This window comes from Cibotium barometz, chromosome 1, assembly GCF_041138505.1.
Source record: "Cibotium barometz isolate CiBa-2024 chromosome 1, ASM4113850v1, whole genome shotgun sequence".
NCBI lineage: Eukaryota > Viridiplantae > Streptophyta > Polypodiopsida > Cyatheales > Cibotiaceae > Cibotium > Cibotium barometz.
Window position 1 is genome coordinate 60,481,833 of NC_141046.1, and position 144,179 is coordinate 60,626,011.

General features: G+C 37.7%; 1 protein-coding gene across 1 annotated transcript; it reads right to left on the bottom strand.

Moving 5' to 3' along the window:
- Window positions 1–85,036: 85,036 nt before the first annotated feature.
- LOC147642262 (heavy metal-associated isoprenylated plant protein 4-like) lies at window positions 85,037–87,590 on the bottom strand. The gene is made up of 5 exons (XM_086804520.1): window positions 87,369–87,590; window positions 87,136–87,241; window positions 86,319–86,506; window positions 86,027–86,114; window positions 85,037–85,693 (listed from the first exon to the last, which is right to left on the bottom strand). Exons 1-5 carry the CDS (start codon window positions 87,375–87,377, stop codon window positions 85,371–85,373), a joined length of 714 nt encoding a protein of 237 aa, XP_086660646.1. The 5' UTR covers window positions 87,378–87,590; the 3' UTR covers window positions 85,037–85,370.
- Window positions 87,591–144,179: the final 56,589 nt, after the last annotated feature.

The following is a 144,179-nucleotide window of genomic DNA, read 5'->3' on the forward strand; positions in this document are numbered from 1 at the left end:
ATGCATAAAGGACTTATTTTTATTTCAAAAATGTTATTCCTATGAAATTTGATTTTATGCATAAATAGATGCATAAAAGGATTATATATATATATATATATATATATATATATATATATATATATACATACATATATATAAAAGTGTTATTCCCATTGAAGTTGATTTTTATGCATAAATAGATGCATAAAGATTTTTTATATCAAAATTAAAATTCTCTTAAATTCTCTGTTTAAATTCTATGAGTATTTGATAAATGAATAATTAAATACTCTAAGAGAGGAATGTCTATCATTTTATATTCACACGGATTGAAAAAAAAAATCCAAGATATTTATCAAGATCGAAATATTCAGATAAATGATTAATTTATTCCTCATTGGAGTTCATAAACTATTTTAGAAATCAGTTAAGTGAATATTCAAAGAAAAAATTCGATAAAATAGTAACTGAATTATCAAACCTTTTCGAGAAAGATAGTTCAGGAAAAAAATCTTATCCGACTCCAACCTTGAATCAGAGTATGACCAAGACCAAACTCTTTTGTCAGTTTCGAGGAAAGAAGGTGTGACCAGTTTAGAAAAATACACTCAAAACTCCCGCCAAATCTGAAACTAAGTTTGAGGCCCTTCGAATTGATATGTGGATCAAGGTTATAGAATTCGAGGAATTCTGGTATGAAATTCAGAATTTCGATCAAGAAGTTTTGGGGATGAATGGATGAGATGTAATGTAATGTGATGTGAATCATATAGATGTGAATGAATGGATGAGATGTAATGTAATATGATGTGAATCATATAGATGTGAATGAATGTGGATGAGATGTGAAGAAAATGGATGTGAAAGTGTATGTGAAAATGGATGTGAATGTGTATGAGAAGAATGGATGTGAATGTGTATGTGAAGAGTGGATGTGGATGTGTACGTGAAGAATGGATGTGGATGTGTATGTGAAAGAATGGATGTGGATGTGTATGTGAAAGAATGTGATGTGATGTAAAGAGATGTGATGTGACATGAATATATGTGGATAGAAGTGATGTGATATAATGTGGATAGAATGTATGTGATGGGATGGTGATGAGAATGAATATGATGGATATGAATGAATGAATGTGATGTGATGGAAAAAAATAAATGTGATGGATGGGAATAGATGTGATGAGATGTGAATCGGGATGTGAATGAATGAGATGTGATGTAAATTGGGATAGATGTGAATGGATGATATGTGATGTGAATGAAAATGATGTGATGAGATGTGGATATGGGTAGATGCGAGTGGATGAGATCTGATGTGGATAAATGAGAAAAGATGTGACGAGATGGAAAATGATGTGATGAGAATGGGAATACATATGAAATAAATGAGGATTGATGTGGAACAATGTGGAAAGACGAGAGTTCGTTATAGAAATTGTATTTATGACCTGTTTTTAAATGATTGTTTTATGTCAAAAATGCTGGGGAAGCATTTTGACCATCTTGTAAATGAGGTCGTGGTGGAGACCTATCTGATAAAGTTGCAACAGCTGACAGAGAGTCAACGGAGGACATCTCGCGCATCATGGTACCAGCCTCGGTTCGATTTAAATGGTGGGCTTCCGGTACGGTGGATGAGGGACCAAGGAAGCGGCCTATTAGTGAAGCACTAGGTGACCTGCGAAGGATCCTAGAGGGTGTTGACCATACGGTGCTCAGGCTTTGGGTCGCTGAAGATACCCACACGTGCATCGTGGAAGATATTGGAACAAGGAGTAAGAGTTGTTTTTTTGAATTTGGGCATGGATCTAGTTGATTGACCTTGCTGGTCCTCAACGGATGAGTCCATGGCTCTTTTATATATGGATCTGTTGGTTGATCTTGCTGATCTTCAATGGAGATTCCATTTTGATTTTTATAAGTGAATATATTGCTAGGTACTATGAGCTAGGTACTATCGAAAAGGCCCTTGTGAGTGGACAGGTGGTGAGCATTCTGGTTTGCCAACAATGATGCCATAGGTACTCCGATGAAGAAAAAATTAGAAATTAGGATTCAACCGGATTAATTTTGAAGGATTATGATCAGTGATACTATAGTTTCATTAAATGATTGTTTTAAAGACAGCTAAATCTGTGAAAAAGGCAATTTCATTAAATGATTGTTTTAAAGATAGCTGAATCTGTGAAAAAGGCAATTTCAGCTGAATCTGTGAAAAAGGCAATTTCATATTGTAAGTGGTGTGACTAGTTTTAAGTTTGCATGAATATTTGGCTAGGGGGCCTGGGAACTCTTTTCCCTAGTACCCGAGATAAAACCTAACCAAATTCTTAAATGGATCCCATCACAGTGGTTGGCTAACCCACGGGACTGAATGGGGGCTGGACTAATGGATCCTTAAAATGAGACTCATTTCTGTTATGGTACGATAGATGAAATAAATCCCGGATAAAAAATGTTCTATGGAAAAGAATCAATGGCTGTGCCTCTCAATGAGGAAAAAAGAGTTGGTCTCTATGATCCAAGTGCAAGTCTTTACTTACGGGTTCGGTCAGATGAGTTCAGCTAGTTAAGGCTCTTGACTACATTAGAGTAAATTTATCATGGAGGAATCGCCCGTGCTTTCCGGGCAAGGGAAGTTTTTTCGGGTTCGGTTGTGGAAGAACCGAGGGATTAGTCTCTTGTCCAGATATCCGTGGGGCGAGGCCCCGAGTCAGGGATCCTGCCCCGTGCAAGAAGTGCTACTTCCGCTGCTAGCACCCTTGAATTCGTTGCACGGAGGGGACAAGGATCTTTCAGTATCAGTCAACCGTCTTGCCAAAATCAGGGCAACCCCAGGAGGACTCCAGCCCACCAACCATCTGCCTCTGTTCAGAGTAGTCTTAGAATTCCCTCCCAGAACTAGGGTAACCAAAGAGAAAGAGTTATGCCCCAATCTGCAGGAGCCAGAGCAGTTACGATAGCAGAAGTAGTGGAAGAGGAAAGAGGTCAGATTTATGTTGCGATTGAAAACCAAGGGCCAAATTGTCAATTGTTTGTCATCCATGCTCTAGCTGAGTATAAGGGTAAGCCATTTAAGGTTTTGAATGATTCAGGCAGTACTCATTCATTTATTTTCCCAGGATGCTTGCGTAAGCTAGTCGTAGAATAAAAATCATGGAAACCTATGCAAGTTGAATTGGCTAGTGGGGAGATTCTTTTCACTCCATGAGATAGATCATATTCACTTTAATCTAGATGGAAATATAACTGATTGCCAGTTCATAGTCTTACCTTTACGGAATCCTTGGAATGGATTGGCTCCACAAAAATCAAGCTGACATTCACTGTCACAATGGAACTATTTCCTTCAGTGACCTTCACGAGAACAAAGAACAAGGAACTGGAATTTTCGGATCCCCAGATCTGCAATTAGTAAAAGCTTCTAGGTTACTGAAAGGACTTAGAAAGAAGTAGCTCATTTATGTTGTCAAAATGAATCCGGTAGACACAAAGTTAAAGGCTAAAGAACCAGAATGGTTGAGTATGATGATTTATTTCCAGTAGAGCTAACTAAGATGCCTCCGATTCGGCAAGTAGATCATGAGATAGAATTGACCCTCGGAGCTCAGCCACCAGTAGCCCAGCGCACGTACAAAATGCCAGTCCCTGAAGCCGTTGAACTCAAGGAACAGGTTAGGCAGCTATTAGAACAAGGGTTTATAAGACCCAGTGTTTCACCTTGGGGAGCGCCAGCTCTCTTTCAAAAAAAGAAGGATGGAACGTTAAGACTCTGTGTGGATTACAGAGGTCTCAATCAGCTGACAATTAAGAATAAGTATCCTATCCCCATAATTGATGAGCTTCTGGACAGGCTAAATGGAGCCCAGATCTTCACAAAGATAGATCTCAAATCAGGGTATTACTAGATCAGGATTAATGATCAAGATATCCCGAAGACAGCCATCAATACTCACTATGGGCACTATGAATTTACTGTCATGCCGTTCGGATTGACAAATGCTCCAGCTACATTCGATCGTCTAATGCAGGACATTCTCAGAGAATACTTGGATGATTTTGTTCTTGTTTTCTTTGATGATATCCTGATTTACTCAAAGGATGCAGCTGACCATGAAGCTCACTTCTGTAAAGTTCTTGAGATTCTAAGGAAGCACCAACTCTTTGCAAAAAAGAGCAAATGCACTTTCTCTGTGGACCATCTTGAATACTTGGGCTTTCTGGTATCCAAAGACGAAATTTATCTAGATTCCACAAAATTCCAAGTTGTAAGATTCCTCCCCAGTCCCTCAAGATGTCTAGTATCTTACCCTGTAATCAAATCCCTCTTCAGAAATATAAAAGATCTTGTTTCTACCTATTTTTGCCTAGAGAGAGAAAATATTCTAGAGAGAGGTTATTCAGATTTTAGATATTTTTGGATGGAAAAATATCTCTTCTTATTAAAATAAATTCTCCCAAAACAGAAGTTCAAAAAGATTTTTCAGAAGGTGCATTAGAAATCAATTATAATCTGTTCAAAAGGCCTTATCCTAGGGGTCCAGATTTTCTAAAAATTTTAAATTAAGGTTTTGAGGGGCCAATCAAATTCATCCAAATGAAGGAGGAGATAAATAGAAGAAATAAAGAAAATCCCCCCAAAAATGAGTAAATACTCACATAAGATAAAGAGTAGACTAAGGACCAAAGGAAATACTAAAAAAAAGAATTTTTGACACCTCAGATGTGGGGATTTCCTCTCATGAAGGAGGCGCCTATTTCACATGTGGTGAAGTTTCAAATTCCCAAAAATTGAGATATTTCATCTCTCTTCTCTCCTAATCCAAGTCTAGTTCCAAAAAGTAAGCTAAACTGACCCAAAAATGGTCAAAAATTGACCAAACTGATCTGGAAAATTCTAGAATCACTTTGCTTGGTTAGAAGCTCACTTTTTCCTATAAATAGATGCCTCTCTCTTTGTCGAAGCTTAATAGTGTTTTATGCACTGTTACTCTACTCCTCCCCAAAGCCAAAAACTATGAATTTCTTAATAATTCATTAGTTTCTGACCATTCCCTCTTCTAAAGAACTGGTGGCCACTCTTGTTGCAAACAAGAGTAGATCCCTCAAACCATGAAGCGAAAGGAAAGCTCCCAAAATTTCATGTAAGTTAGAAATCCTACTTTTTCTTATTCTTTTATTGGTTTTCTAAAATTTTTTTTTGTTATCTTTGAAATGATAATATGATGCTATGCCTTGTTGGAAAGGCTTTCCCCCTCTCTCATTCTTAAATTGAGCCCTTCCTTATCCTAGTTAAGTAATCAAATTGTTTGAATTAAACTTTTCATATTGTTTCTCTTTTAAAAGTGGAATTTGATTAGTTTAGAATACTTTAAACAAATTGGGGATAATTTTTAAGTAAATTAAGAATACTTTAAACAAATTGGGGATAATTTTTAAGTAAATTAAGAATAGAAAAAATTGAAAAATGGTCAGCCATACAAAGGAGGTTATGGCAAAAATTTCTTAAATTTTGTGAAATAAGTATTACCTTTTATTATTCAAAAAGAGTAATTCCCATCGTTTGTGTATTCTAAAAGTGTTATTTTCATTCTATGCATAGTAGAAATATTTTTATTACAAAGTTGTTATTTCTATTAGATTTAAATTCTATGCATAGAAAGATGCATGTTGATTTTTTATTATTATAAAAGTGTGATTTTCATTAGATTTAAATTCTATGCATAGAAAGATGCATATTGGTTATTTTTTATTTATAAAAGAGTGGTTTTCATTAGATCTAAATTCTATGCATAGAAAGATGTATATTGATTATTTTTTATTATAAAAGAGTCATTTACATTAGATTTAAATTCTATGCATAGAAAGATGCATATTAATTATTATTTTTAATTATAAAAGTGTAATTTTCATTAGATTTAAATTCTATGCATAGAAAGATGTATATTGATTATTTTTTATTATAAAAGAGTCATTTACATTAGATTTAAATTCTATGCATAGAAAGATGCATATTAATTATTATTTTTAATTATAAAAGTGTAATTTTCATTAGATTTAAATTCTATGCATAGAAAGATGCATATTGGTTATTTTTTTATTATAAAAGAGTGATTTTCATTAGATTTAAATTCTATGCTTAAAAAGATGCATATTGATTATTTTTTATTATAAAAGAGTTATTTACATTAGATTTAAATTCTATACATAGAAAGATGTATATTGGATAATTTTTTTATTATAAAAGTGTTACTTTCATCAATATTGATTTTTATGCATAAAAGAATTTTTTTTATTATAAAAGTGTTACTTTCATCAATATTGATTTTTATGCATAAATAGATGCATAAAAGATTTTTATTATTATAAATAGATGCATAAAAGAATATTGATTTTTTATGCATAAATAGATGCATAAAAGAATTTTTATTATTATAAAAGTGTTACTTTCATCAATATTTATTTTTATGCATAAAATGATGCATAAAATAAAATTTTTATCATAAAAGTGTTACCTCCATCAATATTGATTTTTATGCATAAAATGATGCATAAAAGAATTTTTTTATTATAAAAGTGTTACTTTCATCAATATTAATTTTTATGCATAAATAGATGCATAAAAGATTTTTTTTAATTATAAAAGTGTTACTTTCATCAATATTGATTTTTATGCATAAATAGATGCATAAAAGAATTTTTTTATTATAAAAGTGTTACTTTCATCAATATTGATTTTTATGCATAAAATGATGCATAAAAGATTTATTATTATTATTAGTGTTACTTTCATCAATATTGATTTTTATGCATAAAAATGATGCATAAAAGAATTTTTATTATAAAAGTGTAACTTTTACCAATATTGATTTTTATGCATAAATAGATGCATAAAAGGATTTTCTTTTTTATAAAAGTGTTATTTCCATAGAAGTTGGATTTTATGCATAAATAGATGCATACAAAAATTATTTATATCAAAATAAGAGTTCTCTTTAATCCTATGTTTAAATCCCATGAATATTAGAAAATAAATAAGTAAATACTCAGTGAAGGAAAATTATACCGTTTCATATTCTCTAGGATGATAATGAGAAAATTCAGTGAAGCTATCGAAGTCGGAATTTTAGATAAATGATTAATTTATTTCCTCATAGGAATTCGTGGCTAGTTTTGAATTCAGTTAAACAAAATACTCAATGAATGAAATTCAGTAAAGTAGTAATTGAAATACTACCCTTCGATAAAGATAGTTCAGGGAGAACCTTTCCAGACTCAAATCCTGAATCAGACTATGACCAAGACGTAACTCCTTCGTCAGTTTCAAGAAAAGACGATGTGACCAGTTCAGTAATCTACACTCAAATCACCCATCGAATCTGAAACTAAGTTGAGACCTTTGATTTTGATGTAAGGATCAAGAATTTAGAATTCGAGGAATTGTGCTTGGGAATCCAGACCTGTGATCTAGAAGTCTTGGGATACGGAATTAAGATATACTCATTGTATTCAAAAGAAAATCAAAACTGAAATCTTGCATAGAAACCCTGTTTTCTTAAAGGACTGTCTTACACCAGAATGCTGGAGGGAGCATTTGGTATATGTTTTCTTAAAGGACTGTCTTACGCCAGAATACTGGAGGGAGCATTTGGTATATGTGTTTTTCTAAGGGAAGTTCGGTTACAACAGCTGGCGGGGAGTGTTCAAAGGACGGCTCACGCGACAAAAACCTGCCCAGGTCTTGACCAGCCTGGGTATGGGGTGTAAAATGGTTTGCTTCCGGTACGATAGGCAAGGGCCGATGAAGCGGTCCCTGATTGAAGTGCCAGGACACCTAAGGAGGATCCTGGAGGGTTCGACCAGCACGGGCTCGTGGTGCTTAAGACACCCATGCGTATGTCGTGGAAGATATATAGATGTTGATGATGACGAGAAAATTATTGTAACCTGTTATTACTGGATGCTGACTTGCTGGTCTAAACGGAGAGTCTAGAGTGATACTATTTTGTGAGAAACAAGGATTGAATGGAAATTTTGAGTTATGACATCTGTAACCAATAATTGTTTGTCAAAGGATTGTTTTATAAATTAAAGTTTAAAGAGGAGTGTGTGCGTCTCTGTATTCTAAAGCAAAAGTTAAGAAAGGCATTCAATTATGGTTGGGTGAGTACTTGTTTGGTTCTACCAATTCCAGTGGTTCATGGGCCGGATGGGGTAGGCTGGAATCAGTAGAGTTTTAATAATAAAATTGATCAATAGGAATTCGCTTAGAACTCGAATAGTTAAATAATAACCTGAAGACTTCTCAAATGAATAGATCAATAGCTGTGCCTAATTCAATTAGGAAAAAAGCGTTGATTCCTTCAAGATAAGTCTGTAATAGTTTTCCTTCTATTTGGTTTAATCAGATAAAGGTTAGTTTAGTATCTTGACCTCGTTAGAAAAATTCGTTAAGAAATTAAAAATGGTGGAATCGTCCCTGTTTTTCGGGCATGGAAAATTTTCTCGGTTTCGGTTTTCGGAATGACCACCAGCTTAGTCTCGTGTCCGGACATTGTGTCCAGACATTTGAGGGCAAGGCCCCAAGTGGGAAACCCTACCCCGCGCATGAGGGAGCTGCTTCCGCCGCTGCTGCTACCGGGAATCCGGTCCGCAGAGGGCGCAGTGGGATCCCACACAAGCAGTCATCATAGATTGGCCTGAACCAAAGATAGTGAAAGAAGTCAGGGGATTCTTGGGATTAACTGGTTGGTATAGAATTTTTATACCTAAGTATGCTCTCATAGCTTCCCCTTGACTAATCTTCTCAAGAAGAATACCCCGTTTGAATGGTCTGCCAAGTGCAGAGCACTTTTGATAAGCTGAAGACCGCCTTGGTAACCAATCCCATTCTGAAGTTGCCAAATTTCTCTCTACCCTTTGAGGTAGTAATAACTGATAACAGTGGTTTTGCCCTGGGAGGTGCGCTCATGCAGGAAGGTCATGCAGTGGCCTATGAATCCCGAAAAACTCAGAACGTATGAGAGAAATTATGTTGTCCATGACCTAGAGCTACTTTTAGTAGTCTATGCCCTGAAGTTGTGGAGACATTACCTACTGGGTCAAAGATTCACTTTGATGACAGATCATCAGAGCTTAAAGTGGATCTTCACTCAAAAGGATCTCAACATGCGCCAAAGAAGGTAGATGTAGACCCTGCAGGAATTTGATTTTGAAATCAAGTACCGCCCAGGCAAAGAAAATGTGGTAGCAGATGCCCTCAGCAGAAAAGCCTCCTTGCTTGCAATCACAGTGGTGTCAAATCCATTGATTAATGAAGCAGTCACAGTGGTGTCAAATCCATTGATTAATGAAGCAAGAGAGAAGATCATGCAGGATAGATGCTTTGGCCCTATTGCTACCCTACTTATGTAGGAAAGCAAAAATCCTCAAGAGTTGAATCGAGTTCAAGGGTACAGCCTGGATGAAGGAATTATGTATTATAGCAAGCTATGCATTCCCAATGATGAGGGAACTAAGGGTCAAATTATGAATGAAGCCCATGATAGCCTTATAGCAGGACATCTAGGTTTCATCAAGACCTACATGTCTGTAAAGAAAATCGTCTTTTGGTCTAGACTAAAAAAGGATGTACTTAATCATGCACGTCAATGCCTGATATGTCAGAAAGTCAAAGCCGAGAGAGTAAAAATGCCTGGGAAGTTACATCCATTAGACATCCCCCAGATGAAGTGGGAATGTATCAATATGGATTTTATTACTGGACTACCTTCAGTGCAATCAGGTTACAACTCCATCTTCATGGTAGTTGACAGACTAACCAAAGTTTCCCATCTGATTCCAGTAAAAGAAACCTACACTGCAGTGGATGCAGCCAGAGTGTTCCTCCAGGAAATCTTCAAATTACATGGCCTACCCAGGAGAATAGTAAGTGATCAAGATCCCAAATTCACGTCAAGATTCTGGACTGCATTCTTCGAAGCAGAAGGAACCTTTTTGGATCTCAGCATAGCTTACCACCTCAAGACCGATGGTCAAACAGAAAGGGTGAAACAAGTAATCGAAGATATACTTTGGTCATGCTGTGGGCAGGGAACCCAAGAAGTGGCTAAGCTATCCGCACCTAGTCGAATTCGCCTACAATGCTTCTTATCACCGAAGTATCGGGATGAGCCCTTTCAACGCTCTATATGGACAAGACTGCCTAACACCATTAACTTGGTCTGACCCATTGATTAGGGTCGAGATGTCATGACAGATGCTTGACGACATGGAGCAGTAGATGCAATCAATCCGCAAGGATATAAAAGCTGCCCAGGATAGACAGAAGCAGTATGCACATAAGAAAAGTCAGACAGAAAATTCAAAGAAGCAGATATGGTCTTCATTCGAGTACGCCCCAAAAGAAGTTCTCTATCTCTTGGGAAGTACAAGAAGTTAACCCCCAGATACTGTGGACTATATCTGATTACAAAGAAAGTAGGTGACTTAGCCTATGAACTTCTTCTGCCTCCTCATCTCAAAGTACATAATGTATTTCATGTTAGCCTACTTAAGAAGTATGTACCGAGCTCGAATCATGTGCTTAATGATGAACTCTTAACTTCTTCAACCCAAGGGCAGATGGAACTCCAACTTGAAGAAATCCTTGATGTTCGAGAGAAGGTTCTCAGGAACAGAATTCTGAGAGAATTATTAGTCAAATGGAAGTTCTATCCTTTTGAAGACGCCACCTGGGAGAAAGAAGCCGAATTGATACGGGATTATCCCCAATTTGCGAGATGAGGACATCTCGCGTTTCTCAAGTGGAAGAGAATGTAAGATTCCTCTCTAGCCCCTCAAGATGTCCTGTTTCTTCCCCTGTAATCAATCCCCTTTTCAGAATAATAAAAGATCTTGTTTCACCTATTTTTGGCCTAGAGAGAGAAAATATTCTAGAGAGAGATAATTCATTTTTTAGATATCTTTGGATGGAAAAATATCCCTTCTTATTAAAATGAATTCCTCCGAAACAGAAGTTTAAAAAGAAATTCCTAAGGTGCATTAGAAATAAATTATAATGTGCATAAAAGACCTTAGCCTAAGGGTCCAGATTTCTTAAAATTTTGGATTAAGGTTCTTATGGACCAATAAGATTAATCCAAATGTAGGGAGGAGATAAATTGAAGAATAAAAGAAAAACCCCCCAAAAATGAGTAAATGCTCACATAAGATGAAGAGTGGACTAAGGACCAAAGAAAAGAGTAAAAAACTGAATTTTGACACCTCAGAGTGGGGATCTCCCCTCATGAAGTAGGCGCCTTTTTTTTCTCATCATTACCCCAATTTTTAATCAATCAAATGAGATATTTCATCTCTCCTCTCTCCTATTTCAAAACTAGATCCAAAAAGTAAGCTGAACTGACCCAAAAATGGTCAAAAATTGACCAAACTGATCTGGAAAATTCTAGAATCAGTTTGATTGGTTAGAGGCTCACTTTTTCCTATAGATAGAATCCTCTCCCTTTGTAAAAGCTTAATGGTGTTTATGCACTGTTACTCTACTCCTGTCGTGAGCCACCTACATTGAATTTCTTAATAATTCAATTGTTTTTGGCCTAATCCTCTCCAAAGTGAATTGGTGGCCACTCTTGCTTCAAACAATAGTAGAACCCTCAATCCCTCAAGCCAAAGGAGAGCTTACAAGCTTCATGTAAGCTAATTTTCTTACTTATTTACAAATTTTAAATCTATGATTTTCTTGATTTTTTATGTTTTACAGTTGATTGAATTTAATTCTAATGCTATGCCTTTGAGGAAAAGGCCACCCCCTTCTCTTCTTTACATTCCAGCCTTTCTTAATCCTAGAAAGATTAACTAAGGGATTAATTAAACTCTTCTTATTGTGTAGATTAGAGTTCTAAGTTAAAAATAGAATGAAAAAAATGAGAAATGGTCAGCCAATACAAAGGAGGTTATGGCAAAATTTTTTAAAATTCGTCGACGGTCTTTACACGTGGCAAGATTTCATTGGTGGTTGTCCACGTTTGTTCATACAAGTGATAGACACGTGTCACTCATGCATTCGATTGTCATCATTGCCTGCCACACGTTGTCGTGACGTGGGCGGTATCGCTGGGAAAGTGCGGGACTTCTGGCTGTGAGAGTAGCTTCTAATCCCAGCAAGGAAACAAAACATATAACTCTTCAAGGGGCATAAGACATCTCCATTTTGGATGACATGTACATGTGTCAATTCACTTCAAACAATCCCAATTACAGCTTGATGATTGCACACAAGTCACGAACCAAGAGCTTGATTAACTCAAATCACAGATCACCTGTCCCTTTATCCAAGTGCCTCATACATAACACATGTAGGCATAGCACAATCTTCAAAAGATTTTCGTATACATGTGACCATTCACATCACATGTTTCAGTGAAAAGAAAGTTTGTTTTTATGTTATTCTAAAAGAGTAATTCCCACCATTTTTGCATCTGAAAGAAATATTCTAATTACTCTATGTACATATTCACCTATGAATATGCATGGATATCACTGATATTAATTATTAAAATTGATTTCTATGGATGCATAATGAAATTTTTTTTATTATAAAAGTGTTATTCTTATTAAATTTAATTTCTATGCATAGAAAGATGCATAATGGAAATTTTTTTATTATAAAAGTGTTATTCTCATTAAATTTAATTTCTATGCATAGAAAGATGCATAAAGGAAATTTTTTTATTACAAAAGTGTTATTCTTATTAAATTTAAATTCTATGCATAGAAAGATGCATAATGGAAATTTTTTATTATTATAAAAGTGTTATTCTTATTAAATTTAATTTTTATGCATACAAAGATGCATTAAGGAAATTTTTTATTACAAAAGTGTTATTCTTATTAAATTTAAATTCTATGCATAGAAAGATGCATAATGGAAAGTTTTTTTTATTATAAAAGTGTTATTCTTTTTAAATTTAATTTCTATGCATAGAAAGATGCATAATGGAATTTTTTTTATTATAAAAGAGTTATTCTTATAAAAATTGATTTTTAGGCATAAATAGATGCATAAAGAAATTCTTTTTATTTTTAAAGTGTTTTTCCTATTAAAATTAAATTTATGCATAAATAGATGCATAAAAAGATTTTTTTAATAAAAGTGTTATTCCCATTGAAGTTGATTTTTATGCATAAATAGATGCATAAAGAATTTTTATATCAAAATTAGAATTCTCTTAAATTCTATGAGTATTTGATAAATAAATAATTAAATACTCTAAGAGAGAAATTTCTATCGTTTTATATTCACACGGATTGTAAAAGGAAAATTCAAGAAATCTATCGAGATCGAAATATTCAGATAAATGATTAATTTATTCCTCATTAGAATTCGTAACTAATTTAAAAATCAATTAAGTGAATATTCAAAGAAAGAAGTTCAGTAAAATAGTAACTGAATTATTAAACCTTTTCGAGAAAGATAGTTCAGGAAAAATCTTATCCCCGGCGCTCGAACCGTGAATCAGACTATGACCAAGACCAAACTCTTTCGTCAGTTTTAAGGAAAGAAGGTGTGACCAGTTTAGAAAAATACACTCAAAACTCCCGCCCCCAAATCTGAAACTAAGTTTGAGACCCTTCGAATTGATCTGTGGATCAAGGTTATAGAATTCGAGGAATTCTGGTATAAAATTTAGAATGCCGATCAAGAAGTTTTGGGGATACTGATTCAAGAAATACTCCTTGTATTCAAAAGAAAATCAAACTGAAAACTTGCATAGAAACCTTGTTTTTTTAAAGGACTATCTTACGCCAGAATGCTAGAGGGAGCATTTGGTATATGTTTTTCTAAGGGAAGTTTGGTTGCAACAGCTAGCGGGGAGTGTTCAAAGGACTGCTCACGTGGCAAAGCCTGCCCAGGTCTTGTTGACTAGCCTCGGTATGGTTGAAAAATGGTGCGCTTCCGGTAGTACGATGGGCGAGGGCCGACGAAGCAGTCCCTGCGTGAAGTGCCAAGACACCTAAGGAGGATCCTAGAGGGTTCTGACCAAGCGATGCACGGGCTCGCGGTGCCTAGGACACCCATGCGTATGTCATGGAAGATATGTATGATGGACGAAATGATTATTATAATTTGTTAGTGGATCCCATTGCTGACTAGCTGGTCTCAACGGAGAGTCCAGAGTGATACTGTTTTTTGAGAAACAAGAGATTGGATGAAAATTTTGAGTTATGATATCTGTAACCAATAACTGTTTGTCAATGGATTATTTTATATGTTAAAGTTTTAAAGAGGAGTGTGTGCGTATTTGTATTGGAAAGCAAAAGTTAAGAAAGACATTCAATCATGGGTGGGTGAGTAATTGTTTGGTTCTATCGATTCCAGTGGTCTACCGATTCCAGTGGTGGCTAACCCATGGGCCGGTAGGCTGGAATCAGTGGAGTTTTAATAATTAAATTGAGATAATAGGATTACGCTAAGAATTCGAGTAGTTAAATAAAACACTGAAGAATTTCTCAAATGAGTAGATCAACGGCTGTGCTTGATTTCGGTTAGGAAAAAAAGCGTTGATTTCCTCAGATGATTAGATCAACGGTTGTACTTGATTTCGGTTAGGAAAAAGCGTTGATTTCTTCAAATTAAGTTAGTGATAGTTTTTCTTCTATCTGGTTTAATCAGGTGAAGGATAGTTTAGTCTCTTGACCCCGTTATAAAATTCGTTAAGAAAATCAAAAAGGTGAATCGCCCCCGTTTTTCGGGCAAGGAAAATTTTTTTGGTTTCGGTTTTGGAATGACCACCAGTTTAGTCTCGTGTCCGGACATTCGAGGGCGAGGCCCCAAGTGGGAAACCCTGCCCCACGCAAGAGGAAGCTACTTCCACTGCTAGCAATCCCCAAGCCGGGAATCCAGTGCACGAAGGGGGCAGAGGGATCTCACATGTAAGATTCCTCCCCAGCCTCTCAAAATGTCCAGCATCTTCCCCTGTAATCAATCCCTCTTCACAAATATAAAAGACTTGTTTCTAACTGTTTTAACCTAGAGAGAGAAAATATTCTAGAGAGAGAATATTCAGATTTTTAATATTTTTGGATAGAAAATTATCTCATCTTATTAAAATAAGTTCCCCTGAAACAGAAATTCAAAAAGAACTTTCCAATGTGCAATTGGAATTAATTGGAAATGGGTATAAAGGACCTTAGCCTAAGGGTCTAGATTTTCAGAAATTTTTGGATTATGGTCCAATTAAGGTTCCTATGGGCCAATAGCATCAATCCATGTGTAGGGAGGAGATAAATCCAATTTGAAACAGAAGATACCCAAAAATGAGTAAATGCTCACATAAGATGAAGAGTTGAAAATGTACAAGGTTTATTAGTAAAAAACTATGAGCAATATTAAAAATATGAGATATTTTAGGTATAATGATTCTATTTTGACACATATGTAAGGAAGGGGAGTTCTTTAAAGGAGGTGCATATTTCACATAAGATGAAGAGTTGAAAATGTACAAGGTTTATTAGTAAAAAAACTATGAGCAATATTAAAAATATGAGATATTTTGGGTATAATGATTCTATTTTGACACATATGTAAGGAAGGGGAGTTCTTTAAAGGAGGTGCATATTTCACATAAGATGAAGAGTTGAAAATGTACAAGGTTTATTAGTAAAAAACTATGAGCAATATTAAAAATATGAGATATTTTGGGTATAATGATTCCATTTTGACACATATGTAAGGAAGGGGAGTTCTTTAAAGGAGGTGCATATTTCACATGCTTGAATGAGTTTTAAACTCATAAAAATTGAGATATTTCATCTCTCCTCTCTCCTAATTCAAGTCTAGTTACAAAAAGTTAGCTCAACTGACCTAAAAATGGTCAAAAATTGACCAAACTGAGTTGGAAAATTCTAGAATCAGTTTGTTTGGTTAGGAGCTCAATTTTTCCTATAAATAGAAGCCTCCCTTGTTGAAAAAAAATATATAGTGTTTATGCATCGTTACTCTACTCCACCTAAGTCAAGAACTGTGAATTCATTAATAATTCACTAGTTTTTGGAGCTTCCCTCTTTCTTCAATCCCCATTGGTGGCTCCATCAACATACTTAACCAATTGATTGGTTGGGGGCCTCTTCCGTGAACAAAGAATCAAGCAATTTGTAAGGTAATTAGTGAATATTGATCTTTTCTATAATTTCTCAATGTTTCTCTCTTCTCAACCCCTCTCAAGCTTGAGAAGCTTAATTGGTATGGTTTTTAAATGCTATTGAAGTTAATTGATGAATAGTAGTGAAGAGTTATATAATTTGATGAATGCTATTGAAGTTAATTGATTAATGATAGTAAAGAATTACATAAATTTCCATTTATATTTAAATTCTAATGGTTTTTATGTAATTTCTCTCTCTCACTCAAGAAATGGTCATACTTATGACCCATTCTCAATCCAAATGAAGCTTTTCATAAAGCTTTTTCTTAATCCAAGATTAAGTTATGCTTGAGGCCAAATTAATGGCTTTTTTCTATGCTTTTAGTTTTTGTATATTGATGATTAAATCCATTATGGATTAATGATCCAATTAGAGATCATTTTAATTATTTCCTTAATGATAAGCTTTATCACTTAGAAAAATTGAGACTTACTACCATATTCTAGAAATTATCATCCTAGATTAATTGAAAGAATTTCATTCTAATCATGGAGAAATTGAATTTTTATATTATGCAAAAAGGATAAGTTTTTATATCAAAAGTGTTATTTTTACCATTTTTATTTTCATGCATAGAAGCATGCATAATGGAAAAATTTTTATATCAAAAGTGTTACTTTTATCATTTTTACTTTCATGCATAGAAGTATGCATAATGGATAAATTTTTATATCAAAAGTGTTATTTTTATAATTTTTATTTTCATGCATAGAAGTATGCATAATGGATAAATTTTTATATCAAAAGTGTTACTTTTATCATTTTTATTTCATGCATAGAAGTATGCATAATGGATAAATTTTTATATCAAAAGTGTTACTTTTATCATATTTAAATTTCATGCATAAAAGTATGCATAAAAGTTGATTATTTTATTATAAAAGTGTGACTTTTATTATAATTGAATTTCATGCATAAAGGTATGCATAAAAGCTTATTAATTTCTTATAAAAGTGTGTCTTTTATTATATTGAATTTCATGCATAGAGGTATGCATAAAAGTTGATTATTTTATTATAAAAGTGTGACTTTTATCATAATTGAATTTCATGCATAGAGGTATGCATAAAAGTTGATTATTTTATTATAAGAGTGTTACTTTTATCATATTGGATTTCATGCATAGAGGTATGCATAAAAGATATTCTTTTTATACTAAAAGTGTGATTTTCATCATAGATGTGTGGATGTGGAGATGGGAGTGTGGATGTATGAATGTGAAAATGGATGTATGCATGAAGATGTATATGCATAGATGTGAGTGTGGATGTAGATGTAGCTGTATAGATGTGAATGTGGAATGTGGATGTGGAAATATGTATGTATGTGGATGTAGATGTGGATATATAGATGTGAATGGGAATGTGGATGTGAATGTATGTGAATGTGGATGTATAGATGTGAATGTGGAATGTGGATGTGGATGTATGAATGTATGTGGATGTAGAGATGTGAATGGGAGTGTGGATGTGGATGTATGTATGTATGTGGATGTGGATGTATGAATAAGGACGTGATAGTGGATGTATGCATGTAGATGTGGATGTATGGATATGGATATGGATCTGTATGTATGAATGTGGATATGGGATGTGGATGTATAAATGAGGATGTGAAAATGGAGGTTATATGAATGGGAATGTGGAAATGGATGTATGTATGTGAATGTGGATGTGGATGTGGATGTATGGATGTGGATATGGATGTGAATATATGATATGTAATGTGAAGGAATCTGAAGTGAAGAGATGGAAAATGATGTGATTGGATGAGTACACATATAAATGGAATGTGGAATAAGTAATGTGGATTAATGAGGGATAATGTGGAAAAATGAGAGTTAATATAGAAATTGTATTTTTAAATGCTGTTTGTAAATGGCTGTTTTATGTCAAGAATGCTGGGGAAGCATTTTGACCGTCTTGTGATTAAGGTCGTGGAGACCTAACTGATAAAGTTGCAACTGCTGACGGAGAGTCAATGGAGGACGTCTCGCGTAGCAAGGTCGGCCGAGGTCTTGACCAGCCTCGGTTCGATTTAAATGGTGAGCTTCCGGTACGGTGGATTAGGGACCAAGGAAGCGGCCTATGAGTGAAGCGCTAGGTCACTTGCGAAGGATCCTAGAGGGTGCTGACCATACGGTGCTCGGGCTCTCGGTCGCCGAAGATACCCACACGTGCATCGTGGAAGATATTGGAACAAGGAATAAGAGTTGTTTTCTGAAACCGGGCATGGATCTGGTTGATTGACCTTGATGGTCCTCAACGGATGAGTCCATGGCTCTTTTATATGGATCTGTGGGTTGATCTTGTTGATCTTCCATGGAGATTCCATTATGTTATATGAATATATTGCCGGTTACTATGAGCTAGGAACTATGGAAAAGGCCCCTGAACAGGTGGTGAGCGTTCTGGTTGCCAATGATGCCATGAGTATACCGATGAATGAATGACTGGAAATAAGGATTCAACCAGAGACTATGAGGATTGTCATCAGTGACATAATGGTTTCATTAAAGGATTGTTTTAAAGTTAGCTGATGCTAAGAAAAAGGCAATTTCATATTGGCTGTGTAAGTGGTGTGACTAGTTTTATGTTTGCATGAACTTCCAGCTAGGGGGCCTTGGAACTCTTTCCTTGGTACCCGGGACAAAACCTAACCAAATTCCTAATTGGATCCCATCACTACAGTGGTTGGGCAGTTGGCTAACCCATGGGACTGGATGGGGTTAGGCTGGACTGATGGATCCGTAAATCGAGACTCAATTTCTGTTATTACAATAGATGAAGTAAATCCCGGATAGTAATTGTTCTATGGATAGGAATCAACGGCTGTGCCTCTTGATGGGGAAAAAAGCGTTGATCCCAATGATTCAAGTGCAAGTTTCTTCCTTGATCTGACCAAGTACCGTTAGAGGTACAGTCGGATCAGTTTGATCAGTAATGATCTTGACTACGTTAGAGTAAAGAGTTATCCTGGTGGAATCGCCCGTGCTTTCCGGGTAAAGGAAGTTTTTCCGATTTCGGTTTTGGATAAACCGACGGATTAGTCTCTTGTCCGGATATCCGTGGGCGAGGCCCCGAGTGTGAGACCCTTGCCCCACGCCCGATGTGCTACTTCCGCTACTAGTACCCCGAATCCGTTGCATGGTGGGAACAGGGATCTCACATCACACAAGGGGAAAGGCCATCAACCCCTAAAGGAGTCGGTGAATACCCAAATGTTGAAGAAGAGATAAGGAAGCTTGAAGAAGCCAGGGCCCTAGTAGAGGAGTTTCAACGACTTCATGAAGCCAAATTAGGGGCTAACCACGCCAAGGGATACAATGTTTCCAAGAAACGAACCAACAAGGGAAAGGGAATTGGATGTACCTACTCCAATTCTAGAAGAGTCGGAAGAGGGATCTCAAGGAACGAACCAACAAGGGAAAGGGAATTGGACGTACCTACTCCAATTCTAGAAGAGTCTGAAGAGGGATCTCAAGGAACGAACCAACAAGGGAAAGGGAATTGGACGTACCTACTCGAAACAAACCAACAATGGAAAGGGAATTGGACGTACCTAATCCAATTCCAGAAGAGTCGGAAGAGGGATCTCAAGGAAACATGATGTCAAGAATGTTTGAGGAGGTTGAACAGGATAAGTCCATTCATTCATTCCCTAGGGATGGATATGAGATGCACACACGGAAGGAACCCTCAATTGCCAGAGAGCCCAGAGACATAGATAGTCTCACAGCTATACTGTCCACTTCCGTGCAAATGCCATTGGGACAACTGCTACGCAGTTCACCAACATTGTGGGCAGACATAAAAGAATAGGTAGAGGGAGGAGAATGGGAAACGTAGGGTTTGTGTCGATCTCAAAAAGGTCAATGCAAGTACTAGGAAGGACCATTACCCATTGCCTTATACGGAACATGCTTTAGAGAGAGTAGCTTGTGAAGAAGCTTACAACTTCTTAGATGGATTTTTCAGGCTACAATCAGATGTATATAGCACTCGAAGACCAGCATAAGACAACCTTCAATACAATGTGGGAGACATTTTCTTACAAAGTCATGCCTTTTGGTCTCACCAATGCCCCATGAACATTCCAACAATTAATGTGCACATCCTTAAAGGACTACTTGCAAAAAGTGGTTGGAGGTATTCATTGATGATCTGTGTGCACACTCTCGATGGACAGACCATTTGGCTTGCTTGACAAAAGTGTTTGAGCGACGTCGATTGTATCGTATATCCTTAAACCCTTTAAAGTACCAATTTTGGGTTAAACACAGCGTGATATTAGGACATATTGTCTCTAAGAACGGTATATCCACTGACGAGATAGCAAGGTCAGGTTGATCTTGGAATCGCCCCCACCCACTAATTACAAAGGCGTGCAGAGGTTTATGGGCCACGTTGGGTATTATCGCCGCTTCATAATATTTTATGTTAAAATTGCCAGACCATTATATAAGCTACTCATTATCTTTGAATGGACTGAAGAATGCCAGGAGGCATATGATAGATTGAAGCAAGCGCACGGGTGGCCAATGCGCCAATTCTGAGACTGTTGATATTCATGGATCAAGCTCCCTAAAATGACAATCAACTATCTAATTAGATCCTAATCCTAATCTAATTACAACACTAATCTAAGGTGGATAAAAATGAACAATACTCATGGTGATGAGTGTGTACTAATTAAGTTTAGACTCAAGTTTAGCTAGGTTACAAGATGGAAACTTACAAGTACTCATAAAAAGACTTGAGATGTGTGCTTGTATTCCAATGCTTTAAATGTCCTCCTTTTATATGAGGAAAGTACAACAAAGCTATGATAGCTCATGTGGGATAACTTGGCTAAGTGACTTGGCACTCTAGCATCACTCATTTTAACACCCTTCCTTGATGCTAGATTGGGTACAATTTTTAGGCTTTCACTCTTCTTCTCTCTCCCCTTGTGCTAGGCTACTTTGGCTATGAATTTCAGCTTGAGTGCATCATATGGCCTCAGAGGCTGATTACATCACACTTTTTGTAGAGACAAGAGGGGTGAAAAGTACAATGGTTCTTTCTCTAGAAGAGCGTGTCTTCAGCTGGGATAGCTTTGGCCTCAATGTAGTTTGCCTGCTTCTTTTTTTAATAGCAATCTTCTTCTAGGTGACCAATTTTTCCACACAAACAAGCTTTGGTTTATCTTTATTGCAACATTCATATGGCCTCAGAGGTTGATTACATCACACTTTTTGTAGAGACAAGAGGGGTGAAAAGTACAATGGTTCTTTCTAGAAGAGCGTGTCTTCAGCTGGGACAGCTTTGGCCTCAATGTAGTTTACCTGCTTCTTTTTTTAATAGCAATCTTCTTCTAGGTGACCAATTTTTCCACACAAACAAGATTTGGTTTATCTTTATTGCAACATTCATTCTTGGTATGACCAAGTTTTCCACAGTGATAGCATCTTGGAAGTTGAGATGTTGATTGGTTTGTCCTTTGAAATCTCCCACCCTTTGTATATAGTGCTTGCTCACTTGAATGTGATTTGAATGATTCTTTATATTTGAATTTGGATTCTTGTTCAAGTAGAGATGATTCTTTGAATTTACTGATGTGTTGTGCCATGGTCTCGGTCTCCTTCTTGTCGAACTTGTAGAACTGCATGAGAAGGTTGATCTTTGAGCTCTTTGAGTTGCTGCTGAAAATCTTGTTAAGTTCTTGCCATGCCAACTTGGCATCCTTAATACCAGCAATGTGACTAATCACATCATCACCAAGATTTTGAGCGATGAGGCCCAATGCTTTGTTGTTTTGAAGTAGCTTAACCTCCACTTCTTCATCCTCCATAAGGTGCCAAAGCCCCTTACGCATAAGCAAGTACATGGTCTTGCTTTGCCATGTAAAAAAACCATCACCACCCATTAAATCTTGAGATGACTTCTACATGCTCCATGATTGGAAGGGGTTCTTACCTTGAGCCTTGATTTTAGTGCTCAAGTGAAAAGATGCAGGGGAGAAGAGAGCTTGAGCTCTTGCAAGCACACACACACTCACAAAACCCTAAAAGAGAACACACAAGGTGAAAGGTTGAAAATCTTCTTCTTCTCCACACAACACTTAACGCACCATATACAAAGATAAGAGTACACACGAATATGAAAAGGTACTCAACCAAATACATACTAGGGTTCTCTATAGTGTGAACCCAACTAAATGAGCTGGTGCTATAACTATGCCAGTCTCTAGAATGGCTCACACAGCGTGTCATCCCACTGGCCACATATCACCCATGATCTCACCAACCATGCCAGTGGTGTAAGTGTGGGGCCTATCCCCCAGGCGGGTCATCAGTGTCCACCGCCTCACTAGATGAGCTCGATATCTCAACACTCCCCCCCTCGAGCTCAACTCCATCTCATGTACACCAAGCGAAGCCCTAAATCTACGGAGCTTCTCTATACCCAACGCTTTGGTGAAGATGTTTGCAACCTAATCCTGTGTGCTGACATAAACAAGGTCAATGTCTCCTACCAAAACCTTCTCTCTGACAAAATGGTAGTGGACCTCTATATGCTTCGTGTGTGAGCATGAAAAACTGGGTTCCTGGGGCCAACCGTGTACTGCTAATGTTGTCACAGAAAATGACAACTTGTCTATCCAACTTGTCTATCCACTGATAGACCCAAATCTGCAAGTAGCTTTCTCAACAAAGCTACTTCACATGCTGCCATAGTAGCACCTCTGTACTCGGCCTCTGTAGTACTGGATAGAGCAACTGTAGGTTGCTTCTTGCTGCTCCAAGTCACAGCAGCACTCCCCAAAGAAAACATGAAGCCACTAGTAGATCTTCTATCTGAGATACTACCAGCCCAATCAGCATCTGTGTACCCATGTACACATATCTCTGTCCCAGTTTCATAAAATAGTCCACAATGCAAAGTAGACCTCACATACCTCAGTATGCGTCTCAATGCATCCAAATGCGGCTTCCGAGGAACCTGCATAAACTGACTCACCAACCTAACAGCATAGCTCAAATCTGGCCTGGTGATTGTCATGTAGATCAAGCTTCCTACTATGCGCCTATACATAGTAGGATCCTCCAAAATCTCTTTTGAATCTGCACTCAACTTGCCATTCTGATCCAATGGCACTGAGATAGGCTTACAGTCTGTCATACCATACTTGGACAACATGTCCAAGCCATATCGTCTCTGCAGTAATCCAATACCATGTGGTGACCTAATCACCTCAATGCCCAAGAAATATCTGAGCTCCCCCAGACCCTTCATCTCAAACTTCTGTCTAAGCAAGATCTTTACATTCAAAGATCTCTACATCATGGTCCCCCGTAATGATCAGGTCATCTACATAGATGACAACAAGCACAACCCCTCTATCACTGTCTCACATACATCGAGAAATCTGCATTGGCTGCATGAAAGCCAATAGTGACAAGATATTCAAAAATCTTGTCAAACCATGCTCTTGGTGCTTGTTTTAAGCCATACAAGGCTTTCTTCAACCTGCAAACATGCTCGGGGTGACTCATCACATCCTCATAACCAGGTGGCTCTGCAATATATACACCTCTTCCTGCAAATCCCCATGCAAGAATGCATTCTTTACACCATCTGATGTAAAGACCATTGCTTTGACGTAGCCACCACCACTGCTATCACAACTCTCACTGTTGCCATCTTGGCAACTGGGCTGAAAGTTTCCTCATAATCAATGCCATATGTCTATGCATATCCTTTGGCTATATGCGTCCATCACTGTTACGTTTTACTTTGTACACTCACTTGCATCCAATGGATTTCTTACCTTCTCAGGAAATTGCACTAATCCCAAGTCTCATTTCCATATAGTGCATCCATCTCCTCATCCATAGCTTTCTCCCAACACACATTTCCAACAGCCTCATCAATGCATGTGGGCTCTACAACCTGTATAACTTTTGCCATGTATGCATAGTGATGTGCCACATAACCATCATAGGCAAACCTCTGCGTAGGATTCTTCACTCTCCCAGATCTTCGCAACTTTACATTCATGGCTTCCATAGCCTTCTTTACACCAGGTGTTCTCATAACTGGTATCCCAAGATCCTCTCATCAAGGCTCATCTCTGAGCCACTAGACTCTCCATCAACATGAGAATGCCCTGCAAAAATGTCAGGCATACTAAGGGGCTCAACCACTTTCTCTTTGCCTTTATGTGATGTACTAATCACATTTGCAGGACTGGTATTATGACACAGCCTGCCACTCCATGGTCTATCAAAACTGAACCACTAGATGAGGACTCTCCTGGTCCACTCAAAGATTGTGATTGCTGACTTGTATTCTGTGCAACCACATTTCCACTCACATCAGTCCCAACAACAGCTTCTTTTTCAGCAGCATACCAGCTGCTGATCTCATAAAAAACAACATCCCTACTTACCCTCAACTCACATGTAGCAGGGTTATAACACCTGTATCCCTTTTGCTCAAGGGAATACCCAATAAACACACATTTTTCAGCTTTTGGTTCCAGCTTAATTCTCAGCTCATCTGGCACATGCACATATGCAATGCATCCAAAGACTTTCAGATGAGACAAATCAGGTTTTCTGCTGGTAAACCTCTCCTCTAGAGTTACATCATGTATGGCTACAGTTGGAGTCCTGTTCATGATGTAAACTGCTGTAGAAACAGCCTCAGCACAATAGCTATGTGGCATATTCTTCTCTCCCATCAATGCTCACGCAATCTCAGCAATGTGCCTGTTTTTCCGCTCAGCAACTCCATTTTGCTGCGGAGTGTATCTGCATGTAAACTGTCTCCGAATACCATTCTTCTTCAAAAATTCAGAGAACTCATTGGAGAAGTACTCTCCCCCTCCATCTAACCTTAGGCACTTTACATATTTCCCTGTTTGCTTTTCAACCATAACTCTGAAATTCTGAAAATGAGTGAACACCTCGCCCTTCTCCTTCATGAAGTTTACCCACACTTTCCTTGTGTGGTCATCAATAAATGTCACATAATACCTGCAGCCTTCCATAGACATGGTCTTCGTAGGACCCCATACATATGAATGCACAACATCTAGTACATTTCTGCTCACAATTCTGTCACATGGAAATACATGCTTTGTTTGCTTTCCAAATTGGCATGCTTCACATATTTTCTGCATACCTTCAACTTTAAACTTTGGCAGCCCTATCACAATTCCTTTAGTCTGCATAGACTTCATTCTCTGCACATTCACATGTCCAATTCTTTTATGCCAAATGTCTGTGTCTGTAACAATTCCTGAACTATTTGCAAACATCGCAGCACTCACTTCATGCATGTTTACATTCAATGTAAACATTCTGCCCACTCTATTGCCTTTTGCAACCAACCTGCACTTGTCTTTAAAGTCTTCAACATAACAACCATCGGGGTTAAACCGAACCTGCAAACCCTGCTCAATCATATGGCCAACTGAAACCAGATTCTTTGTTATGTTCGAAATATGAAGTACATCTACAAGGTACTTCACTTTGCCATCATGCATAGACAATGGCACATCTCCAACATGGGCAATTGGATGAGTAGTGTCATCCCCTGTTTTCACAAAACCTGGTCTTTCAAGGTTTTTCATCTCCTTGAATCACTCCCCATGACTTATGTGGTTCGAAGTACCTGAATCAACGTACCATACATCATCTTTATGTGCTGCTTCAATATTTTCAGACATGGCATTAACGGCATGCTGCATAACAAATAACCTTTCATTATCCTCATTGTTTCTGCTCGAGGATGTATAGTTGTTTTGCTGCAATTTCCCATTTTGCATGTCAGCTTGCTTCTTATAACAATCTACCTGCACATGTCTAGGCTTACCATAATAAAAGCATCCACGTGTATCATTATACTGCCTTTGCCAATTTCCACGACCTCTTTGACTCCCCCTGCCTCTGAATTGGCCTCTTCCACCTGCGTGTTATTGTTGTTGTGAATTCTGGGACTGTTGTTGTTGCTGCTACTGGGCCATAATTCTGATTACCTGTTTGGCCACCTCCTTGGCCGCGTCCACGGCCTCCTCTACCTCGTCCTCTTCCTGAACTTGTGTAGAAGGCCTATTGCTCTAAACTGTTTTTGTTTTGTGAAGACTGTTGGTCTTCACCCAAGCTCTTCTCTTCTATAATCAACATAGACACCAAATCTGTGAAATTGGGAATGTTTTCTCGAGTCTGAATAGACATCTTGAACGCCTTGTATTGTGGCCCGAGACCACGTAGACAGACTTCCACCTTATCATCATCATCTACTGAAATGCCAATAGATGCAAGGGATTCCACAATACCCTTGATCTTCAATGCATAGTCATTCACAGACATACTCTTTTTCTCCACAGTATGAAGTTCATTCTTCAACTGTATCTTTCGCGCCTTGGTATTCGTTTCATAGAGTTTTACCAAGGTGTCCCATGCCTCCTTGGGGGACTTGGCATCCTGTATGTGCCCAATCATGGTGTCCTGTATACTAATAGAGAGCCAATACATAACTTTTCTGGCTCCTCGGTTCCAATCTTTGAACTCTTTCACATCTGCAGAGCAGCAGTCGGATTGATCTCCGGTATCTCTGGTGTCTCTTCATGCTCACCTTCTATATAGTCCCAGTAACCCTTTCCCATCAGGAAATTTGTCAACCTGAACCTCCAAGCATGGAAGTTGTTCTTATCAAGCTTCTCAGCAACAATTTGGTTTATGCCATCATTTGACATCTTGCCAGATACACAAATTTACCAGAACCAGCACTCTAGTTTGTCCTACACAAACTGCTGTATTTTCTACAGCGGTAGTACTGTACTACACTCAAATGTCACAACCAGTGACCTCAATGTGCATACATACACCCAATGGCAACTGTTGACCTCCTTGCAGCACACACAATGTCTGCATAATCAATGTGTCTTCTTACAGTTCTTAAAACAGAGTTCTGCAGAGAATCGATGACTTACCCGTAGTGCTCGAAATCGCATGCTTTCTGAAAAACGGAGGTCCTAACACGCCCAAAACGCATTTTTTGCCCAAAAAATATCGTCCAATAAGACAATATAGTTGCCCTATAGCTTTACTCCCGCGAAGAAAGCTCCTCAATTAGAGATCGTTTGCCGTCGGTGCCTCCCATAGAGCTCCCGCGATAAGGGTGTAGTCGCCAACACAAATAGGGAAGACTAGATGAAGCTCTTACCCTCGTACCGCTTCCTGTGCTTCTCTTGCTTGCAGCTCAGCCCTTAGCATGAACCAGGCTCTGATACCATGAAAAGATACAGGGAAGAAGAGAGCTTGAGCTCTTGCAACACACACTCACAAAACCCTAAAAGAGAACACACAAGGTGAGAGGCTGAAAATCTTCTTCTTCTTCACACAACACTCAACACACCATATACAAAGATAAGAGTACACACGAATATGAAAAGGTACTCAACCAAATACATACTAGGGTTCTCTATAGTGTGAACCCAACTAAATGAGCTGGCACTATAACTATGCCAGTCTCTAGAATGGCTATCACACAGCCTGTCATCCCACTGGCCGCATATCATCCATGATCTCACCAACCATGCCAGTGGTGTAAGTGTGGGGCCTATCCCCCAGGCGGGTCATCAGTGTCCACCGCCTCACTAGATGAGCTCGATATCTCAACATCAGGTAGTGTCTTACCCTTTTACAAGTGATTTGTTGCAAACTAGAGATAAACCCAATGCGATGAAAATTCACTTAAGTTTGAGCAATGCAAGTGTTTGAGATGAATTTTGATGTAACAAAAGTTTCCCACAATGGAATAGCACTCTAATTTTTTAATTTTGCCTTTGATTCAGCTTAATTTCTGGTAATACAACACTAATGATGGTAATTAGTGCTTACAAAAAATGACGGATTTATGCAGTTATGTAGTGATGACTGGTTTTTGGGCTCTCCTGCATTGTATATTGCATCAATGCTCACAAGATTCAAGATTTGGAATTCTTATACTATGCTCTAAGCTTAGCTACTACGAGCATTTGCTTCAATTCGAAGTGTAGAGGTGCAATTCGAAGTGTAGAGGTGGAATGGCGCAAAAGACCAGTTTGCAGATATGCACCGTTTTCTACTTGTAGAGGAGGAGATTTGCTAATTCCTCTTAACTATGTATTAGCCTAGGATTGAGCAAGATTATCCTAAAAGATCTTGGCTGATGGTTGAGAGGACAAGAAATGCTAAGGATTTAAAATTTGGGCCACAAAGAGGAAGAAAGGATAAGATGAGATTAGTAGCTAATTAAGTGATTAATAAAGAGATTATACTAATATGAGTTAAAGCTAAGCTAATGGGGAGCTTAAACCAAGCTCTGATACCATGTTGATATTCATGGATCAAGCTCCCTAAAAAATGATAAAAATCAACTATCTAATTAGATCCTAATCTTAATCTAATTATAACACTAATCTAAGGTGGATAAAAATGAACAGTACTCATAGTGATGAGTGTGTACTAATTAAGTTTAGACTCAAGTTCAGTTAGGTTACAAGATGGAAACTTACAAGTACTCATAGTGATGAGTGTGTACTAATTAAGTTTAGACTCAAGTTCAGTTAGGTTACAAGATGGAAACTTACAAGTACTCATAAAAAGACTTGAGATGTTGTGCTTGTATTCCAATGCTTCAAATGTCCTCCTTTTATATGAGGAAAGTACAACAAAGCTATGATAGCTCATGTGGGATAACTTGGCTAGGTGACTTGGCACTCTAGCATCACTCATTTCAACAGAGACCACCTAATTGGGACCTTATATTTCATGTGCACATCGATGCATCAAACTTTGCTATTGGATGCGTATTGGCACAGCCTGGTGAGTTCAAATTGGACTAACCAGTCTTCTTCGCTAGTCGTCGCCAATCGAATGATGCAGAGGTGAATTATACCACCATAGAATGAGAAGGATTGGCCATGGTTTATGCTGTCAAGAAGTATCGACATTACCTATTGGCCAACAAATTTGTATTCTTTGTGGACCATCAGGCTTTATTATACTTGGTGAACAAGTCTTGCACCATGAGAAGAATCACATGCTGGTTGTTATTACTATTGAAATTTGACTTCACGGTCATGATAAGAAAGGGAACACAGCATGTGTTGGCCGATCATATGTCAAGAATTCAAAAATGGGGAACCGGCAATTGGTGTCGATGATGACCTCCCTAATGCTTGTTTTTTCAAACTAGACATAGTGCCCGAATGGAGCAAAGAAATATCATATTATCTAGCTTATGGATTTCCACAAGAGTGGCCCTTGAACAAAGATATAATGTGTCAACTTGTTAAGCTGGCTGCACCTTTTCGTCGCTGGAGAACTATACAAGCTAGGAAAGGACAATGTCTTAAGGAGATGCATGCGAGAAGACGAATTCGTCAAAATATTGGATGAAACACACTTAGGGATAGATGGAGGACATTTTGCTGGGGAGATTACAGCTCGCAAGGTGCTTCAAGCAAGACTATGGTGGCCTATGTTGTTCGGGGATGCCATAGAGTTTGTTAAAAGGTGCAAAGAGTGTCAGCAATTTGCTATCCCGCAACAAAGGGGCAGGATTCCACTTACCTCTGTTATTGTAAGACAGCCTTTTAAGAAATGGGAAATTGATTTTATTGGACCTATTAGTTTAGCTACACATCCATCTCAAGCCCGATATGTGATCGTTGGCCACAGACTATTTCACGAAATGGGCAGAGGCCAGAGCCTCTAAGCAACCTAATGCACAAACAACAGCTAAGTTCTTATATGAACAAATCATTTTGAGATTCGTCTACCCATTAGAATTAGTCAGTGATGATCGCGGTTCACACTTCATTAATGAGGTGATTGATCACTTACTTGCTGGATTCCTAGTAGTCCACTAGAAGTCATCCCCTTATTATCCACAGGCTAATGGTCAAGCAGAGAGTACAAACAAGATTTTGTGTACTATCTTGACAAAAATATTAGAAGCAAGTCGAACGGATTGGGAACACAAGCTAACAATAGCTTTATGGGCATATCAAATATAGTATAAGGCAGCGAGACGGGATATACTCCCTTCCGTCTAGCTTATGGTGTTGAAGCGGTAATGCCTATGGAGTACCTAGTTCCAAGCCTGAGACTAAGAATGCATTAGCTAAAAGGCTAATAGACTTAGAGAAACTTGATGATAGTAGACTAATTGCATCACATGGTCTTATGGTCAAAAAAATACGAAGAAAACATTGGTTTGACAATAACTTGAAACAAAAAGAACTAGAAACGGGGGACCTTGTCCTCATGTATGGTGTAGGGAAGCACTAGAAAAAAGAAACTCAAGTACAGAGGATTAAGACCTTTCTGAGTGTCCGAAATCACACCTCAAGGGTCAGCTAGAATTGAAACAATTGAGGACATACAAATGGAGGGTTACATCAATGGAAGCAAGCTTTAAAAATATTTTGGACCACTGATCCAAGAGATGCTTATGCAAGAGCATCTTTTAAAACAACAGAAGGAGCTTGCAAAAGAAAAAATCAAGCAAGCTTAAGAAAAAGCTAAGGCAAGAGAGGCCAAGGCCAGACAGATATTCAAAAAGAGGGTATTGCATGTGAACATGGCTTCACTAACCCTCCTTGATGAGGATGAATTGGGAATTGAGCCAACACGGCTCAGGGTGGAAGTCTCTACTACGACTAAAAGTCATATGACAAGCATTGCATTGATAGATACAGGATCAAGTCATAATCTAATCTCATATGAGACATGGGTAGCTCTAGACAAACCACACCTTGAAGCCACCAATGCACAAGTACGAAGTGTGTACTTGACTACTACGAAAGCTGAGGGATTTCTAAGTATTAATGTTTCCATCAGAAATAATCCCTTGGTTGGGAAGGTGTTTGTTATGCCTGTAGGATCTATGGAGGAGTAAATGATCATGGGACCCCAATAACTATAACATCCAATGGGAAAAGAGAATGGCACAACTAAACGAGGGCAACAATGTCATTTTCATGCCCTTATGGAGCCCAATAAACAAAGGGAAGCAAGGCATGATTGAGGATATGGAAACACCAAGCATAGTAACAGCAGATCATGTACTAGAAAAGGCATTAGCCCCACAATCTATACACAAAAAAACAACCAAAGTCACCAGGTACTCAGCAGTGGGTGCCTAAGGGTCAACTTGGAAACCAGCTATACAATGATGAGAAGGGAGTAAATAAGGAATCATGGAAAAAAGTTCAAAAATCAGACAAGGGATAGAGATGACCTTCAAATGTAAGCTGGCAATATTCCACAAGGTTCTTGTAAACAATGGTTTTGAAAGGAATTGCTAGCTGCACAAGGCTATTACCAGGGCAATACAACAATATGGGTGCCCAAATCCAACCCAAAGCCCATTGTTGCACAAATACCTTTAGAAACAAAGAAAACAACAATAAGGACAACCAAAGCCAAATCCAGACTAAAACAATATACTAGGAATGCACAAACATTTGTGTGGGGAAAGAAGCCAATTCAACAAGATGAACTAAAGATAACAAACCCGCTACTTGTACCCACCACAATAGAGGAGCTGGGAAAAGTTATTGAGAAGAGGAAGGCAAAGGTGCAATAAATGGACACAGATATAAATCCCAATCAACAGGATTCAGTAGAACCACTCTTTAGTTAGATGGAGGGAAAGATCAAGCACTCTCACACGGAGTTAAAACGATTGCAAACAACAAATGCCCACAATTTCCAAAGTACCACCTTGGTTTCCATGGCAATAAACAAATGGAAGTACAAAGGTATCCATTACTCAAAAATGGATACAAGGTAAAAATGGGGATCATTCACTTCATCTAACCTTTGAATGCACGATTGAGAGTTTGAGCATGAAAGGAATGTAGGGTATCAACCTTGCACATAACTAGTTCTCAAAAGTTCACGTCGTGAATTGGTATAAAATGGTTCATGTCGTGAACTAGTTCAAAATGGTTCACTCCGTGAAATAGTCCAAACAGTTCACACCGTGAACCAATTCTCAAAGGTTCACGCCATGAAATGGTCACATTTTCTTTGACCAATCATAGGATGCCATGTGGCATTCTTCATTAAGGCAGTCCACCAGTCCGACGACCGTGCCATAAAATCATTTTTCCCTTTTCGTGCATTCTACGTTCATCATCTCCATTGTGTGTGTGATCCTTGAGCTTGCATCTCCACGCTTTTGATTCCCGTCTGATCATCTGCTTGTGTGAAATCAACATATTCGGGTTGAGGTGGGAGCTTGTAACTTGCCTTTGCGTTTTCTTTTTGTTTTTTTAGTTCAGTTCTTTCCTTCTTGAGCATAAATTACATGATTGGAAGTTCACACAAATATAAGAGTTTATTTAATTGCATAGGCATGGTTAATTGCTCCCCGTATCTTCAAAAACATACATTCCCATCGTCTCACAAACCCCGCAAATCACGTTGGTAAATCACACCCTACACTCTCATGGTACTATATTTTCACAAAAACTGATTGCTACATACGAATCTTTTGTTTCCATGACCTCCCACTTCATAAAATACACTCACCAATTTACTCTTAAATAGGGTATAAGAAAAAAATGTTTCATAGGACTTGACCCTGCACTTTCACGAAAAAGTGTTTCATGGGACTTGACCCTGCACTTTCACAAAAAAATGTTACGAGACTTAACCCTGCACTTTCACAGAAAAATGTTTCACGGGACTTGACCCTGCACTTTCACGGAAAATGTTTCACGGGACTTGACCCAGCACTTTCACAGTAATACCATTTCATGGGTTTAGACTGTGTCACGATTTTAGGCAGTTTCATGGTTTTAGCCCATCTCACGGAAAGCCTGCACTTTCATGGTCGCCATCTCATGGAAAGCTTGCACTTTCATGGTTTTAGACTAACTCATGGAAAAACATCTCACGGCTTTACACCCAGCACTTTCATGGTGTTTACCCACCTCACGATTTTTGTACCCTATCATCGCACCTATCATTGCACGGTACATTAACCTGCACTATCACGATGTGCACCTTCTCAATTAGAAATTCATACCTCCTTATTTGCTCACACCACTAACACACTTCTCATCAAATATAACCTTGCAGACATTTCCAAAAAGAAGAAGAAGAAGAAGAAGAAGAAGAATAAGAAGAAGAGAAAATAACAACACATGTCACATGCCCTCACCAGTCATTAGACTGACCTTCTTCTCATTTGTACAGACGTCAACCTTAGCTACCTCTGACCCAAAAGCAAAGAGACTTCGATAGTGACACAAGCTAGTGCAATTGGATCACCAGTTATTAGCAAAAGGAAAAGACCCACAAGGGGCCCGAAATTGAGCTATTTGGGTCAGTATGCACAGGAATTCCATGGCTTCATCATAAGAAAGGAAGTCCACACTACTTATGGAAAGATAGCTCTGGAATACCACAACCCTGAGCGCGTGCAAATTTTGGAGAATGAAGAAGTCAAGGAAAAACTAGAGAAAGTTGCGGATGGCAGAATATCTCCCCCAAAACATTGATATAGAATTGTGTGCGGAGTACCTCAAGTCATACGACAAGAAGTTTTTTAGCACCCAAGACCAACTACGAAGGTTGAGCACAATGGGATGCAATGGATAGAAGAAAATATCCTTAGGGTCAGTCAGTACTAGTTCCCCCTGAAAAATCCCCATGATTACAGTAGGGTCAGCATCACGCTCTGTTGTATTTTGTTTAATAAGTGTTAATTCTCCTATGAGAGATCCCTGACCCCTCCGTGCAACAGATTCGGGGATGCTAGCAGCGGCAGTAGCACTTCTTGTGTGGGGCAAGATCCCTCACTCGGGCGGGGCCTCGCCCATGGATTCCGGACAAGAGACTAATCCCTTGGTTCTTCAAAAACTGAACCCGAAAAAAACTTCCCCCTACCGGAAAGCACGGGCGATTCCTCCAGGATATTTGTACTCTAACGTAGTCAGGGTCATTACTGACCAAACTGATCTGATCGAACCTGTGAGTCACGTGGTTAGATCAAGGAAGAAACTTGCACTTGGATCATAGAAACCAACGCTTTTTTCGCCATCGAGAGGCACAGTCGTCGATTCTTTTTCCATAGAACAATTACTATCCGGGATTTACTTCATCTAACGTACTATAACAGAATTGAGACTCATTTTACGGATCCATCAGTCCAGCCTAACCCCATCTAGTCCCATGGGTTAGCCAACCGCCCAATCCACTATAGTGATGGGATCCAATTAGGAATTTGGTTAGGTTTTGTCCCGGGTACCAGGAAAAAGAGTTCCTAGGACCCTAGCCAGATATTCATGCAAATTTAATGCCAGTCACACCACTTACACACCCAATATGAAATTGCCTTTTTCACATATTCAACTATCTTTAAAACAATCATTTAATGAAACCATAGTGTCACTGATCATAATCCCCCAAAATATTCGGTTGAATCCTAATTTCCAAGCATTCCTTCATCGGTGTACCTATGGCATCATTGGCACCAGAATGCTCACCACATGTCCCTCAGGGGCCTTTTCGATAGTTCCTAGCTCATAGTACTCGATAATATATTCACTTATAAAAATTAAGATGGAATCTCCATTGAAGATCAGCAAGATCAACCAACAAATCCATATAAAAGAGCCATGGACTCATCCGTTGAGGACCAACAAGGTCAATCAACGAGATCCATGCCCGGTTTCAGAAAACAACTCTTACTCCTTGTTCCAATATCTTCCCTGACGCACGTGTGGTTATCTTGGGCGACCTAGAGCCCAAGCACCGTATGGTTAGCACCCTCTAGGATCCTTCGCAGGTCACCTAGCACTTCACTCATAGGCCGCTTCCTTGGTCCCTCATCCACCATACCGGAAGCTCACCATTTAAATTGAACCGAGGCTGGTAAAGACCTCGGCCGACCTTGCTACGTGAGACGTCCTCTGTTGACTCTCCGTCACAGAGCTGTTGCAACTTTATCAGTTAGTTTCTATAATGAACTCTCATCTTTCACATTGTTCCACATCTGTCCACATTACTCCATATCCAATTCATATGTATTCCTATTCTCATCCAATCACATCATTTTTCATCTCATCACATCTTTCCTCATTTATCCTCATCACATCTCATCCACTCGCATCTACCCATATTCACATCCCGTCACACCTCATTCATTTACATCACATATCATTCATTCACATCTATCTCAATTTACATCACATCTCATCACATTCATTTCACATCTCATCTCATTCATTCTTATCCCGATTCACATCACATCACATCTCATCCATTCACATCCCATGTCATTCATTTACATCCAATTCACATGACATCACATCTCATTCATTCACATCCTGATTCACATCACATTACATCTCATCCATTCACTCACATTGACATCACATCCTTTCGCATACACATCCACATCCATTCTTCCACATACACATCCACATCCATTCTTTCACATACACATCCACATCTATTCTTTCACATACACATCCACATCCATTTTCATTACATCACATCTTATTACATTCTATTTTCATCTTATTACATCCATTCACATCCTATCACATCTCATACACATCTTATCGCATCCCATTTAGTAGCTTTTTCTAGTTTGATTCCAATAATGGGACTTTTTCTAAATTTCTACCAATTGCTTGGCCTAATTAAAGGTTCCTTTTCTCGAACGACTATTTCTATATTCCTTGTCAATTCCTCAATTGAATTATATTCAATATTCCTCTTTTGAATAAAAGAATTCATGGGATTTACAGAAATCAATTCTACCCATATTTCCACTTTTGATAAATAATCATATATTGAATTATACTAAAAATTCCTCTTCTTCCCATTGAATTTCTTGGATCTCAATTACCATGGGAATTCCTCTTTTTGCATTTAATTATTTTCATTCCAATGTCATGGGAATTCCTCTTTTATCATCAAATATTTCTCATAAAATAAATTCATCTAAAATAAAATATCCATTATTTCAATATGCTAGGAATTTCTCTTTTCCCATCTAAATGATGGAATTCCAAATGTCATAGGAATTCCTCTTTTAACATTTAAATATTTCTTATAGATAAACTAAATTTATCTAAAATTTATCTTTAAATTTAAATAAAATACCCATTAATTTTAATATTCTAGGAATTACACTTTCCTCATTTAAATATTTGAACTCCAATATGATGGGAATTCCTCTTTCATCATTTAAATTTATCTATGCAAAAAGATAAATTTAAGTAAAATTCTTCTCTAATTTTTAAACAAAATATACATTATTTTAGCATCCCAATTTTTCTCTTACTTCATTGGAATACATGGATTTCCATTGTCATGGGGATTACTCTTTTAACATTAAAATGAATTACTAGAAATTTCTCTTTTTTCTAATTAACTATTTATGCATAAACATAAAATTTAAATTTTTCATGATTATAATGAGAATCATTCAATTAATCTAGGATGATTAATCCTAGAATATGGTAGAAAGTTCTCTTTTCATATTATGAATGAAAATGATTTATGTCTTAATTTTTTAGAAATTTTTCCATAGCTTCGCTGCTATTACTGATAATTCTCAATAATTTTGAAAACATAAAGTTTAGTAATATCATATGATAGAATAACAATTAATTGGATCAATATCCAATTATGGACTTGATTCCTAATTTTTTCCATGAATTAAATAGCATAAAAGCATTAAAAAGCCACTTATTTGGCCTCAATTTGACAAGCATAGAAATTACTTTTAGATTAGAGAATTGCTTCATGAGAAGCTTCATTTGAATATAGAATAGGTCATAGGAATGACCATTCTTTGGGGGAGAGAGAGACATGATTTTTAAAAAATATTTAATTTAAGCATAAATGGAAATTTATGTGTTTTATCACTACAATTCATTAAAGAACTTCAATTGTATTAAAAAGCCATTCAATTGAATGCTTCTCAAGCTTGAGAGGGATTAAGAAGAGAGAAACATTTGGAGATTTTAAAAAAAAGACCATAAACCACACTTTACATCCTAGATTGCTTGATTCTTTAATCAATGTAGAGGCCCCCAACCAATCAATTGGTTTGGTATGTTGATGAAGACTCCAAAGAAGATTGAAGAGAGAGAGAAACTCCAATCTCTCCAATTTGTATAGGATTTTTAGAGGATAATAGAAAATATCATTATTTCAGTATAATACTGGCATGGTATAGTTCTCATATTTTTCTACAAAGAGCTAATGATCTATTTATAGGTGAGGGAGGCCTCTAACCAAGTCCAACTAGTTTCTAGAATTTTCCAGGTTCAGTTTGGCTGAATTTGGACAAGATTTGGCTCCCTTTTGATTTGGTTTAATCCAGGAGAGAGGAGAGATAAAAATATCACAATATTTTTGAGTTTAAAACTCCACCACACATGTGAAATAGGTGCCTCCTTGAAGAGCCCCCTTCTCCTTACCAAGGTGTCAAAATTGAATCATTATACCCAAAATATCTCATTTTTTAATATTCATAGTTTTTTACTAATAAACCCTATACTTATTCCAAATGCACATTGGAAAGTTCTTTTTGAATTTCTGTTTAAGGGGAAACCATTTTAGACACTAGGAGGATTTTCATATCAATTTTGGATTACCTCTCTCTAGACATTTTCTCTCTCTAGGTCAAAACAGGGTAAAACAAAATCTTTTTTTATTTCAAAGAGGGGAATAATTACAAGATCAGCAGGGGAGGTTCTTACACCTATACACCTCAAAAGCTGGAGGGAGGAATCTTACATCATAGGCTTATATTATCAGACAGATTGATATTATATTGTAGTAAAGAGAGTGTTAGTGTAGACAAAAAGAGAGTCAAAGTTTGAGGAGGGGCCCGAGGAGTTACTCGCAAACAACGAACCTATCTCCAAGGCTCACTCAAGGAGTAGTCACAACTCGTCGGTTGGCTCTTGTCTTTGGCTGCATTCTTGGATTGCCTCCAATTCCTATACGTGAGAATCCTTGGTGGTGGTGAGAAGATCTGATATACTCGTTTCTCACACCATTCTTGCGACATCCAATTTTTTAAATTTTCTTGTTGTTGCCTCCTATGCTCGTTTGGCCGCAGCTTCCATTCCTCCTTGAGCCTCTACAATATTTTGAAGTCTTTCTGTGACCAAGGATTGACTAGCTTGGAGCTGCTGTGTAATCTGCGCAGCATTGCCTCTTTGTGTGTATCCATCATCTTTTGCGTTTCCAAGTTTTTGGTGCTGATGGTCTCATTTAGTGCTCATACTTTTTCTGCATTTGCTTTATTGCTTTGTTCTCTTTCTTGTTGGAGTTGGGAGCACTCTATGTTCAAAATCCTTAAGGGTTGCGGATAGTGAATTCAGGTTGCCTTGTAGTTCTTCTTCCTTAGCCTGGGAGAGGTATTCTAGAGCTCATGTAGCTGTTTAGCCTAGATGGTTGCTTGTTCCTTCTTATGTGCCACTTCTCTTTGAATCTTCTCCTTTGCCTGTTCCAGCTGCACTTTCAAGTCTGTATTTTCCTTGATTCTTTGTACTAAGGTTTGGCTAAGAACAAAATTATTATTTTCAAGTCTTTGGTATCTCACTTCGTGCTCCTCGTTGGTAGCCTTTAAGCTTTTTAGGATTACATCTCTATGTGTTGCTTCTGCTGTTGTTAGATGCTCTTGGAGTGTTTGAACTTGATTGGTTGCATCTTGGACCTTCTTCCATAGTGTTGTATTTCTATCATGAAGCATATGAGTTGTCAGAAGATGGTATTGCCATACTCTCTGCTCTTGTTCCCAAAGAGAAGCACTTGTTTCCGCTGCTCCTTCCAATCTAGAGTGTGGCAATTGTAAGAGACCTTCCAGGCCTTCCACAGTCTCATGAAATAATTTGTCGTAATCCATGTTATGGAGGAAGGACGTCTCTGGAATCCCCTCTGCATCATCCAAATGTTGCCTCTTGCTGGGGCTTGGTGTCTCTTCAATTCTTTGTTGCTTTCCTATATCCAATTGCTCTTCGAGGGGAGTCCTTATTGGAGTGATGTGGATTCTTCGTGGCTTTGGTGCTCTGCTTTTGGCAAATTTTCATGTTGAGCTTGTTCATGCAGCTCAGCAGAAGCAGGTGTATCTGACATTGTTGAATTCTTAAGAGAGGAAAGGTTTTTGAAAATAAATTGTGTCAGAATTGGAGGGGGGGTTTGATGATGTGTTTATGCTACTTTCCCCTCTAGAGACACTGATAAGCTGGGACTTATTGCTTCCTGTTGCCCCAGTATTTCTTGGTAAGATGCTATTTCCTTGGCTAGCTTGGCCTCTATTCTTTGTGTTTCCTCTGCAACGTTAGGCATAATTCCTATCATCTTCCTTTAGTTTTCTTCTTTCTCCCTTTATTGAGCTCCTTCATGATTTCCTTTGTGTCCATTAATATGGCTTGTCCTTCCTGCATTTCTTTAGAGGTAAGTGGTGGTGGTGCTATCTGTATTGCTAGTTGCATCCGTTCTTTCGGTTTTGGATCTGGAATAGGCCGCTGAGCTATGTGATTCAGCACCTTTGTCATCAAGTACGGGTTGCATACCTTTGACTGGTGTGCCTTTAGATAATTCTCCATTTCTCTATGGATATAATATGCCCAATCATCTTCTCTTTCTTCATGTACTTTGGCTATCCTATTAAGAGGAACCCTGTTGTACTTGTCTATTGGCTTTACTTGCATTATGAGTGACATTGCTCTACAGGACTTTTCTGTCACCTCATCCCTGATGTTATCATACTCAGCCCCATTGGAGTTGTAAGAACTTTTCTTCAGCATTACGTCCAGGGGCATCTTCTCGTAATTATGAGAGTGTATCTTAAGAGGTGGTGGTAATTGTAGGGCCTCCCATATCAAATCTTCTGTGGTTAAAACCTGCTTTACGGTTCCATCTGCTTTAGTTACCTTGACAACAATGTTGATAAGTTAGATGTGTTTGTTCCATATGATATTTCTGAAACACCGGCCAATTATGAGGTTGTAGCTTGCAGTTACCAGTGGATCATAAGCCAACTTAGAAGTATATAATACTCACCAACATTTAATCTTTGTGAGTCTACACTATATCATCCTTTTGGCATTCTTAAACTATATCAGAATATCCACAAACATCTAGAAGCCATGTTAACCACCATACTTTACAATTTTGATAAAATACATATTGAGTATCCTAACATATCTCCAAAGGATATCACTGAGCTACAAGAATTTATGAAGCTCAACAAACCCAGCCACCCAACCACCCACCCCCTAGTTCCGAAGAGGGTCAAGAAGAAGCATCAAGTTCATCACCTAATCCAACTTACCATGTATATTCAAATGTCACAGCAAATTACTTAATCCATATCCAAGTGCTCCTCCTACTGACAAATCTTAGGCCAACTATATATTTTCTAGACTTCTTGCTTAACCTCTAGATTTTCCCACTAACACTCTCACCCCTGAGGAGTTTCCAGCACCCGACCTGTCTCCACCACGGCCAACTCAAGAGGTTAGTCACACTCTACCCCAAGATACTCTTGAGCAATTTAAGTATCTTGAGCAATTTACTGATAATTCTATTCTTGAGTTTTTGTCTACTATAGAGAGTACGAGGGTTTAATCAGAGCAAGGAATCCTCTACTCCATTCAAACTTAATGTTCAAAGTGTTAATGCAAATAACACCTTTTGAACCTACTCGACGGATCCTTCCAGAAGCCTATTCGGATGTTACTCCAACGAAGTAGCCATATGTACCATACCCTCTCCGAGCACCAAAGCCAGAATTAGAGGAGTTATTGTCCTTGGGCTGGAGAGGGCACATTATGGTCAAATGTGGCATGACATACAAAGCTGGCAAACCCACACTTGGCAAATCTACTTGAAATCAGAATTGTTACATTCATGATCAGTTAATTTGTGAGGTCCCCACCCGCTTGCTCCGGGGCTCCTGCTGGCGGGCGGAAATGGCGTCGGCCTCCCGCACGGGGCGGGGGTCCTGCACACTCGGGGCCTCGCCCGCGGATGTCCGAGACGAGAGGCTAGCTAGGGGGCGGTCCCTCCGAGACCATGCTCAGAAGACTCCCCTTGCCCGGAAGGCATGGGGGATTCTGCCAAGAAGGTGAAAAATCTTTTAACTAGGAGATTACTCTAACGAGTCAAGTCTTGACTAAATTAAACTGATCTGACTAAGCCTGAAGTCACATGGTGAGATCAAGAAGAGACTTGCACTTGGTCTATGGAATCATCGCTTTTTTCCTCATTTTCTTGATCTCACATGGTGAGATCAAGAAGAGACTTGCACTTGGTCTATGGAATCATCGCTTTTTTCCTCATTTTCGAGGCACAGCCGATGATCCCTTCCCACAGAACAAGGTCTTCTCAGGATTTAAACTGATTAATGTAACTAATCGTATCTAGTTGTTTCTCAGGAATCCTCCGATCCAGCCTAACCCCATCCAGCCCATGGGTTAGCAAATTACTTTGTATTGAGTATGTTGTCCATTAAATCTTGGTGTAATTAAGTGTATTGATTAGCATTGTGTCCAACCACTTGACCACTGAATTGGTGGGATTCCTTTATAAAGATTTGATTGGGTTTTTGCCCGAGTACCAAGGAAAAGAGTTCCCAGGCCCCCTAGCCGGCGATTCATACAAAAATCAAATAGGCATACCACATACACACCCAATATGAAATTGCCATTTATAATAGATTCGACTGGCTTTAAGACAATCCTTGAATAAAATCATAATATTTTCGATCATCATTTTCCAAAATTCCAAGTCCATTGTATTACAAAAATGCATCCTCTGAACTCTCTGTTGAAGACCAGCTGGCCAACCAAAGAGATCCAGTATCAAATTTTTGTTTCCAAAAACCTTTCCTTTTGTCCATTAGATATCTTCCTCGACATACGCCTGGGTGTCCTAGCAACCGCGAGCCCGTGCATTGCTTGGTCAGAACCCTCTAGGATCCTCCTTAGGTGTCCTAGCACTTCACTCAGGGACCGCTTCGTCGGCCCTCGCCCATCATACCGGAAGCGCACCATTTTAACGGTACCGAGGCTAGTCAAGACCTCGGCGCAGGCTTTGCCGCGGGCAACGTCCCTTGACGACTCCACGTCAGCTGTTCCAACGAACCTCCTTTAGAAAAACATAAGCCAAATGCTTCCTCTAGCATTCTGGCGTAAAACAATCCTTTGAATGAAAAACAGAGTTTCCAATGCAAGTGAGATTCCAGTTTGAGATCGGTTCCAAAGACCCTTTTTCCAGTTTGAGATTTCCAGTTTGAGATCGGTTCCAAAGACCCTTTTTCCAATAATTCCCAGTTTCAATAATGAGGATCCTTGATCTCTCATGAGGGTAATCTACCCTTCATTTTATCCATTTATCCAACTAGATTCTTGGTGAGATTGGTCACGGAAAAACTAGTTTAGATTTGGTAGTCTATTCTTTGGATTTAGTAACTGGAATTGGTCACGAAGTTTTTGTCTGATTTAGTTCGAGAGAAGGACAATGAGGTTTACTGTCCGACCTCACGTAGTTTGACTAAATTCATTCAGTTTAGTCCTACCAGGATTACTTTCAACTAAACATCTAGTTTTTGGGTAAATATCCATTTAGTGATTTTACTAATTCAATTATCCAAGATTTTCTTTTTCCCACATAAATTCTCAACCTTAATTCATTAGGTAGAATTATGATGGAAATTCATCTTTTGACATTAAAATTTAATTCAAATCCATCTTTTCTCAATTATCACGAAAATTCATCTTTTTCCTAAATTCAACTTATTAAAATTCTTCTTAAAAATTACATAAAAATAACCATTAATTCCTTTAAGCTAAAAATTCCACTTTTCTCATCTAAACATTTGAATTCCAATATAGTAGGAATTCCTCTTTTATCATTTAAACTTATCTATGCAAAAAGATAAATTTAATTAACTTTTTCTCTTAAAATTTAAATAAAAATCTCCATTAATTTCTTTGCACTAGGAATTACACTTTCTTCATTTAATTAACTGGATTCCAATATGGTGGGAATTCCTCTTTCATCATAAAAATTTATCTATACAAAAAGATAAATTTAACTATATTCTCTTAAAAATTAAATAAAAATCTTCATTAATTCCTTTGCACTAGGAATTATACTTTCCTTATTTAAACATTTGAATTTCAATATGGTGGGAATTCCTCTTTTATCATAAAAGTTTATCTATACAAAAAGATAAATTTAACTAAAATCTTTCATAAATTATACATTATTTTAGCATTCCAATTTTATTCTCTAAATCATTGAAATACATGGATTCCCAATGTCATGGGGATTACTCTTTTAACATAAAAATAAATTACCAAAAATTTCTCTTTTTTCTAATTTACTAATTATGCATAATCATAAAAATAAGCTTCTTCATGATTACAATGAGAATCATTCAATTAATCTAGGATGATAATTCCTAGAATATGGTAGGAAGTCCTCTTTTCATATAATGAATGAAAATGTTTTATGTGTTTATTTTACAGAATACACCATCCCCTCAAGGAATTCTGAAAAGGTTGGAAAAATATTACTGATAATTCTCAATTTAATTGAGGGAATGAAAGTTTAATATTATTAATATGATTAGAATGACCACTAATTGGATCATTATCCAATTATGGATTGATTCATAATTTCTCTATGAAATAAATATCATAAAAGCATTAAAAAGCTATTATTTTGGCCTCCAATTAGACAAGCATAAAAATTACTTTTGGATTAGAGAAATGCTTCATGGGAAGCTTCATTTGGATTGAGAATAGGTCATAGGAATGACCTTTCTTTGGGGGGAGAGAGAGAAATGCTTAAAAACCATTAAAATTAAGCATAAATAGAAATTTATGTGTTTCTTTATATATATTACAATACAGTAAAGCATTTTAATAATATTCAAAAGCCATTCAAATTAAAGCTTCTCAAGATTGAGAGGGGTTGAGAAGAAAGAAACATTTAGAAATTATAGAAAAAGACCATAATCCACTCTTTACCTCCTAAAATGCTTGATTCTTTAGTCACTGTAGAGGCCCCCCACCAATCAATTGGTTTGGCATGTCGTAGGAGTCACCAAGGAAGATTGAAGAGAGAGAGAAGCTCCAATCTCTTCAATTTTGTAGAGGTTTTTAGAGGATAATAGAAATTAAGCTTAGTTTAGAGTAATATCGGCATAGTTTAATTCACAGATAATAATACAAAGGAATGAGGGTTTATTTATAGGAGAGGGAGGCCACTAACTGAGTCTAACTGAGTTCTATAATTTTTCAGCTTCAGTTTGGCTGAATTTGGATAAGTTTTGGACTAGTTTGGCTTCCTTTTTTATTTGGTTTGATTTAGGAGAGAGGAGAGAAAAATATTCTATTATTTTTGAGTTTTAAACTCATCTAAGCATGTGAAATAGGCGCCTCCTTGAAGGTCTCCCTTTTCCTTACACATGTGTCAAAAATGAATGATTACTCCAAAATATCTCATTTTTTTATTAATACTCCATAATTTTTAACTAATAAACCTAGTACTTGGTCAACTCTTCATCTTATGTGGGCATTTACTCATTTTTGGGTATTTTCTTTTATTCTTTAGATTTATCTTGTCCCAACACTTGGATTAATCTTATTAGTCCATAAGAACCTTAATTGGACCATAATCAATTTTTTTTGAAAATCTGGACCCTTAGGCTAAGGTCTTCTGAATCAATTTTAATTAATTCCAATTGCACCTTGGAAAATCTATTTTGATTTTCTGTTTCAGGAAAACATTTTTTTGATATTTGAAGAATTTATTTATCCAAAAATATCCCAATTTTGATTTACCACTCTCTAGAATTTTTTTATCTCGTTAGGCAAAACAAGGAAAGATGATATTTTCTTGTATTCAAAAACATAGAATGATTACAAGGGATTGAAGTAGAGGCTTATTTGATATTCAGGCTAAGGAGGAATCTTACATAATTACTTCCACACACGTGGAGAAAGGCTAATCCAGTCCATACACGAGGGGGATATACAGCCATTGTCACAGATGATGCCAACCCCAAACTGGAAGATTTTGGTATCATGGAGGAAAGAGTACCTTACCATTCTAGAATATAGTCATCAATATATGTGTGCACCACCAACACAAAGAGTGGACACTTTGTATATGCCACTGAAAAGAATGTGGACACCATTGGAATTCCAAGAGGCAAAGCAAAGGGATTCACATGTCTGCTACAACTTTCCTATATTCTTGCCAGCAACATTTACATATATAGGAGAGCAAAGGAAGCAATTGCTAACTTGGATACATGCATGGCGCCACATTCTAGACCTGATAATTGTCGCCACTGTCCAATTCTTGAAATTGATCGTGGTTCTCATAGATCAACTTAAAGAAAGATATAATGGATATGATGTTGATCAACTACAATTTGACATGAATCAAGGACCTAGTGATAGAGGCATGATGCTATATTATCATCGCCTAAGGTGTCTAACCGCATACATGCATGTAACATTAGAAGATATGGTTGACAATGGGTTCTAGAGATCACACACTACATTTAGAAGAACCCTCAAAAAGCTTCAATGACGCTGGAACTTCTATCATCACGAGTTAGACGACCAGGTCTTTAGACCTCGGTGATAGGTTATGAGTGAGGATAGAACCTACATCAGGTAAGGGGGGATGTTAATCCCATTTTGGATTAACAAATATGCTCCTCCATTTGAGGACATTAATAAGTGTCATGCAAAGACACTATAAAAGTTGTACATTATGAGATATTAGCAACCTAAGGCCTTAGTTAAGTAAGTTTTGGGCACCCAAGTGTGAATAAGGGCCAATTGTATATAAGGCATTTTCTCATAATGAATGGACACAATCCCCCTTTGTGCTATGAGAGTTCTTACTTTTGTCTTGAGAGAGAGTACTCTAGCACATGTGCCTTCTCTATACTTGTATGCTTGTATGCTTGTGTGGAGGAGTGAGAGAGAGTGATTGCCTTGTGTGGTGGTGTGAGCGACTCTACGGTGACAGTGTGGAGGTGGATCTTGGAGGATTGGAGCTTCTCAAGTGAGCTTGGAGACCTCAAGGGGCACGAGATTGAAGCATTGGTAAGTGCTCGACGGCAGTTGTGTTCTATTGCTCTTTCCAAATATGAATGCATTTAGTTCCTTCTTAGAGGTGTGGTAGCCCATAACACTACGGGAAGAATAACCCAATGGCTCTTGATCCTTTTGGAGTTTGATTTCACGATGACCATGTGGAAAGGCTCACATTTGCATGCCAAGCGTATCTCTAATGGGGAACTACCAACAATCGGAGTGGAGAATGAACTACTTGATGCCCCACTCTTAAAACTATGCCTTGTTTTGGAATGGACCAAAGAGGTAGCCCATTATTGGGTTAATGATTTTCTCCAGGAGAGACCCCTCAATCAAGATAGAGCATGATGCCTTATCAAAAAGGTAGGCCCTTACCAACTCATTACTAGGAAATTATACAAGTTAGGCAAAGATAGGGTCATGAAGTGTTGTCCTCAGGATAGGGGTCATGAGGTGCTATCCTCAGGAATTCAATAGGGGTAATGAGGTGTTTTCCCTCAGGAGTTCAATAGGGGTTATGAGGTGTTGTCTTGAGGAATGTTGTCCTGAGGAATTCAATAGGGGTCATGAGGTGTTGTCTTGAGGAATGTTGTCCTGAGGAATTCAATAGGGGTCATGAGGTGTTGTCCTAAGGAATGTTGTCCTCAGGAATTCAATAGGGGCCATGAGGTGTTATCCTGAGGAATTCAATAGGGGTCATGAGGTATTGTCCTGAGGAATTCAATAGGGTTCATGAGGTGTTGTCCTGATGAGGAATAGGGGTCATGAGGTGTTGTCCTGAGGAATTCAATAGGGGTCCTGAGGTGTTGTCCTGAGGAATTCAATAGGGGTCCTGAGGTGTTGTCCTGAGGAATTCAATAGGGGTCCTAAGGTGTAGGGGTCGAGGTGTTGTCCTGAGGAATTCAATAGGGGTCCTAAGGTGTTGTCCTGAGGAATTCACTAGGGGTTGAGGTGTTGTCCTGAGGAATTCAATAGGGGTCATGAGGTGTTGTCCTGAGGAATTCAATAGGGGCTGCTTTTGAAATGTCCTAAGGTGTTGTCCTCAGGAATTCAATAGGGGCCGCTTTTGAAATGTACCACCCTCTTGGAACTTCTGAGTATGTTCTTGATGATGAGAGGAATTGAGATTTTTGAGGGGCCATTAAACTGAGTTGGCTCTACATGGTCTTGGTTGGCACTTGGGCTTGCGGTAGTTCAGCCATGTGGGGGTATCCATCACGTTGGTTTCCAAAAAAATCCACAAATGTTTCACTAAAAGTGACCCCTTGGTCCAATCTCAGTGTGAGACCCCCCTTTGGGGGCGCCGAACGGGCGGCAGAAGTAGCGTCAGCCTCCCACGTGGGGCGGGGATCCACACTCAGGGCCTCGCCCGCGGATGTCCGAACAAGAGACTAGCCCGGGTGGTTCCTCCAAAACCGAGCCCGAAAAAACTCCCCTCACTCGGAAGGCATGGGCGATTCCGCCATAGGAAAATCTTCTAACGGGGGAATTACTCTAATGAGTCAAAGTCTTAACTAGTTAAACTTATCTGACCAAACCTGAAGTCACATGATCAGATCAAGAAGAGACTTGCACTTGTTCCATGGAATCACCGCTTTTTTCCTCCTTTAACGAGGCACAGCCGCCGCTGATCCCCTCCCACAGAACAAGGTCTTCTCAGGGCTTAATCTAACTAACGTAACTAATCGCATCTTAATTGTTTCGCAGGAATCCTCCCATATCCAGCCAACCGACCCATGGGTTAGCCAACCACCTGACCACTGTATTGGTGGGATTCCTTTATAAAGATTTGGTTGTGTTTTGCTCGGGTACCGAGGAAAAGAGTTCCCAGGCCCCCTAGCAAAAATTAAGGTAGGCATACCACATACACACCGAAACGAATATGAAATTGCCATGTATAACAGATTCGGCTCTGGCTTTAAAACAATCCTTCAATAGAAATCATGATAATATTGATCATCATCCTCTAAAATTTTGAGTCCATTGCATTACAAAATGTGTGCTCTGGACTCTGGCCAACCAACGAGATCCAGTATAAAAATTTGATTCACAAAAATCTTTCCTTTTAGACCATCCGAATCTTCCTCGATGCACGCATGGGTGTCCTAGCAACCACCCACGAGCCCGTGCATCACCTGGTCAGAACCCTCTAGGATCCTCCTTAGGTGTCCTAGCACTTCACTAAGGGACCGCTTCGTCGATCCTTGCCCATCGTACTAGAAGCGTACCATTTTAACCGTACCAAGGCTGGTCAAGACGTCAGCAGGCTTTGCCTGAGCGACGTCCCTCGACAACTCCCCGCCGCCCAGCTGTTGCAAACAACAAACCTCCTCTTAGTAAAACACATGCCAAATGCTTCCTGGCATAAAACAGTCCTTTAAAGGAAAATAGAGGTACTATGCAAGTAAAATTCCCAGTTTGAGATTGGTTCCACAAAAATCCCTTTTTCCTTAATTTTCCAGTTTCATAATGAGAATCCTTGATCTCTCATCAAGGTAATCTACCCATCATTTGACTGATTGTCCAACTAGATTCTTGGTGATTTCGGTCAAAGAAAAACTAGTTTAATTCAACGGTGGTCTATTCTTTGTATTTAGAAACTGGAATTGGTCACGAAGTTTTTGCTTGATTTAGATCGAGAGATGGACAAGTAGGTTTACTGTCCGTCCCTCTTGTAGTCTAATCATTCGGTTTAGTTATAACAAGGATTTTCTTCAGATAAACATTTACTTTTGGGTAAATACCAGTTCAGTGATTTAGCCACATAAAATATCTAAAGATATTCTCTCTATCATTTAATTTCTCAACCTTAATTCTCGAGGTAGAATTATGGTGAAAATTCATCTTTTGACACCTAAAATTAATTCAAATCTTTCTTTTCTTAAATATCATAAAAATTTTCTTTTAACTAAATACCAATATCTATTTTTTTAATAAGCTTGAAATTCCTCTTTTTCTCATTTAATGATTGCAATTAATCCAAATGTCATGGGAATTCCTCTTTTATCATAACTTAAATCTATCTTAAACTCCTCTTTAAATTAAATAAAAATAATCAATATTCCAAATATACCAAGAATTCTCTTTTTCCATTTAAATGATTGAATTCCAAATATGTTGGGAATTCCTCTTTTATCATTTAAATTTTTCCTATGCATAAAACTTTTTTAACTAAAATTTCTCTTAAAATTAAATAAAAATAGCCATTAGTCCTAATATGACAAGAATTTCACTTTTTTCATTTAAATGATTGAATTCCAAATATGGTGGGAATTTCTCTTTTATCTTTTAAATTTATTCATGCATAAAAATAAATTTAACTAAATTTTCTCTTAAAATTAAATAAAAATAGCCATTAATCCTAATATGAAGAATTCCACTTTTTTTTATTTAAGTGATCAAATTACAAATATGGTGGGAATTCCTCTTTCATCATTTAAATTTATTCATGCATAAAAATAAATTTAACTAAATTTTCTCTTAAAAATTAAATAAAAATATCCATTAACTCCATTATACTAAGAATTCCACTTTTCTCATTTAAATGATTGAATTACAATTATGATGGGAATTCCTCTTTCATCATTTAAATTTTTCATACATAAAAATAACTTATCTAAAATTCTTCTTTAATTTTAAATAAAATATCCATTATTTTAGTATTCCAAATTTTGTCTTTCTCCATTGGAATACATGGATCTCCATTATCATGGGAATTCCTCTTTTATCATAAAAATGAAAGTACTAGAAATTCCTCTTTTTCTCTAATTAACTATTTATGTATAAACATTAAAATCAATTTTCCATGGATATGATGGGAATTATTCATTTAACATAGGATGACTAATCCTAGAATATGGTAGGAAGTCATCTTTTCACATTATGCATAAAAAATAATTTGTGTTAATTTTCAAAAATTTTACCATAGCTCCATTGCTAATACTGATAATTTTCAATAATTTTGAAAAGCATAAGGTTAGTAATACAATATGATAGAATAATTATCATTTGGACCAATATCCAATTTATGGACTTAATCCCTAAGCTTATCATAATTTAAGTAACATAAAAGCATAAAAAAACCATTTCTTTGGCCTTTAGCTTGACTAGTATAGAGTTTGCTTTTAGAATTAAGAATTGCTCCATGAGAAGCATCATTTGAATAGAGAATTGGTCATAGGAATGACCATTCTTTGGGTGAGAGAGAGATATGCTTAAAAAATATTCTAATTTTAAGCATAAATGTAAACTTTATGTGATTAATCATTAAAATTCATTATAGAGTTTTTTTTTGCATTGAAGAACCATTCAATTCAATACTTCTCAAGCTTGAGAGGGGTTGAGAAGTTAAAAAAATTTAGAAGATTAAGAAAAACCCATAAAGTCACACCTTACCTCTTGTTTTCCTTGATTCTCTAGTCTTAGGAGAGGCCCCCAACTAATGAATTGGTTAGTATGTTGAGGAATGCTCCAAGGAAGGTTGAAGAGAGAGAGAGAGAACCTCCAATCTCTCCAAATTATAGAGGATTTTTAGAGGATAATAAAAAATATGCTTATTCTAATGTAATATTGGCATGGTCTAGTTCACAGATGAGAATACAAAAGAATGAGGGTCTATTTATAGGTGAGGGAGGCCACTAACTGAGTCCAACTAAGTTCTAAAATTTTTCAGCTTCAGTTTGGCTGAATTTGGACAAGATTTGGACCACTTTGTCTCCCTCCCTTTTTGATTTGGTTTGATCCAAGAGAGAGGAGAGATAAAAATATCTTAATATTTTTGAATTGTGAAATAGGCGCCTCCTTGAAGGCTCCCCCTTTCCTTACCAAGGTGTCAAAATTGTATGATTACTCTAAAATATCTCTTTTTTTAGTAATATTTCATAATTTTAACTAATAAATCTTGTACTCAGTCAACTCTTCATCTTATGTGGGCATTTACTCATTTTTGGTATTTTCTTTTATTCATTGGATTTATCTCATCCTAACACTTGGATTAATCTTATTGGTCCATAGGAACCTTAATTGGACCATAATCCAAAAATTTCAAAAAATCTTCACCCTTAGGCTAATGCACCTTGGAAAATTTATTTTGATTTTTTGTTTCAAGGAAACATATTTTTGATATTTTTAGAATTGATATATCCAAAAATATCTCAATATTGAATTATCACTCTCTAGAAATTTTAATCTCACTAGGCAAAAACAAGGAAAAATAATATTTTCTTGTATTCAGAAACATGGAATGATTACAGGGGATTGAAGTAGAGCCTATTCATTATTCAGGCTGAGGAGGAATCTTACATCCTCTCCCACTTGAAAAATGTGAGATGTCCTCATCTTGCAAAGTGGGGGTAATCTTTCGCCAACTCTTCTTTTTTCTCCCAGGTGGCGTCTTCTAGTAGAGGGAAGAACTTCCACTTTACTAAAAATTCTCTGAGGACTCTGCTCTTGAGAATCTTCTCTCGAACGTCAAGGATTTCCTCAAGTTGGAGTACCATCTGTCCCTAAGTCGGAGAGATCAATTGTTCATCATCAAGTACGTGACTCGAGCTGGGTACGTACTTCTTAAGCAAACTGACATGGAATACATTATGTACCTTGAGATGGGGAGGCAGAAGAAGTTTATAGGCTAGATCGCCCACTTTCTTTATAACAGCATATGGCCCATAGTATCTGGGAGAGAGCTTCTTGTACTTCCCTAAGGATAAGGAACTTCTTTCTGGTCGTACTCGAATGAAGACCATATCTGATTCTTCAAACTCTCTCTCTGATCTCTTCTTATATGCATACTACTTTTGCCTATCTTGGGCTACCTTTATATCTTTATGGATTGATTGCATTTGCTGGTCCATGTCATCAAGCATTTGTTTGGACATTTCGACTCTAATCAATGGGTCATACCAAGTCAACGGTGTAAGGCAATCTTGCCCATACAAAGCTTTGAAAGGACTCATTTCAATACTTCGATGATAAGAAGCATTGTAAGCAAATTTGACCAGATGCAAATGGCTTAACCACTTCTTGGGTTCCCTAATCGCAGCATGACCGAAGGATATCTTCTATTACCTGGCTCACTCTTTCAGTCTGGCCATCTGTTTCGGGGTGATAGGTTGTGCTGAGATCTAAGAAAGTTCCTATTGCTTCGAAGAATGCACTCCAGAATTTCGATGTGAATTTGGGATCTCTGTCACTTACTATCCTCCTGGGTAATCTGAAGATCTGTTTAAGGAAAACTTTGGCAACATCCACTGTAGTGTATGTTTCTTTCACTGGAACCAGTCAACTACCAACAAAATGGAGTTGTAACCTTATTGCACTAAAGGTAATCCAATGACAAAGTCCATACTGATACACTCCCACTTCATTTGTGGAATGTCTAGAGGCTGCAGTTTTCCTTGCATCTTGACTCTCTCTGCCTTGATTCTATGACACATTAAGCATTTTCGCACATGATCAAGTACATCCTTTTTGAGTCCTGGCCAGAAGAAGCTTTTCTTCACAGACATATAGGTTTTTATAAACCCTAGATGTCCAGCTATCAGGCTATCATGGGATTCTCTCAGAATTCTTCCCTTTATTCCCTCATCATTGGGAATACATAGCCGATTATCATAATACATGCATCCTTCATCCAATTTGTACCCAAGAACTCGTCGACTCAATTCCTTAGGAGTCTTGCTTTCCTGCATCAAAAGGGTAGCAATAGGGGCAAAGAATTTGTCCTACATGATTTTCTCCTTTGCTTCACTGATCAATGGATTTGACACCACTGTAATTGCAAGCAAAGAGGCTTTTCTGCTGAGTGCATCTGCCACCACATTTTCTTTCCCCGACTGATACTCAATTTCAAAATCGAATTCTTGTGGGGTCTGCATCCATCTCCTTTGACTCATGTTGAGATCCCTTTGGGTGAAGATCCACTTCAGACTTTGATGATCTGTCATCAAGGTGAACCTTTGTCCCAAAAGATAATGTCTCCACAACTTCAGAGCATACAATCTTGAGAGTAACTCCAAGTCATGGATGGCATAATTACTCTCATGTGTTCTGAGTTTTCTGGATTCATAGGCCACTGCATGACCTTCCTGTATAATAGCACTGCCTAAGGTAACTCACTGGCATCAATAACTACCTCAAAGGATTTGGTAAAATCTGGCAGTTTAAGGACAAGGTTGGTTACTAAGGCTGTCTTCAGTTTATCAAAGGCACTCTAACACATTGTAGTCCATTGAAAAAGTGTACTCTTCTTGAGAAGCGAGTATTGAATGCTGTCTTTGGAATGTTATGTTCCTTGATTCTGATCTGGTAGTACCCGGATTTGAGATCTAACTTTGTGAACATTTGGGTGCCACTTAATCGATCCAGAAGTTCATCAATCCTAGGAATAGATACTTATTTTTAATTGTTAATTGATTCAGTCCTATACAGTCAAGAGTCTTAACGTTCCATCTTTCTTCTTTTGAAAGAGGACGGGCGCACCCCAAGGAGAGACACTGGGTCTGACGAATCCCTGCTCTAACAGTTGTCTTAACTGCTCCTTAAGTTCTATGGCTTCAGGGACTGGCATTTTGTATGCACGCTAGGCCACTGGCTGAGCTCTAGGGAATAACTCGATCTCATGATCTACTTTGCGAGATGGAGGCATCTCAGTCAGCTCTTCAGGGAACACATATGCATACTCACTTAACCACTCTGCTTCTTTAGCCTCGCATTTTATGTCTACTGGATTCATCTTAACGACATAAACAGCTTGCCTCTTTCTGAGCCCTTTTTTATAATTTGGAAGCCTTGACTAATTGTAGCACTGGGGATCGGAAAATTCCAGTTCCTTAAACTTTATTCCCGTGAAGGTCAAGGAAAGAGATAGTTCCTTTGTGACAATGAATGTCAACCTGATTCTTTTAAAGCCAATCCATTCCAAGGATTCCATCATAGATTCCCAAGGGTAGGACTCTGAACTGGCAATGTGTTATGTTCCCATCTAGACTAAACCAACGAGATCTAGTATAAAAATTTGATTCAAAAAAATCTTTCCTTTTAGTCCATCCGAATCTTTCTCGACGCACGCATGGGTGTCCTAGCAACCGCGAGCCCGTGCATCACCTGGTCAGAACCCTCTAGGATCCTCCTTAGGTGTCCTAGCACTTCACTCAGGGACTGCTTCGTCGGTCCTCGCCCATCGTAGCAGAAGCGTACCATTTTAACTGTACCGAGGCTGGTCAAGACCTCGGCAGGCTTTGCCCGAGCGTCCCTCGACGACTCACCGCGCCAGCTGTTGTTGCAAACAAACCTCCTCTTAGTAAAACACATACCAAATGCTTCCTCCAGCATTCTGGCGTAAAACAGTCCTTTAAATGAAAACTGAGGTTCTATGCAAGTGAAATTTCCTTGTTTGAGATTGGTTCCACAAAAATCCCTTTTTCCTTAATTTCCCAGTTTCATAATGAGAATCCTTGATCTCTCATCAAGGTAATCTACCCATCATTTGACTAATTGTCCAACTAGATTCTTGGTTATTTCGGTCAAAGGAAAACTAGTTTAATTCAACGGTGGTCTATTCGTTGTATTTAGGAATTGGAATTGGTCACGAAGTTTTTGCTTGATTTAGATCGAAAGATGGACAAGTAGGTTTACTGTCCGTCCCTCTCGTAGTAGTCTAATCATTCCGTTTAGTTCTAACAAGGATTTTCTTCAAATAAACATTTACTTTTAGGTAAATACCAATTTAGTGATTTAGCCACATAAAATAGCTAAAGACATTCTTTCTACCATTTAATTTCTCAACCTTAATTCCCTAGGTAGAATTATGGTGAAAATTTATCTTTTGACACCTAAAATTAATTCAAATCTTTCTTTTCTTAAATATCATAAAAATTTTCTTTTAACTAAATACCAGTATCTATTTTTTTAATAAGCTTGAAATTCCTCTTTTTCTCATTTAATGATTGCAATCCAAATGTCATGGGAATTCCTTTTTTATCATAACTTAAATCTATCTAAAACTCCTCTTTAAATTAAATAAAAATATTCAATATTCCAAATATACCAAGAATTCTCTTTTTCCATTTAAATGATTGAATTTCAAATATTTTGGGAATTCCTCTTTTATCATTTAAATTTTTCCTATGCATAAAAAAATTTTAACTAAAATTTCTCTTAAAAATAAATAAAAATAGCCATTAATCCTAATATGACAAGAATTCCACTTTTTTCATTTAAATGATTGAATTCCAAATATGGTCGGAATTTCTCTTTCATCATTTAAATTTATTCATGCATAAAAATAAATTTAACTAAGTTTTCTCTTAAAATTAAATAAAACTAGCCATTAATCATAATATGACAAGAATTTCACTTTTTTCATTTAAATGATTGAATTCCAAATATGATGGGAATTCCTCTTTCATCTTTTAAATGTATTCATGTATAAAAATAAATTTAACTAAATTTTCTCTTAAAAATTAAATAAAAATATCCATTAATTCTGTTATACTAAGAATTCCACTTTTCTCATTTAAATGATTGAATTCCAATTATGATGGGAATTCCTCATTCATCATTTAAATTTTTCATACATAAAAATAATTTATCTAAAATTCTTCTTTAATTTTAAATAAAATATCTATTATTTTAGTATTCCAAATTTTCTCTTTCTCCATTGGAATACATGAATCTCCATTATCATGGGAATTCCTCTTTTATCATAAAAATGAAAGTACTAGAAATTTCTCTTTTTCTCTAATTAACTATTTATGTATAAACATTAAAATCAATTTTCCATGGATATGATGAGAATTATTCATTTAACATAGGATGACAAATCCTAGAATATGGTAGGAAGTCCTCTTTTCACATTATGCATAAAAATGATTTATGTGTTAATTTTTAAAAATTTTGCCATAGCTCTGTTACTATTACTGAAAAGCATAAGGTTTTGTAATACAATATGATAGAATAACTATCATTTGGACCAATATCTAATTTATGGACTTAATCCCTAAGTTTATCATAATTTAAGTAACATAAAAGCATTAAAAAGCCATTTCTTTGGCCTCTAGCTTTACTAGCATAGAGTTTGCTTTTAGAATTAAGAATTGCTCCATGAGAAGCATCATTTGAATAGAGAATTGGCCATAGGAATGACCATTCTTTGGGGGAGAGAGAGATATTCTTAAAAAACATTCTAATTAATCATAAATATAAACTTTATGTGATTAATCATTAAAATTCATTAGAGAGGTTCATTTGCATTGAAGAACCATTCAATTCAATACTTCTCAAGCTTGAGAGGGGTTGAGAAGTGAAAAACATTTAGAAGATTAAGAAAAACCCATAAAGTCACACCTTACCTCTTGTTTTGCTTGATTCTCTAGTCTTAGGAGAGGCCCCCAACCAATGAATTGGTCAGCATGTTGAGGAAAGCTCCAAGGAAGGTTGAAGAGAGAGAGAACCTCTAATCTCTCCAAATTGTAGAGGATAATAGAAAATATGCTTATTCTAATGTAATATTGGCATGGTCTAGTTCACATATGAGAATAAAAAAGAATGAGGGTCTATTTATAGGTGAGGGAGGCCAGTAACTGAGTCCAACTAAGTTCTAGAATTTTCCAGCTTCAGTTTGGTTGAATTTGGACAAGATTTGGACTAGTTTGGCTCACTTTTTATTTGGTTTGATCCAGGAGAGACGAGAGATAAAAATATCTTAATATTTTTGAATTTAAAACTCCTTCACATGTGTGAAATAGGTGCCTCCTTGAAGGCTCCCCCTTTCCTTACCAAGGTGTCAAAATTGTATGATTACTCCAAAATATCTCATTTTATATTTCATAATTTTTAACTAATAAATCTTGTACTCAATCAACTCTTCATCTTATGTGGGCGTTTACTCATTTTTGGGTATTTTCTTTTATTCATTGGATTTATCTCATCCCAACACTTGGATTAATCTTATTGGTCCATAGGAATCTAAATTGGACCATAATCCAAAAATTTCAGAAAATCTTGATCCTTAGGCTAAGGTCTTTTAAATCATTTTTAATTGATTCCTAATGCACCTTGGAAAATTTATTTTGATTTTCTGTTTCAGGGAAACATATTTTTGATATTTGTAGAATTTATATATCCAAAAATATCTCAATATTGAATTACCACTCTCTAAAAACTTTCATCTCACTAGGCAAAAACAAGGAAAAATAATATTTTCTTGTATTCAGAAGCAGGGAATGATTACAGCGGATTGAAGTAGAGCCTATTTATTATTTAGGCTAAGGAGGAATCTTACATCCCCTCCTACTTGAAAAACGCGAGATGTCCTCATCTCGCAAAGTGGGGGTAATCTTTTGCCAACTCTTCTTCTTTCTCCCAGGTGGCGTCTTCTAGAGGGAAGAACTTCCACTTTAATAAAAATTCTCTGAGGACTCTGCTCCTGAGAATCTTCTCCCGAATGTCAAGGATTTCCTTAGGTTGGAGTGCCATCTGTTCTTGAGTCAGAGAGATCAATTGTTCATCATCAAGCACGTGACTCGGGCTGGGTACATACTTCTTAAGCAAACTGACATGGAATACATATGCCTACTTTCTTTATAACAGCATATGGCCCACAGTATCTGGGAGAGAGAGCTTCTTGTACTTCCCTAAGGATAATGAACTTCTTTTTGGTCATACTCGAATGAAGACCATATCTGATTCTTCAAACTCTCTCTTTGATCTCTTTTTATCTGTATACTGCTTTTGCCTATCTTGGGCTGCCTTTATATCTTTATGGATTGATTGCATTTATTGGTTCCATGTCATCAAGCATTTGTCTAAACATTTCGACTTTGATCATCAATGGGTCATACCAAGTCAATGGTGTAAGGCAATCTTGCCCATACAAAGCTTTGAAAGGACTCATTTCAATACTTTGATGATAAGAAGCATTGTAAGCAAATTCGACCAGATGCAAATGGCTTAACCACTTCTTGGGTTCCCTGCCGCCGCAGCATGACCGAAGGATATCTTCTATTACCTGATTCACTCTTTCAATCTGGCCATCTGTTTCGGGGTGATAGGCTGTGCTGAGATCCAAGAAAGTTCCTACTGCTTCGAAGAATGCAGCCCAGAATTTCCATGTGAATTTGGGATCTTTGTCACTTACTATCCTCCTGGGCAAGCCATGCAATCTGAAGATCTCTTTAAGAAAAACTCTGGCAACATCCACTGCAGTGTATGTTTCTTTCACTGGAACCAGATGGGCCACTTTGGTTAGCCTGTCAACTACCACAAAAATGGAGTTGTGACCTGATTGCACTGAAGGTAATCTAGTGTGACAAAGTCCATACTGATACACTCCCACTTCATCTGTGGAATGTCTAGAGGCTACAGTTTCCTTGGCATCTTGACTCTCTCTGCCTTGGCTCTGTGACACATTAAGCATTTCCGCACATGATCAAGTACATCCTTTTTGAGTCCTGGCCAAAAGAAGCTTTTCTTCACAGACATATAGGTTTTTATAAACCCTGGATGTCCAGCTATTAGGCTATCATGGGCTTCTCTCAAAATTCTTCCCTTTATTCCCTCATCATTGGGAATACATAGCCGATTATTATAATACATGCATCCTTCATCCAATTTGTACCCAAGAACTCAACTCATTTCCTAAGGAGTCTTGCTTTCCTGCATCAGAAGGGTAGCAATAGGGGCAAAGAATTTGTCCTGCATGATTTTCTACTTTGCTTCACTGATCAATGGATTTGACACCACTGTAATTGCAAGCAAGGAGGCTTTTTTGCTGAGCACATCTGCCACCACATTTTCTTTCCTCGACTGATACTTAATTTCAAAATCGAATTCTTGCAGGGTCTACATCCATCTCCTTTGACGCATGTTGAGATCCCTTTGGGTGAAGATCTACTTCAGACTTTGATGATCTGTCATCAAGGTGAACCTTTGTCCCAAAAGATAATATCTCCACAACTTCAGAGCATACACTACTGAGAGTAACTCCAAGTCATGGACGGCATAATTTCTCTCATGTGTTCTGAGTTTTCTAGATTCATAGGCCACTGCATGACCTTCCTGTATAAGAGCACCGCCTAAGGCAAACCCACTGGCTTCAGTAAAACTACCTCAAAGGGTTTGGTAAAATCTGGCAATTTAAGGACAGGGTTGGTTACTAAGGCTGTCTTCAGTTTATCAAAGGCACTCTAACACATTGCAGTCCATTGAAAAAGTGTACTCTTCCTGAGAAGGTTAGTTAAAGGGGATGCTATCTGAGAGCATAGCATAGCTAGGCACTCTAACACATTGCAGTCCATTGAAAAAGTGTACTCTTCTTGAGAAGGTTAGTTAAAGGGGATGCTATCTGAGCATAGCTAGGTATAAAGATCCTATACCATTCGGTTAATCCTAGGAATCCTCTGACTTCCTTTACTGTCTTGGGTTCTGGCCATTCTACGACTGTTTGGATCTTTGTGGGGTCAGGAGAAATCCCATCCTTTGATACTATGAATCCCAAGTATTCCACCTGGTCAACAGAGAAAGAACACTTGCTCTTCTTTGCAAAGAGTTGGTGTTTCCTTAGGATTTCCAGGACCCTGTGCACATGATATTCATGATCTACAGCATTCTTTGAGTATACCAAGATATCATCAAAGAAGACAAGAACAAAATCATCCAAGTATTCTGTGAGAATATCTTGCATAAGATGATTGAATGTCACCGAGGCGTTAGTCAATCCAAATGGCATGCCTATGAACTCATAATGCCCATAGCGAGTATTGAATGCTGTCTTTGGAATGTCATGTTCCTTGATTCTGATGTGGTAGTACCGGATTTGAGATCTATCTTTGCGAACATTTGGGTCCAACTTAATCAATCCAGAAGTTCATCAATCCTAGGAACATTTGGGTCCAACTTAATCAATCCAAAAGTTCATCAATCCTAGGAATAGGATACTTATTTTTAATTGTTAATTGATTCAGTCCTCTGTAGTCAATACAGAGTCTTAATGTTCCATCTTTCTTCTTTTGAAAGAGAACGGGCGCACCCCAAGGAGAGACACTGGGTCTAACGAATCCCTGCTCTAACAGTTGTCTTAACTACTCCTTAAGTTCTATGGCTTCAGGGAAACTGGCATTTTGTATGCATGCTAGGCCACTGGCTGAGCTCCGGGGGTTAACTCGATCTCATGATCTACTTCACGAGACAGAGGCATCTCAGTCAGCTCTTCAGGGAACACATCTACATACTCACTTAACCACTCTGGCTCTTTAGCCTTGCATTTTATGTCTACTGGATTCATCTTAACGACATAAACAGCTTGCCTCTTTCTGAGCCCTTTTAATAATTTGGAAGCCTTGACTAATTGCATCACTGGGGATCGAAAAATTCCAGTTCCTTGAACTTTATTCCTGTGAAGGTCAAGGAAAGAGATGGTTCCTTTGTGACAATGAATGTCAGCCTGATTCTTTTGGAGCCAATCCATTCCAAGGATTCCATCATAGATTCCCAAGGGTGGGACTCTGAACTAGCACTCTGTTATGTTCCCATCTAGACTAAAGTGAATAAGGTCTGTCTCAAGGTGTGTGAAAAGAATCTTTCCACTGGCCAATTCCACTTGCATAGGTTTCCCTGATTTTTGATTTAGGACTAATTTACGTAGACATCCTGGGGAAATAAAAGAATGAGTACAATCAATCAAAAGCTTGAATTGCTTACTGTGGTACTCTGATGGAGTCTGGAGGACTGAAAATTGATGGTTATTCCCCTGATGCTCTATTGCTACATAGATTTGTCCTTTTTCTTCCTCCACTTCATCAGCTATAGTGACAGCTCTAGTTGCTGCAATCTGAGGTGGAACTCTCTCTCTTTGGTTACCCCAATTCTGGGAGGGAGTTTGGAGACTACTTTGCATGGAGGCTGGAGGCTGAGCTGGCACTCTTCTGGGGTTGTCTTGATTCTGGCGTGGGGGACCCTGATTGAACTGATACGAAGGAGTCTGTCTCTAAACTCTGGGACCTTGGCTTCCTTGGCCCACAGGAGGAGATGGGCAATCCTTGAGCTGGTGCCCAAATCCCTGACATCCAAAGCATCTGTTCTCGCTTCGAAGCTCTTCTCTCTGCATTCTTGAGAGATCCGGGTTCCCGAGAAAGTATTTTGAGGGAAAGGTCTTCCTTCGTTTCTGAAACTTCTCGACTCCAGATTTTGGTTGCGACCTTGGTGTCTCTTTGGAGGCGGAAGGTTGGAAGAACTTCTTGGTGTTTGAAATCTCTTGAAGGATGAGGGAGCTAGCTTTGGCGGGACTTTCACCGATGAAGGCTTTGGCGAAGTCCTTCGCCGTTCGGATAGCTTCTGCCATGGATACTGGCTTGGCATTCTTGACCAGTGTGTCTATGGGTTCGTTCATTCCCCGAATGAACCTGGCCGTAAGTTGCTCTTCATCTAGGGGCCATGAATACTTGAGTAGAAGAGCGAATGCCTGGTGATATTCTTTGATGGTTTTGCTCCCCTGATTTAGCTCTAAGAATTCATTCATTTTGGTTTCTAAAAACCTAGGGGGGAAAATCTCTTCCTTAAATAGGCTTTAAGATCCTTCTAGGATTGGGTATTTCTGTCCAGATGGTTGGTATCACAATGGTTCCTCCATGTCACCCTGGCTATTTCCACTATTTTTAGCCTGGCAAGAGTCATTTTGCTCCACTCATTGTAGCATGTGACATCAAAATACTCTTCCATAGCTTTCACCCATTTCTCCACAGCCTCGCCCAGGTTCTCCCCTTCTCCTTTGAAGGGTCTTGGCTGAGTTCTGTGAAGAGCCTTGCGAACGTTGGGGTCAAGCTCTTCCTCTTCAGAGAGAGGGTCTGTGGTGGCTGATGGCCACGGTTTCCTCGCCTCATGATTCTACCAAAAATGGTATATTATTAAATTTTTATTTTGATATCGTCCACGAGATCCTAAGACTTAAGAGGTTCAAAAAATAATTTCTTAAACAAGATAAATGATCTTATTGGAGATCTATGACATATGTCCGGTAACAGATTTTGCTTTATCAGTTCATCCATAAACAATCACTTATACAACATGGAATTTTTTCCACAAAACATTTCTTTATTTATAGAAAGGTTGCAATATGTACATAGAGCAGCTCGGCTCCAAAAGTCAAAATCTCCTCGGGAGACGTATAAGATGACGGTGCTGGGCTATAGACATGCCCTGATACAAATGTTCCCTTACTGCCAAGGGAGCTACTATCTTCTCCTTAGGAATAAAATGACTAAGGAGTCTATAGATTTGACATGAAAGTATGAAATTTTAAGGCATTGAGTGATATAAAATAACACCATGTATCACTTTCAGCTTCATCAGAATCATGGTCAATGAGAGATTCTGCCTCAGCATCGCACGTTGGTCGCAAGAGGCGTGGACATACTACCCTGCAAACCACTTGTTCTATTGTCTCTCTGCTGGGTCAGGAAAATATAAATCCTTGAAATGGCCTGCGAGCTGGCTCGGCTCGTTCGAATTGTAGTGGAAGAGATGAGATGTTCGAAGGTGAACGCAGTCATGTCTTGTGACTGGGTGAGGTCGGGAACACCAGATAAGTGTGGAACTTCCATCTATAAAATCAAATTCTTTGATTAAAAATCTTCATTAATGAAGCTTAAGGAATGAAAATACAATATGTAAATGCTCTTTCTGAGTTTTTATTACAAATTTTTGATAAGAATTCATTTCTTCTTATTAGCTTTCAACAAAGCTCTGATACCAGCTGTGAGACCCCCCTCTGGGGGGTCTCCGGCGACGACAGAAGCAGTATTGGCCTCCCGCGTGGGGCGGGGATCCACACTTGGGGCCTCACCACAGACGTCCAGAGATGAGAGACTAGCCCGGGTGGTTCCTCCGAAACCGAGCCTGAAAAAACTCCCCTCGCCCAGGAAGGCACGGGCGATTCCGCCATGGGAAAATCTTCTAACGGGGGAATTACTCTAACGAGTGAGTCTTAACTAGTTAAACTGATCTGACCAAACCTGAAGTCACATGATTAGATCAAGAAGAGACTTGCACTTAGTCCATGGAATCACTGCTTTTTTTCTCCTTTAACGAGGCACAGCCGTCGCTGATCCCCTCCCACAGAACAAGGTCTTCTCAGGACTTAATCTAACTAACGTAACTAATTGCATCTTAATTGTTTCGCAGGAATCCTCCAATCCAGCACCGGCCCATGGGTTATGGGTTAGCCAACCACCCGACCACTGTATTGGTGGGATTCCTTTATAAAGATTTGGTTGTGTTTTGCCTGGGTACTGAGAGGAAACGAGTTCCCAGGCCCCCTAGCCGATGATTCATGCAAATTTTAAGGTAGGCATACCACGTACACACCCAATATGAAATTGCCATTTATAACAAATTCGGCTGGCTTTAAAATAATCCTTCAATAGAAATCATAATATTATTGATCATCATCCTCCAAAGATTTGAGTCTATTGTATTACAAAATGTGTCCTCTGGACTCTCCGTTGAAGACCAGCTAGCCAACCAACGAGATCTAGTATCAAAATTTGATTCACAAAAATCTTTCCTTTTAGTCTATCCGAATCTTCCTCGATGCACGCATGGGTGTCCTAGCAACCGCGAGCCCGTGCATCACCTGGTCAGAACCCTCTAGGATCCTCCTTAGGTGTCCTAGCACTTCACTCAGGGACTGCTTTGTCGGTCCTCGCCCACGTACCGAAAGCGCACCATTTTAACCGTACCGAGGCTGGTCAAGACCTCAGCAGGCTTTGCCCAAGCGATGTCCCTTGTCGATGACTCCCCGCTAGCTGTTGCAATGAACCTCCTCTTAGTAAAACACATGCCAAATACTCCCTTCAGCATATTGGCATAAAACAATCCTTTAAATGAAAACAGAGGTTTTATGCAAGTAAAATTCCCAATTTGAGATTGGTTTCACAAAAACCCCTTTTTCCTTAATTTCCCAGTTTCATAATGAGAATCCTTGATCTCTCATCAGGGTAATCTACCCATCATTTGACTGATTGTCCAACTAGATTCTTGGTGATTTCGGTCAAAGGAAAACTAGTTCAAATTCAACGATGGCCTATTCTTTGTATTTAGGAGCTAGAATTGGTCACAAAGTTTTTGCTTGATTTAGATCGAGAGATGGACAAGTAGGTTTACTGTCCATCCCTCTCGTAGTCTAATCATTTCGTTTAGTTCTAACAAGGATTTTCTTCAGATAAACATTTACTTTTGGGTAAATACTAATTTAGTGATTTAGCCACATAAAATATCTAAAGATAATCTTTCTACCATTTAATTTCTCAACCTTAATTCCCTAGGTAGAATTATGGTGAAAATTCATCTTTTGACACCTAAATATAATTCAAATCTTTCTTTTCTTAAATATCATAAAACTTTTCTTTTAACTAAATACCAATATCTATTTTTTTTGAATAAGCTTGAAATTCCTCTTTTTCTCATTTCATGAGTGCAATCCAAATGTCATGGGAATTCCTCTTTTATCATAACTTAAATCTACATAAAATTCCTCTTCAAATTAAATAAAAATATTCAATATTCCAAATATACAAAGAATTCTCTTTTTCCATTTAAATGATTGAATTCCAAATATGTTGGGAATTCCTCTTTTATCATTTAAATTTTTTCTATGCATAATTTTTTTAAACTAAAATTTCTCTTAAAATTAAATAAAAATAGCCATTAATCCTAATATGACAAGAATTCCACTTTTTTCATTTAAATGATTGAATTCCAAATATGGTGGGATTTCCTCTTTTATCATTTAAATTTATTCATACATAAAAATAAATTTAACTAATTTTTCTCTTAAAATCAAATAAAAAAAGCCATTAATCCTAATATGACAATAATTCCACTTTTTTCAGTTAAATGATTGAATTCCAAATATGGTGGGAATTCCTCTTTCATCATTTAAATTTATTCATTCATAAAAATAAATTTAACTAAATTTTCTCTTAAAAATTAAATAAAAATATCCATTAACTCCATTATACTAAGAATTCCACTTTTCTCATTTAAATGATTGAATTCCAATTATGATGGAAATTTCTCTTTCATCATTTAATTTTTTCAGACATAAAAATAACTTATCTAAAATTCTTCTTTAATTTTAAATAAAATATCCATTATTTTAGTATTCCAAATTTTCTCTTTCTCCATTGGAATACATGGATATCCATTATCATGGGAATTCCTCTTTTATCATAAAAATGAAAGTACTAGAAATTTCTCTTTTTCTCTAATTAATAATTTATGCATAAACATTAAAATCAATTTTCCATGGATATGAATTATTCATTTAACATAGGATGACTAATCCTAGAATATGGTAGGAAGTCCTCTTTTCACATTGTGCATAAAAATGATTTATGTGTTGATTTTTAAAAATTTTGCCATAGCTTCGCTTGCTGCTATTACTGATAATTTTTAATAATTTTGAAAAGCATAAGGTTTAGTAATACAATATGATAGAATAACTATCATTTGGACCAATATCCAATTTATGGACTTAATCCCTAAGTTTATCATAATTTAAGTAACACAAAAGCATAAAAAAGCCATTTCTTTGGCCTCTAGCTTGACTAGCATAGAGTTTGCTTTTAGAATTAAGAATTGCTCCATGAGAAGCATCATTTGAATAGAGACCTGGTCATAGGAATGACCATTCTTTGGGGGAGAGAGATATATGCTTAAAAAATATTTTAATTAAGCATAAATGCAAACTTTATGTGATTAATCATTAAAATTCATTAGAGAGTTTCATACCATTCAATTCAATACTTCTCAAGCTTGAGAGGGGTTGAGAAGTGAAAAACATTTAGAAGATTAAGAAAAACCCATAAAGTCACACCTTACCTCTTGTTTTGCTTGATTCTCTAGTCTTTGGAGAGGCCCCCAACCAATGAATTGGTTAGTATGTTGAGGAAAGCTCCAAGGAAGGTTGAAGAGAGAGAGAGAACCTCCAATCTCTCCAAATTGTAGAGAATTTTTAAAGGATAATAGAAAATATGCTTATTCTAATATAATATTGGCATGGTCTAGTTCACAGATGAGAATACAAAAGAATGAGGGTCTATTTATATGTGAGGGAGGCCACTAACTAAGTCCAACTAAGTTCTAGAATTTTCCAGCTTCAGTTTGGCTGAATTTGGACAAGATTTGGACCAGTTTGGCTCCCTTTTTGATTTGGTTTGATCCAGGAGAGAGGAAAGATAAAATATCTTAATATTTTTGAATTTAAAACTCCTTCACATGTGTGAAATAGGTGCCTCCTTGAAGGCTCCCCCTTTCCTTACCAAGGTGTCAAACTTGTATGATTACTCCAAAATATCTCATTTTTTTAGTAACATTTCATAATTTTTAACTAATAAATCTTGTACTCAGTCAACTCTTCATCTTATGTGTGCATTTACTCATTTTTGGGTATTTTCTTTTATTCATTGGATTTATCTCATCCCAACACTTGGATTAGTCTTATTGGTCCATAGGAACCTTAATTGGATCATAATCCAAAAATTTCAGAAAATCTTGACCCTTAGGCTAAGGTCTTTTAAATCATTTTTAATTGATTCCTAATGCACCTTGGAAAATTTATTTTGATTTTCTGTTTCAGGGAAACATATTTTTTATATTTGTAGAATTTATATATCCAAAAATATCTCAATATTGAATTACCACTCTCTAGAAATTTTCATCTCACTAGGCAAAACAAGGAAAAATAATATTTTCTTGCATTAGGAAAAATTTGGACTCACTTTTGGGCCTTTTAAGCTCTTTGAGATTCTAGGGAATATTCCATAAGGACCAATGAGGGTGAGGCTTCTGTTTTACGAAACTTTTGAGGTTACTTTTTGGTAGGGAGGCCATAACTTGAGCATAAAAACTCCAAATTTATCGGAGGTTGGTGCGTTAGAATCCTCTCATCAAGATCTTTCCAATGATATGTTATATGATATAGTTTTGAGGTACTTCGTAATAAAATGATGACTTGGCATTTCTTAGAGGGCCCAAAAATGAGTCCACATTTTCCCTAATGTATTCAGAAAAATAGGGAATGATTACAGGGGATTGAAGTAGAGCCTATTCATTATTCAGGCTGAGGAGGAATCTTACACTCAGCTTCTTAGGGTTTTGAGAGTTGGCTAAGGGAGAGGGAGCAACTATGGTTGGGTGCAAAGGGGGCCTACTTGGGGTGGCAATGCTTTGGTAGCTATATGGTTTGGAGAGCTCTTCGCATCCTGTGACATAGTAGAGAACTTTGGTGAGGATCATGGCAATCCCAAATTTGCCAAACAGATTTGTGCAAATGGTGTGAAGCTCATTGATGGAAGTGGCTAGCCCAATTCACTAGTGGCAGACCTTGCTTGATTCGGGGAGAAATAGGTTGCATTGATTATACCTATATGTCCAGCAAAACGATGGAGATTGGTCAGCATGGTGAGGATACAAGTAAGGGTGCACAAGTCGCAGGTCCAGGCTAGTGATATTCTCCCATTTGACTCCATCCTTATTGATTGGGTCCTAATAATGTCATGGAACATGCCTTGTACTCTACTGAGCTTCTGGGAAGGTTCTATGGCTTGGGGCAAGTGCAAAGCTTCATAAACGAAAGTTCCTTGGGTAACTTTGAAGATCCAAGATTATGAAGAAGGCCTTTCTTTTCTTGTTATGCGCCTTGACAGTATAGATGTATTACTTGACAAAGATCGATTTTTGCACAAAATCCCCATTATAAATATTGACACTATATACATAATTACCTTTGAACTTAATATGAAGAAGTATACATAATTACCTTTGAACTTAATATGAAGAAGTTTTCCTTGGTTAGTGATTTATCTAGTCCAATGAGTAAAGTTTCTTCTACTATTGGAGTTTCAAATGTGTGTCAAGCTTTAGAAACAAGAGAAATGATCATCAATAAAGAATGTGATGTTCATTATTGTGTTCTAAAGAATGAAGGACAATGCAATGATGGTATTTATGCATAATGGATGTGAAGTGTAACATCATGTCGTATGTTTTAGAGAGTCAGTGATGTGTTCAATGATATCATTTAGGAAATAAGTGCCATGATCTAAAATCAACTCAGTGTGGTGAGGGCTCCAAATCCTCAAACTATTTTCTCAATTAACAAATCAGTCATTATTTGGGTGTCATCCCTCCTTACCACACAAGCCTTAGACCACTTAGCAGAGTAATTGGTTACAACTATAATGTAATTCTTTTGTCTACCAAATGATGGTGTAATGGATCCCACATAATCAATCCCCCGTTTCTCAAATGGAAGAACTGCTAAGATGGGGTTGTTTGGTCAAATGATTCTCAAGTCTACTTGCGCATTAACACATCTCACATTTCTTACACCAATCATACAAATCTTTGAAAACGGAAGGCCACAAATAACCTTAAGTATGGTGAGCTTTCTCGCGAAATGACATCCACATGCAGAGTCATGACACTCCTTGAGAATATGCATGGCTGAGTGTAAGTCAATGGGGTTACACCCGTGGAGGTTGATGTGAAGCTATCTATGGTGGTAGATGCTTCTCCACTTGTGGATATGAAGGAGTATAGGAAGTTGGTGTAGAGTTTGGTCTTTTTGTGCAATACATTGCCTAACACCACCTTTGGAGTTGGTTTCCTTTACTGGTTTGTAAAACTTCCCCAAGAGAACCAGTGGAAGGTAGGGATATGGGTGTTAAAAGTTCAAAGGTATAGCATCACTTACACATGGGGAAAAATACCTTGACTAGATTTTTGATGACTCAAGTTGGGTAGGAGATTATTGTGATATCAAAAAATCTATTTCTAGTTATTGTTTTCTTATTGGGTTTGAAACTACATCGTGGATCAGTAAGATGGCAGCTTATAGTGGTACTTTCTTCTACAGAGGTAGAGTACAAGCAGTTTCCTTTGCTTCATGTGAAGCAGTCTAGTTGAGAAGGATATATGGAGACATGGGTGTTACCCCCAAAAGGGAGCGATAATGTTAATGTGCAATAATCAATGTTGCATGGCATTTTCCATGAACCCTGTGTTTCATGCTTGCATGAAGCACACTTAGATACATAATCATTATGTGAGTAATCTTATCATGGATAAAGCGGTGGAGCTCATCTCTATGGCCCAACAACAAAGAATTGTGCATATATTTCACAAAGGTTGTTGGGGAGAGATTCATTGGAGTGCCATCTTCATTGACTCAGTGTTGGGGACACCGAAGATGTAGCTCACCTACTACTATGAGTGGACATTGATGGGGGTGTCATGAAAGCATCTTCTCAATGTTCCACCCTTGTGTTGTTACTCCAAGTTCCATTTTGTAAGTCCCCCTATATGAGGAGTAGTCATTTTTTGTGGTAAGAACCTAGGAACCAGACACTTCCCACTTTTGACACTAGATGGCCAACAGATGGTTAGGAGATGGCTTCTATAGACTTGGATGAGGATGCATTCGTGTGCGGGCTATGTGATCGTTAATTAGATCGCTAGACATAGCAAACCGATTCTTAGGTTGTTACAAGGCCCGTTTGAGGGCAAATGGCCATGAGAGCTACACAATGTTCCTACTACGAGACTCGCACATGACTATGTTGTAGTCTAATATGGTACTAGTAAGATGATATGGTCGATTAAGTCATGGGTTGGCCCGACATGGCCGAATACCAAACCCTGGGTATATATAAACAAGTTTGGTAGCCTTTATTCATCATTGAGTTCATTGTGTTCAAGCACTCTTGTATAAGTAAGGCATCCTCCATGTAGATTTTGTCTAGATTTCCATCAATAAAGCTCTTTACTCCGGATCAGAGCACATGGGTGGGTAGATAGAGCCATCAGTTTGTAATATTGTTCACTCTCCACTTCTTTCTGCAATCAAAGTTTTTAAGTTTGCAATCAAACTTACTATAAATGGTTGTCACTTGTTATGATTATTTCCAAGAAGAATAAAAAAACTCAAAAGTGTGTGCTAAGCTTAAAGTGTTAATGCCACTACTATTTGCAAGCATAATATAACCAAGCAAATCAATAGTCATGCAAACCAACACAAGGGAAATTTTTCTACTAAGTAGGGAGTCTAGGCACTTTACTGACCATCATGCTTCATGAACAAGCTTTGTGCAAGAGTGATAGTTAGATGGTTGCTTATCCTTATGATCTTTGACTTCTCAATCATTATTAGAATATGATCAATTCATGTACATACATATCATGGATGAACTCCCCTAAGAGTATTACCTAGCCAATGGTCCCCCATAAGACCTACCAATCAACTGTTAGCCTTGGAAGTCTTGGTGTAAACAACCCTACACACAAGGGCACTTTTTACCCTGTGTTAGAAGGGGGTTTTTCCCCATGTGAACACACTCTAGTGTGTTAGCCATGTCAGCTCTAGGGCTAGGGCTACTAGTACTTTGTACTCTACTCCACACATTCATGATTATTATCATCGAGTACTTCCAGCTATCACATCTCGTCTCTCTCTCGCTCTCTGAGCTTGATATACGACTGTGTGTGCATGTGTGTCTCTTTGTGTGTGCAAAGCATCTACTCCCTCATCCAACATTGGTATCAGAGCTTTGTCGTAGAGCCAATAGCTCCTCATCACCACTATTCTTTGAAGCAGTGAAGCAAAGTGTACATTGCTGGTGTCATTCATTTTTGTCGTCATACATCTTAGGTACGCTCTCACACTAAGTCACACATTTAGGGTTTCTCCCTCCCTTCTGTACATTGCTGGTGTCATTAATTTTCACCATCGTACATCCTATGTATGCCCTTGCACTTTCCACAATTTTGGGGTTTATGCCTCCTTCTATACATTGGTGTCATCCATTGATATTGTCGTACATTCTGGGCATTCTCTCACACTAAGCTTTTGGCATATCGGATTTTAGTATTTGTCGATTTTTGTTGTTTCTATTGTTGCTGTTGTTGTCTAAGTATTAGTTCAACTTTCAGCATTGGACTTTTGTGACTGTTGATTTTGCCCGAACAATCCTTTTGACATTGGACTTCTATGTCTATCACTTTTGCTTGGTCAGCCATTTAATTACGTCCGTTAGCTTTGCTTGGTCAAGTGTTTAGCCTTTAGCTTTCCTTATTCAACATTTGGCTTCAGCATTTAGCTTTAGTTTTGTTCGATCAGCCATTTAGCTTTATCCGTCAATTTTTCTCGGTTAGCCTTTCAGTACTGGCTTTCCACTTTCAGTAGCAGTTAACTTTCAGCACTTGGCTTTCCGCATTTAATAGTCCAATTAGTTTTCAAGCTTTAGCTTTTCTCATTTAGTAGTCATGTGAGATCCCTCTGCCCCCTCCGCGCATCGGATTCCCGGTAGCTGACAGCGGAAGCAGCCCCCTCATGCGCAGGGCAGGGTTTCTCACTTGGGGCCTCGCCCACGAATGTTTGGGCACGAGACTAGGCTGGTGGTCACTCTGAAAACCGAAACCAGGAAAATTTCCCATGCCCGAAAAGCGGGGACGATTCCACCTTTTTGAATTTTTCTTAACGAGTTTTCTAACGAGATCAAAATCTAAACTATCGTCCACATGAATAAACCAGATAGAAGGAAACTATCACTGATATAATTTGATCATCTGAGCAATTCAACGCTTTTTTCCTAATCAAGATTAGGCATAGCCGTTGATCCACCCAATCAAGAAATTTATCAGGGAATTAACTATCTACTCGAATCCTAGCGTAATCCTAAGATTTTTCAGTTCGATTATTAAAACTCCACTGATTCCAGCCTAACCCCATCCGGCCCATGGGTTAGCCACCACCCTGCCCCACTGGAATCGGTAGATCCGAACAAGTACTCACCCACCCATAATTGAAATGTCTTTCTTAACTTTAGCTTTAGAAAATAGATACGCACACACTCCTCTTTAAAACTTTAATAAAAACAATCCATTGATAAACAATTTACTGGTTATACATGTCATACTACTTCAAAATTTCCATTGAATCTTTGTTTCTTACAAAACAGTATCACTCTGGACTCTCCGTTGAGACCAGCGAGTCAACAACGAGATCCAGTGATAGATTACAATAACATTGGTCTGTCATACAATATCTTCCTCGACATACGCATGGGTGTCCTCGGCACCGCGAGCCCGTGCATCTCCTGGTCAGAACCCTCCAGGATCCTCCTTAGGTGTCCTGGCACTGATAAACATATATGCCAAATGCTCCCTCCAACATTCTGGCGTAAGACAGTCCTTTAAGAAAACAGGGTTTCTATGCAAGTTTTCAGTTTTGATTTTTGTTTGAAAACTATGAGTAATCTTAAATCCGTATCTCAATACTTCTAGATCCAGGTCTGAATTCCAAACAGAATTCCTCGAATTTTGTCAACTTGATCCTCAAATCAAAATCAAAAGTCTTAACTTAGTTTCAGATTCGGTGGGTGTTTTGAGTGCATTTTTCCTGAACTGAGCACATCATCATTAACGAAGGAATTAAGTCTTGGTCAATAGTCTGAATCAGAGTTTGGGTCTCGAAAGGTTCTTACTAAACTATCTTTCTCGAAAGTACTATTTCAATTTCTCTTTTTCTAAATTTCGTTCGACGAATATTTGCTTACAGATTTCTAAAACATGAATTTCTTATGAGGAATAAAATAATCATTTATCTCGATCTTTGACTTTGATAGTTTAATTAAATTTTCTCATTTTACCATCTTAGTGAATATGAAACGGTAGCATTTCTTCTCACAGATTATCTACTTATTCATTTTTTAAATTTTTACGAAAATTAAACAGAGGATTAAGGAGAATCCTTATTTAATTATAAAGATTCTATATGCATCTAATCATGCATAAAATCCGATTCTGATGAAAGTCACACTTTTATCATCATAAAAATCATTTATGATGAAAATCACTCTTTTAACATGAAAGAATTTCTTTTATGCATATGTTTATGCATACAAATCATTTATGATGAAAATCACACTTTTAATATAAATAATATCTTTTATGCACCCATTTATGCATAAAAATCATTTATGATGAAAATCACACTTTTAATATAAAAAAATATCTTCTATACATATGTTTATGCATAAGAATCATTTATGATGAAAATCACACTTTTAATATTAAAAAAATATATTTTATGCATATGTTTATGCATAAAAATCATTTATGATAAAAATCACACTTTTAATATAAAAAATATCTTCTATACATATGTTTATGCATAAGAATCATTTATGATGAAAATCACACTTTTAATATTAAAAAAATTATCTTTTATGCATATGTTTATGTATAAAAATTATTTATGATGAAAATCACACTTTTAATATTAAAAAAAATATCTTCTATACATATGTTTATGCATAAGAATCATTTATGATGAAAATCACACTTTTAATATTAAAAAATTTATCTTTTATGCATATGTTTATGCATAAAAATCTTTTATGATGAAAATCACACTTTTATAAAAAAATAATCTTTTATGCATACTTCTATGCATGAAAATCAAATATGATAAAAGTAACACTTTTATAATTAAAAAATAATCTTTTATGCATAAAAATTAATTAATAATAAAAGTAATACTTTTATAATAAAACTAAATTTCTTTTATACAAATAATCAAAATGCATCTTCTATGCATGAAAATGACACTTTAGAATATAGAAATCATAAGGATTACTCTTTTAGAATAATGAAAGATAATACTTATTTCCAAATTTTTGAAAAATTTTGCCATAACCTCCTTTGAATGGCTGACCATTTTTCAATTTTAAGTCTCTAAAATTAATTAGAAATGCATCAAGAGTATTTAAATCATTCTAAAGTAACATTTTTCTACTTATTTAAGAGAAACATTATGAAAAACTTGATTTTATTCATTAATCATTCACCTAGGATAAAGAATGGTTGGATTTACTAGAAAAGAGAGGGGAATGCCTTTTGCAATGAGGCATAACATCATTTGTAATGTAAAGAAGACAAAAATCATAAAGAAAACCATAAAAACCATAAAATGAATGGAAAAGAGAAGAATCTCCAACTTACATAGATAATTTGAGAGCTTTCCTTTGGCTTGATGGTTTGAGGGTTCAACTCTTGTTTGAGACAAGAGTGGCCACCAATCTTCTAGAAGAAGGAAGGTAAAAAACTAATGAATTATGAATACAATTCACTGTTTTTGGCACACTTGGGAGAGACAGGGTAACAATGCAAAATACTATTGAGTTTCAACAAAGGGGAGGGCTTCTATTTATAGGAAAAAGTGAGCTTCTAACCAAGCCAACTGATTCTAGAATTTTCCAGATCAGTTTGGTCAATTTTTGACCATTTTTAGGTCAGTTTTGCTCACTTTTTGGATCTAGTTGAAACAAAAGAGAGGAGAGATAAAAATATCTCATTATTTGGGAGTTTAAAACTCATTCAAGCATGTGAAATAGGCGCCTCCTTAATGAGGGAAATTCCCCCATGCAAAGGTGTCAAAAATGCATCATTTCACCTAAATATCTCTCTTTTTTAACTATTAATCTTGTCCTTAGTCAACTCTTCATCTTATGTGAGTATTTACTCATTTTTGGGAGATTTTCCTTTTCTTCTTCTATTTATCTCCTTCCTACATTTGGATGAATCTTATTGGTCCATAGGAATCTTAATTTAAAATTTTGAAAAAAATCTTCACCCCCAGGATAATGCCTCTTGTACAGATTATACTTAATTTCTAATGCACATTCTGAAAATCTTTTTGTGAACTTCTGTTTCAGGGGAACTTATTTTAATAAGATGAGAATTTTTTCTATCCAAAAATATTTAAAATCTGAATATTCTCTCTCCATAATATTTTTTCTCTCTAGGCCAAAACTAGTAGAAACAAGATCTTTTATATTTCTGAAGAGGGATTTGATTACAGGGGAAGATGCTGGACATCTTGAGAGGCTGGGGAGGAATCTTACATTCACTCCCACTTGAAAAACGTGAGATGTCCTCATCTCGCAAAAACTGGGGATAATCTTGCACCAGATCAGCTTCATTCTCCCAGGTGGCATCTTCAAAAGGATAGAACTTCCATTTTACCAAATATTCTCTGAGAATTCTGTTCTTGAGAATCTTTTCTCGAACATCAAGGATTTCTTCAAGTTGGAGTTCCATCTGCCCTTGGGTGGTCGAAGAGGTTAGGATTTCATCATCAAGCACATGATTTGGGCTTGGCACATATTTCTTTAGAAGGCTTATATGAAATACATTATAAACTTTGAGATGAGGAGGCAGAAGAAGCTCATAGGCTAAGTCACCTACTTTCTTTGTAATAAGATATGGCCCACAATATCTGGGGGATAATTTCTTGTACTTCCCAAGAGATAGAGAACTTCTTTTGGGCCGTACTCGAATGAAGACCATATCTGCTTCTTTGAATTCTCTGTATGTCCTTTTCTTATCTGCATATTGCTTCTGTCTATCCTGGGCAACTTTTATATCTTTACGAATTGACTGCATCTGCTGTTCCATGTCGTCAAGCATCTGTCTGGACATCTCAACCCTAATCAATGGGTCGGACCAAGTTAATGGAGTTAAGCAATCTTGTCCATACAGAGCTTTAAAAGGGCTCATCCCGATACTTCGGTGGTAAAGAAGCATTGTAGACGAACTTGACTAGGTGCAGATAGCTTAGCCACTTCTTGGGTTCCCTGCCACCACAGCATGACCGAAGTATATCTTCGATTACTTGGTTTACCCTTTCAGTTTGACCATCGGTCTCAGGGTGATAAGTTGTGCTAAGATCCAAGAAAGTTCCCACTGCTTCGAAATATGCAGTCCAGAACCTTGAAGTAAACTTGGGATCTCGATCACTTACTATTCTCCTGGGTAGGCCATGCAATTTGAAGATTTCTTTGAGGAACACTCTGGCCACATCCACTGCAGTGTAGGTCTCTTTTACTGGGATCAGATGGGCAACTTTGGTCAGTCTGTCAACTACCACGAAAATGGAGTTGTAACCTGATTGCACTGAAGGTAATCCAGTAATGAAGTCCATACTGATACATTCCCACTTCATCTGGGGGATGTCCAATGGATGTAACTTCCCAAGCATTTTTACTCTTTCAGCTTTGACTTTCTGGCATGTCAAACATTGACATACATGATTCAGTACAACATGATTCAGTACATCCTTTTTCAGACCAGGCCAAAAGAAGCTTTTCTTTACAGACATGTAGGTTTTGATGAAACCTGGATGTCCTGCCTATAAGGCTATCATGAGCTTCATTCAGAATTTGGTCCTTGGTTCCCTCATCATTGGGAATGCATAGCCTCCGATTATAATACATAATGCCATCATCCAGGCTATACCCTTAAACTCTGTTCAACTCCTGTGGAGTTTTGCTTTCCTGCATAAGTAGGGTAGCAATAGGGCCAAAGAATCTGTCCTGCATGATCTTCTCTCTTGCTTCAATAATCAAAGGATTTGACACTACAGTAATTGCAACAAGCAAGGAGGCTTTTCTACTGAGGGCATCTGCTACCACATTTTCTTTGCCTGGGCGGCACTTGATTTTAAAATCAAATTCCTGCAGGGTCTGCATCCACCTTCTTTGGCGCATGTTGAGGTCCTTCTGAGTAAAGATCCACTTTAAGCTCTGATGATCTATCATCAAAGTGAATCTTTTTCCCAGTAGGTAATGTCTCCACAACTTTAAGGCATAGACTACTGAAAGTAATTCCAGGTCATGGACAGCATAATTCCTCTCATGCGTTCTGAGCTTTCGGGATTCATAGGCCACTGCATGACCTTCCTGCATGAGTGCACCTCCCAAGGCAAAACCACTTGCATCAGTTACTACCTCAAAGGGTAGAGAGAAATCTGGCAGCTTCAGAACGGGACTGGTTACCAAGGCGGTCTTCAGCTTATCAAAAGCACTCTTACACCTGGCAGTCCACTGAAATGGGGTATTCTTTTTGAGAAGGTTAGGGGAGAAGCTATGAGAGCATACTTTGGTATAAAAATTCTATACCAACCAATTAATCCTAAGAATCCTTTGACTTCTTTCACTGTCTTTGGTTCAGGCCAATCTATGACTGCTTGGACCTTTGTGGAATCTGGAGAAATTCCATCTTTGGATACTAGGAAGCCCAAGTATTCAACGTGGTCGGCAGAGAAAGTGCATTTGCTCTTTTTGGCAAAGAGTTGGTGCTTCCTTAGAATCTCAAGAACTTTTCGGACATGAGTCTCATGGTCAGCTGCATTCCTTGAGTAAATCAGAATGTCATCAAAGAAAACTAGAACAAAATCATCCAAGTATTCTCTGAGGATGTCCTGCTTTAGGCGATTGAATATAGCTGGGGCATTAGTTAATCCAAACGGCATGACAGTAAATTCATAATGCCCATAGCGAGTATTGATGGCTGTTTTTGGTATATCTTGATCATTGATCCTGATCTAGTAATAGCCGGATTTGAGATCTATCTTTGTGAAGATCTGGGCTCCATTTAGCCTGTCCAGAAGCTCATCAATTCTTGGGATAGGATACTTATTCTTAACTGTTGCTGATTTAGACCTCTGTAGTCCACACAGAGTCTAAGCATTCCATCTTTCTTTTTCTGAAAGAGAACTGGCGCACCCCAAGGTGAAACACTGGGTCTTATAAACCCTTGTTCTAACAGCTGTCTAAGCTATTCCTTGAGTTCGATGGCTTCAGGAACTGGCATTTTGTACGTGCGTAGGGCTATTGGTTGAACTCCGGGGGTTAATTCTATCACATGATCTACTTCTCGGATTGGAGGCATTTCAGTTAGCTCTGCTGGGAATAGATCATCAAATTCACTTAACCATTCTGGTTCTTTAGCCTTAAGCTTTGAGTCTACTGGGTTCATTTTGACAACATAAATTTGCTGCTTCTTCCTAAGTCCTTTCAGTAACCTGGAAGCTTTTACTAACTGAAGGTCTGGGGATCCGGAAACTCCAGTTCCTTGAACTTTGTTCCCGTGAAGGTCATGGAAGGAAATGGTTCCATTGTGACAGTGTATGTCAGCTTGATTTTTGTGGAGCCAATCCATTCCAAGGATCCCGTCAAAAACTCCCAGAGGTAAGACTTTAAATTGACAGTCGGTTACATTACCATCTAGATTGAACTGGACAAGATCTGTCTCATGGTGAGTGAAAAGAGTCTTCCCACTGGCCAATTCAACTTGCATAGGTTTCCCTGATTTCTGTTCTAAGACTAGCTTACGCAAGCATCCAGGGGAAATGAATGAATGAGAACTGCCTGAATCAATCAAAAGCTTAAAAGGCTTACCCTCATACTCTGCCGGAGTATGGATGACGGAGAACTGCTGGTTAGGCCCTTGATTTTCAATTGCAGCATAGATCTGCCCTCTTTCCTCTTCTACTACATCAAAAATTGTGACTGCTCTGGCTGCTGCAGTCTGAGGTGGAACTCTTTCTCTTTGGTTGCCCCAGTTCTGGGAAGGAGTTCTGAGGTTACTCTGGATAGAGGCAGATGGCTGAGCTGGAGTTCTTCTGGGGTTTCCCTGGCTTGGGCGAGACGGACCCTGATTAGACTGGTATGAAGGGGTTGGTCTCTGAACTCGGGGTTAAATTTTGTTGACATTCTAAATTTTGTTAAATGATGCGATAAGAGCCATCATAGTTTAGGGTAAATATTAAATTCCCTTGACTCCAGTAACTTCTCTTCAACCAAAATGGGGAATGGACTTGATTGGTCCTATTAGCCTAGCTACCTAATGGACATATGCATGGTACATATAGCCGTCATAGATTATTGTGTAAAATGGGCCAAGGCCAAGGCCAAAGCTAAGATGGTAGATGCATGATCAACTACCAAGTTCCTTTATGAGAATAAGGTCTCTCATTTTGTTTTCCACTTGCGTTATCAAGGATCACATTTTTATAAATGAGATTAAGGCCTTCTTGCTAGAAGAATTTCTTGTGGTGTATACACATTAAGTTTACTAGGTCTACATATTTAGCCACAAGAAAATGGCTAGGCTAAGAGTGCAAACAAAATTTTGTGCTCTATACTTACTAAGAAGGCTGAAACCAATAGAAAGCTACCATCAACGTTATAAGGTAAATCCAGTAGAAAGGATTGGAATCAAAAACTACCATTAACATTATGGGTTACCTTTCTATCTTACATTATATCTTAATTAATTAATGCCAATAAAACATTTGCTCCCAGGCCTTAGAATTGTAGCAAGAGACAATCTTGAGGAAAATGTCCTTATAGAAATATTAATTACCCTTAAAAATCTATACAAAACAAAGTCTCCATGAAGTTTATGATAGTTGAGAAACTATGATGCAAGTAGTAGAGTTTGACAACTAACTTAAAGATAAAGATATGTATAAAGTAGACAAAATACTAAATATACTCATGTACATTGCCAAAAACAACAAACAAAAGCTAAATTACAAAAGCCTAGGTCTCTTCACAATCACTAAAATAACTGTTCAAAAAATAGCAAGAATTAAATGCTTAACTCTTCTAGATTTATAATAAGAAAAAGGCTGAAACCAATAAAAAGCTACCATCAACATTATAAGGTAAAGCCAGTAGAAAAGATTGGAATCAAAAGCTACCATTAACATTATGGGTTTACCTTTCTATCTTACATTATATTTTAATGTAGTAATGCCAATAAAACATTTGCTCCCATGCCTTAGAATTGTAGCAAGAGAAAACATTGAGGAAAATGTCCTTATAAAAATATTAATTACCCTTAAAAATCTATACAAAACAAAGGCTCCATGAAGTCTATGATAGTTGAGAAATTGTGATGCAAGTAGTAGAGTTTGAAAACTAACTTAAAGATAAAGACATGTATGAAGTAGACAATATACTAAATATACTCATGCACATTCCTAAATACAACAAACAAAAGCTAAATTACAAAAGCCTAGGTCTCTTCACAATCACTAAAATAACTCTTCAAAAAATATCAAGAATTAAATGCTTAACTCTTCTAGATTTATAAGAAAAAGGCTGAAACCAATAGAAAGCTACCATCAACATTATAAGATAAAGCCAGTAGAAAGGATTGGAATCAAAAGCTACCATTAACATTATAGGTTTACCTTTCTATCTTACATTATATCTTAATGTAGTAATGCCAATAAAACATTTGCTTCTAGGCCTTAGAATTGTAGCAAGAGACAACCTTGAGGAAAATGTCCTTATAAAAATATTAATTGCCCTTGAAAATCTATACAAAACAAAGGCTCCATGAAGTCTATGATAGTTGAGAAATTGTGATGCAAGTAGTAGAGTTTGAAAACTAACTTAAAGATAAAGACATGTATGACGTAGACAATGTACTAAATATACTCATGTACATTGCTAAAAACAACAAACAAAAGCTAAATTACAAAAGCCTAGGTCTCTTCACGATCATTAAAATAGCTCTTCAAAAAATAGAAAGAATTAAATGCTTAACTTTTCTAGATTTATAAGAAAAAGGAAGAAAAACATTATAGGTTTACCTTTCTATCTTACATTATATCTTAATGTAGTAATGCCAATAAAACATTTGCTTCTAGGCCTTAGAATTGTAGCAAGAGACAACCTTGAGGAAAATGTCCTTATAAAAATATTAATTGCCCTTGAAAATCTATACAAAACAAAGGCTCCATGAAGTCTATGATAGTTGAGAAATTGTGATGCAAGTAGTAGAGTTTGAAAACTAACTTAAAGATAAAGACATGTATGACGTAGACAATGTACTAAATATACTCATGTACATTGCTAAAAACAACAAACAAAAGCTAAATTACAAAAGCCTAGGTCTCTTCACGATCATTAAAATAACTCTTCAAAAAATAGAAAGAATTAAATGCTTAACTTTTCTAGATTTATAAGAAAAAGGAAGAAAAATAAACAATTTGAAGCTGAGAAACACGAAGCATGCCTTAAGGCAAAAATAAAAGCATAGAGAATCTTGTAGAGATCTTAGCATGAAATTTTGATACAAAAATTTGACCTTCAAGGGATAATACATAATGATTTTACCTTTAAGCCAACTTGTCTTTTGAAACAAGTGTAATGTCAACGATAGCAGTTGTGTGTGTGTGAGTCTAATGTTAGAGAACCGAAAAAGTAATGTCAAGGAAAGTAGAGAAGGGTTGGAGACAATTGAGAAAAGTGACCTAGGAAAGTGGTTGTAACCCAAAATGAGTATAAAAAGATGTCCTTATAGTTCATATTTCATGTTATGAAATGAGCCTTATCTCATGCTGGTCAAAAGACACACATGTGAATTTAAAATGTTTACATCCATGCATATTTCATGCCATGAAATAGCATAGTATGTTTGTTTATATTGCCTGGCCATTTGATGTGTATTCCATGTCATTACTCACATCTCTTGTTCATTTCATGCTAGGAACAATTTTGTTTAGATATTTCATGTCTACTTCTTATTTCACGCGTCTTTTCATTTCACATCCATGAAATAACACATTTTGTGCCTATTTCAAATTTCATGTATGTTCACTTATTCACTCTATGAAGTAGATCAACTCATGTCCTTAACTCACTTTGTGCTCATGAAATAAGTTAACTTCATGCTCATGAAATAAGCCATTTCACATACGAAAACTACGCCAACTATATATCACAATCCTAGGAATTTGTATTTATATGTTCACGCCAAGTTTATGTATGTTTGCATTACATTTCTCGCTCTCTTGCTATATGTGAGCTACTTTTTAACAAGTGTTGATGCATGGTTGTGGCTTTACTTAATAGTGAATTGAGACAGGCTTTGAGAGACAGCTGTAAAAAGCTGACTTGTGGGCATGCATGGGGAAGTTTATAAATATAATGATGTTACCCCCCCCCCAAAAAAAAGAGAGAGGTAAATTTTAACAAGTGCTAATGGGTGTGTATCAAATTCTTAAGGCTCCTTAGTAGGGTAAAGGAGATGGGGGCAATAAAGTAAAGGACTCCCTCCAATGATGGATGTTGCTAGTGGAAGGGGCATTGGACCGATGTTGCTATAGTATGGAGATGAGACGACGTGAGCCAGAGAGAGAGAGGGAGGGGCAAAGCAAGCGTGTAGCTCACGCTAGCCGATGTGCCCACGGAATTTACACCCACGCTGCTAGCTCGCTAACCCCCTTTATCTGCACGTGTTCTTTTTATTTTTTATAAAAATAGAATTTTCTTTTCCTAACCTAAACCAACCAAAAATTAAGGGCAGCTTGCTTTTTTAAACTTCCTTTCCCCCCTTTTTTCATGTGAATTCTTTGCACCTTACCCTTTTATGCTTCCCAATGGCTTAATCCTCCTCTCCCCTCCTTCCACTTCTAATGCTCATTAACCAACTCTGGGCTAGTCTGCTCCTCCACTATGGAGCCCCAGCATCTAGCATCTAGCATCTGGCTACTTTGCTCCTTTTATGTATCCTTGTGATCTTGTAAATATTATCATCAATGTACTTTTCTCTTTAATTTCCATAATTTATTCCACAGTATTTATATTTTAAATCTATTCATGATTGCTTAAATCTACAGATTTAAAGGTATAATTTTGCTCGAGGGCTTTTCAATTGCTTATTATGCATGGAAAAATGTGTAAATTTTTATTTTTTTGTCAAAATTTTTAAAATCTTTCATGTAGAAGGTTTTTATATCTATTGTAGAAATTATTTGTATTTTTACAGCATATTTGAACAATGTTGTTTCACCTCTTTTACTTCTTTTGAAGACTGATGGTTGACATAACAATGATGGTGTAGAAATTAAAGAAAAATTTGCAACACATGATATTTTTTACTATCGTATAATGCATAATATTATACTATATTAATTATTTTTATCAAGTGATCTTAATTTTCTTATGTTATGATTTTAAAATTTCTTCAAAACTTTTTTTTAATGCCACTCAAGATTCATACAAAAAAACAATATGTTTAGAAAGTCCAATTTTTAATGGCATTATTAAAGGGTGTTGCATACACACTAGGCTTTTATGAAAATGAGTTTTTAAAGAAAAATATATATGAATATTACAAATGCTTCTTGTTTGTAAAATTGCACTCAATCTGCAAGACTGTTTGTGTCCATTGAGCCCATGGTTACTAACATAGAAAAAATAAAATGTAGCGTATAATATTCAAAAGTGAAACAATACTTATCTCAAAATGTGCAACTGTGATATTATATTACCTCAATTTAATTAATGGCTTAAAGATGTATTGTTGTATCTCTCTCTTTTGAAAGTGCTAGAGACACACACACACACACACACACATTGACTTCCTTCCTTCCTTCTATTAAATGAACATGAATATCAGGGGACTTGTACATTAGCATGGCTAGCATTGCAATAAAGGCACTATTGTACAAAGCTATGTGACTCTATGTGAGGGAAAAAAACAAGTTTCACTTTTTTGCCCTTGAAAACCACACATGTAACATCTCCTTTACCTCTTTAATTTTTTCAATTCACATGTGTGTCACAATTCCTCTTTTTGTTGTTCATTAACACACCCATTCCAAAAAACATGCCTGCACAAATCTCTCTCTCTCTCTCTCTCTCTCTCTCTCTCTCTCTCTCTCTCTCTCTCTCGCACACACACACACACACACAAAGAATGATTCAGTATAGGTCTTTCAAAAAGAGAAATAAGGCATGTCCATACAAAGGACTTTTGATTAGACATGGAAGTGGTAATAAAAGAGAGTTTCTAGGATAGTCTACCTAACTGAATATCTTTAGAAAGGAGGTAATGATTTCTATCATGTAAATTAAAGGTAAATATAATAAAAGGTTTCCTTTGATCCCAACAATTGGGCCTTAGAGACAAACAAAATTTAAACAATATGGATATTTTATGTATCGCTTATCCATAAATATTGTGTATCACATGCACTCTAGGGGTATTTTATTTATCCCTTGTCCATAAATATTGGTTTTAATATGGTTTTTTCCTTGTTCAAATAATTAAAAACCCATTTAGCTATGTAGATATGTGTGAAAGTGCATTAAATCAAAAGGAGATTCTCAATCCAAGAGGGGTAGGTGGTTACGAAACCCTAGTAAAAGTGAACCGCAAAAGAGGGATGTGTGGTTATGAACCCCTAGCAAAAGTGAGCCATAACTACCCTATTCACATCAAGTTTACATTGCTCGCTCTCCTACTACATGTCAGTTACTTATTAAATTAATAAGTGCTCATGCATGTTTATCACATTCTTAGCCTCCTTACTAAAGTCAAATACATTGTGCAATAATTAAAGAACTCCAATGCTAACAATTAGCAAGTGGTGTGAAAAATGAACATGTGTTTGGTAGGTGCAACTTGTAAAAGCTTGCATTGTGATGATCGATTTCGCGAGTGCAAGTGACATTTGACCAATTTTGCTAATATAAATGAGACCTTGTTAGCCAACTTTTGTGAGCATTTAAGTATGAAGCCTTGAGCACAATTAGAGAAGAGAAGCAAGCAACATGCTTGATTTTTTACGAGCACCCTTGCCCTTCAAAATTGGCAAGTTTGTTGAAATATAGCAAAAAAAATTGTATTTTAGTGTGATTTTTGACAGACATTTCAAAATTTTGCAAGCATTATACAACATAAAGCTTGTCAAAAAGCAACTATGGTGGGCAAGGCTTACTTCATGAAGCTTGTTGGAAAAGCAAGTGTGTAGGGGACACATGGAGGACAAAATAATAAATATGTGTTCAATTCTATTGCAAGGACTCTAGGGCATTTACAAAAGGTGCCTCAAAAAAAGGGGTGTGTGAGGGAGCTTATTAAAAGAAAGGGGAGGAAGGTGTTGATGAAGGCTCACCAACCCCACGCTCACCAACCCCACTCTCTCTCTCTCTCTCTCTCTCTCTCTCTATTTCTATTTTAGACACACACTCTCTCTCTCTCTCTCTCTCTCTCTCTCTCTCTCTCTCTCTATGCCTTCCCAAACTAATGTAGTGTCTATACAAAATTAGTGCCTAAGCTCCCTCTCACACGTGTACATGTACATGTCACGCACGTTTGGGTTTTTCTCACATGATGGCACATGCGTTGGGGTTCTCATCACTGAAGTATTGAGGGGGGTAGACATACTCTACCACTGGTTTTGTGCCTGGCTTTTCTTCTTTTTTGGCATCATCCTTCTTCCCACCATCCGTCTTCTCACCATCTTTCTTCTCCCCATCTTTTTTATCACCATCTTTCTTCTCCCCATCCTTCTTCTCATCTTTCTTTGGAGGCACCACCTCTGCATGCTTCCCTGACGTCTTCATCACCTCCTCACATACCTTCTTTGGATCCAGGTCCTTCCCCTTTATGGTCACCTTCTCCCCCTCCACCTTCACATTGTACACAGCTGCACATCAATCAACCCTTAGGTTAACACTTATAAACAAGCCAATTCAATCCTTCCAACTATAATTGCATGGAAAACCCCACCTTAGCTTAATTAATGCAAATAATCAAAATACAATTGCATGCATAACCCCACCTTAGCCCAATTTCATATTAAAGAAATGCAAATAGCAAACTACAATTGCATGCATAACCCCACCTTAGCTCTTCAATTAAGTACAATTGCATGATTAAGTACAATTGCAATGACCAAATCCACTTTGGCTTAATATCGAGCTTAATCATACAGCTTAGTGTAAATAAAAATTTAAAGGTTTTGAGATTAATAATGTACCTCCTATTTTCCATGCAGCCTTTTCAACCTTTTTGGTGCATGCTGCACAATGCATATGTGCTTTGAGAACCACAGTAACATCAGCAGGCTGCAAATCCAAGGCCACATAATGGTTGAAATTAACAAAAATCAAGTAATTCAAAAAAATTATGTCTCAATATATGATTAGCCCCGTAGTTTTTTTTCAAAAATAAAAAAACTCAAATAGCAACTGAAAATTGCAAGAAAATCAATTTCCAACCAATGAAGACGCTTGCATATTTATTTCCGGAATTCTAGAAAAAAGAGTCACCTTCTTTTCCTCTTTTTTTTCCTCTTTTTTCTCCTCTTTCTTCGTATCTTTGGGATCTGGGTGCAGAAGCTTTGTAACCTTCCCTCCACTCTTCTTCTTCACAGTTTCAAAGAGCTTCTTGGCGTCTACCTTGGGAGCTTTCAGAGTAACCTTCTGCTCCTTCATGTCTATGTTTATATCCTCCACGCCTGCAATTATCAAGAGATCAGTCAATTAACAAGGATTAGTCAATTGAGCATGAATTAATCATAGAGATCAAGAAGGCAAACAACAAGTAAGTAAAGTTGGGTGCCTAAAATTGGATAATTAAATAAGTATGGATATTTATATGCCCAAAGAAGCCCAAAAAATAAATAAAAAACAAACAAAAGAACTGCATGCCTTTGAGGATAATTATATACCCAAAGAAGCAAAAAAAAACAGGATGCCTATATGCAGAATCTAATGAATTCATCATGGAGATCAATCTGCAAACAAGAAGTGGGTAAAAGTGGGTGCCGAAAAGTGGAATAATTAAATACCAAAACCGGGTGGATAATTATGGATGCCTATACGCAGCAAATTATATGCCCAAAGAAGCAAAGAGACTGGATGCCTATATGCAGAATCTAATGATTGCTAATTTGCTCCAATGGGTACTCTGCTTGTATGTAGAAGATGAAGATGGATCAAATACCCAAATGGGTGCCCAAAATGCCCCCCGCCCCCCCCCCCCCCCCCCCCCAAAAAAAAGAGAGGAAAAAATGAAATGTAATGATTGATTATGAGGCCAAATTAAGAGTAGATTAAAGGTTGGAAGAGTAGATTAAATGCATGCCGGGATAGCCAATAATCGCCTTGTAGACTTTGTAACGGCATGATTCACAATGCATTCGAGCCTCCAATATGACTTTATCCTCATCTTTCTTGTCCTTCTTCGCATCCTGCAAGGCATATCAAGCAATATCCATCACAAATCATGCAAAACACACACACACACACACACACACAACAGAGCCCCAATCAAAGCAGAACCCAAGCTCGGGAGTATGGAGGGACTAAGAAAGGCACCTCTGGCATGGCGATGGCTGTGGCAAGGCTAGGGCGCAGGAGGGGAGGAATGGCTTGATATTAGGGGATGAAACTGTCAAAAAATGGCAAAAACCAACGTCAAAACTGGGGAAGGAAGTGTTTAAAATGGCTACAATTGAGTGATAATTGGATAGAATTGACTCAATTGGGACAGGAATGGCTAATAATGGACAAGGATAAATGGGCAATTTGTGTGTGTGTGTGTGTGTTTTTTTCCGCGCTTGGGAACAAAACAAGGAGCCGCCTGCGTCGATGTTTTCCGGGGGTCCGGAAGAGACGAGGAAGCTCGTTGGAGGGGACACTACCCACCCCCCCCTCCCCCCCCTTAGCTGGCTTGCCATTGTCATGCACGTAGCCAAGTCAAAACCCTACATCTTAGCATTATATTATTAAAAAGAAGAATTTTACAACGACCCAATTTCTTGCATTTAAAAATCATTAAATAAATAAACTAATTCCCCATTATGCCTCCACCCCTTGTTTCCACAAAGCGTGTTTTTCACTCTCCTACCTACATCTCAACCTCTAATCCCACATACTCTTCACACACACAAAATGACCCCCCTTGAGTTCCCCTCATCCAACAAGAATGGCCAAACATGCTATCACTCGCACACGATTCAACTCTAAACCGACCTCTTCTGGACTCCGAGCAGTTTGAATCAACTTTTTCGAATCAGCTAATGCTAACACTGAGAATACCCTTATGTGAGAGTCCCTTCTCAGAGCTCCTCCTCCATTTGGCCATCCAAAGCCTACTGCTAGAAGCTTTTTCATTGTCCAATGAGCTTGGCTTATTCGAACCAATGAGCGTGGCTTATTTCAAACTCCCCCTCACTTTGGAGAGTGCGAATTCCTTTGAACTTTCCTCAATATCTCCTGTGGATCTTCCTCACAACCAAGAATAAAATCTACCTTCAAGACCTTTTTTCACCATGTCGTCATCGAGTATGCAACTTCTAGTCCACTTCACTTTCCACATCCACATCATCATCCACTTTCTTCTAGTTTCTTTATGTGCAAGAATATATATCCTCGTCATGCTAAACATCATCTTCCCTCATCACCCTATATTTTTATGATTACAAAAGGATCTAGAACCCTCTACGCATGATTTTCAAAGTCCTTACCTCCCATTTCAACCATATCCTATCGTCCCCACCCCATTTCCTACCTCTTTTTCATCACGTTTTCTAATGAACTTTATCTTTTTGATGTTAGATACAATCTTTTTTTTCTCTTATATATAGCATAATGTCATTTTTATTCCATGTCTCAAACCAACAATTTATATATATACGAAGTGACTCAATGATAGATACTGTTCACAATCTCTCTCTCTCTTGAATCAAGGTCTTGAGTTCAAGTCTTGTCGGATAGATCAATTTGGTCTCTTGGGATAGTTTCCTATGACGTTAAAAAAGTTCTCTCTCTCTCTCTTTCTCTCTCTCTCTCTCTCTCTCTCTCTCTCTCACACACACACACACACACACACACACACACACACACACACACACACACATTCATTTTCAATAGTTTATTTTTTTCCATATAGGAAAAGGTCCACACTATACTTATATGTAAGTACTTAAGTGTTGTCCTATCACTAATGCTTTTAAATACAAGGTTTTGGTTTATAAACTATGAGGCTTTGTGTATTTTATTATATAATACAATGATTAAAAAATCTAAACAATAATCATTGCATCAAATCACTCAATAGGAACACACTTTTGTAATTCAAGAGTGAGCCTACTATTCATGTTTCATTATGTTTGTAATTATGTATCGAGATTGGAGCATGATAGGAATATAAATCTATAAAAATTGTGCCATTTATTGATTCAAACTCCTTTAAAGCTAATTGAATATAACAACATATTGATTCAAACTTCTTTAAAGCTAATTGAATATAACAACATATTGATATTTTGAGGTGAAAAATTTCCTCAAGAGTGTTTATGCTTGTCCTCCTCAAGCGTGTTTATGCTTGTCCTCCTCAAGCGTGGCCACCATAATTTCATTTTGGGAGTGTGTGGGTGTCATTTATTCTTGACCACCTCCACCCATTTGGAGGTTACATCTACTGTCTTCTTCATTTTCTATTGTCTTTCCTTTTAGCCTCAAGATAAATGCTTGAAGCACATTGGAGTTTTAAGTTGACTTTACATCAAAAACCCAAAACTTTTTTATTACTTATAATTAGCTTCTGCATGTTCATGGATAGTAATCAACTTAATGGTTTAATATCTTAACATTTCCTTAAGAGCAACTTGCTTGTATATAACTAAAAATAAATGAAGCATTTTAAATAGCATAACTTGTTTATAATGTTTAAAGATAATCTAGATATTATTAAAATGTTTACATCAAAGTTTATGGATAAATTTATAGCACATCAGCATATATTAGCTTTAAAAAAACATACTAGAATCTCTATAGTTTAGTCTATGGAAGATAAAAAAAATTAATGCTCCATTTTTAGTATGCAATGTGTGGGTTTTCACTAGCTTGAAGTTATAATGCCCCTATTACATGGAGTATCCATGGTTGAGCAACAAAGATGCCCAACATCTTCGTTTTGAACATCCACTAGTGAAACACTAAGCCAATATCATTTGCAAACTTCCTATGAAGCTTTAGTACATTGAGTGACACGCATAGTCTTGAAGCAGATCTTTTTGTGACACCCTATACTAGGCCTAGAATTTTCTAACTTAGTATTTTGGTCATCAATAATGTCTTTCTCAAATGTGATCTCCATAAGGCTAAGGGCTACATAACGATCTACTTTAGTTCATAGATTGTGGTGGTACATTCAACATGTGTTGATGTGGGTGGTCAATCCTTAGTACAACTACCTTGTGCTTCTCTATTTGACACTTAGAGGAGTTGAACAATTTATTATTACTTTAACTTTTCTATAAAGTTGGCTACTAATTTGGGTTATTGAAATCACCTCAAAAAATATCACCAATTTTCTAATAGTAGTTGCAAGTCTTTAATCACCAATACCAAAAATAGCTACCAACCAATAACCACCACTCGATACTTGCTAGTTATCATAGTGACCAGTTTTGTTTATCGAGATAGTCCACCACACTTATAGAAAAAAAATTGTAAGGCCATCTTCCACTAAAAGTAGCCCCCTCATAGTGGACACATTGGTGCATTTTACTCTCCTTTCCCCCCCAACATATGTCGAAGGCCAAACCCTGCGCACCTTCATGGTAGTGGTCCCAATTGGGGAATGACTCCAGTAGCGTGATGATCAAATGGAAAAATCGGATCGTTTGCGATCATGGCTGGGTCTGGGACTTGGTCGTCGGCAGGCAACAACAGGGTGGATGAAGCACCGGATCATTATCTCTTCAGTGCATGGGTGCTGCTAGTGTGACGAAGGAGCGAATCAAGGAAAGTTGAACTTAAGCAGCTTTGGGTTCTGCTGATGCTCCTCATGGAAAACATTGCACACCCACCATCTTCGTATAGGGAGGTAGTCCCGGCTAATGCGGAGTGCGCGAGGCACATTGCAATAAGTCTCCCAGATGAAAGGTTTAAAGAGGAAAGGGTGCCTCCAAGCCGATTGCTCACCCATGAGTTTGAACGTGGTGCGGCGAGTGGCAGGTGGCCGGTGGTATCCTCCGCGCTTGGGGGTGTTCTCACCTGCCACTGGTGATGCTTGGCTTCAAGGTAAGGACTCATGACATGGATGTCCATGTGGTCTGTGATGCGAGTGATGGGATTTGCCTAGAGTTGTCGACCGAGGAGGATGGCAATCACCGTCTCGAACTCTGTACGGTCAAGGGGGTCCCACCAATTAAGAGGGTTGAGTAGAGGGTAAACCTTCTCACACTCCAGCGGTGGCGGTGACAGAATCTCTCCCTCTTCGAGTGGGGAGGGTTGTTATGTCAGCGAGATGGGGGTGGAGGGGTTGTCGAGGTAGAGGTTCCCATGGTGAGGCTTACGTTGAAGAGGGGTGGGGTTTTGGTGGAGGTGGATGGAATGTCATGGAAGGATTACATTGAAGAGGGGTGGGGGTTTGGTGGAGGTGGATGGAATGTCATGGAAGGCAGTGTGCATTCCTGCCAACTCAATGAAGTAGAGAGAAACTACACTGGCGAGACTGAGAGATGATGTTTATATTTTATGTATTTAATTTTTCTTTGTTTAATGATAACAAGTCATGCTAATTGATTTTTAATTCAATTTCAAGTCTCTCTTTTAATAATTGATGTATATTTGTGAGGAGTTAATTATTTCTTTAAGATGTACAAAAAGGATCCCCGTAATAGTGGTATCAGAGCTTGGGTGTACATTCTTGAAGAAGATTAAATCTTGAGAAAACAAAGGGTAAAAGAGGGAAAGCTCATAAGAAACCAAAAGTTTATGATAGAGAGTACCACACAAAGAAGAATAGCAGGCTGGGTGCAATCTCCCCCTCGACGTGTGTGGCTCCACTCCCACACACGGTATTTTAATCATATTCATAAATTTAGCCCTTGGAGCCATTAATAGCATAGCTTTTCCAAAATAGGGCTATTTACAAATTTGGACCTTAGTCCAATGCTTTTAAAGCATTTCATCAAAAATAAATAAACCTTGCCCAACTAAAATTGCTAGTGGGCCTTTTTACATAAAATGATTATGTGCACAATTACATCTATACATCAATCTTGTGCCCATTTATCATATTCCATTAAACTGAATCTTGCACAAATTAAATTAAACATAATTTTGTAAGATTATTAATTGATCAAAATATGAATAAATATATACCTGTAACAACTAGCTCATTGATCTCCACTTCCGGAGCGTCCGACTGAACCTCCTCCAGCACAACCTCTATTTGGACGAGCCCCTCTCTTGAAAGAATTACACGTACCTCCTCACTAAGATCCCCATCTCTAGTATGACCCTCATCCCCCACTTCCTTTTTCAACCTCTACTTGGATGAGCCCCTCTCCCGATAGAATTACAGGTACCTCCTCTCATCAAGCTCCCCATCTCTAGTATCACCCTCATCCCCCACTTCCTTTTTCAACCTCTACTTGGATGAGCCCCTCTCCCAACAGAATTACACATACCTCCTCTCAAAGCTCCCCATCTCTAGTATCACCCTCATCCCCCACTTCCTTTTTCAAGGCCTTCTCTCTTTCCAACACCCCCATGACTTCTACAAACTCCCTCAACACCCTCTCTAGGCCATTTTGACCGGTTGGTTGCCAACTACTTCGTTTTGGCTTCCCCTCCAACCCCGCACAGCCTATTGACTTATCCGTTAAGGGCGGTCTTTGCCCATATCCTTACCCCTCCCATATTTCTACCGAGGCCCTACATTATCTAAAAAAAATATCAACTGGCATGTGGTAAACAACGCCTACCTCTCCCCCCGTATTCCATTGAAGGCCTCCTCATCCCCCTGTATTCCATTGAAGGCCCCTCATCCTTTACTACAGGTGCCACGAGCAGTTGCAAGTGATGGCTGCCATTGGCATTTGCTAGTTCGACGACTCTCACGTCGCCTTCTCACTTGAGTTCTCCTCCAAAAAGAAGCTGCACACGGCCCCGTGGATGCCGCAGAAGCAGGTCCTCCCCCCGACGACCAGGATGGCAGCGATGATGGCCTTGGTAGTCTACCACCCCCACCCCCACACTCTTCTTCTCCCCCACCTCCCCATCCACTGCATGCTTACTCTCCCCCCTCTTCCAACACCTAGCCCCCACCATCCCCACCCCCCCTCTGGCACATCCACCCTCCCACTCCCTAACCTTCTTCTCCCCCCATCCCTCACCCACACCACCCTCACCACACCACCCTCACCACCCTCACCACACCACCCTCACCCACACCACCCTCACCACCCTTTTTTATCACTGCGGCGGCTGACTGGAAAAGCTCATGGGAAAATCCATCTTGTGTTCTCCCAGTTGTGGGCCAGCACATAGCTAGCAAAAGCTGACGCATCGATGTGGACATAAAAAATAATGTCCCAGTTAGGGACCTAAGAATCGGAGCATTTTCCAAGGCTTTTTTGAGCGTTGTATAAGCCCGTTGGCATTCTTCAGTCCACTCGAAGATAATTAAGAGTCCCTAAAGAGGTCAAGCAATGTCGACGTACATAAAAATGAATCGCCGATAGTAGCCAATGTGCCCCATAAAGTGTTGGACTCCTTTGAAGTTAGTGGGTGGGGGTAGCTCTAAGATGAGCCACACTTTACGATCATCAGCAATTGAGATTCCTTGCTTTGTGACAATATGCCCCAAGATCACTCCATGTCAAACCCAAAATTGACATTTAAGTGGGTTCAATGAGATGTGGTATAGCCTGCACCTTTCTAGCACTTTACACAAACATGCAAGGTGCTCCTTCCTAAAAGGAATTGACACAAAGGTTGTCCATAAAGACCTCAAGGAATTTCTGAAGATATTCCTTGTAAGCCGTGCACATGAGATGTTGGAAGGTATCGGGGGCATTGGTCAGCCGCCCAAAGGACATAACACGGTATGCATATGTGTCCCAAAGGCTATTTTGTGTTGATCCTTGGGATCAATCATCACACCTGATTGTATCCAGAGAATCCATCAAGGAAGTTGTAGGCTTCCTTTCTTGCTACTCATTCTAGCACGGATTACCCTATTCGAGAATTTGGGAATCTCCTAATAGTTTGGGAATTCCAAATCAAAATGAATCCCGTGAATTTGGGAATTTCATTAATTTGGAACCTTGAATATTGGTGAAGTATATTTATTGTATATGTAGAAGATATTGATAAAATCTCAAATAGGTGGTGTTAATAAGCACCTTATCTTTGGCACCCTCTCTAGCATGGAAGTCTTTAGCCCAATGATTCTTGTAGATTGGCTTTAGCCTTCAAGACAACCTTTGGAGGGATTTTAATTTTTTTGGGAACTTTGGTAGCTTTTGTTATCGAAGAGAAAACAATTGTATCCACTCTCTCCCAACGTTGAGGGTCTTTCTTGTTGCACATCCAGTATTTATCCCAGCAATTTTGATATACCTCTTCATCTGTAGCATTTTGTCGACCACAAACTGGTGCCCAATATTGTATACAGATCTTTTGATAGTTGCTTGATTTTTTATTTGTATCAACCTCACTTTGTGCAACACCAAGCCATATTGGATATATTGGATGTGAAGGTCGAACAAGTACAAAGTCGTCTTTCTTGACATCTATCATTGGTTGAAATGCATCTTTTGGTCGCTTGTTGAGAGGACCACAGTAGTGGTCATTCAACTCCTGCAAGCCAAGAAAGTCATCCACATCATCTATGTCTTGAAATAATGTATCACCTTGTGTCCTTGGCCAAAAGTCCATGAATACTCTTGCTTCTTGGACATTTGGAGCTTGAAGTGCATCAAGCATGGTTTTCCAATAATCAATCACTGGTGTTATGAACTTTGTGTACTCTGCTTCAGGACCTTGTACACTTGACCATCTTTCCCAATACTTGAGATAGTCTTTGATTCCACTTACCACCTCTTGATGATCTTTAATATACTCAGACATGGGTAGCAAGGTTGGAAGACCCTTTGGAAGGGTAGGCTTTCCTGTTGTTGAGTCTCTTTTCCATAGTTCAATACCGCCTTCTCTTGGCAACCATTCTACTGACTTAGGATGGATCTTGTATTGCATTAGAGTGGAATATAATAATATTATAATATTGTTCACTATAGTGGTGGATTTCTTGGAAACTCTAAACGACATTTGAGGCACTAGTTGCTATGCGCAATGATCCCTAATGGGGGTCTAGGAGGCAGCATCCTTGGTGGGGGTCTGGGGGCAACGTCCCCAGTCGGGGGTCCGGGGGGCAGCGCCCCCCGTCGGTGGGGGCCTGGGGGCAACGCCCTCAGTGGGGGGTCCAGGGGGCAACGCCCCAGTGGTGGCGGGGTCCGGGGGCTGCAAGTAGTCCCCGGTCCCACGGTAAGACCTATGTGTGATATGAAAAAAAATCAATTGCTTAATTCTTATTACGAACTTTGATAAAAGTGATTTTTTAAAGATAATTCCATTTATTGTCAAACGTCCATTTTTTATAAACGTTCTCATTAAATGTGATATATTCTTGAGAATATATGCTTCATTAAAGAAGATATCCTTTAATGATGTGAAACTAAAAGTGATTTTTTTAAATAATTCCATTTATTATCAAACATCCATTTTTATAAACGTTCTTCATTAAATGTGATATATTCTTGAGAATATATGCTTCATTAAAGAAGATATCCTTTACTGATGTGAACTTTTTCTGAGAATTTGAATTTGGCCCTCTCTTTCTATCTTCTCTCTCTACGATTTCCCTCTTCTCCTAAAAACGTACTCTTCTTCTTGCTCACACTTTCGACCCTGGTTTTTGTTCTTGCTCTCTCTGTGATGTTTTCTCTGCATTACGCCTCACTTAAGCTCTCTAATCAAAAGATTTAGTTGTGCTTAAGCAAGATTTTGACCCTTCATGTATGTTTCATTTGCATATCTACTTCTTTTCATCTTCTTGTTTCTGTCTTCACACGCTAATCAGACGCTAATCACAGAAGAGACTTTTCCAGCAAGCTTCGCAACAACAACAGTCATTCACAATATTGACGCTAATCAGAACTTTGCCAACAAGCATCGTAACCATAGCCATTTAAAGGTAGGCTCTTTGCCTCATGCATGTTCTTTGTTTTCTTGATTTTCTGGTTCATAATACTTAATTACATAATTAATCTTTCTTAATCATAATTAGCCTAGTAAGATAAATGAGATCATATAGTACATTCATGACATAAAAATAAAAATATGGTTAACTTCACACCCAGTTTTCTTAAAATCGAGAATGTTTCTTGACTAAGAGCCTACTTGAAAAAACAAACAATGCAGAAATAAGAAAACAAGTATGAAACTAACCTTGATCAGTTTTTCAACACTCTTGTTATGGCAAAGATGCGACCTTGTCCCTTGAGAATGCTTCTGTCTTGCTGATTCTTCTTGTATGCTGCGTTGACCTTGCTTGTATAAGCGTACTTCTATATACTACTTGCACATATGTGTAATCACTCGCTATGCAGAAAATAGTGATCTATCCATGTAGCACAATAGAGACTAATTGGACATTGTAGAATAATTCTCTGTATATGTATGCATTTCACATGAAATGACTTTTTCAAGACACACATATACTTGTGCTTACAAAAGAGGTAACAAAAATATACTTCTGGTTATATGATGCTTCAAACAAAAGTGACTGTGTGGCCAAAAGCCATGGTCAATATGAAAGCTTCTTTCGGAAATAGCCATAGGATATTGCCTTGTGGTCAAATCTTTGTACCTCAACTATTAGACGTAACATGTTGTGTCTCTATTGCATGAAAGTAAGAAAATTATGCATACTTTCAATGTCACATAATAATATGGCTAAAATCCATGGGCACCTATGTTTGATTGTTACATGGAATTATGGTTAAAATCCATGGACACCTAGGTTATTAAGATGGTTCTTTTTGTGTTCTAATTTTTTTTAATCATCTTATATCCAAGATCACTTGTACATTGAAAGGATTTAAGGAAGTTGGCCAAGTAGAGCTGTCTTCTAAGAGTAAAACCAAACATAGCAAAGTTTTTACCATATGGTCAAATTCTATAGAAGACATCTCCTTCAAAAACCCATGCTATACATAGAATATAAATTATCAAATGGCCACTTTCATGACAATATGTCCACGATGAATCTATGACGATGTCTACATGAAATTTGGTATTACAAAAAAACCAAACATTGTGGCATGAGAGTATGGATAAAATCCATGCTCACTTGTGTATATCCATTAGTGATCTCTAACATTAGTGCTCTCCATTGTCACAAGATTTGTTCATATGGTCAAATTCTACCTTATAATTATTACATTCAACATTTTGGACACATAGGCTTTTGCCTTGTGGTCAAATCTTTGTATCTCAATTGTTACATGTAACACATTGTGTCTCTATTTCATGTCAAATAAAATTTGAAATTATGGAAAAAAAGTAAGAAAATCATATATTCTTTCAATGTTGCATAATAGTATGGCTAAAATCCACGAGCACCTATGTTTGATTGTTGCATGGAATCATGGTTAAAATCCATGGACACCTAGGTTACTAAGATGGTTCTTTTTCTGTTCTAAAATTCTTTTTCAATCATCTTAATTACAAGATCACTTGTATATTGAAAGGCCTCAAGGAAGTTGGCCAAGTAGAGGTGTCTTCTAAGAGTAAAACTAAACAAAGCAAAGTTTTTTCCACATGGTCGAATTCTATAGAAGACATCTCTTCAAAAGCCCATGAATATGAATTATCAATTAGCCACTTCCACTATAATAGGTCCATGATGAACCTATGACCATGTCTACATGAAAATTGGCATTACAAATAAACCTTTCATTGTGGCATGAGAGTATGGATAAAATCCATGCTCACCTATGTTTGATTGTTGCATGAAATTATAGCTAAAACCTATGAGCACCTAGTTATTACAAAGATGGTTCTTTTTGTGTTCTGAAATTGTATATGGATCAAGATCACTTGTATATGGAAAAACCTCAAGTCTAGGTAGAGATTCCTTCTCAGAGTAAAACTAGAAAGAGAAAAGTTTTTGCCATATGGTCAAATCCTATGCATGCATATTATAATCATAACACTATTGAATAAAGTTTTGGCCGTGTGGTCAAAACCTAATATTTCTATGCAATATCTTGCCATATGGTTAAATTCTAACTTAAACCCTTTCTATGATGATATTTGGACATACATTGGTCAAATCCTATGCATGCATATGGTAATCATAACACTATTGAGTAAAGCTTTGGCCATGTGGTCAAAACTTGAGATTTGTTTCTAATATATCTTATTTTTTGTACTTATGTAGGTTTATTCAATGCAATATCTTGCCATATGGTTAAATTCTAACTTAAACCCTTTCTATGATGATATTTGGACATACATTGGTCAAATCCTATGCATGCATATGGTAATCATAACACTATTGAGTAAAGCTTTGGCCATGTGGTCAAAACTTGAGATTTGTTTCTAATATATCTTATTTTTTGTACTTATGTAGGTTTATTCAATGCAATATCTTGCCATATGGTTAAATTCTAACTTAAACCCTTTCTATGATGATATTTGGACATACATTGGTCAAATCCTATGCATGCATATGGTAATCATAACACTATTGAGTAAAGCTTTGGCCATGTGGTCAAAACTTGAGATTTGTTTCTAATATATCTTATTTTTTGTACTTATGTAGGTTTATTCAATGGCAAAGAAATCTACTTCGGCAAGGAAGGAGAATCAAATCATTGATGGAGTTAGTGGGGATTTTGTGTGGCCTTGGTTTATGGATGTTTATGACATTTAAGAAGGAAAAAGGGCAAACAATGTCCTTTTATATGCTTCAAAGCTTGAGGATTCAACATATGATCAAGTTGGGATCATTGAGGCGTTGATGGATGGATGTGCTGGGAAGGAAGGGATCCCGTGTATTGTAGTAAAGATCAAGGGAAAGAACATTGAATACAACCTGGATCCCTTATCTTTTCAATCCACACATATAAAAGAGGATGAAGTATACTCTTTGAGAGCAATGGGTTGGAGCCTCCCAGAGGAGATATCAGGCCACAGAGGACATAATAGCTACATTTGAGTCTATCAAGCATAGTGAACTTCTTTCTCCTACAAAACATGGTGTTCGACCAAAGAAGAGGACAAAGATTCAAGATGCACAAGCACAATCAATAGCTTCAAACTCACAGGCTCTTGGTGTGACTGTACCTCCTAACACTCCTCTAGACAACACAAACCAATCTTCAAAGGCACAAGTAATCCAAGCAACACCTTTGGTGTCACTTGAAGTCAAGGGTGTTGAAAGAACCTTTGACTTTCCAGACATGGTTAAGAAGAAGGGTAAAAAGGATGGTTCAGGATTTCACATGTTTGAAAAATACTTTCCATTTGGCTCAACCACACAGTTTCCTATTGATGTTGGTAGATGCTATGAGGCACCACCTTTATATGCCTATAGAACACTTTGTTGGGATTATGTGCAAAAGTTGACATCATCTTTTGTAAAGAATCCCATGAATCCAGCAACAGTAGCATACCTCATGCCCTTTTTGGTTGGAGGAGAGTGATGTGAAGCGACCCATGCATCGTGACGAGGTGGAAGTGGATAAGCTACATTCTTACTCCTATTGGATCATATCAGGTCTTCACTCAATCCATGCGGCAAAGATCTATATCCTAAGTAGCACTCATCGATGCCTAGCAACCAAACATCTATATGCCACAAGGAATGCAAGAATCTTGGTGGACTGTCCTGCTGAAATGTGCATTGAGCTTTCTAGGATGACAAATATGGAATCCCACAATGTTATGAAGAATGGTCCTTATCTTGAGCAACTTCAACAAGTAAGGGATCAATGGATAGCATTTGGGTCTCCACCAAAACCTCAACAAGGGCTTCCAAAGGGTAGTCCTCAAAGAGTACCATGGGAGGTAATGATGTACAACCTTAGCTTGTCTTATTCAAGATGCATTTGGTGTTTTCTTTCTCATTTCATATTTTTATTTTTGATAGAGATTTCTAGAATACATTGGAGAAAAGTGTGCATCACGTGATTGTCATATGATAGTGAGCACACAAGAGATATTTGATGGTTGGATTACCATCATGAAGAGATACTCAAAGGGGGAGCTTTCATCTCAAGAGGATACCACCACAAAGAAGGGAAGGCAGCCTTCTCCCGCAACTTTTCGTTGCCTTATGGGTCTAAAGGATGGGGACATCCTCACATTACAAAAGGAAGTTAATGATGGACACATCGTCTTTCTTAGAAACAAATGGGACAAAGAGGATGTTGTTGACATGGAGACAAGGGCAAAGCAAATCAAGCAAGATAGGGTGCTCCATGAGGAGCTAGTTTCTCTCTTCAATGCCTCAACTCATGCTAGCAATAGTATGATGAAGAGTTGGGAAGATCTTGTTGCTGAATACGACATCACCAACGATGTATACACAAAGATTTTAGGTGTTTGCAGTGATTGGGTGTCAAAAAAGCTCACACGTGGGGCTGATGCAGGACCATTGCCAAATGGTGCAAAAGACATTGTGAACTTTCTTATTGTGAAGAAGCAAGATCCTCTTCATTCTTCTATTACCTTACCTTGGCAAGTATATATTGTGGGGTGCAACCTTGAGGCATTCGATCTTATATACAATGTGTATAAAGATCCTATTGCCATTGGTGTGGTTGTCCTAGAAGCGGCACATGGAGTTGGGGGCATGACATGGGATTCTATCATGTTTGGAAAGGTGGTCTTCACATTGTTAAAAATGACATGTGAGCCTAAACAATTCATTTTGTTGTCATTTCTCAACCGCAAACAAATGGCAGCTATGGAGGAGGCCCTTGAGAATCTTTCATACAAGTACCATATGCAAGTTGGAAGTGTTGACTTCCTACCAATAGCCAAGAGTCTTGCTTTTGGGGCCATGGATTCATTTGTTGTGTTGACACTTGTGACCATGGAGAAAAGCTTCATCAATCTAGATCGATATGTTGGAAATTCCAACAAGCCATGCATTTTGGATAATGAATCCATTGAAGCCATTGACAAAGAAGGAAAGGATGGAGAGCTTGAAGAAGAAAAAACTATTGCAAAGGCCATATTTAGAAAGAAAAAGAAGGTCATCAAGGCTACAATCAAGGCATTCAATGATGCACATGAGGCTGTATGTGATATATTCTCATGTGGTGTTGCATCAACGCTCGCATCAATTGGAACATCACATGAAGACTATTGCAGTGGTGTGCAATAGTCAAGAGCAAAGAGAGATTGAAGCAACATGTTGGAGAGCCCATGAGAGCGCCAACCCACCTACAAGTGCTCAAGAGGTTCCTCCCATTGGTGCTCTAGCTCTTGACCTACCGCCGGAGGGTGTGGATGAATCAAGCCAAGACATAGCAAATATTATTATGAAAGAGAGGTTGAAGGCTACTTCAGGTGTTTGAACCTCTCTATCTCTAACTTTTGTCAATGAGAACACTATGGTGTAAGGTTGAACTTGTGTTTTGGAGGATGATTTCATGACATAACATTTCCTACATATTTTCTCAATTTGTGGTGCTATCTAAAGCAAGCCTTACAAGCCTATTTCTCTCAGTTTTGTGTTTATTGTTTAAGAGTCCTTATTTCTAGAAATATTTTCATCATATTGTACCTAAAATTAGTTGCAAAAAGTTTGTGCTTCTGTATTAAAATACAAGTATGAAGTACATGATAATGTTGGAAGAAATATTTTCTTGTATGGTATAGCTAGAATGCTTCAATCAATTGCTATTACATTACTTTGATCCAAATGTTGGTATTGGTTTTCTCTAAAGTTTTGTGTCCATCAATATTTTGCCATGTGGTCAAATATATTAGAAGAAAATGTTTTGTGTCATACAACTACATTGAGTTTTTCAATTTCAATTGCAATGCTTTGATTGCAACATTGGTATGACTTGTATTATCAAAGGTGTCAATGTGGTGTCTATTGATATCAGGCCACATGATCTAATATTTTTTCTCTTGAAATATGTTTTTCTAAGTATGCTCAACATGCATGTCCTACATGCACATCAATGTGGAATATTGTAGCATGTGTGTATGGAAAAATATTCTAAAATGTTCATTGCAACTATATACATTGTTGTATCTTAATTCAATAGTCATATAATATTACTTTTTGAGATTTTTTTGCCAGATGGTCAAAAATATATTTTGATAAAATATCTACCATCCATGCATACTATTTGCATATTAAATTTAATGTCTTATACAATGTATATATGGAATAGTACAATAAACTTAGCCCTATTGAACTATATATAATGTTTTTATCTTAGCTTACTAGCTCTAAAATGAAAAAAAAAACTTGTAAGAGACTAGATGTCTATTTTGTTCTTAACCTTTGTGTTGTATGATAGAATGATTCAAATTTGACTAAGAATAGTCTATTTGCATATTTGGCAGATTTGAGCAGAGCAAACAAAGTAAGTGATGTGGCCTTGGCGAAAAGTGCTACCAAACTATGTGTGATACTTGATCTCAATGGTCTTCTTTTACAACGTTGTTTTTCCACATCAAAGAGGTTCCAAAGTTTTCGAGTGGGCAAGCAATGGGTTGTTCTTCGCGACCAGGATGCATTGAGTTTCTTGAAGCTACATTTGCAAGATTCCAAGTGGGAGTTTGGTCTACAGCTTCACACAAAAATGTCATCGCAATAATCAATTGCTTGGAGAGCTATGCAAAAAGGAGATATCCTTTTTTCATGATTTGGGGACAAGAGAAATGCCATACGCATCCACTCAAAATCATCGCCAGACAAGATGGGGGTGGAAGCAATGTTCAAGCCCCTTCAGTATGTGTGGAATGAATATGGCAATGTTTGTGAACATAGCAAGACTATTTTGATAGATGATAGTCCCTACAAGGGGTGTCCTAACCCTCTTGAGAACTGCATCTATCCACAGACATTTGATGTTAACCAAGGAGACTCAATCTTGATTGAGGAACTTCTACCCTACTTGACTCGCTTAAGTGGATCCCATGATGCACGTGAAGTCATAAAATTTGATCGATATGGACTTGAGCCAGTTCAATATGGACATGAGTTGTACACACAATTCAAGGTTGTGATTGACACATGGCTTAAAGGAGATGATAATGCTATGTCATCTTCATCATCAGTACAACCCAAGAACATCAATCGTGGAGATGGAATATATATGAAACAATCTTCAATCACTTCTTGCTTGAAGAGATCATCAATTGTACAAGGATCATCATCAAGAGTCTCAATTCATCCAACCCAGCTGCATGCTTATTCAAGACTCTCTTAAATTTAAGAACAAAAACATGTATTAATAGAGGAATGGCCCTAGGACCATTTTGTACCTCTGATTGTTTATAATGGGAGTGGTACAAGATGAGAAAAATATGATAATATAAAATAATATGAAAGGAGACACCAACAAACGATACACCATGCATGATAGCTACTGATCTTGACACTTAAATTGGTATAAACTAGAATGATTCAAATAACAATAGGCCATGCATGATAGTTACTGATCTTGACACTTGAATTGGTATAAACTAGAATGATTCAAATAACTTGCATTTGTAAGCAAATTTGAGACTTCTACTACATGAATAATAAAGAAAAGAGGAAGACCAATAAACAAGATACATAAGACTTGAGGCTCTAGAAAATAACATTAAATTTTATTTCTAATGAGAAATGTACATTGTCTCATAGGAGAGTACACAGTAGAATTATATTTCTGTTATATAAGTGAAGGGATACCCATTGAGATTTTGTATGTCAAATGGTTTTTTTGGCTTGAAATATTTACAAGATTTGTGATAACATACATGAATGAGCATTGCTTTTGTGTCCAAAGCACCTTTCCTTTAATGACGTCACCTCCATAAATATTTCTCCAGCGCAATCTTTGTTTCAAGATTAATCTTAGTCTAAAAGACATTGTTCAGTGTGTAGCGTCTCTTATTATGAGCATATAACCACCATTGACACAACCAATGGATAGTTGTGGTTTTTAAGAAGCCTTGAAGTTACTTCGATGTCTAATTCCACATCTTTGGAAATACAAGATAGGAACCTGGCATGTTCCACATAATTTAATATATTGTGTTATCAAAAATCAAAGTGTTTTCTCCATCCAAGTCTTGAAAATATGTCTAGATTGCTGGTAGGTTCTTGTGGTAAGCATGCTCATAGAGCCAAAGAACATAGGGCTTTTAAAGAACATCCCAGTGTCTTGGCACATCTCTTGGCTCAACACATACTTGAATTTCATATGATGTTTTGGAAGACATAAATTGAGGATGCAAAGAATATCATCTAATTTGCATCTACTCCAAATCCAAACCTCAAACCATTTAAAGCAAAAGTCTAAGAAATTTTCTGCATCCAAACGCACATCATGGTACAATTCATTGCTTTCTTGAACTATTCGCATATGCTTAGTCCAATATGGCATCTCATCAACATGGTCTAGCTCATATGATTCAAGAAGTATTCCAATCATATCAAGAATGAGAACCCTTCTTTGATCTTTAAGTGAAGGCACACATGCAAACATTGGTTGTCGTGGTACCAAAGATAATGAAACATGCCAACATAGCATCAACGGATTTGACGGCTTGCAAACATTTTGATTTGCCAAGATTTCTCCTATGCTATCATCTGAAATAGGAACACACATAATTAGCCAAATTCTTCATTTATTAGAAGACAAGGAAATAATAAAAACTCTTTATGTCTAGGCTCAAACAAGGGCTTACTAGTGGTATAGTAATCTTGGGGCCATTTCAAAGAGAAATAGTACAAAAGTGTGTATAGTAGGATGGACCTAGGATCATTCTATACCCCTTCTTACACAACAATATATTACCACAATATAATAGTCCTAGTAAGGCATGCTAATCTAGACCTTGAGAAAACTTACAAACAAAGGACTTGAGGACTTGTGGTCATGCAAAAATGTCCCTAGGGCCATTCTTGCACTTGTTCTGCATGAAAAGAATGGCCCTAGTGCCATTCTTGGATGCCCCAAGGCCACTATTAAATGCTCTTTGAGGCCTTTAAGGCTAAACAAGGACCTTGTTTGCCATGAAAAAGAAAGGACCTTGTTTGCCATGAAAGGACCTTGTTTGCCATGAAAAAGAAAGGCCCCATGGCCATTCTTACACCTGTTGTGCGCATGAAAAGAATGTACCTAAGGCCATTCTTGGATGCTGAGGAGAATGCAAGTGTTATGGGGATCCTTTTTGTACATCTTAAAGAAATAATTAAATCCTCACAAATATACATAAATTATTAAAAGAGAGACTTGAAATTGAATTAAAAATAAATTAACGTGACTTGTTATCATTAAAAACAAAGAAAAATTAAATACATAAAATAGCAACATCATCAAAGCTTATGATAGAGAGTACCACACAAAGAAGATCAGCAGATTGGGTGCAATCTCCCCCCCGAAGTGTGTGGCTCCACTCCCACGCATGGTATTTTAATCATATTCATAAATTTAGCCCTTGGAGCCATTAGTAGTAGCATAGGTTTTCCAAAATAGGGCTATTTACAAATTTGGGCCTTAGTCCAATGCTTTTAAAGCATTTCATCAAAAATAAATAAACCTTTGTTGCGTGACGAGCGGTGATCAATGCAAGGATGCAACACAAAGATGGAAGCAGGAAAACAAGAGACTTGACATTCTTATTTAGGGCTCTTGTAGAGAGTTCCAAGTTGTGGGTGAGTGTGGGAGTGGGCTTGAGAATAATCCCACATGGGAAGTTTTGGGAGTTTTAGGAGTTTTAGTATAAATAGTGGCTCATTTGAGAGCTCACACACACATTGGGCTAAACTCATGCTTGAGCTCTCTTGAGACTAGCTCTCCCTCTTGTTCATAGAGGTGCAAGCTCTTCTCTCTCCCCATCTACACTATTGTATGAGCAATGCTCTTCTAATTCAATGCAATGAGATGATGTTTTTCTCTCTTCTCATCTCTATTCTATAGTGTGCATGCTTCTTTGTTGATGCTTGTGGATTCTCTATTAGGCTTTGTGTGGTAGTGGATTCAAGCTTAAGCTTCTCCATAGCTTGTAGCTTATCCATGGGCAAGGCATTACTTGAGTAATGAATGAGAATGCATGTTTATTTCAAGTTCCATTAAGCTTCAAGGTTTGTGTGCATGCTAGGGAAGTAAGTGCTTGAGAATGAAGTGTGCTTTGAGCTTGTGTGTGCATTAGCTTAGCCTTCTTCTTGTATTGGATGCATGAATGAGTGGGATGATGAGTGAATGAGCTATGGCAAGATTGAGCTTGTGTGTAAAGTCTATGTCAAGGTAGTGGTGTTCATAGCATTTTCTCCATTCGTGGATAAGCTTCCGTGCACCGGTACGGGTTGAATCCCTAGCTCCGAAAGGGATGTAAATCCCATTGGATTGAGCTACACGCAGATCATGCTACTCTTGCTACAAGTGTAAAGAGTCTTCCGTCTCTCCATTGGCGCCACTGCCGGAGAAGACTCAAAACCGGTTGAGAAGCTTGCATTACTACCACTAATTCTTTTTGTTTTTAGGTTTAGGGTTAGCACGAGTGTGGAATCTCGGAGCTAGTGATTAGAAGAGAAAAAGTAGATTAGTACTTACTTATGCGGTTGAGATCTACTCTCGCTAATGTTTTTTGTTTATTGCAATGCTTTCATTCATGTTTATGCTTTCCATGGTTGCTTTCATTGTTGTGTTCATGTTTTGTTCATAGATTAGAGTTAGAAAAATTAGTTTTAAAGTGCTTTTTATTTGCTGTTTTATATTAAGAGAAGCATAGGATTAGTGTAAAGTTAGTGTAGCATAGATTAGTGAAAGAATAGACATTAGTTTAAGAAGATTTTAGTTAGTTTTGAATTTTTGCGCTTTTTGTTAGTTAGTGATTAGTTAGTGTAGTTAAGTTAAAGATAGATTAATTAGTTAGTAAAGAGAAAGATTAGTGATTAGTATAGGTAAGTAGCTCATTGTTTAGAACATAGAGTAGCTTAGATTAATTTGAGAGTAGCTTAGTCCTTTTAGAAGAGGCGAAGGTGAGGTGGTGGCCAGCTACTGGCGGCGAAGGCGTCAGCGAAGGAGGCGAAGGGCCAAGAGGAGAAGAAGCCGGTCGGCTGTGTCGCCCGGGGCTACTGGCCGCCGCTGAAGGTAGTAGAGGAGGAGAAGGCGAGGTTCGTTGAGTAGCTTCAGCTGCTCTACTGGCTATACGGAAGAGAAGGTGAAGCAGAGGAAGCAGAGGCGACTGCAGCGAAGGAAGCGAAGCCGACAGCTGTGAAGGCGAAGTGTGAGGTGGTGGCCAGCTGCTGCGGCCGCAGCAGAGGAGGCGAAGGAGGAGAAGGTGAAGGTGAGGTGTCAGCAGAGAAGAGCGCCGAACGTCAGAGGAGGAGAAGGCGATAAGGTTGAGAGGCTGAACGTGGCTGCAGCAGATTCGAAGGCGGTGGTGGCGACAGCTGATTCGCATTCGCAAGAGATAAGACAAGCTGTGGCGGCACAGGCGATAAGGTTAGTTTTTTATTTTTTTATTTTTTTATTTTTTTATTTTTATTTTTTGGCTTTGTTTTGGTTAATCTTTAATTTTTTTTAAAAAATCTGCAATTTCTACATACTAGGCAATTTTCATGTTTTTAGCATTTTTAAAATAATAATAATAATAATAATAATAATAATAAATAATTAATTAATTTTTTGGTAAATTATATGTTTTCTTTGGAGTCCACATTTTCTACATATTATGTATTTTTTTAAATTTTTGTAAATTTTTGCATAATTAGTGTAATCTGCATAATTAGTATTTTTAGCATAATTCGTATTTTTGTGTAATTATTAAAAAAAGAAAATAAATAATAAATAATAAAAATAAAATAAAATAAAATATGTGTTTACACACATATTCATGTTAGTTGCATTTAGTGGTTAGGTAGGGTTTATAAAATATATATATATATAAATTAAAAAAAATTTTAAAAACTGGACACTGCAACGTGCTAAAAATAGCGTATGCATCTACGCTCGGGAACAATACTAGGGGGACGTAACATTAGTGCACCATCTAGGGTAACCACTCAAGGGAGCGGCACTCAATCGGTTGTTGGCAACTTGGAGAGCATTCTCGAGACATCTTCGGAGTCTCAAACAGAGAGCCTCTCAAGAATCGAGAGTGATATTTCAATGGACATAAACGAGTCATTTGGCATGAATAGACCATCCACACCCATTGGTATGGCAGATTCTGCTAATCCATTTGAAATCCCAGATGGGGAGATGATTGACAACATGAAACTCCATTTCTTGTATACAAACGCGCATGGCGGTGAGATCTACAAAGATCCAATAAGCCGATTTGTTGTTAAAATTGCAGACATTCATTCTGCATTTGAACCAACACCATGGGTAAACTACCAAGACGATATGTACATGGGTAGAAATGGAGTACGCTACGAGGTCACCAAAAATCATGAACAAGTGGATGCTTTGGGTGTACTTCAACCTAGCACACAAGCAAAGCAGAAGAAGAAGCTTCCATCGGACCCAAATGTGCCAAGAACATCGCGCAGACCTGGTACGCCCATTTCTTTACTTGAAGAATTGTTTTTCGACAGGAATTGGGAGGATAGAGAAAGAACGGGAAAAGGAAAAGAGACCAAGAAAAACCCATGGGACATAGTAAAAGAAATTCCAATAGTTAAAATCTATCAAGACGACCCAATTAAAGAGGTGTATAGGGATGTGGTAGAAACCTACTATGTGGTATAGGGATGTGGTAGAAACCTACTATGCAACCACTAAGCACCCGAGCTTAGAGCTTCCAGTCATGCATACAATAACTGTAGAGCATCTAGAAGGTTTCACTAAGCGTGTTCATGATAGATGGGGGAACGACTTTAGAACCCTTGAATGCCCAGAGGTTAGGGAAATGACATGGAAAGGAAGGCCCTTTTTCACTGAGGTGTCTACCTTAGAAACGGCACGTCCAGATGAATCTGCCTTTCGAGGAGAAACACTAGCACCACCATGGGCTAGAACCCCAAGTGTGGCTAGACCAGCACCTTCCATGCGAACAACTGCTAAAGGACCAGTCTTTCCAATGATTGATCCTATGAGGAGACCCGGGGCTATTAGAGAATCTAGGGGAGAAGAAAGACCATGAGCAAGTGGATATGTACCTCCAAGAGAACCCCATAGACCAAGTGAATTGACATTTGAAGAGCCTAGAGTTAGAGGCCGAGATTCATATAGGAGACATGACGATGAATATTCTAGAAAAGTGAGACCATCTGCGCTGCAAAAGCTTGTCAAGAAGTATGACGGATCCGGTGACCCATATGACCATATAGCAGCTTTTAAGCAAGCTATACATGCGGAGCAAGTCACAGATACGCATATGCAAATCAAAGAATTTGGCTTGACGCTAGAGAGTAAGTCTTTATCATGGTTTCAAGCTTTAGAGCCTGAGGCAAAGCGATCTTTCAATGGGCTGGAAAAGAGCTTTATAGCTGCGTTTTCAAAAATGGGAATTAAGCACAATGCGGTAGCTCAAATTTATGCTTTTAAGCAAAAAGATCAAGAATCTGTGCGAGATTGCGTCGTAAATAGGCTAAAGCAGTACATCAATCAATGCCCTGACGACGATGAGAAGCCAAGCCAAGGAAGATTAATTTCTATCTTCCTGGAAGGCTTATGAAACAAGATGCTTCACGCTCACTTGTACGCAAAGAAGCATGTCATCTTCAATGAGTGTTGTATGGATGCCATGGATTACGATGACAACTTTGACATGACTGGCATGGGAAACCAAGATAGTCATCCGGATGATAAACGTAGCTCTGGGAAGGGCTCTGACTCTAGTGTGCCATTAGTTAATCCAGATCAGATTGCTGAGATAGTATTGAAAAAGATGGGGCAATACTACAGACCTTCCTACCGACCCCAACCATCATACATGCATACTGTACCTACAGGCCCCTATGTCTGTGGCGTATGTGGAGGTAGCCATAAAATCGAGTAGTGCCCAACCTTCTCACCATTGGTTGGCAATCAACCAACAAAGAAGTGGTGCCAGCTTTGTAAATGGAACTACACACATGTGACTTCGGACTGCAATCACATTGCAAGGATACAAAGGGAACAAGCAGCCAACTCTGCACCTAGACAGCAAGTTGTGAACCATGAGAGAACCTTAGTTGCTCAAGAGCAAGCACGGCCGGTGCTAGGAGCTCAACCTCCTCCACCTGGCACAGCTTCCTTTAGATATGTGGAATATGAGAATCCTGAATTAGGAATGGAGATGGTTAGCTCTCAACCATACTACATCGAAATGGAGCATCCTCTTGTCGAACCCTACTTTGAGAACCCAACCGAACCAAGCCTAGTTCATGACTTTGATGGAGACCCAAGCTCTTTGATGCTTATAGGATCTCAGCCAACCAAGACTCAAGGTTATCCAGGACCATATCCTACAAAGAGACTATACCCCACGCAACAAACAAGACCATGCTACGAATGTGGTGGACCACATTGGGCGACAGAATGTCCAAACAAGAAACGACCCCTCTTAGCTAACATAGGCACAACATCTACGTTTCCACCTATAGAGAGGTTTTGCCAAGGGTGTAGCATTGACCATCTACCAAAGGATTGCTTGTTGAAGCCTGCGGATCCAGTAGCACAAAAAGCTAAAGCACCCCTCAACTATGTTGAAGTGATTCCATCACCCATGACATCTAAGGAGGAGAACGAACTAGTGTCGCTAAGAGTAGTGACTAGAGCCTAAGTGCAAAAGAATGTCAAAGAGGTTGTTGAGAAACCCTCTGAGATTAAGGTTCTATCCAAAGATGGAAAAGAGAGAAAGAAATCAACTCGATGTAAAGCATGTAGCAAGAGGAGTAAGAAGTCGAAGGAGCAGAAGAGCTCTGATGGAGGAAATTCTATCCCAAAAGAGCTAGAAGGAATGTTGAAAACGAAACAAATCGGAGAGAAAACTCAAAATGAGAAAAAGGGAAAAGCATTCGAGTCTGAGGAAAGCTCATGAGGATCAGTCCTTGTGGACAAGGTGTACGAGCCTTTAGATGCAGCGCTTCAAGCGTATAATAGTAGACTCACAGCTCTGACCGAGCTGCCTAAGAAGTTGCAAGAATATCCCAACCCTCGTGAAGAGACAATCAACTTGGCTATCCATAAGCAGTTGATTAGGGATACTCAGACTCTAATAGATGGCCCACCACCTATGTACGTAAGAGGACCTGCTTCTCTGAAGCCTAACTTAGAGACGATACTAGAAGTCACGCCAAGCATGGAAAAGGGAAGTGAAGTTGTATCTCTACATTTCCCAGAAATGCCTGAAGGAGATGATTTACCTCATACCAATGATGCAGATGAGTCAAAACCATTGACTACCGCGGATTTTGGAGATGAAATTCCTGAAATAGAGGAAGCAGTAGCAAGGGAGATGTGGGAAGCGGTGCAAAAACAAGTTGAGGATCTAGCATCTTCTGACAAGTCACCACCGTTGTCTATAGTAGAATTCTCGAATCAAAGGGTTCAAGAATTAGATGCTTTATCTCTACTAGATGATGCTCAGACTGTTGTCTCAGCTCGGAGCAACAAACTCACTTGCAAGACACTGCCCTCATATTTAGGATTGTACGAAGCACATAGCCAAATCATGCGAGTACCATCAATGACACGACAACCTCATCAGGAATGAGACATAGGGAGTTTGCAAGCTTTAATGTCGGCACCAGTTACGTGTACCATTCCACTCGCAAAGTTCTTAAGGCTTAGGCCAAGATTGTGGGGAGAAGTGGCTACACAATTAACTGAGCAAGGATTGTGGAATCAGAACATCCAGGTTAAGGAGTTGTTGAAGGCAAAGGCTTCTGAGAGCTAATGCTTAAGCAAACAATTCCGGTTCCTGTGAACAAAGTTGGCAAGCATTGTGAGGACGATGAAGGAAATACTACGCTTCCTGTGGAGATCAACAAGATTGAATCTATAGCTATTCTAGATAGCGGAGGAGGGGTGAGTATAGCAACAAAAACTGTATGGGAAATGTGGGGAAAACTTGCAATTAGAAGTACAAGGATGAGTTTGCAATTGGAAGACGGAAATCTAGAGAGTCCAATAGGATTGCTTGAGAATGTTATAGTCAAGTCATGTGGCATTGAGTACGGACATACCTTTGCTATCGTAGACTTTGGCAAGAACACAAATTACGAAGTGATCCTAGGAAGGCCATTCATGCGCCAATTCAAAATGATTCAAGACTGGGGTTACAATTACTTGTACCTCAAACATGAGAATGTAACCACGAGGGTGAATCTGAAAAACCATGCTTATCGAGATGTGACGCACTCTCCTGTGGATGAGTTTGATTCCGCTTCTTCAGAAGCATCGGGAGCAACTATGTCTGAAGGAAGAGCTGATCTATGGATCTGTGGAGCATCTTGTCGAGACTTGCAACCTGGAAATGTTACCATAGACAGAAGTGTGACAGATGAGGCGTATATCCCTATACCTTTTCCTGAGAACTTGATAGATCCCTTAGAATGGAACCATGTTTTAGCTACCATAGACACTTGTGCATTGCCAAGGCAAACACAGTTTTGTGATCCAGTTGGGTATGACATTATTCCTATAAGAATGCTAAGACCAATCTATGCAGAGGAACCTCAAGAAGCCCCTAGGTATGAAGTAAACAAATCATTATTGCTAGGAGATATGGTATCTGTAGAGGAAGTATCCCCTCTTGAGTATAGCTCAGCTGACGAAGGAGATGAGGATAGATGCTTAGAATCCTCTGATGGTGGGAAGGATTCTGATGACGATGCCATAGTCCCTGAATCAGAGTTAGAGAAGATAAGATTGTTGTTAAAGGGCAGAGAGGTCTTGCTGAGTATTCCTAGTGACAAACTGAAATGTAAGTTTTGCAAGAGACCAAAAGTTTCGCAAACAGGAAGTCAAGGAAAAGAGACAACAACAACAAAAAGAAAGAGGATGTGGATAAAGAGGACTTTATTCCACCTCCAACCTTTGTAGGGAAGAATGAGTACTTGTACTACTTGGGAGAGCTGATGATTGCATCAAAGACGAGATGAAATGGAGATACGGCTTTCAATTAGTGCAAAATCTAAACGAGAAGGAGAGTGACAACCCAAAGAAAAAGAGGAAAAGGAAACCGAAGCTAAAATCTAAGGCTTCAGTTCATTCAGGACTAAACAAAGCACCATGACGACGAGAGTGGAGCGTAAAGCTCTAGTGCAAGAAAGGAAGAGAATGCTAAAAGCAGCATGGTCTTCCATGAGTGATGACTCAAAGGAAGAAGAGGATACCACAAATATCCCCTCAAACTTCAAGAAATTCACCATACAAGATCGGAAAATAGTCTTGCAGCAACCTATTCGACAGAAACCTGAGGAACCAGGAGTTTCCTATGATGGCCCTGAGGACGCCAAGAAAATAGACCTAGCAAAACCAAGCGAAGAGCCACGTAATGTGTGGATTGCCACAGACTTAACCCAAGCAGAGGAAGAATTGCTAATCTCTACTCTGAGAGAGTATCGAGATATATTTGCTTGGAGTTACAAAGACCTTAAGGGGGTAGATCCAAAGATTTGCCAGCATACAATTCCCATGCGAGAGGATGCCAAGCCATCCAAGCAGCGTCCTTATACGCAAGCTGTTAGCGAAATTTATTTATGAGATTGAACATACAGAATGGGTTTCACCGATTGTGGTAGTACCTAAGAAGAATGGAAAACTACGAGTATGTGTCAATCTAAAGAAAGTAAATGCTGCTACTGTCCGGGACCACTATCCGCTTCCACTCACTGATCATGTATTGGAGAGGGTAGCTGGTAAGAAGGCATACAGTTTTCTTGATGGATTTTTGGGCTACAACCAGGTATCTATTGATCCCAAGGATCAACACAAAACCGCATTTGCTACTACAGAATGGGGAGTGTTTGCATATAGAGTCATGCCTTTTGGTTTGACTAACGCTCCTGCCACCTTTCAGAGGTTGATGAGCCATGCGTTCAAAGAATACCTGCGATTATTTCTTGAAATATTCATGGATGACTTGTGTGTGCATTCCATAAACAGAGAAGAACACATAGAGCATCTCAACAAAATCTTTGAGAAATGCAGAGTGTATCGCATATGCCTTAACCCTAATAAATGCAAGTTTATGGTTAGGCAAGGGAAGATTCTAGGCCACATTATGTCTAAGAATGGTATATCCGGATGCGGAAAAGATAGCTGTTATTGTTGAGCTACCTAGACCTTACAATGCAAAAGGGGTAGAAGTTTTCATGGGTCATTGCGGCTACTATCGTAGATTTATCTACATGTACCCTGAAATAGCACGGCCATTGTACGCACTCCTTGTTGTATTTGAATAGACAGAGGATTGTGAGGAAGCCTTTGAGAAGCTGAAGAAAGCAATAGTGACGGCACCTATTCTCAGGTCGCCGGATTGGGATAATTTATTCCACGTACATATAGATGCTTCGGCTTTTGCAATTGGCTGTATTTTAGCTCAACTAGGCGAGAACAAAATGGACTTTCTAGTCTCATATGCTAGCCGCCAGTTGAATAGTGCTGAAAAGAATTACACCACCACGGAAAGAGAAGGCTTAGCTATGATCTATGATGTGAAGAAGTTTCGGCATTACCTTTTGGCTAACAAATTTACATTCTTCGTAGATCATCAAGCTTTGCTTTACCTTGTGAACAAGCCATGTGCAACTGGAAGGATTGTACGCTGGTTTGTTATTCTACTTGAATTTGAATTTGAAGTAGCAGGGTAAAGAAGGGAAAAATGCATCAGCGGGCTGATCATCTTTCCAGAATAACTTCAGGAGAAGCACCCATTGGTATAGATGATGATATTCCTGACGCTACTCTATTCTTGGTTGAGACAGCACCAAGATGGGCAGAACCCATCATTCAAGTTTTAACGAGGGGATTTGTTAACTCCATTAGTCCCACCAATGAAAAGATAATGACCTTAGAGCATTGTGCTCCTTATAAGCTTCTTTCTGGACGATTGTATAAATTAGGAAAAGATGGAATACTTCGTCTATGCCCTGACCCTGATCAATATGATGAGATTATCTCATATGTCCACGTGAGCTTAGGAGGCAGACATGTCTCTGGAAAGGATACGGTTAAAAGAATTTTGTGGGAAGGATATTGGTGGCCAACACTTCATGCTGATACAGAAGAGTACGTACGGAATTGTAAAATTTGTCAACAAAGGAAACCCATTCCTCATGTGACTCTATTTTATATTTCAACAACACCCAATTGGAGTTCGTACATTGTGAAGTATTTGACGCAGGGTCATACGGACGATAAGATGCCTAGGCATAGAAAGAGAGCCATAGAGGTAGAAGCAGCGAGTTTTCAGATTATTGAAGGCCAAATGTACAAAAGGGGCAAAGATGGAAACCTACGGACTTGTGTTTGTGAGAGTGACTACCTTAGTGTATTGACTCATGCACATTCAGGAGTTGGGGGTGGACATTTCTGTGGAGAAACAACTGCCAAACTTATACTATGGTCAGGACTATGGTGGCCTATGCTTTTTCATGATGCAACAGAGTACGTCAAACGATGTGATCAATGTCAAAGAGCCAAACCTCCTACCAAGTATGAGGACATGCCATTGAGAACAATTATGGGGGTTAGAGCTTTTGCCAAATGGGGAATTGATTTTGTGGGGCCGATTAAACCACCAGCACGCCATACACATGCTGAGTATATCATTGTAGCCATAGATTATCTTACAAAGTGGGTAGAAGCAAAAGCCACAGTAAAAAACGATGCTAGGACCACTGCAAAGTTTTTATACGAACATGTGTTTACACGCTACGGTTTACCTATTGAGATTGTGAGTGGCCAAGGTGCGCATTTTATCAATGAAGTCATTACCTTTGTTTTGGAAGACTTTATGGTCATCCATAAGAGGTCAGCGCCTTATCACCCGCAAACAAATGGTCAAGCTGAGAGCACAAACAAGACTCTTTGCACTGTGCTTACAAAGATTGTTGAGGGACATAGAACAGATTGGGAACAGAAACTTCACTCAGTTCTATGGGCTTATCGAATTGCTTACAAAATGTCCATAGGCACGACACCTTTCAATCTAGTTTTTGGATTGGACGCTATCCTTCCGATAGAATTTATTGTACCTACACTTCGAGTTGCAAAACAACTTGAGTGGACGGATCATGAATTCTCTACACGGATCGATGAGTTGGAGAGGCTAGATGAAGACAGGCTATTGGCAGTCATTGGCATGTATGCTGAAAAACGACGCCAAAAGCGTTGGCATGATACGCATGTGAAGAAAGGTCGCTTCAAGAGAGGTGATCTAGTGTTGCTTTACACATTGAAGAAACAAAAATGCAAGCTGAAAATGCGAGGACTTGGTCCATTTGTGATCAACGAGCTTAGTGCGAGTGGTGCAGTAAGGTTGGAAACCTTAGATGGAGAGCCAATGACTAACTTCATCAATGGTAGCCGCTTGAAGCGCTATGAAGAACCTCTAACAGATGATATGCTGATACACATACATGCTAGTCAGACACGTAAAAAAGCTCAAGCTTTGTTACAAAGTCAAGCAAAAGAAGAAGCTAAGGCTAGAGTAGCACTAGCACGAGAGCGCCGCAAGGCAGCTATCATAGCCATCCACTTGAATGATGATGAAGACTTTGTAGATCCCTTTCATATTGATGTAAGGATCCCTACTCAAAGAGCAATCTTTGCAGCGTCTGCACTTATAGATTCGGGAGCTGACTGTAATGTTTTGTCTTATGAAGCGTGGACATCATTAGGCCAACCTTTGCTCACCAATGCATCATTGAACTTCCAGAGTTTCTCTGGTGATTAAACCCCAGCCCTAGGCAAGTGCTGTATTAATATGTCCATTCAGGATCAATCTATGCACGTGACTTTTTATGTTGCTAACAAGAGCCAAGCAGTGGTGGATGTTGTCCTAGGCAGATCATGGATTAGAACCACCAGATGCGGTATGGACTGGAACTCCCGACAATACACCTTGTTGGTAAATTCTACTCACCTTACAGGATCAAGTGCTTCGGCACTCCCATCTTTTCAAAAGGTGGAGACCATCACCATTGTGATAGAGACAACCTCAAAAGATCCAATGATTTGGGTGAATAATGACAATGACAATACACAAGGATGGCATGTGCCAACATCTCTCTTATATGCACAAGGCTACGGAAGGGGGGAAGCACTTAGAATTCAAATCTGGTTACCTAAAGTAGCTCGCAAGCAAAGACCCAATGCTGCCAAGGAACATCCAAGGAATACAAAGCTAAAGAGGAGGTTCACCAAAACCAACAGTTCCACCTCCAACAAGACCATTCAACAACGGTGGATCCCAAAGAAGGTTCTGCAAGCCCAAGGCTACTACGAGGGTGCTACTACCTTGTGGCTACCAAAGAAGAATGCAGGGACTACTGCAGCAAAACATAATTATGTTCCTGAATCTACTCAAGAACAAAAGCAGTCAATACCACCTCACTTACAGAAACCAAATCAATACTGGAAACCACGCCTTACCAAGCCTGAAAGAGTCCAGGTGGAAACACAAGCTGACGCGTCAATCGGACATCATCAGAAGGTCTCGAACAGGAAGGGATACTCCAAACTGACATGGGAAGAAAAAGGCAAGTGGGTACCTTTACTCACTTCTATCTCAGAGGCAACACATCAAAAGGAGGATATTGCAACCGAATCAAGTTCAGAGTCTATTCCTCAAAACACAAGCAATGTCAGAGTTTGTCTTACAAAGTCGACAACTTTCAATCAGGCTTCTACACAAGTAGACTCCCTGACTATCAAGGAAAAAGCGTTCCGACAACTCCAACTATTTGGAATGTCGTCGGTATTCTACTCTTTCCCTAATCAAATTACATTACTAGCCATAAGTCTACAGGCATAGGTGTTAGAGTTGGGCACTCTGAAGACCCAAGAAAATTTTGAAAGCCCAATGGGATGGCAAGAACACAGCTGCCATATGGTTGCCAAAGCTTAGAACACAGCTGCCATATGGTTGCCAAAGCTTAGAAGTGTTCAAACATCTCCATTCACACCTCCTCCTATTTGTCCCAATGCATTTCCTATGCCTATCACTAAAATCTCACCTCCGACTAAACTTCAATCTCTTGCACGTACTCTGAAATGGGTACCAAAAAGAGTTCAACAAAAAGGAACCTGTGCCATACGTCAACACCCCACAAACAATTTGCATAATGTTACATCCAAAAACAAACTCATTCTTGAAAGAGCTATCATGCTACAAAAGCTACTTTTTGGCAATTCATCTATCGAATCTATTAGCTCTATTTCCGTCATGCCTGTACATACTAGCATTCTTTGTTCAACTTGCATTAAATAAAAAAATCTGAACACTCCCTTATGTGTTGTGTAGAATAACCAAATGGAGACTTGGCTGGACACATGCAGTCCATCTTTGGACCTAGATAGCACTCACCCTGACCATCAAGGGGGCTACAGCATTGCACCTTTTCCGACGCACTCCCGATATTTTTATGCCCTAGTGGGTGAGGATTGCTGTGGAAGACAATTTGTGGAGTTATACTACCAGCAACATCATCCGTTTCCACACTGTCATGACTGTGCTGGTATGGTATTGGGGAATGCTTCCCATATATGTTGGCAGTGTCGCACATACTTCCGTCGCTATGGCACTGGTATGATGCAGCAGATCATGGGGGTCACACCTCAACGACATAATCTCTGGGCAATTATGATGCCGCAACGTGGACCCAACAAAGACTCCCGGAAGAGGAAAGAGCTCAAACATGGCGCAAGGACACCCTTCGTTTGCTAACCCCTCCCATTTTCATTAGGAACTCAATGGAGTCTTTTTGGGCCCTTTAATTTGCCATGAGGTTATGGAAACGTTTAACTTTTTGACAAATAGGAGCCCGCCATGTAAGCAAAAACCAATGGTTTGTAAGAGAGGTGTAAGAGTGGTCAAAGGGTGCACTTTTTCCCCCAAAAAGGGGAGGGGGCAATTTTACAATTTTCGGACCTCCATAACTTCTACATACAAGCTCCGATTTGAGCGGAGATTACAGATCCGTGATCTACGCATCAAGAGCTTTCCATAGATATGTTACATGATATGGTTTTATCCGCTAGATTTTAAATTCCATTTTTCCCCCAAAATTCAAATTCGAATAAAGTAGCCGTTTTGAAGCTTCAAATTAGAAAACGTTTCTTCTTAAGAGAAAAGGTTTGACTCCCTTAAACTGCCAAATAAAAGGGCCCAAGAAGACTCCATTGAGTTCCTAATGTGCAGGTTCTTCTTCCCCATGAATCTACATGTTAGTTTTGGCTCAATGTGAGTGAGTCTTTAGAATGGTTTCAAAACCATAGGTGCCTCTTTAGCCTTCCTACTGTGCCCATACCATATGTTAGTGAAGATGCACTTCTTCCCTTGCCATCTTCTCCATGGGTAGGATTACGTTCTGGGTTATCTTTACATCCTGAAGCTATTGATGTAAGATCCCTGTCCCCACCGCGCAACGGATTCATGGTGCTAGCAGCGGAAGTAGCACATCATGCGCGGGGCAGGGGTCCCACACTCGGGGCCTCGCCCACGGATATCCGGACAAGAGACTAATCCGTCGGTTTATCCAAAATCGAAACCGAAAAAACTTCCTTTACCCAGAAAGCACGGGCGATTCCACCAGGATAACTCTTTACTCTAACATGGTCAAGACCATTACTGATCAAGCTGATCTGACTGCACCTATAAAGATACTTGGTCAGATCAAGGAAGAAACTTGCACTTGGATCATTGGGATCAACGCTTTTTTCCCCATCAAGAGGCACAGCCGTTGATTCCTATCCATAGAACAATTACTATCCGGGATTTACTTTATCTATCGTAATAACAGAATTTGAGTCTCGGTTTACGGATCCATCAGTCCAGCCTAACCCCATCCAGTCCCATGGGTTAGCCAATCTCCCAACCACTGTAGTGATGGGATCCAATTAGGAATTTGGTTAGGTTTTGTCCCGGGTACCAGGGAAAAGAGTTCCCAAGTCCCCTAGCCGGAAGTTCATGCCAACATAAAATTAGTCACACCACTTACACACCCAATATGAAATTGCCTTTTTCTTAGCATCAGCTAACTTTAAAACAATCCTTTAATGAAACCATTATGTCACTGATGACAATCCTCGAAATCTCTGGTTGAATCCTTATTTCCAATCATCGGTGTACTTATAGCATCATTGGCAACCAGAACGCTCACCACCTGTTCACTCATCAGGGGCCTTTTCAATAGTTCCTAGCTCATAGTAACCGGCAATATATTCACATAACCAAAATGGAATCTCCGTAGAAGATCAGCAAGATCAACCAACAGATCCATATAAAAGAGCCATGGACTCATCCGTTGAGGACCAGCAAGGTCAATCAACCAGATCCATGCCCGGTTTCAGAAAACAACTCTTACTCTTTGTTCCAATATCTTCCACGATGCACGTGTGGGTATCTTCGGTGACCCCAGAGCCCAAGCACCGTATGGTCAGCACCCTCTAGGATCCTTCGCAGGTGACCTAGTGCTTCACTCATAGGCCGCTTCCTTGGTCCCTCATCCACCGTACCAGAAGCTCACCATTTTGGTCAAGACCTCGGTCGACCTTGCTACGCGAGACGTCCTCCATTGACTCTCCGTCATCAGTAGTTGCAACTTTAACAGTTAGGTCTTCTCATGACCTTAATCCACAAGACGGTCAAAATGCTTTCCCAACATTCTTGACATAAAACAGTCATTTACAAATAGTCACAAAATACAGTTTCTAAGTCGAACTCTCGTCTTTCCACATTATCCCTCCTTAGTCCATATTACTTATTCCACATTCCATTCACATTCTCATCCATTTCCTCATATCGACGACACATTAATTCACATACACATTCACATTCACATCCATATATCCACATCTACATGCATACATCCACATCTACATGCATACATCCATTTTCACATCCTCATTTATACACCCACATCCCATATCCACATCCACATCCACATCCACATCCACATTTCCATTCACATCTATACATCCACATACATACATACATCCACATCCGTATCTACATCCATACATCCACATACATACATCCATTTCCACATTCCCATTCATATAACCCCATATGCCTTCATATCTAATCTTTTACATCACATCCATTCTTGCCCTATCACAACCCATATACATCTTATCCTATCACATACACTTCTTACCTCATCTCATACACATCTTATCACATCTTAATTCATCTTATCACCTGGTAACTTATTTCATACGTAGCTTATCACCTCTTATCACATCTTATACACCTCTTATCACATCCTATCACATCTCATATCTATTTATAGAATACAAGAGAATTCTTATATTTGATATAAGATTTCTTTACACATTTATTTATGCATAAATTCCATTTAAGGAGATTAATACTTTCGAAGTAAAAATCAATCTTTTATGCATCTTCCTATGCATAAATTCATTTTAAATAAAAATGACACTTTTGAATTAAAATTCAATCTTTTATGCATCTTCCTATGCATAAATTCAATTTAGATGAGAATGACACTTTTGAATCAATCTTTTATGCATCTTCCTATGCATAAATTCAATTTGGTAGGAATTACACTTTTAGAATAAAAGAATTTCTCTTATGCATCTAAGTTATGCATAAAATCCATTTATGATGAAAATCACACTTTTAGTATAAAAAGAATATTTTTTATGCATACTTCTATGCATGAAATCCAAATATGATAAAAGTAACACTTTTATAATAAAATAATCATCTCTTATGCATACTTCTATGCATGAAATTCAATTGTGATAAAAGTAACACTTTTATAAATAAAATAATCAAATTTTATGTATACCTCTATGCATGAAATCCAAATATGATAAAAGTAACACTTTTATAATAAAATAATCAACTCTTATGGATACTTCTATGCATGAAATTCAATTGTGATAAAAGTAACACTTCTATAATAAAATAATCAACATTTATGCATACCTCTATGCATGAAATCCAAATATGATAAAAGTAACACTTTTATAATAAAATAATCAACTCTTATGCATACTTCTATGCATGAAATTCAATTGTGATAAAAGTAACACTTTTATAATAAAATAATCAACTTTTATGCATACCTCTATGCATGAAATCCAAATATGATAAAAATAACACTTTTATAATAAAATAATCATCTTTTATGCATACATCTATGCATGAAATTCAAAAAGTAACACTTTTATAATAAAATAATCATCTTTTATGCATACATCTATGCATGAAATTCAATTATGCTAAAAGTAACACTTTTGTAATAAAATAATCATCTTTTATGCATACCTCTATGCATGAAATTCAATTATGCTAAAAGTAACACTTTTGTAATAAAATAATCATCTTTTATGCATACCTCTATGCATGAAATTCAATTATGCTAAAAGTAACACTTTTGTAATAAAATAATCATCTTTTATGCATACCTCTATGCATGAAATTCAAATATGATAAAAGTAACACTTTTACATTAAAATAATAATCTTTTATGCATACCTCTATGCATGAAATCTAATTAATATAAAAATCAATTTCTCTATGATTACAATGAATATCTTCAATTAATCTAGGATGATAATTCCTAGAATATGGTAGGAAGTCCTCTTTTCATGCTTTGAATGAAATTATTTTATGCGTAATTTTTATAAAAATTTTGCCATAGCTCCGCTACTATGACTGATAAATCTCAATTTTTCTAAGGGATAAAGCTTATCATTAAGAAATAATTAGAATGATCCCTAATTGGATCAATAATCCATAATGGATTGAATCATCAATATTCATGAAATACATAAACTAAAAGCATAGAAAAAAGCCATTAATTTGGCCTCAAGTATAGATTAATCTTGGATTAAGGAAAAGCTTTATGAAAAGCTTCATTTGGATTGAGAATGGGTCATGAGTATGACCATTTCTTGAGTGAGAGAGAGAAATTACATAAAAACCATTTGAATTAAGCATAAACAGAAATTTATGTAATTCTTAACTATCATTAATCAATTAACTTCAATAGCATTCATCAAATTATGTAACTCTTCACTACCATTCATCAATTAACTTCAATAGCATTCAAAAACAATTCCAATTAAGCTTCTCAAGCTTGAGAGGGGTTGAGAAGAGAGAAACATTAAGAAATTATAGAAAAGATCAAAATTCACCATTTACCTTACAAATTGCTTGATTCTTTGTTCATGGTAGAGGCCCCCAACCAATCAATTGGTTAAGTATGTTGATGGAGCCACCAATGGGGATTGAAGAAAGAGGGAAGCTCCAATTTCTTCAATTTGGAGAGAATTTTAGAGAATAGTAGAAATTAGCATTATTTCAGCATAACTCTAGTATAGTAAAATTATTCTATTTTTTTCAAAGGACTCATGCTCTATTTATAGGAGAGGGAAGCTCTAACCAAAGCTAACTGAATTTTGGAATTTTCCAGATTCAGTTTGGTTGAATTTGGACTAGATTTGGATCTAGTTTGGTTCCTTTTTTATTCGGTTTGGTTGCATTTTGATTTGGTTTGATTCAAGAGAGAGGAGAGATAAAAATATCACATTATTTTTGAGTTTAAAACTCATTCAAGCATGTGAAATATGCACCTCCTTTAATGGACTCCCCTTCCTTACATATGTGTCAAAATGGAATCATTATACCCAAAATATCTCATATTTGTAATATTGCTCGTAGTTTTTTACTAATAAACCTTGTACATTTTCAACTCTTCATCTTATGTGAGCATTTACTCATTTTTGGATACCCAAAATATCTCATATTTTTGATATTACTCATAGTTTCTTACTAATAAACCTTGTACATAGTCAACTCTTCATCTTATGTGAGCATTTACTCATTTTTGGGTATCTTCTTTTACAAATTAGATTTATCTCCTCCCTACACATGGATTGATGCTATTGGCCCATAGGAACCTTAATTGGACCATAATCTAAAAATTTCTGAAAATCTAGACCCTTAGGCTAAGGTCCTTTATACCCATTTCCAATAAATTCCAATTGCACATTGGAAAGTTCTTTTTGAATTTCTGTTTTAGGGGAATTCATTTTAATAATATGAAAATTTTTTCTATCTAAAAATATTCAAAATTTGAATATTCTCTCTCTAGAATATTCTCTCTCTAAGTCAAAACAGTTAGAAACAAGGTCTTTTATATTTCTAAAGAGAGGATTACAGGGGAAGATGCTGGACATTTTGAGAGGCTGGGGAGGAATCTTACATTCTCTCCCAGTTGAAAAACGCGAGATGCCCTCATCTTATAAACTGGGGGTAATTTCGTAAGATGCACAAATATGAGACGGAAAGAAACTTTTTAATTAAGATTAACCACCAAGAAAAGTCTCAAAGAGAGCAAGACTCAAGACAAGAACAAAGATTTCAACTTTATTCATTCTTGGAACATATACAGTAAAGATAGAAGAACTTTTTACACTTCCATAAGCCCGTCCATCATATGGTCACAAAAGCAGCACTCACAAGCTGCACACGTATAAGGTAATTCATCTATGGGAATAATTCGGCCGGTTATTGCAGCACCTACCTCAGTGGTATGAGGTGATCTAACAAAAGGACCCCTGAGAGGCAAGCCAAAAACAGGGTAAAGGCATATCTTTTGATGAGGAAGAAAACACGCCAGTAAGAAGACCCGCTCAGAAAACCCAACATGCCTTGATCTCATCACGCAATAGTATCGGGGACGCAAACCCAAAGCTTCAATAACCATAGCCACCGGACATTGTTACGAAAGTGCTGTTGATCCCATGGTGTTACCCTAGTTATGTCTTGATAGGTCTGCCATTTGGTCTGAGCTACTGAAGTTCCCAAGTGAGGGAAAAGTGAGCACTCATACAGTTCTATAAAATCCTTCTTCACAGACTCGCTTGCATCTTGAAGGTGAGAAATCATCATGGATAAAACCAACTCCTGCTGCCAAGCTATGAAGGAGATTAAGAAAGAAAGGAGATCGATGGAAGTAAGATTACTACGAGCGGCAAGTAAAAGTTACGACTTATATAAAGGAAGGAGCTAGCGTAACTTAGAAGTCAACGGTATCTTGCTACTGAAGTTTTACCGTCGTTCCATGATTTGGTTTTAGCATAATTTTCTATAGAAGGTATTAAGAATTTTGAGATGAGGAGATAAAAGAAGTTCGTAGGCTAAGTCACCTACTTTCTTTGGTCCACAATATCTGGGGGATAACTACTTATACTCCCCAAGAGATAAAAAACTTCTTTTGGTCCGTACTCAATGAAGACCATATATTTGCTTCTTTGAATTCTCTGACTGTCCTCTTCTTATCTGTATACTATTTCTGTCGATCCTGGGCAGCTTTTATATCTTTATGAATTCCCTGCATCTGTTGCTCTATGACGCCAAGTATTTGACTAGTCATCTCGACCCTAATCAATGGGTCGGACCTAGTTTAAGCAATCTTGTCCGAGACGGACCTTGATTAGATTGGTATGAAGGAATTGGTCTTTGAATTTGGGTTCTAGACTTCCCTGTGCCCTTTTCATGGTAGGAGCCGGGCAGTCTTTTAACTGATGACCAAAACCTTGGCAACACTGGTTCTCACTTCTGAACTCATCGTTCTGAAACCTTAAAACAGGTGGGCTCCTGAGAAGGTATTCTGGGTAAAGTGTCTTCCTTTTTTAAACAAAATCTTTCTTTTATTTAGAGAGGGAATAATTATAAGATCAGAAAAGAAGATTCTTACTCTTGTATACCTCGAAGGCTGGGGGAGGAATCTTATATTCTACTCCACTTAAAAAGTGCGAGATGTCCTCATCTCGCAAGTAGAGGACAACTCTTTTGCTTAAGATCCAATTTATTCTGGGGTTCCTTATATTCTGGTCAACCCAACAGAATATGGGAATAAATATCCCAACAGAATATGGGGATAAATATCCCTTATATAGAACTCATCATTAAATAACAATTCATTCAGATCATATCATTCATATCTTTAACACGATAATGGTCCATTAGACCGAAAAATTTCCTTCTGAACATTCCTCCACGGGAATTTTAGTTAAGCAAGTTCTCAATTTGTCATCCCTTAACTTGATCTACCGTCTCAAGTATTAAGAGTAGCAATTTGACAGCACAATCCACTAATCTCATAGTGATTTGCTGAAATCATTATCATCATTTATCATTACAGGGACTCGTCCCAATCATCCACATTGTGGTTTCGCTCAGCTTATTACATTTCAACCCATTTTTAGGGATCATCATTTTTCAATCAGAATCCAAATCAATTCATCAGTTCCCAGACAGAATTAAAATTATATCAACCACATTCGAATTCATCAACAACTGGATAGCATTAATGATTATAATTTCAAGTCTTAGATTTACTCGTATATACTGCCGGTAAAGAGCTGCAGTTATACCTTTGGTATATACGGATAGTCATGATACTCGAAACTATAATGTAAATACCATCATGTCTAAGGCTCAAGCAAGTCAGGGTTCCATACAATTGCAATACTTCCAATTGAAGTCCTAATTACTAATTTACAAATTTCAGTTTGAATAACAAATTGTATGAATTATATCACACAATTACAACCTTTTTGGGCGTCTTGATAAATTTTTGATATAATTGGCTCCTCAGTTGATCTTATTGGAGATCTATGACATATGTCTGATAAACGGATTTTTCTTTATCCGATCGTCCGTGAACAATCACTTAAATAACAGGAAATTTTTTTTTATTCATTTGTATATTTATATACAAGTTGCAATAAGTACATAGAGTGGCTCGGCTCCAAAATTCAAAATCTCCTCGGGAGACACATAAGACGACGGTACTGGGCCATAGTCATGCCCTGTTACATAATTTCTCTAATTGCGAAGGAAGCTATTATTTTCTCCTTAGGGATAAATCGACTAAAGAGTCTATAAACTCGACAAGAAAGTCTGAAATTTTGAGGCGTTGAATGATATAGAATGACACCACGCGTCATTTTCAGCTTTATCAAAATCATGGCCAATGAGAGGTTCTGCCTCAGCATTGCATGCCGGTTTTGCAAGAGGCATGGATATATAGCCCTGCAAACCACTTATGTTGTTGTCTCTCCACTAGGTTAGGAAAATATAATTCCTCGAAATGGCGTGCGAGTCTTGCTCGGCTTGTTCGAGTTGGAGCAGAAGAGATGAGATGTTCGAAGGCGAACGCAGTCATATCTTGAGACTTGGTGAGGTCGGGAATATCAGATAAGTAGGGAGCTTCAATCTATTAAAAAAAATTCTTTGATTAAAAATTCTTCATTAAAGAGGCTTACGGAATGAAAACACATTATGAAAAATGCTTATTCTGAATTTTTATTATCAATTTATGATAAGAATTTGCTTATCTGTATTAGTTTTTACCCTGCTCTGATACCAACTGTAAGATCCCTGTCCCCACCATGCAACGGATTCATGGTGCTAGCAGCGGAAGTAGCACGTCATGCGTGGGGCAGGGGTCCCACACTCAGGGCCTCGCCCACGGATATCCAGACAAGAGACTAATCCGTCGGTTTATCCAAAACCGAAACCGAAAAAACTTTCTTTACCCGGAAAGCACGGGCGATTCCACCAGGATAACTCTTTACTCTAACGTGGTCAAGACCATTACTGATCAAGCTGATCTGATTGCACCTATAAAGATACTCGGTCAGATCAAGGAAGAAACTTGCACTTGGATCATTGGGATCAACGCTTTTTTTCCCATCAAGAGGCACAGCCGCCGTTGATTCCTATCCATAGAACAATTACTATCCGGGATTTACTTTATCTATCGTAATAACAGAATTTGGGTCTCGGTTTATGGATCCATCTTTACGGATCCATCAGTCCAGCCTAACCCCATCCAGTCTCATGGGTTAGCCAACCTCCCAACCACTGTAGTGATGGGATCCAATTAGGAATTTGGTTAGGTTTTGCCCCTGGTACCAGGGAAAAGAGTTCCCAGGTCCCCTAGCCGGAAGTTCATGCCAACATAAAATTAGTCACACCACTTACACACCCAATATGAAATTGCCTTTTTCTCAGCATCAGCTAACTTTAAAACAATCCTTTAATGAAACCATTATGTCACTGATGACAATCCTCGAAATCTTTGGTTGAATCCTTATTTCTAATCATTCATTCATCGGTGTACTTATGGCATCATTGGCAACCAGAACGCTCACCACCTGTTCACTCAGGGGCCTTTTCAATAGTTCCTAGCTCATAGTAACCGGCAATATATTCACATAACCAAAATGGAATCTCCGTAGAAGATCAGCAAGATCAACCAACAGATCCATATAAAAGAGCCATGGACTCATCCGTTGAGGACCAGCAAGGTCAATCAACCAGATCCATGCCCGGTTTCAGAAAACAACTCTTACTCTTTGTTCCAATATCTTCCACGATGCACGTGTGGATATCTTCGGTGACCCCAGAGCCCAAGCACCGTATGGTCAGCACCCTCTAGGATCCTTCGCAGGTGACCTAGCGCTTCACTCATAGGCCGCTTCCTTGGTCCCTCATCCACCGTACCAGAAGCTCACCATTTAAATCGAACCGAGGCTGGTCAAGACCTCGGTCGACCTTGCTACGCGAGACGTCCTCCATTGACTCTCCATCAGCAGTTACAACTTTAACAGTTAGGTCTTCTCATGACCTTAATCCACAAGACGGTCAAAATGCTTTCCCAGCATTCTTGACATAAAACAGTCACAAAATACAGTTTCTAAATCGAACTCTCGTCTTTCCACATTATCCCTCCTTAGTCCACATTACTTATTCCACATTCCATTCAGTGTGTACTCATTCTCATCCATTTCCTCATATCGACGATACATTAATTCACATACACATTCACATTCACATCCATATATCCACATCTACATGCATACATCCATTTTCACATCCTCATTTATACACCCACATCCCATATCCACATTCATACATACACATCCATATCCACATCCATACATCCACATCCACATCCACATCCACATCCACATTCCCATTCACATCTATACATCCACATACATACATACATCCACATCCGTATCTATATCCATACATCCACATCCACATACATACACATCCACATTCACATCCATATCCACATACATATCTATATCCATGCATCCACATCCACATCCACATACATACATCCACATACATACATACATCCACATCCGTATCTATATCCATACATCCACATTCACATCCACATCCACATACATACATCCATTTTCACATTCCCATTCATATAACCCCATATGCCTTCACATCTAATCTTTTACATCACATCTTATCCTATCACATACATTTCTTAGATTCTTGCCCTATCACAACCCATATACATCTTATCCTATCACATACATTTCTTACCTCATCTCATACACATCTTATCACATCTTAATTTATCTTATCACCTGTTAACTTATTTCATAAGCATCTTATCACCTCTTATCACATCTTATACACCTCTTATCACATCCTATCACATCTCATATCTATTTATAGAATACAAGAGAATTCTTATATTTGATATAAGATTTCTTTACATATTTATTTATGCATAAATTCCATTTAAGGAGATTAATACTTTCGAAGTAAAAATCAATCTTTTATGCATCTTCCTATGCATAAATTCATTTTAAATGAAAATGACACTTTTGAATTAAAATTCAATCTTTTATGCATCTTCCTATGCATAAATTCAATTTAGATGAGAATGACACTTTTGAATCGATCTTTTATGCATCTTCCTTTGCATAAATTCAATTTGGTAGGAATTACACTTTTAGAATAAAAGAATTTCTCTTATGCATCTAAGTTATGTATAAAATCCATTTATGATGAAAATCACACTTTTAGTATAAAAAGAATATCTTTTATGCATACTTCTATGCATGAAATCCAAATATGATAAAAGTAACACTTTTATAATAAAATAATCAACTCTTATGCATACTTCTATGCATGAAATTCAATTGTGATAAAAGTAACACTTTTATAATAAAATAATCAACTTTTATGCATACCTCTATGCATGAAATCCAAATATGATAAAAGTAACACTTTTATAATAAAATAATCAACTCTCATGCATACTTCTATGCATGAAATTCAATTGTGATAAAAGTAACACTTTTATAATAAAATAATCAACTTTTATGCATACCTCTATGCATGAAATCCAAATATGATAAAAATAACACTTTTATAATAAAATAATCATCTTTTATGCATACATCTATGCATGAAATTCAAAAAGTAACACTTTTATAATAAAATAATCATGTTTTATGCATACATCTATGCATGAAATTCAATTATGCTAAATGTAACACTTTTGTAATAAAATAATCATCTTTTATGCATACCTCTATACATGAAATTCAATTATGCTAAATGTAACACTTTTATAATAAAATAATCATCTTTTATGCATACCTCTATGCATGAAATTCAAATATGATAACAGTAACACTTTTATAATAAAATAATCATCTTTTATGCATATCTCTATGCATGAAATTCAAATATGATAAAAGTAACACTTTTACATTAAAATAATAATCTTTTATGCATACCTCTATGCATGAAATCTAATTATGATAAAAGTAACACTTTTATGTTAAAATAATAATCTTTTATGCATACCTCTATGCATGAAAATCAATTATGCATAATATAAAAATTAATTTCTCTATGATTACAATGAATATCTTCAATTAATCTAGGATGATAATTCCTAGAATATGGTAGGAAGTCCTCTTTTCATGCTTTGAATGAAATTATTTTATGCGTAATTTTTTTTAAAATTTTGCCATAGCTCCACTGCTATAACTGATAAATCTCAATTTTTCTAAGAGATAAAGCTTATCATTAAGAAATAATTAGAATGATCCCTAATTGAATCAATAATCCATAATGGATTGAATCATCAATATTCATGAAATACATAAACTAAAAGCATAGAAAAAAGCCATTAATTTGGCCTCAAGTATAGATTAATCTTGGATTAAGGAAAAGCTTTATGAAAAGCTTCATTTGGATTGAGAAAGGGTCATGAGTATGATCATTTCTTGAGTGAGAGAGAGAAATTACATAAAAACCATTTGAATTAAGCATAAATGGAAATTTATGTAATTCTTAACTATCATTAATCAATTAACTTCAATATAGCATTCATCAAATTATGTAACTCTTCACTACCATTCATCAATTAACTTCAATAGCATTCAAAAACCATTCCAATTAAGCTTCTCAAGCTTGAGAGGGGTTGAGAAGAAGAAAACATTGAGAAATTATAGAAAAGATCAAAATTCACCATTTACCTTACAAATTGCTTGATTCTTTGTTCGCGGTAGAGGCCCCCACCCAATCAATTGGTTAAGTATGTTGATGGAGCCACCAATGGGGATTAAAGAAAGAGGGAAGCTCCAATTTCTTCAATTTGGAGAGAATTTTAGAGAATAGTAGAAATTAGCATTATTTCAGCATAACTCTAGTATAGTAAAATTCTTCTATTTTTTTCAAAGGACTCATGCTCTATTTATAGGAGAGGGAAGCTCTAACCAAAGCTAACTGAATTCTGGAATTTTCCAAATTCAGTTTGGTTGAATTTGGACTAGATTTGGATCTAGTTTGGTTCCTTTTTTATTCGGTTTGGTTCCATTTTGATTTGGTTTGATTCAAGAGAGAGAAGAGATAAAAATATCACATTATTTTTGAGTTTAAAACTCATTCAAGCATGTGAAATATGCACCTCCTTTAATGGACTCCCCTTCCTTACATATGTGTTAAAATGGAATCATTATATCCAAAATATCTCATATTTGTAATATTGCTCGTAGTTTTTTACTAATACACCTTGTACATTTTCAACTCTTCATCTTATGTGAGCATTTACTCATTTTTGGATACCCAAAATATCTCATATTTTTGATATTACTCATAGTTTCTTACTAATAAACCTTGTACATAGTCAACTCTTCATCTTATGTGAGCATTTACTCATTTTTGGGTATCTTCTTTTATAAATTGGATTTATCTCCTCCCTACACATGGATTGATGCTATTGACCTATAGGAACCTTAATTGGACCATAATCTAAAAATTTCTGAAAACCTAGACCCTTAGGCTAAGGTCCTTTATACCCATTTCCAATAAATTCCAATTGCACATTGGAAAGTTCTTTTTGAATTTCTGTTTCAAGGGAATTCATTTTAATAATATGAGAAATTTTTCTATCTAAAAATATTCTAAATCTGAATATTCTCTCTCTAGAATATTCTCTCTCTAAGTCAAAACAGCAGTTAGAAACAAGGTCTTTTATATTTATGAAGAGGGGATTGATTACAGGGGAAGATGCTGGACATTTTGAGAGGCTGGGGAGGAATCTTACAATTGATGTCCACCCACCTGAGAATGCAGACATACATCCACCCCCAGTGCAAGACTAGCACTTGTACTCTCTTAATAAGAACTAGAAGCCAGGGCACTTTTTCCCATTGGGTTTTTTCCCTCGTCCAAATCCGATGTTTAGCACTAATGTTTCTTATTTTTTATCTTTTTAATTTTCTTTCTCTTTAGTTTGTTTTGTCGGAATAAAATAGATACAAGCACCAAACTACATCTTCCGCTTCAGTTCCACAACTGATAGTCGTACAATCAAGTGCAAACAATTCTTCACCAACCAACGCTTTAACAAAAACAGGTGAACTCATGCCAATCTCTAATGTTTTCTGTATTTTTCTTGTTGCTTTATTGTTTATAAATTTCACTTTACTAAGCATGGCAATATGCATCTCCTTTGGTCTAGAGTAGGGATAGCATTCTAGTGACTTTAGACTTGATAGTGTAAGTTTGATCGTAATTGTTTTTACCCATTTAGCAATACAAAAGTAATTAGTGTTTTGTGCTAAAGATAGAGTTCCAGACCTAGGACAAAGAGACTAAATTAATCATAGGATCGTCAGTGGATATCTTGCCCTTACTAGGACATTGCTTAGGGACAATCTAATAAACCTTCCATAACAAAAATTGGCATGACAAAAATAAAAGAAAAGTGTATATATTTGTGGCCTATTGCCTTGTTATTCATGGTAGGCAAGGGAGGTCTATACCTTTCCCCAGACCAATGCCTTGTGTAGTAATAAGGAATAGCCATACCACGGGTGCGCAAACATACTCTTGAAGAGAGCCCTGTCCAAAAAAGAAGAAGAAGAAGAAGGACAGAAAGGCACCAAGAGAAATGCTTGTCTAATCCAGGATGGTCGCTGTTGTGCTTAAAATATTAAACCAAACACTAAGCAATATCAAGAGTCTGCCACTACATAATTATGTTAGATTTATTAATATTGAACCGACATCTTTGACTTAGCATAGGCTCAGTATACTACTTGATAGTCCCTCGATTAACTGTTGTCTTTTGCCTTCTAGGAAAAGAACAATACATTTGGCATAAAACATTCTTTACTTTAGTTAACTGCAGGTAGTAATTATTAAGGCTTGAACTAACCTATTCACTGCTTCAATGTTCCCTTCCTCTAGCTAATTGGACGTTTATTGCCATGTCTTATTCAGTAAAATTGCTTGCTTTGTTATTGTTTATCAGTACTTTTGCTTTTAAAAAAAAGAAGAACACACAAACCACCTATCATTTTGCTTGCAGGTACACACTAGAGATTCTACTCTTCCTTGGCATCTACGCGCTCGAGGACATGCGCAAAATAGGAAGGGGGGAATGTTGCGTGATGAGTGGTGATCAATGCAAGGATGCAACACAAAGATGGAAGCTGGAAAACAAGAGACTTGACATTCTTATTTAGGGCTCTTGTAGAGAGTTCCAAGTTGTGGGTGAGTGTGGGAGTGGGCTTGAGAATAATCCCACATGGGAAATTTTGGGAGTTTTAGGAGTTTTAGTATAAATAGTGGCTCATTTGAGAGCTCACACACACATTGGGCTAAACTCATGCTTGAGCTCTCTTGAGACTAGCTCTCCCTCTTGTTCATAGAGGTGCAAGCTCTTCTCTCTCCCCATCTACACTATTGTATGAGCAATGCTCTTCTAATTCAATGCAATGAGATGATGTTTTTCTCTCTTCTCATCTCTATTCTCTAGTGTGCATGCTTCTTTGTTGATGCTTGTGGATTCTCTATTAGGCTTTGTGTGGTAGTGGATTCAAGCTTAAGCTTCTCCATAGCTTGTGGCTTATCCATGGGCAAGGCATTGCTTGAGTAGTGAATGAGAATGCATGTTTATTTCAAGTTCCATTAAGCTTCAAGGTTTGTGTGCATGCTAGGGAAGTAAGTGCTTGAGAATGAAGTGTGCTTTGAGCTTGTGTGTGCATTAGCTTAGCCTTCTTCTTGTATTGGATGCATGAATGAGTGGGATGATGAGTGAATGAGCTATGGCAAGATTGAGCTTGTGTGTGTCAAGGTAGTGGTGTTCATAGCATTTTCTCCATTCGTGGATAAGCTTCTGTGCATCGGTACGGGTTGAATCCCTAGCTCCGAAAGGGATGTAAATCCCATTGGATTGAGCTACATGCGGATCATGCTACTCTTGCTACAAGTGTAATTTCCTTGATTGAAAAGTGACGAAGGTCTCTAGTCTGTAGAGGGATGATTAAGAATATTAGAAGCTATAATTTTGGGTCTCAAAATAACCCCTATCTAAAAGTTTTAGTAACTAATATATTTAATGATATAAAGTCGTTATACAAATACAAAGCTTGATTGTTGAATCACAATCAAGGCTTTTATTACTAAATGATTAAGTTCCCAAAATCAGTTTGTATGGGCAGAAAGCTAAAGGAACTGCGAGCACATTCTGAAGCCCAAAAATAGCTATAAAGAATATGGAGATATATATAATTTATTCTATTTTAAAGCTTATATATTCTATGCTATGTAAATCTTATGTATTAATAAGCTTGTCTATTTTAAAGCTTATATATTCTATGCTATGTAAATCTTATGTATTAATAAGCTTGTCTCTCCAACGCCAAGCGCTGAATTCGAATAGGAATTGAAGGGAGAAATATAATTTCAATCCCATGCTGGTTTATTTGTTGTTCAGGGTGTGCCCGTCTCCACCTGGTGGAGTGAAATGTAGAAGGGACTATATATATATAATATAATATAATATAATATAATTATATATATATATATATATATACATACATACATACATACAATAAGCCTTAATTCAGAGGTTTCGCCCCTCTATAAAAGGGAATCGTGCACGGACAGGGAGAAGCAAATTAAAAAAAAGGTAATAACAATAATCTCTTCTCCCCCCCTCAATTTTCCACGTTCTCTGCCATTAATTTCTGCTCCCCCTCAATTTGCGACGCTCGCTACCGCCACAAGGAAGAGAAACACACAAAGAAGAACAGCACACTGGGTGCAATTTCCCCCCCGAAGTGTGTGGCTCTACTCCCGCACGTGGTATTTTAATCATATTCATAAATTTAGCCCTTGGAGCCATTAGCAGTAGCATAGGTTTTCCAAAATAGGACTATTTACAAATTCGGACCTTAGTCCAATGCTTTTAAAGCATTTCATCAAAAATAAATAAACCTTGCCTAACTAAAATTGCTAGTGGGCCTTTTTACATAAAATGATTATGTGCACAATTACATCTATACATCAATCTTGTGCCCATTTATCATATTCCATTAAACTGAATCCTGTACAAATTAAATTAAACATAATTTTGTAAGATTATTAATTGATAAAAAATATGAATAAATATATACTTGTAAAATAACAAGAAATTTGGGATGATCCAAGAATGGCCCCAGGGCCATTCTTGGATGCCTAGAAGGACGCATAAAAGTTGAGTGATCCACCAAGCCAATGCTAGAATGGCCCGAGGTCCAATTTTGGATGCCCCATGGCCATCTCCAACATGACCTTGAGGACTTGGGGTCCTGCAAGAATGGCCTAAGCCATTCTTGCTCTTGTTGTGCATGAAGATGCTCCATGGCCACTCATGCATGCCCTTTGAGACCTTCAAGGGAAAACAGTGGCCTTATTTACCATAAAGGAATGGCCCTAGCTGCATGTTAGACAATGGTCCTAGGGCCATTCAAAACTCCTTATGCAAAGCTATTAGTACAAGGTGCTAATAAAACCTTTGAGCGAGGGGCTTTAAATTATAGGAGGACAAAAGAGAAGATACTAAATAATAGATTGTAGAATGGTTTTTAGGTACATTATAAGAAACAAGTGGTATATAAACTTTATGTTCTGAACACACTTATGAACAAGCCTCAAGAGGGTGCACTCCGACAAAGAAATTGTCTGACAAAATATGAGAAGATACTAAATAATAGATTGTAGAATGGTTTTTAGGTACATTATAATAAACAAGTGGTATATAAACTTTATGTTCTGAACACACTTATGAACAAGCCTCAAGAGGGTGCACTCCGACAAAGAAATTGTCTGACAAAATATGAGAAAAATTACAATAAAGGAGCCTCCTTAGAATAGGATGCACTCCCACTATAGGCTAGCACTAGAAAAAATGCAACAAAGTTCAAGACCCTTAAGACTGAAATAATCTATCAAAACTTAAATAAAGAGAATAAACATGTACATCAAGAGAATAGAGATATCTCCACAAAACTTGAATAGATTCATCAAGAGAATAAACATGTACATCATTATTGTAAATATTTGTAAACTTCCAAGTTATATCTTGATTTAAAGTTCTTGATACATTGCATTACATGAATAGATCTTTTGGAAATTCTACAACCTAGAAAAACCTGCACATAAAAGGTCATGAGATGAAAATTAGAATGTTACAGTACACAATTTTTGAATATATCTATACTATAGTGAGAAATTCTAGATATGATAATACCTTTGCTCTACTTGCTGATATTTAGAAGACCATGATCGTTTAGCAGTTTATTGATAAATGCCTTTGCTGACTAAGACCTCAAGTTACTCCCTCCTTTGCAACCCAATCTTTGAGCTAGAGAAATCAATTTTGATGGCTTCATGCTTGAAATTTGAGAACCTTATTTGTGTAAGGTTCCCCCCTTCCACAAATAGGGGGAAACACTTAAGATAGTCCACTAAGTCTTAACTTGGAGAAAATTTCCTATTCATCGACACCTTGACCATGTAGAGATTCAAGGATACGATTCATAGGTAAGACCTAGTTCTATCCCACAGGGGAAGCGTGATCTTCTAAACATCAAATCACCCATAGGGCAATTGATCATAAACTGGGCAACTACTAGACTTGATTTCTAGAGGCAACGCTTTTTTCCTCATCTTATGCAAGGCACAGCTGCTGACCTAGTCTTTTAGAATAGAGTTGCCCAAGAACCTATTTATCTAGCGTAGGGCTTTCACTTAATTTGTTGGAAAGCTACTCGACTAATCGGGTCCACCCGTCCATAGGATAGTGCCGTGGGGGCATTCCATCCTCCCACTTTCCACCCTACTCACGCATCAATTTGTTTTCTAATTAATCCTACCACACTGTTTGACATAAATAAATATGTTCCTTAATTAAGGCCCTTTTTCACAAGGTTTGTTAAAACAGCCTTTTTACACAATACAATCATGCCAAAGACAAGATATATATAAAAGAAAGTTCATACATGAATCAATTCCATACAAGCCAAACCGGCTCTCTTAATCTTTTCCTTTATACCGCCAATGATCTAGAATTCGGCCTTCCAGCCTCTACATGCTTGGGCAAAACCCTACGGGACCATACACCTCATCGTCGGCCACTGGCGAGGACTCAAGCCGGCCTGTCGCCCTCTCAGGCTCCATCGCTCGATCCTCCCGCCCCTCAGAGGGATGTCTGCGCACTAGGGTGGGCTAATTCACCGCACTAGCTTGGGCCCTCAGAACTAGGCAGCATCATAATCACTCGCCTCAATCGGCAAACCTCATTATTCCAATGGTATGAGGGATACCACGGGCCAACTCCGGGCCTTACTAACATCTCCGCCGTCCGGCTATACAAACACAAGAACGGGGCAGCGTCAAGGGTTGTACCTGTACCTTAATTTAACCAAGATAACAATCCATTTACTCACTAAACCATAGGACTAGAATCCATGTTATCTTCTTAAGAAAACAATCCTTTTCTCACACAGATTTTAGCATTTCAACTTGAGATTGCGATAAGACATTCTTTATTAAGGCATATGCTGTTGTTTAAAAGAATACAAACTTTAAATAGTAAATCAATCAAATAGATCACTATAATCAATAGAGAAGCCGGGGCCATATCTCAACCCCTAAGAATGATATATAATTGAAAAACAAAATATGTATATACCTTATAGAAATTTGTCGTTTATCGTTGCCTTTGCTTGTTAACAAGAGCTTTAGAATTGACATATGAGAATAGAGTCTTCTAATACTTTCTCTTATGATTGAAATCATTCAATCATCTCCTCTTACTGGTACTGTGACTCTTCTCTCTTTCTAAGGTCTATGGCAAAATAGCCTTCTCTTACAGGACTACGGTCTACTATTCTTTCTCTACAAGAAAAGCTATGGAGTTTTGGTCTCTTCCTTCGAAAGACCATAGAAATCTAAGCTTCTTTTCTAAGATATTAGATAAGAATGAAGGGATATAGACATCTCAAACTCTAGGATTACCTTGAGGCTACTTGCTGTCTTCTCACAGTTTTCTCTGTGTAGAGACCCTGACAGAAACAGCAAACTGTTTCGACCATAACTCTCTGATAAAAACTCAGAATATAGTCGTATAGCCAGTCAAAAGAACGGGAAGGCATGTGGTCTACAAGCTTGCGTAGGCAGAATAGGCAAAAACATCTGTATATAGCCACAAACGTGACATCTTTAGAAACATGTTGTTTTTCCACATTTTTAGTATGCATAGACTCTTAATGTGTAAAAGTACTCTACATATGACCTCTTATCACCTAAATTCGAAATTTTTTTTTGGGGATACTTATCTCTTAATAAAACTATTCTTATGTTCTTATTTCTTTTAGATTTTTGGAGTTAATATTTTTATTCTAACACTTTTCTAATGTTTCTAGCCTTATTGTCTCACTCTTTCTAATTACACTCTCTTTTCTTATTGAAATCCATATTAAAAGAGACACATACATACATGGCTTGGGAGGGATATTACAATCTCCTCCACTTAAAAGATTCGAGATGTCCTTATCTCGCGAGCTGGGGTAGTATCTAAGTAAATCCTCCTGTCTCTTTTAAATTGGTATCCCCACCACTAGGTAAAAATCTTCTTTTATCTAAACATTGTTCTTAAAAATTCATTTATTTCATGTGCTTGGCTCGTTTTGTTGTGCCTCCAAAAGGTCTTTATTATTCTAAAGTTAATTGGCCTTATTATCCTAATTTCATGCATCCATATACCTCTCATATGATATGAACCTTCGAATTCCTTATTCTATACCCCCATGTAGTATGGTACTTAATAAATTATCATGGAAAAACGTAAGGGAATCAATTCTTTACGCAATCTAACCTATGATGGTAATTTCATAATCTTAGAATCGTCTTGTAGAATACTTCTATTCATCATGCATATTACTTCACATGAATCTTGCACCAATCATCTTCTATTTACTTATAGAAATACTTGTTGAATTCGATTATCTTTAACCCTGCTATCCCTATTTCTTGACCTAATTTTTGCTCTAGCTCATGATTCCTTGTAGCCAAGAGTGGACTTAACGTTCCTCTTGAATTAGGGGACCTCTTCTTGATTAACATGGAAGCTTCTCGACACTTTCTATATTAAAAAAAACTTTATCACAGTCTCTGGCTATAATTATGGCTTCTGAAATAGAGGATGGTTTCACATTCTTGATGAGGTTATTCAAAGATAGATTAAGCTTCCAAATGAATCGATGGAGAAGAGTTACCTCATCCATCTTTGGAGCAAATCGAAGAAGTTTAACAAAAGTTTGGTGGTATTCTTTTAGGGTCTTCCTTTCTTGGGTTAGCTCAAAAAATTCATTCATTTTATCCTCTCAAAATCCTGGAGAACAAAACCTTTCACGAAGGTGTACTTTCATGGCATCTCATAACTGATTCTAGCTCCAGTGGTTAGATTGACAACAATGCTTTTAACTTTCTAGCTCCAATGGTTAGATTGACAACAATGCTTCCAACTAATTTGGCATTTCTTACAATTTTTAGACGTGAGCAAGGGTGAGCTTGCTTCTTTCATTGTATCCATTAAAAGTTCAAAACTATCAAATACTTATCATAGCACCACATTTGAAGGCAGTCAGGGATTAATACATTTGAGATCTTCATTTTTTTGAGAATTACACATCTGGTGCCTTGGGATTGACACATCCAAAGATTATCAGGGTTGACATATCTGAGATGATTAGTTTTTTGAAAATTACACACATAGTATCTTGGGATTAACACATCTAAGAGCATCATCCTCTGGAAATTACACATCTGAAGTTAGACCCATGTGTTTATGTGAGATGGGTTCAAAATCTTGGATGATTGTCCTAGTGTAAAGCATCCAATGGATGGCATTCACACGTCAACTATTCAAACCTTAATGGAATTATAATCTTAATAATTTATAATATGTAAGTTAATGAGATATATCCTGAAAATTTCTCTAAACAAGTTTCGGTCTATCCTTCTAGTCATTCAGTCTCTCACTAGTTTCTTAATTTGATCACCCTATGTTTTTCCTCACAAAAGGTTTTCTCCCCAATCTTATTTCTCAAGTGTATTGTACAAATATCTTGTGTGTGCACCCCCAAGATACAAGCACAATTTCATAAGATGATTGCCTCAACATGTGAGGATATTCAAATCACTTCTATGGCTAGTAGAGATGATTGATTCGTCCTCATATGATAAACAATCACTTGTTTTAATCCCTTTGATAGTTAACCTTTGAAAAATAAATCCTAGGAACTAAGATCGGCTCTGATACCACTTGTAAGGTTCCCCCCTTCCACAAATAGGGGGAAACACTTAAGATAGTTCACTAAGTCTTAACTTGGAGAAAATTTCCTATTTATCGACACCTTGACCATGTAGAGATTCAAGGATATGATTCATAGGTAAGACCTAGTTCTATCCCACAGGGGAAGCGTGATCTTCTAAACATCAAATCACCCATAGGGCAATTGATCATAAATTGGGCAACTACTAGACTTGATTTCTAGAGGCAACGCTTTTTTCCTCATCTTATGCAAGGCACAGCCGCTGGCCTAGTCTTTTAGAATAGAGTTGCCCAAGAACCTATTTATCTAGCGTAGGGCTTTCACTTAATCTGTTGGAAAGCTACCCAACTAATCGGGTCCACCCGTCCATAGGATAGTGCCGTGGGGGCATTCCATCCTCCCACTTTCCACCCTACTCACGCATCAATTTGTTTTCTAATTAATCCTACCACACTGTTTGACATAAATAAACATGTTCCTTAATTAAGGCCCTTTTTCACAAGGTTTGTTAAAACAGCCTTTTTACACAATACAATCATGCCAAAGACAAGATATATATAAAAGAAAGTTCATACATGAATCAATTCCATACAAGCCAAACCGGCTCTCTTAATCTTTTCCTTTATACCGCCGATGATCTAGATTTCGGCCTTCCAGCCTCTACATGCTGGGCAAAACCCTACGTGACCATACACCTCATCGTCGGCCCGCTGGCGAGGACTCAAGCCGGCCTGTCGCCCTCTCAGGCTCCATCGCTCGATCCTCCTGCCCCTCAGAGGGATGTCTGCGCACTAGGGTGGGCTAATTCACCACACTGGCTTGGGCCCTCAGAACTAGGCAGCATCATAATCACTCGCCTCAATCGGCAAACCTCATTATCCCAATGGTATGAGGGATACCATGGGCCAACTCTGGGCCTTACTAACGTCTCCGCCGTCCGGCTATACAAGCACAAGAACGGGGCAGCGTCAAAAGGGTTATACCTGTACCTTAATTTAACCAAGATAATAATCCATTTACTCACTAAACCATAGGACTAGAATCCATGTTATCTTCTTAAGAAAACAATCCTTTTCTCACACAGATTTTAGCATTTCAACTTGAGATTGCGATAAGACATTCTTTATTAAGGCATATGCTGTTGTTTAAAAGAATACAAACTTTAAATAGTAAATCAATCAAATAGATCACTATAATCAATAGAGAAGCCGGGGCCATACCTCAACCCCTAAGAATGATATATAATTGAAAAACAAAATATGTATATACCTTATAGAAATTTGTCGTTTATCGTTGCCTTTGCTTGTTAACAAGAGCTTTAGAATTGACATATGAGAATAGAGTCTTCTAATACTTTCTCTTATGATTGAAATCATTCAATCATCTCCTCTTACTGGTACTGTGACTCTTCTCTCTTTCTAAGGTCTATGGCAAAATAGCCTTCTCTTACAGGACTACGGTCTACTATTCTTTCTCTACAAGAAAAGCTATGGAGTTTTGGTCTCTTCCTTCGAAAGACCATAGAAATCTAAGCTTCTTTTTTAAGATATTAGATAAGAATGAAGGGATATAGACATCTCAAACTCTAGGATTACCTTGAGGCTACTTGCTGCCTTCTCACAGTTTTCTCTGTGTAGAGACCTTGACAGAAACAGCAAACTATTTCGACCATAACTCTCTGATAAAAACTCAGAATATAGTTGTATAACCAGTCAAAAGAACGGGAAAGCATTTGGTCTACAAGCCATCGCGGGCAGAATAGGCAAAAACGTCTGTATATAGCCACAAACGCGACATCTTTAGAAACACGTTGTTTTTCCACATTTTTAGTATGCATGGACTCTAAATGTGTAAAAGTACTCTAAATATGACCTGTTATTACCTAAATTCGAAATTCTATTTTTGGGGATACTTATCTCTTAATAAAACTATTTCTTATGTTCTTATTTCTTTTAGATTTTTGGAGTTAATATTTTTATTCTAACACTTTTCTAATGTTTCTAGCCTTATTGTCTCACTCTTTCTAATTACACTCTCTTTTCTTATTGAAATCCATATTAAAAGAGACACATACATACATGGCTTGGGAGGGACATTACAGTTTGATTAGAATATCTTTTATCTCATCTCCCATGATGTGAGACGAGCTACCGGCTAAGGCTTTGCATGCTTCTTGCACCAATTGATTCTCCTTTATCACCTCTCTTTCCACCTGTTTCCTTCACCTTAGAAGAGTCTTGTAATTGACTTGCAAGAGGAAGTTTACTAGTGTTGAACCTTGTTTGTGACTAAATCACATTACACTTGCCATTTGTCAATAACATCACCAACAAGGCTATATAAATCATGGCCATTCAATACTGGGAGCTGACCATATCGATTATTTTCAACGACAATACGTATATCTTTTGCATCATCAAGAAGCATTAAGTATGGTAGTATCTCTCCCATGAGAACATTGTCATCTTTCTTATCTAAATTAAACTTGTTTGGAAAGATGCAGTTATTAGAGGGAGCAACACAAGCTTTATATGGAGAGTCATCAATAAGAATTGTCCTCCCTGGATCACATTGAAAGGCTTTTGACATTCTTGCAAGTGGTTTAAACATTGAAAGGCTTTTGACATTCTTGCAAGTGGTTTAAACATTGCCTCAACACCTCGGTTATCTGACCTGAACACTTTTCTTTTCTCAAAACTATAACATGCATTCTGACTCCAAATAGCAAAGAAAGGAAGTATTCTCCCAGCTTTCTCTTGCAAAGCTCTCACCATCTGGAGAACATTCTCCTGTGTTGCAGTTGACCAGATACCAACATTGAATTTTTCTAAAACATTCTGCAAAAATGATATACAGCCTGGACGAAGTATAAGGTATCTATTTGGAGCATACATAATGGATTGGTGTAGAGAACATGGCTGGAAGCAATGCTTCAAGAGTAATCCATTCTCATGATCTACTTCCCGAATCGGAGGCATCTCAATTAATA

What these genes read in the sequence shown, in the direction of transcription:
- LOC147642262 (XM_086804520.1), bottom strand. An exon ending in GGCGATTATTGGCTATCCCG is followed by an intron (nt 86,507 to 87,135) that starts GCATGCATTTAA and finishes TGATAATTGCAG; the next exon opens with GCGTGGAGGATATAAACATA. An exon ending in GGCTGCATGGAAAATAGGAG is followed by an intron (nt 85,694 to 86,026) that starts GTACATTATTAA and finishes ATTGATGTGCAG; the next exon opens with CTGTGTACAATGTGAAGGTG.